This window comes from Furipterus horrens, unplaced genomic scaffold (assembly GCF_987537825.1).
Source record: "Furipterus horrens unplaced genomic scaffold, mFurHor1.1.pri manual_scaffold_12, whole genome shotgun sequence".
NCBI lineage: Eukaryota > Metazoa > Chordata > Mammalia > Chiroptera > Furipteridae > Furipterus > Furipterus horrens.
This window is the reverse complement of record NW_028327182.1, coordinates 74,035,280-74,179,458: the sequence shown is the minus strand read 5'-3', so window position 1 is coordinate 74,179,458 and position 144,179 is coordinate 74,035,280. Positions and strand designations below refer to the sequence as shown.

The window sequence follows — 144,179 nt, the reverse complement described above, 5'->3', positions numbered from 1 at the left end:
TTCCTGACCCAGGAAAGCGGAACAATCCTACCAAACAAACCCTTGCGAAATCAGACAGACCTACTCCATGGCTCCCATCAAAACCAGGTGCACTGATCAATTACTCCCTACCCTAGAACAAACCAATCAGTAGAGACCACAACCCTAACTACTTTCGTCACCATGATTAATGGTTTTTAAATCCCTTTTTAATCCATCCCCTGAAAGCCACTGGGGAGCCAGGTCTTTGAGCATTAGCTCACCTGTGACTCTGGGCATGGCGCCATCTCCTTAATTAATAACTTCTTACTTTCTTGGCTGCAAACCCCTGTTCGTGTCTCACTGGCCTTTGATGCATGCAGGAAAATGGACCCATTCAGTCAAGTAACATAATATCCTGCTTTTATCCTTACAAGCACCCTTTATTTCATTAATGTCTAATGCCTCCAATTCCTGGCATTTCTGGTGTTCAGAAATTGGCTTAGCTTTTAGCTATCTTGGGGTCATTAAGTCAGTTATCACTCATCTATCTCTCCTTTGTCTTCCAAAATTTTGTCTTTCTTCCCATCATTTTGCCCTTACAAATGTATTGTTTTTAATCCCTTTTCTAGCATTTTCATGATGTTTCAATTGGCTAAGAGGCATTTTTCCAATCCACCACATTTAACTAGAGGTCTGTCTCCTGTGACTCTCTGTCAGGAGGAAGAAGACTTTCCCAGAGTTCCCCCTTCATCTCAAGCTTAAGAACTAAGTCACGCTTCCACTCCTAAGCCAATCACAGGCTAGGAGAGTGAAACTGCCATGCTGATTCAGAGCTGAATCATCTGGAGTGGAATGAATATTTATGATCAACCACAGCATTCCCCCTGAAGAATCTTAACTAGGGCATGGAAATGCGAACTCCAAACCACTTCCCCAAACCATAAGATAACCTCCTAAAGAAAGTGGTCATATTAGCAGTAATATATTCATTTGACTGAGGGAAGGTTCTATTGCATAAATAAAATGTGTGGAGATTATATTTATGTGTAAAATAGTGAGATGGTAAGGACAAGATAATGAAAGTTATCCATTCAGACAACACCTGGAATCGTGGGAGGAGAGGAGTTTAGAGCCTGTGCTTAGGCTGTATGTATCCTGCCCACATAAGCAGCAACACTTTCTTTATGTGTAAAGAGGCATTTTAAAAGTCAAGGAGCTAAAAGACAGGATTATGATAGCTCTTGATCCGAACACTGAATCGAATTATTTCAAGGACTCCAGTATTAATGTCATATTTATATAGCAGTGGTCGTATTAGACTGCATGAAAAGGTTTGGGCTATTTTGTTTACTGTGGCTTATATGTACGTTTGAAACACTGGAAAAAACCCCAGTTCTGTTCCACAAGGCAATAAGAGAGCTTCTAACAAATTTAATCAAGTGAAGTTTTGGTCTGAAATTTTGTCATAATCATACGGTTTAGGTTGAATATACAATTTTAAGAGAAAGGCAATTTATTAAAAGAGAGTAAAAGGTACGTTCATATTAGTTGCCTAAAAAAAAATAAACCATCAAAAACATGGAAAGACTTGTTTTCCTACTGTTTAGAACCAAACAAGTAACAGCTGATGGAGAAAGGGCTGGGGAAGTTGATCTGCATATTTTCCTTCCAGAGATGTGGGCGGCCCTGCTCCGGCCCTAGCCTATTGAGCCATATGGACTGGTGTTTTCAGAATTTCTAATTTTTCAAAAGAAATGTAAGATTTCAATTTTATGTGATCTCTCTTAATTTTTAATTTTGGCAAATTCAAAAACATTTCAAAAAGCTTGTAGCCCCACAGAATACATCTGCTGGCCAGATTTAGACCCTGACCCTCAATTCTCAACTCTGTTTTAGGAGAAAACCAGAATATCTGTTAGGAAGAGGGTTGCTTCATTACTTAAGAAAACATGCTGGTGGATCTTTTTGCTGAGCTAGTCTACATTGCTTAGTTGTTGCTCTATGTGACACAGTAAGACAAATGTTTAATTTTCATGGAATTTGGGCGACAAAAAAAAAGGCAGAAAGTTTTTGGAAGTGAGTCTGAAAGCAGATTTCAGCAATATGGTTGGTGGTCTGCATCCAAGGGGAGAGAGATGGTAAGGAACGCTGATGGGATGGGAAGCTTTACCGTGTGTGTGAGAGAGAGAGAGAGAGAGAGAAAGAGAGAGAGAGAGAGAAAAAGAGAGAGAGAGAGAGAGAGAGAGAGAGAGAGAGATTGAGAGAGAGAGAGAGAGAGAGAGAGAGAGAGAGAGAGAGAGAGAGAGAGAGAGAGAAACATGTTGCAATAACCCTCTGTTATTGTTACAGGGTGGAGAAAGGAGGCCAGCCCCAAAATTTTGGGAATGGGACTCAGTGGAGCATAGCCATTTTCCTAAGAGATACCTAGTTTCTTAACATGTAAATAACCATGGCCTTCCAAGGCACCAAGGAGATAGGCAGGGCTTTGACTCTAGAATGGTGACAAAAAGCTTATAGGACCTGTGCAAAATGCTGCAAGTGGCCACAATTGGTCACCATACCCACCATGACACAGGCCATGGTCCAGAATTTAAAAACAAGGTGGCAACCATTAAACAGGGATAAAGCCACACGATTTGAAAGAGAGCAAAAGTACTTCACCACCCATGAGGTCAGGTGGGTAAGAAGGTGCCACGCGGTTCTGGATTAAGAGCTGAAAAACAAGGCGACACAGGTGAAACCTCCCTAATCAGGCACAAATGAATGAGACCCGCTGGAGAAGCTGAGCTGTGTCTAGGAAATACGAAGCCATGACTTCTATTTTCCTAGAGGGAAATGGTGCCTCTGACTTTTCTGTTCTAAAACTAGCCTGGCTTGGCAGGGGGAGGCAGAATTATGTATTTTGGGGTGTTTTAAGGGGAGTGAGACTTAATGGCAGAAATCCGCCATTAATCTAAATCTGTATAACTTTTAAATAAACAATTCTCTTTTCACCAAACTCTGGTATTGGGAATTATGCTTTTTGCTGGCAGTCAATCGAGCCCCTCATAACTGAACAGCTTGAGGTTCTGTTTCATTATCATGAACTTGGAGTGAAAACCCTGCTCACAAAGGCCATTGCAGTGGTGACACCAAAGTTACCCATTTGGAAGCTAAGTAAGTTTTGTGAAAGGAAGACCTAAATAATTAGGAACAATGAATACCAGAATGCATGTGAACAAAGAAAATAATTGTTTCGGCTAATTCATTTTAATGTAGAGTGACATGTGACCACAGTGACTTTAAAAGAGGCGTTGTTTTTGTGTTACTAGAATAAAAACCTGTTTTCTTCTTTCAGATACTGCAGATACCAAGCCTTTCCTGCCACCTACTGACTGTTGGTTGCAATTAAAAAAATATCTTCTGAATAAGACAAAGTATAAAGAACAACACCACAACCAATATGTCAGCTTAAGAAATAAAATGTTATCAAAGTTTGAAATCTCCCATATAGCCCTCCCTGACTTAATTTGCCCACCCTTCAGAAGTAACCATTCTCTAGAATTATGTATATCATCCCAACACATTTATAAATATTTTTTCTTCATATATATGTATCTCCAAGCAATGCTATTATTTGGCATGTTTTTTAAATTCATGTAAAAGATATTATTCTGCATGGATTCTCCTGTATGAAATCTTCTGCAGGCTACTTTCTAAACCCATATTATATTTATGAGATTCATCCATGTTGAGCAGTGCAGTATAGAATTCTATTTAATACATATGTCATAACTTATGTGCCCATAATCCTTTCAATGGGCATGTAGGTAGCTTCCAATATTTTACTGAAATAAACATTGCTTCTCTGAACATTCTAAAATATGTCCCTATGTGTAAATGTTGAGTTTCTTAATTAGATCGCAAGAATAGAATTGTTTTGTCATTAATGTTTACACATCTTCTCTTTTTTCAGTCACTGCCAAATTGTTCCTCAAAATAATTGTATGAATTTATGCTCTGTCTGGTAGTGTATAGCAGTCCTCATTGTTCCACATCCTTATCTCTACTTGATATTGTCAGAATTCTGAATTTTTGTAGTTCCAGTGGGTGTGCAATGATGGTTCTCTGTGATTTTGTTTTCATGACCTTGATGGACTTTTGCACAGGATATATGAATCAACTTGGGGAAAAATGGAAAAATGTACCTATTTTTAAAACATTTTTACAAGAGTTTATTTGAGCCAAACTGACATGTGCCAGGGAACAAGATCTCAATTGCTGTCAAAAACTTTGCTATTGAATCTTTCTATTTACAAATATGTTTTGTTTAGGTCATCTTAAATAAAGGTTTATAATACCCCCCCCCATAAAGATTTTGGATTTATTTTATTACATTTATTCTAAAGGACCTGACTGGTGTGGCTCATTTGGTTGTGGACATTATCCTGCAGAACAAAAGGTTGTCAGTTCAATTCTCGATCAGGGCACATTCCTGGGTTGCAGGTTTGGTCCCCAGCTGGGGCAGGTACGAGAGGCAATTGATTGATGTTTCTCTCTTACATCGATGTTTCTTTCCCACTCATTCTCCCTCCCTTCTCCTCTTTCTAAAAATAAATAAAATCTTTTTAAAAATTTATTCTTAGGTATTTCACATTCCTATTGCAAATTTATTTAGCTTTTTAAATTCATATTTTGTTTAAGTGTAGTTGGTATACAATCTCATATTGGTTATATTAGTTTCTGGTGTACAATACAGTGATTTAACATTTTAAACAAACACATTGTTTTAAAATGACATTTCCTAACTGATTTTTTGGTGCTAGAGTATATTAACACAATTAATTTTTATATTGATTTTGTGTTCAGTAACATTGTTAAGTTATTTCAGGAGTCTCTAAGTCTTTATTTGTAGGATATTTTGGAATTTCTATGAAGACAATTATGTTTTTTATGAATTTTAATGAATTTTTTCCTTTTAAGTTCTAATTGCTCTTACCTATTTTTCTGATTTTATTACACCATTCCAGGATGTGGTATAGTGTTGAATACAAATAGTGAAAACTAGCACCTTTTTATAGTCCTTGATCTGTTGGGAAGTAGTACTGTGCAGTCTGTTTTCTAAGGGTTTGCTTTTTTAATATTTTTATTTTTTAGAGAGAGGGGCAGGGACGGTGAACAAGAGGGAGAGAAATATCAATTGGTTGCCTCTTGCATGCCCCTAACTGGGGACCTGGCCCACAACCCAGGCACGTGCCCTGACTGAGAATTGAACCAGCGACCTTTTGGTTTGTAGGCCTGTGCTCAATCACTAAGTCACACCAACCAGGACTTTTTAAAAAAAAATCATGACTGTGTGTTAAAATTTATCTTTCTGGACTTGCATACATTGATAATTCTATTTGGTTTGTCTTCTTTATTCTGTTAATCTGGTAAATAACATTAATAGAATTTTTCAGACTTAAACCATCTTTGCATTTGGGGGATAAATTTAACTTGAGTTTTTCTCAGAGTGAATGAGCTCAGCCTGAAAATTTCTTTTATTACATTGTTTTGCCTGGTTATGATATATTGGCCACATAAAATGAATTGGGGCATATTCTCTCCATATTCTCTGTCATGAAAACTAAAAGACTCAATAGAAATATTAGTTCCTGAATTTGGGAGTGTCAGTGAGAACATTTGAAAAATAATTCTCAAGGAAAATAGATAAATAAATACAGAAGTAAATAATTCATCTCCCTCTACAAATGTATAGACTACTAAATTATGTTAGAGGAATCTATATAAAGAAGAAAGAGAAAGGGTTCCTTTATATGCCCACAAGAAAATAAGACATTGGAAGACTTCCAGTCAATATAGCAGTATGGGTTAAACATGGCTCACCTCGTCACACAACCACATCAAAATTACAACTAAAATGTAAAAAAAGATCATTCAAAACCATCATAAATTGAGTTGAATGGAAGTCTGACAACTATGGAATTAAAGAAACCACTCCCATCCAGGACGGGGTGCAGACGCAGAACGGGCAGGTCCCACATCTGCGTGTGGTGGATAAAAATCTGAGAGAAATATCTTAGGAGTGAGAAGTCCCAGCCCTACCCCAGGACCCCCAGACCAGTGTTCCAGTGCCAGGAAAATAAGTCCCCATAACTTCTGGCTGCTTAAACCAGTGGAGATTGAGTTGGTGGAAGAAACTTCTGGAGTCCCAAGCAGTTCCCCTTAAAGAACCCACACAGAGACTTACTCTGACTCACTCCCTGTGAGCTCCAGCATCAGGGTAGCAGCTTGAAAGATACCAGTGGCATACTTCAAGAGGTCCAACATTCACATCATATAGGTGCCAGAAGAAGAGAAAGAGCACAAAATTGGAAATCTATTTAAAAGAATAATGAAAGAAAACTTTCCTAATTTGGTGAAGGAAATAGACATGTAAGTTCAGGAAGCACAGGGAGTCCCAAACAAGATGGATGCAAAGAGGCCTACTTTAAGACACATTATAATTAAAATGCCAAAGGTTAAAGATATAGAGAGAATCTTAAAAATAGCAAGACAAAAAAAGTTAGTTACATACAAGGGTGTTTCCATAAGACTGTCAGCTTATTTCTCAAAGGAAACTTTGTAGGCTAGAAGGGATTGGCAAGAAATATTAAAATGATGAAAAGCAGGAACATACAGTCAAGGTTGTTCTACCCAGCAAAGCTATCATTTAGAATCAAAGGGCAGATAAAGTGTTTTGCAGACATGAAAAAACTAAAGGAGTTCATCACCACCAAACCATTATTTTTAAAAAGATTTTATTTATTTATTTTTAGAGAGAAAGGAAGGAAGAGAGAAAGAGAGGGAGAGAAACATCAATGTGTGAGAGATACTGATTGGTTGCCTCTTGCACACTCCCAACTGGAGACCTGGCCCACAATCCAGGCATGTGCCCCAACTGGGAATTGACCAGGCAACCTTTCTGTTTGCAGGCCGGCTCTCAATCCACTGAGCCACACCAACCAGGGCCCAAACCATTATTATATAAAATGTTAAAGAGACTTATTTAAGAAAAGGAGGAATATCAAAATTATGAACAATAAAATGACAATAAATACATGCCTATCAAACAACTGAATCTAAAAAACAAACTAAGCAAACAAGAAGAACAGAGACAGAATCATGGATATGGAGAGCATTTATGCTAGATAGAGGGGGTTGTGGGGGAATGGGTGAAGAGATGAGAGGGGGTTGTGGGGGAATGGGTGAAGAGGTGAGGAGATTAGGAAGGACAAATAGGTAGTTACAGAATAGCCATGAGGATGTAAGTTACAGTAAAGAAATGGAGTAGCCAAAGAACTTATACACATGACTTATGGACATGAATAATTGTGTGGGGGTGGGGGGGTTGCTGTTGTCGGAGAGAGAGAAGGCAATGCTGGGTGGTGAGCGGCAAAAGGGCAAAAATTGGGACAACTGTAATAGCATAATTGATTATGTTGTTACAGTAGTCCCAATTTTTTCTTCCTTTGCTCCCCTCTGCCCAGTACCCCCCTTTCCTCTACCAATCCCACCCCCCTTAGTTCATGTCCATGGGTTATGCATATAAGTTTTTTGGCTTCACCCTTTCCTATATTATTCTTAACATCCCCCTATTTTGTAACAACGGATTATGCTTCTTAGTCCCTGCACCGTTTCCCCATTTCTCCCCCTCACCCCTCCCAGCTGGTAACCCTCCAAATGATCCCCATACCTATGATTCTGTTCCTATTCTGGTTTGCTTAAATTTTATTTTTATTTTTTAGATTCAGTTGTTGATAGTTGTGAGTCTGTTGTCATTTTAGTGTTCATAGTTTTGATCTTCTTTCTCTTAAGTAAGTCCCTTTGACATTTCATATAATAATGGCTTGGTGATGATGAACTTCACCTTGTCTGGGAAGCACTTTATCTGCCCTTCCATTCCAAATGATAGCTTTGCTGGATAGAGTAATCTTGGTTGTAGGTTGCTTTTCATCACATTGAATACTGCTTGCCAGTTCCTTCCTGCCTGCAAAGTGTCCTCTGAGAAATCAGCTGATAGTCTTATAGGCACCCCCCTGTAGGCAACTCTTTGCCTCTCTCTTGCTTCCCCCAGGACTCTGTCTTTATCTTTCACCTTTGGCATCTCAGTCATGATGCGTCCTGCTGTGGTCCCCTCTGGGTCCAGCTTGCCCGGGACCCTCCATGCTTCCAGGACCTATATGTCCATCTCCTTCACAAAATTTGAAAAGGTTTCCTCCTTTTTTTCAATCCTTGCTTCCTCATTCTGCACTGGTTGACTGTTTTTTTTCTTCCTTATGTTCCAAATCATTGATTTGAACCCAGGTTTCCTTCCCTTCACCATTGTTTTTTTGTGGATTTTTCTTCATTTAATTTAGCATAGCCTTCACTTCTTCTCTTATGCATTTGCCGTACTCAAGCATATCTGTCAAGTCTGCGAGCATCTTTATCAGCAGTGTTTTGAATTCTACATCTGTTAGGTTGGCTATCTCCTTGCTCAGTTCTCCCACTGGAACCTTGATCCGTTTCCCCTTTTGGGCCACACTTCTCTGTCTTCTGATTCTGACAGGCTCCTGTGTTTATTTGCCTCCACATCCCAGGTAGAGCTGTCCCTCCTGTTACATTGTAAGGGGCGGAGCCTTAGGAATTCGTCAGTACAGAGCAACCTGTTTCACCACGTTGTGGCACTGTATGCGGGGGAGAAGTCCGAGAGGGAACAATGCTGCCTGCCCAGCACTCACCCCTTTTCCAGGCACCTCTCCCACTTCCGCACTGGACTGGCGCCCCTCTAGCTATTGCCCTGGCCGTCATTCCCAGAGTGGGTGGGTCTGCGAACATTCTAGGACTGTGGGGGCCCTTTAAACAAGCAGATTCTGCTGAGATCGGCAGTTTCTGCCTCCACCCCAACCCCCACTGGTCTGCACAGTCAGAAGCAATGAGGCTTAATTTTCCCTGGTGCTGGGACCATGGGCTGTGTGGTCCAGTGAGGAGCTGGGAACGCTCCCCAGGTGTCCCTCCTGACTTTTTAAAATGTGTGACAGCGCTTTCTGCCAGCCTGCCGCTGCCACCACTGCCACCACTACCACACCGCGTCCTCTCTGCCCTGGCTCCGCCCCTCCTACCTGTCTGGTTGAGTACTTCTTCATATCTTTGTTTGCTGGACTTCCATGTAGTCTGATTTTCTGGTACTTCTGGTTGTTTCTAGTTTTGAGGTAGTTGTACTAATTCCTTTTTAGTTATGGAGGGAGATGCAGCATGTCTGTCTACGCCTCCATCTTGGCCGGAAGTCCAAAAATTTTTTTAAAGAAAGAAAATACGACATTGTTGAGGCAGCCTGATTTGTCCAAGGATTCACACTAATTACATTAACTTTGTTTCTTACAGAAAATTGCTTCTGAGCGAACAGTTTCTGTGAGAAGGATTTAAAAAGAAAAACATTTACATTTAATACAGGGAGGGCAAAATTAGATTTACAATTGTTCATATGAAAAATAATACAATAATTAACAAATAACAATATAAGAATAAACTATTTTGCATAATCACAACTTCAAGCCTACTTTTGTCTCATGCTATATATTAGAAGTTCTGTTTCTTTATTTTCTGGAAATTCTGGGGGCACTAGATTTACAAAAACTCTCAGTTAGTATCTATAAACCAATTAGATCTGAGTTCCTATTTTAAGAAGCTGTCATTTAATTCATGAATGCCTCCAGGAGTAAGAAAATACTTCATGTACATAAAGAAGTAGGGAGGTTTTTCAGTTGCAGGCATACAAACACCCAGAGAGCTTATAGCTTCAACTTGACAGCAGCAGTCATTGGTCAGAAGTAAACATAACAAAAACAAAAACTCATCAGTCCAGATGACAATATATTCCTAATTAATTTGGATTCACAAATAGACAAATAAACAAAAACAAATTTTCTGTTATCTTCCATCCAGCAGAGAATAGGTCCCCTTCATCTCTACAGAGATCACCAAATGGATAAACTGTAAAATCAGATCCCACATATTGCTGCCACCAGTGGGGAGTAATTTGTTGGCCATAGACAAACCAGTCATATATACATAGGGTATTCTCTTGCTTCTCATAGAGACTGACTTAGTGGTCCATTACACACTAGTCCATGGACCAGCTATGGAAAAGGACAGAGCCCTGACCATGAAAGAACTAACAGATGACCAAGAACCAGAAACAAAATAGAAAACATGGAATCAGAACAAAAATTAGAAAGAATCAGAGAATCAATGGAAGTAAAGCTCTGTTTCCACTTGGGATTCATTCTAGGAGCCGAGAAAAGATGTGTTAAACAGTCCATGAAGTGCACTTTTAGGCCAACACAGTTTAATTTGTTCTGACAGATGAGTCCCTGTGGAGTCCTGGTAGGGCCTCCAAAACTGTCAAAGCATATATATTTTTTAATTGAAAGCATGACATGCCACCCAAATATAAAGTGAGCACATGACAAAGAATTTTTTAAATTCCTTCATGAAGGAAGCAGCAGGATGATAGAGCTGGTTCAGAGTACTTGAAAGACCGAATATGAGTAAGGTACTGACGCCAGATGCTGAAATATGTTGGCTAGATTAGATACAAAACAGGTTAACCTCCTACAAAATAGTAAACCTGCAACCTTTGGGTTCTCTCTTCTACCTGGCAACAATCTCATGCTTCTCTACCAAGAAAAAAAACTTGTAGGTAGCATGTGACATCAGAGTCTTAGTCCTGATCAATAGTAAACAGTAAATCAAACAAAGGTACAATTTCTTAGAGAATTAAAATCTTTGGTGAGCCTGTTAGATTATGCTAAGGCTCTGGTGTGATTCTGGAGGGACCTGAGGTCATCCTTTGCCTATTTCCATGCTTTGGATATTACTTCTTAACAACTGAATGGCTATTATGTACTGAGCATCCTAGTAGGGGACTTAGATGAGTGACTTGACCCTTGCTTTCCAGTATCTTACAGTCTAGCAGACAGACAGCCATAGAAACTGCTAAGTCCAATACTGTGTTGAAGGTACTATTATAAAAAAGTCTTCACAAAGCACAGGAAAGATACCAAGTAGTGAGTAATCAGATGCAGTTAGGAGACCAAAAAGGCCAAGGCATTTCTGAGGTGCTGGGGAGGAGAAGTCATTCCAGGTAAGGGCAGCAATTAATCAAAGGTGAAAAGGTATAAAAAGCCAGTTATTTTACTTGTCACAACCACTGATTATGGATTTTAATTATATACTCTCCTGAACTGTCACTTACCTGCTTCGTGTAATAGCAACATTTCAGCAGCATTATATATTTGAAATGGAGAAATGTTGGGAAGAGATTGTCTTACACTTTTTTTTTGAAGAAATAAGAGACAGCGGGCAGCCTATAGGATTTGTAAAATTCAGGAAAATTGACATTGGGAACCTGTGTTCCAATCTCAGTGCTATCATTTGGTAGCTGTGAGACCTTGAGCAAGTTTTGCTGTGATTCCTTTATGCACAAGGGTCCCAAATCCTATTACTAGCACCATGAGGTGTATAAATGAAGACCAGCTTGTCTTTGGAAGCTCACAGGCAGTAAAGGCCGCAGAGCCCAAAGGTCTCCGTGGGTCAGTGTGCTGCACTGAGCAGAGGTGGCTGGGCACACTGTGGAAGTGCCCAGAAGAAAGACTCCACTTCCATAACAGCCTAGCTGGAAGGTAGGGGGTGGATCCTGAGAGAAAATTTATGTGAAGCCATAATTATAGGAACTTCCTAGAGGAGGAAATGGCCTTTTAAGAATGAGGGACCTCCAGGGGTAACTACTGGTTTCAGCCTGTCAGACTTGTGTTCTAAAATTTATAAGTTTAATTTATAAAGGTAACTGAGCATCCACAATGAGAAGTCAATGCCATTGAAAGAAGAATTTATTACTTACATTTCCTAAGAGAAGGGGACATACCACATCACGCAGGGCCAGAGGGGAAAAACCAGGTTTGGTGAGAGGGTAGTAGACTGGAGCAAGGGGAAAGCAGAGGCCAGAACCTTTAAAGGGATTTCCATGGGAAAGACAAGAGAGGGAAGAGTAACAGCTCAGGGCTTGCTAGTTTGCATAATTCTGGTGGGCTTTGGGGTATATGGGTGGTCTCTAGTCCCATTCCTGGCCCTGGGGTGATTTAGGGCAGGGGAAATATTGACTTGTGTGTGAGAATTAGAGGCCTTAAGCCTACCAGTCTGCACATAAAAGGTGTGTTCCAGGCAAGCTATCTACCTCCTACTCCGCAGGAAATACCAGCCCTGGCAGGGACAGGCTCTCCCTGGGTCTGAAAGACCCTTGAGAAATGTCAAAGCACTGTAAGATACAGAAAACAAAAACCATAACGAATACAATCTGCTGGATCAGCTTCTTGCTAAGCTACTGATGTACCTACCTTCAGTGCCACCTGGATTTGTCTCTCCTTGTCTATGATATTGGGGCATTAGTTTTAAACCTTTGGCATGAGGTCATTGTGAGACTTAAGTGCAGTAGCAGACACTTCATAATGACAGCTGTGTGAATTGTTTCATCAGCCTGGGCTTCACTAATCCCACATCACTTTTTCTTTTTCTTAGCGATTTTATTTATTTTTAGAGACAGGGAAGGGAGGGAGAAAAAGAGGCAGAGAAACACGGATGCGAGAGAGAAACTGATTGATTGCCTCTCTTACATGCTCCAACCAGGAACTGAACCTGCAACCCAGGTATGTGTCCTCACAGGGAAATGAACCAGCAGCCTTTCATTTTGCAGAACAAGGCCCAACAAACTGAGCCACACTGGTCAGGGCCCACATTCCTTTTTTTTTTAAATCATAGTAAAATACACTAACATAAAATTTGCCATCTTAAACATTTTAAAGTATATAGTTCAGTAGTAATAAATATATTCACTGTGTTGTGCAAACACCACCTTCATCCATCCCCATAAATCTGTTCATCTTATAAATCTGAAACTTTACACCTGTCAAACAATAACTCCCCATGATCTCCTCCCCACAATCCGTGGAAGCCACTGTTCTACTTTCCGTCTTTGTGATTTTGACTAGCATACCTCATACAAATTGGAACCCTCCAGGTTCATCCATGTTGTAGCATATGCTAGAATTTCTTTCCTTTTCAATCTGCATTTCTCCTTACAGATTCAAGTTACTATCTGGTGTTATTTCCTTACTTCAGCACAGCTTTCTTCCCATCCACTTGTTATTGTCAAATAGATTACATTTCTCTGTTATAAGCCTAACAATACAATAATACACATAGTTTTGTGAAACTGCTTTTTAAATCAGCTAAGAGAAGAAATGCTGTTGTACTGTTTTTATAATTACCTACACAACTACCTTCACTGGCAATCTTTGCATTTTTGATTCAAATTACTATAGGGTGTCACTTGCTTTCAGCTTGGAAATTTTTTCAGCATGGAATATCTTTTTCCATCCTTTCACTTTTAATCTATTTGTGTTTTTGGATCTAAGGTGAGTCTCTTAGAGACAACATATGGTTAGATCAAGGTTTTCTGTTTTTGTTTTTTAAAATCCATTCTGCCAATCTCAGTCTTTTTTAAAAATGTATTTTGTTGATTATCCTATTACAGTTGTTCCAAATTTTACCTTTTGCCCCCTCCACTCAGTATCCCCTTTCCCTCCAACAAGCCTGCCCACCTTAGTTCATGTCCATGGGTTGTGCATATAAGTTCTTTGGCTTCACCCTTTCCTACATTGTTCTTAACTTTCCTCTGTCTATTTTGTACCTTCCAATTATGCTTCCTAATTCCTGCACCATTTCCCCATTTCTTCCCCTTCCCACTCCCAGCTGTTAACCCTCCAAACAATCCCCATACCTATGATTCTGTTCCTATTCTGGTTTGCTTGGTTGGATTTTGTTTTTACTTTTTAGATTCAGTTGTTAATAGCTGTGAGTTTGTTGTCATTTTAATGTTCATAGTGTTGATCTTTTTTTACTTAAATAAGTCCCTTTAACATTTCATATTATAATGACTTATGATGATGAACTCCTTTCACTTTACCTTGTCTGGGAAGCTCTTTATCTGCCCTTCCATTCTAAATGATAGCTTTGTTAGATAGAGTAGTCTTAGTTGTAGGTCCTTGCTATTCATCACATTGAATATTTCTGGCCAGTCCCTTTTTGCCAACAAAATTTCTTTTGAGAAAACAGCTGATAGTCTTATAGGCACCCCTTTGTAGGTAACTCTCTGCTTTTCTCTTGCTGCTTTTAAGATTCTCTCTTTATCTCTCACCTTTGGCATTTTAATTATAATGTGTCTTGTTGTGGTCCTCTTTGGGTCTAGCTTGTTTGACTCTCTGTGCTTCCTGGACTTATATGTCTATTTCCTTCACCAAATTTGGGAAGTTTTTTTTCATTATTTTTTCACATAAGCTTTCAATTTCTTGCTCTTCCTCTTCTCCTTCTTGCATTCCTATGATTCGAATGTTGGCACATTTAAAGTTGTCCCAGAGGTTTCTAAGCCTCTCCTCATTTAAAAAAATTCTTGTTTCCTCATTCTGTATTGGTTGACTATTTCCTTCTTTCTTATGTTCCAAATCATTGATCTGAAGCCTAGTTTCCTTCTCTTCACCATTTGTTTTGTGTGGATTTTCCTTCATTTAATTTAGCATGGCTTTCACTTCTTCCCTTATACGTTTGCCATACTTAAGCATATCCATCAAGCCTGTGACCATCTTTATCACCAGTGTTTTGAACTCTTTGTCTGATAGATTGGCTCTTTCCTCATCTGTTAGATTGGCTATCTCCTCGTCATTTAGCTCTCCCACTGGAACCTTGATCTGTTTCCTCTTTTGGGCCATACTTCTCTGTCTCCTCATCTTGACAGGCTCCTGTGTTTGTTTGCCTGTGTGTCTTAGGTAGAGCTGTTGCTCCTGTTACATTGTAAGGGGGGAGCCTTAGGTATTCATCAATACAGGTGACTTGTTTCACCATGTTGTGGCTCTGTATGCAAGAGAAGGGTGGGTCTGAGAGGGAACAATGCCATTTGCTCAGCACTGGCCCCTTTTCCAGGCACTTCTCCCACTTCTGTATGGGGCTGGCGCCACTCTAGCTATTGCCCTGGCCGTTGTTCCCAGAGTGGGTGGGTCTGTGGACATTCTAGGACTGTGGGGACCCTTCAAACAAGCGAACTCTGCTGAGAGATGGGCAGTTTCTTCCTCTGCCACAACCTCACTGGTTTGCACAGTCAGATGCAATGAGGCTTTATCTTCCCCAGCGCAAGGACTATGAGCTGCGCAGTCTGGTGTGCTGGGAACACTCCCCAGGTGTCCCTCCTGACTTTTTAAAATGTGTGACTGTGCTTTCTGCTGGTCTGCCGCTGCTGCCACTGCTGCCACTACCACACCGCGTCCTTTCCGCCCCGGCTCCGCCTCTCCTACCTGTCTGGATGCGTATTTCTTCTTTATATCTTTGTTTGTTGGTCTTCCATGCAGTTCGATTTTCTGGAACTTCTGGTTGTCTCTAGTTTTGAGGTAGTTGTATTCCTTCTTAGTTGTGGAGGGAGACACATGTGTCTGTCTAGGGCTCCATCTTGGCCAGAAGTCTCTGTCTTTTGAATAGAGTTATTCTATTTACATATAATTACAGATAAGGAGGGACTTATTTCTGTCATTTAATTATTCAACTTCAATATTTTATAGCATTTTTGTCCATTTTCTGCACTAGAATCTCTGAAAGATGTGATTAGTTCTAATTCTGCTCTGTTTCACTGATTTTTATAGTGAAATATTTCATTGCCTTCTTATTTCTTTTTGTATATTCTCTACTGTTTTGTCATTACCTTGGGGATTAAATTTTACCCCTTAAAGTTATTACACTCTAATACCGCACTGTTTCATTAGAGTTTCCTTCTATCACAATCTTGAGGACTCCCTTTATCATTTCTTGCAGGACAGGTGTAGTGGCAACGAATTCCCTGAGATTTTGCCTACCTGGAATACCATAATTTCTCTCTCACTTTTAAAGGACTGTTTTGCCAGATACTGGATTCTTGGTTTACAGGTTTTTGGGTGTTTTTTTTTTCCATCTAGCACTTTGAAAACATCAGCCCACAGCCTTTGGCCTTCAGTTTTGCTTGAGAAACCTTTTTCTCTGATTTCATTCCTTAGTGTAACTTCGGGCATACCTACAGTAACCTTTGAACATTTTTCTGATTGCTCTGTTAAACTATGTGCCTTTGTTGCTATCACACTCAGACATGAGCTCCGATTGCCAGTTGACTGCTGTGTTTAATGATGCCCTGGGGCATAAATTGCTCTGCAGTGTGATCCAATTTGATATGGGCCCTTTGGGGGAGGTTGTAGTGGATTCTTTGACGGTTGTTAGGACTGCAGGAGGGCTTTTCTTACCTCTTCCCCTGGTTATCTCTGATAAATTAACTAGCACACAGTTAATTTAGCTTGTTACTTTAGGGCAGCTACCAGCCTCCTCTTAGTTGCCTACCTACCACTAAATTCTCCATTGTTCTTGAGAGGACTCAGGCTTTGTTGGACTAGGTAAGCCAGAGGCGGATGAACGAACTGATAGGGAAAGGAAAATATCAACCCTACACATAACTGAGGGGAAAGGAAATGCTGACCTTAAACATAATCATCAGCTGAACACCGAATGGCTTACCGCTCCTGACACGGTCTAGGGCAGTTACACCCCCTCACACCCCCGTGAGGAGCTTGCACATGGCCACAAACAGGAGCAGCGCAGGCGCAGGACTGCCCTCTACTGGCAGAGATCTGTCCCTGAGATAGGCAGGAACAAACCAGCGAAGGTAGGGGTAAGGGGGGCGGGGCGCAGTGTAGGGGAGCCAGGAGATGGGCGGCGAGCTCAAGCATAAAAACCCCAAGTCTGTAACCCAGCGGGGCACTCGGTTTGCTCTACCTCACCCACTTGGAAATCTTCCAAGTGTGCTTTCCCTTTGCCAATAAATCACTGTCTGCTTTGCCATTTGTGTCTCTCGTCTGAAATCTTCCAAGAAACAAGGACCAAGGTCTTCAGGACACCACCACAGTTCCGGTGACAGGCTTGAACTTCCCCATCCTCCCAAATCAGTTCCTTTGGGAAGAGCTTCAGATCTCTGGGTTCTTAGGGGCTGCCTCGCCCCTGGGAAAAAGACAGAGTCACTGTTCTGGTGCTGGTATGAGGAACATGGCCTGATTCTCTAGGACTGATAGGCCAGCTTTATGAGCAGAGCTCAGTTAGTATGGAAGCCACTAGTCTTGCATTGGCTTACTTGGCATGGAAAGTTTACCCTGTAAGCAAGCAGCAAGAAAGGTGATCAGAGTGCCAGTATTCCTGGCCAGCCGTACCTGGGGAGAGAGCCTCCAGCCTATGAGTGGGAGCTGGTAGGGAACAGGGAGTCCTGACCTCTTAGCTGTACTTACCTGGAGTTTAGCTCTTTGCAACACAAAGCTAAAGGGGCCTGGGAAATACTGGCAGCCTGTCCCTCCCTGAAAGATACTGTATCCTTGATTAGGAGATTAGGAATTGGGAAAAGAGCAAGCATTGTTTTCTTAGCCATACCCACTCAGACTGAAGCTGTTGCAGCACTGAGCTAGCTGTGTGTTTTTTCAGGCTGAGGGTGTAGGGAGAGAATAGGTTGTGGCATAAATTCCACAAACTTTTAAAGTTCTTACAGATTTAGGTTTTCCTCAATGTTTCATTTGTTGAATGCCCTTAGGACAATAGACATACTTTAAATGGTTGTTTAAAATTTATTTTCACCAGTTATGGCAGTTATGGGGGGAAGCAGGTGGGAGCTCCTCATGTAGCCTTTCCAGAAGTTAGGTCTATTTATTAATATTGTAGTTAGTCTCACCAAACACCCTGGCTGGTTTGGCTCAGTGGATTGAGCGTCGGCCTGCGAGCTAAGTGTCGCTGGTTCGATCTTCCAGTCAGGGCACATCAGAGAAGGAAAACTCTGACTCCAAAAAACCTCCGCTGCCTTGCGGCATACCTCTTCAGGGGAAAGGCTAAGGGAGTAAACCCTGACAGAAAATCCGGAGCCGGAGTCCCTAAGGCGGTTTGACGTTGTAGTCAACACCGGCAACTCCTGCGGCGCACCTGAAGCCAAGCTGTATTGACTCCGTCTTTCCCTTGGACCCTTCAGCTGCGAAGAGAGGGGGGGTCTGCTGCCTGGGCAACAGCAGACCCTCCATATCACCCTGCCCAGGCTCTGTAGCTTCAGCTTCACTGGAGAGGACACTCCAGCGTCATCACAAGATGTCGATTCAACACGGGAGGAGACAGATACCGTGTCACTCCCGAGTCGGACTGCACAGCCATTCTCAGCGGTGCAGATAGACTCTTGGGAAGCTACACCATCGTCTCTTGAGACGGACGGCTGCCGAACGAAGTCTCAGCAAAAATTGTTAAAACAATGAAAGTTTATTCATATCTCTTAGGACATTTAAAAAATGGAAATTTGATTATCTCAAAACCCAAAATAATATAAATTTAGAAAATAATTCTCAACAGATTTTTAGAGTTTAAAAAATATTTATCAGTAAGAAAAAAAATCTCAGTAGAATAAAACCAAATCCAAGATAAAAAAGATATCAAGACATGGAACTGGAAGAGAATATTACTTTGAGCTAACTTTCTTGTTATTTTAATTATAACTAATAATTATAATTGTTCTGCTTGTCTGAAAATCAGTATGCTCTTTGATATTTTTCTTTCACATTGTGAGAAACGCTCACAATAAAAACCAGGACACAGGACTTGAGCAGTAAAGCGAGGCCTTTATTCACGAGTCTGCAGAGCCAGGCGCACCCTCACAGCCAGGAGAATGTGCCCGCCCAGTAGACAAAGGAACCCGGTTTTATAGTCTCAGCTTCCCCACCCTAAAATTGCCACCCTAAAGTGAGAGTGATTAGCTTTCCCGCCCCAACACAACTAGCTCCCCGCCCCCTCTCTCCTTCTTCCTCATTTCTCCATGACTGGATACTCCGGAGTTACAATCTAACGCGTTCATCTAAATGCCCCTATTGTGATTTGTGAATATGCTAATGCTGTCAACTCCCTTCTCAGAGATCCTTTAATTACATTTGCCCTTAAGACCCTTCATTTACATTTGCCCTTTGTTACCAATGACTTTTTACTGGTTTGGGAGTCACTATGACCTTGTTTCCTACAACATCAAGGAGTATATTTTAATACACAACTGTTTAAACCATAATGCCCAGAAAGACGAGTTACCATCAGGTAAGAGCAATGCTCTTCATTCATTGGTCATCTAATTCACTCCCCAACATGAGCGTAATAACCAAGCAGGCAAATCTGCTCACTTTTTCTCCTTTAAATGCTGCTCATGGCTGGCTATCTTTTAAAATTCTGGAACACAAATGGGGTTTTCTTTTTACAGCTCATATGGACTTTTTAAAAAAAGTTTATTTATTGATTATGCTATTACAGTTCCAATTTTTTCCCCTTTGTTCCCCTCTGCCTGGTACCCCTCCTTTCCCTTCAGCAATCCCCCTCTTAGTTCATGTCCATGGGTCATGCATATAAGTTCTTTGCTTCTCCATTTCCTTTACTATTCTTAACTTCCCCCTGTCTATTTTGTACCAACTGATTATGTTACAGAACCCCTGGGCTGCTCCAGTTGAAAACAAACCCACGGGCTCTTTAGTTAGGGGCCCGATTGCCCGCCGCCAAAATTATAACTCTCAATACCAGAGTTTGGTGAAAAGAAAAAAGAATTGTTTATTTAACAGTTATATAGATTTAGTTACTTGCGGATTTCTGTTATTAAGTCTTATGCTCTTTAAAACACCCACAAACACATATCCTTGCCTCCCCCCCCTTCCAAACCAGGCTAGTTTTAGGGAAGTCACAGAAACCGTTTCCCTACTTTCCAAACACAGTTCAGTTTTACCAGCAGCTGCCAATCATTCAATCTGATTGGGGAGGTCCTTTCTGTGCTGTGGTGCCCTCCAGCTCTCAATGCAGGATCGCCTGGATTCTCAGCCTCCTTGCAAACTGCCTTCTTCCTGCAAACCGCGTGGATCTTCTCTCCTTCTCAGAACTGCATGGCGAGAGCCTCTTAAAGCAGCCTGGAGACTCCTTCTCCAAGCCACATGGAGCAGGCCCCTTCACCAAGCCACGTGGAGGGAGCACACGAGAGAGCAAGAGAGCGAGAGCGAGCGCGAGCGCGCGAGTGAGAGTCAGAGAGCGAGAGTCTCAGAGTAAGAGCACGAGCGAGAGCCAGAGAGAGTCCCAGAGTGCCAGAGCGAGAGCCAGAGTGCCAGTGAGAGCCAGAGCCCAAATGAGAGCTTGAGAGAGTCTCAGAGAGTCTGCACGAGCGAGAGTCAGAGAGAGTCTCAGAGTGAGAGCCCGAGCATGCCAGAGAGAGTCAGAGCGAGAGTCTGAGAGAGTCTCAGAGTGAGAGCCAGAGAGAGTCTGAGTCAGAGCGCCAGAGCGAGAGCCAGAGTGTCACGAGCGAGAGCCAGAGAAAGTCCGAGCGCCAGAGCTTGAGAGAGTCTGAGTCTAAAATGTCTGCAGCTGCTTATATATCCCTGACTGCGTCATCTGACGCAGTGGGCGTTGCAAACAGTTCTGACCATTCACAGAACCTTACGTAGGCTCTGTGTGCTTTCTCCATACCGTTCCCTGGTTCAAGACTCCTCCCATCTGCCTGAGGTTTGGATGCATTAAAGCCATTTGCATAAGAAAGACAGTAGCCACCAGCCTCAGGCATGTGGAAGCATTTGAAAAGCTGCTTACTTCTCCCCATCCCCCAGCAGCAAACTCTGGGGATTTTTGGACTCCCCTGTTTCTGTAACAATTATGCTTCTTAATCCCTGTATCTTTTCCTCCTCTCTCCCTTCCCCCACTCGTTACAGCCCTCCATATCATCTCCATATCTATGATTCTGTTCCTGTTCTAATTGTTTGCTTAGTTTGTTTTTGTTTTTATTTTTTAGATTCGGTTGTTGATAGTTGTCATTTTAATGTTCATAGTTTTGATCCTCTTTTCATTAAATAAGTCCCTTTAGATTTCATATAATAATGGCTTGGTGATGATGCACTCCTTTAGCTACACCTTGTCTGGGAAGCACTTTATCTGCTCTTCCATTCTAAATGATAGCTTTGCTGAATACAGTAATATTCATTGTAGGTCCTTGTTTTTCATCACTTTGTAGACTTCTTGCCTGTCCCTTCTTGCCTGCAAAGTGTCTTTTGAGAAATCAGTGGATAGTCATGGGAGCTCCTTTATAGGTAACTCTGTCCTTTTCTCTTGCTGTTTTGAAGATCCCCTCTTTATCTATTTAGCCTTTGGCATTTTAATTATGATGTGTCTTGGTGTAGTCCTCTTTGCTTTCAACTTGTTTGGGACTCTCTGTGCTTCCTGGACTTGTATGTTTATTTCCTTCACCAAATTAGGGAAGTTTTCATTCATTATTTTTTCAAATAAGTTTTCAATTTCTTGCTCTTTCTCTTCTCCTTCTGGCATCCTTATGTTGGGATGATGGCACTTGTTTCTTCATTCTGTATTGGTTGACTGTTTATTTCCTTAGGTCCCAATTCATTATTTGAACCCTGGCTTCCTTTCCTTCACTCTTTGTTCCTTGTGGATTTTTATTTCACTTAGTGTAGCCTTTATTTCTTCCCTTATGTGTTTGCTATACTCAATGAGTTCTCTGAGCATCCTTATCAATAGTGTTTTGAACTCTACATCTGATATGTTGGCTATATCCATTTTGCTTAGTTCTTTTTCTGGGGTTTTGAGCTGTTCTTTCATTTGGGCTATATTTGTCTCTCACTTTGACTACCTCCATTTGTTTCTGTGTATTTGGTAGAGCTGCTTTGACTCCCTGTCATGACATACCTGTTACGTTGTAAGGGGTGGAGCTTTATGTGTTCCTTAGTGTGGGGCAACCCATTTCACTGCTTTGTAGTACTGTGTGGGGGGGGAGGGGTCAGAGGGAATAATGTCGCTTGCTTGGCACTCACCCCTTTTCCAGTCACTTCGCCCACTTCCTATATGCAACTGGTGCCCTTCTGTTGCCCTGGTGGTGGTTCCAAGTGGGTTAGTGTACATTCTAGGACCAGAGGGATCCTCTAAACACTTTCCTGAGAAGTGGGCAGTTTCTTCCACGACCCCCACCCCCACTGGTTTTCACAGCCAGAAGTTATGAGGCTTTCTTTTCCTGGCACTGAAACCCTGGGCTGTATGTTCTGGCCCGGGGCTGGGATTGCTCCCCAGGTGTCCTGCCTGGCTTTTATCTGCCACTGGTATGTGGAACCACCCATTCTGCAAGCTGCCTTGCTGCTGCCACCAATGTCCTCACCACACCACATTCTCTCTGCCCCTCCTGCCCTTCCCCACCCCTCCTCCCCTGCCTGAATATTTCTTCTTTAAATTCTTAGTTGTCGGGCTTTCATAGAGTTTGATTTTCTGGCAATTTTGGTTGTTTTTTTGTTTTGGTTAGTTGTGATTCTTCTTATGCTTGTGCAAGGAGGCGAAGTGTGTCTACCTATGCCTCCATCTTGGTGGAAGTCCATGTAGACTTAAATAATTACTTCATGTTGCTTACTATTTTTAAAAGCCATTGGTGTTGGGTATGTGTATGTGTGTATATTTCTGATAATTAAAGAGAATATTAATTTAACCTAAAAAAATCCATGTCAAGTGAAATTTTCATTTGCCTTCACCATTATTATTATACTTCTAATAAAGGGATTACAAAATTAAAGAAAAACAATCTCCTCATGTACTTGGATTTCCAAGTAAAAAGTTTTGCTAATAATTTTAGACACCACTATTTCTTTACTATAATGACAAATATTTTTAGCACACATAACAGGTATACAATTAGTAAACACTTTATAAAAATTTAAAACTTCTGTAATTTGACAGTTCAAACTATGCAGCAGTTCAAAGTGAGTTTATATTTGTATTATAAATGAATATGAACAGAGTGGCAACTAATTCTATTCTAATCCAGAAACCCATTTTAAAGAACCTAAGCAGAATTGCTTAAATGTAAATGGCAAACAGAGAACAGATGACCACTATCAGAGATATTTTACAAGAAAATTTCTTTAGGGTTTAGAGGTTGGGCTAGTGTTCAATGATTTCTAAGTCCCTTCTAATTCAAAGATCTTGATTCTATAGTTTTCCTAGCAGTTCTATTAAGAAACAATGATTTCTTCACACCATTACTGCCAGATTATGTCACACATAGGTGGAAATTTTAGGACATTACTGTATGTGCTTAAAATAAATGTTCAATGGGACCAAAACCAGGAGCTCTTAACGCTGTGACCTAAGATTGAAGTTCTCCATAGGATGTAATAGACACTCAATAGTGCTATGTTTTTCTGAGGAGCTATAAGATTAAACTACTCATTTCAGTTATTGGTGTGTGGGAAAGTAAATAAAATAATTGTTCTCAAAAAAAAAAAAAGTTCAGAATATGCTGCAGTTCACATGAGTCCTCTCCCAATGTTTCAGATTGAGACCTTGTTCCTGATTCAGAAAGAGTTTCATTATGCTCAAACAGGACCTAAAGTAGCCTAAAATGTCTCCTTTTCTCATCAATGTTCTAAATACAATAGACAAAATAAAATTTAAAAACATTCAACAAATGTTACATCTCAAATTCACAAATAAGCACCTGTACCTCAAAATCCTTATGTTAAAATATAACTTATTTATATGCAAACAGTTGATATACATGTTTCTTGCTCATCTCTCTCCAAACATGGATTTATGTCTGTTATGAAAAGGAAATAGCTTCAGGTTAAATCATAATGCTAAGATGCTTAAAGTAATTATTATGTCCACTTTTACAATTTAATGTTGGAGTGTTGGTTCTATGGACACACACATGCACATACACACACATGCAGATTTTCTTTTATGTAGATGACAATTTAGAAAAAAAATATATACTTTGGCAAAGTATTTACCCACATAGCCTCCAGGAATTGCTAGAGATGAAATGTAAAAACAAATACTTGGAGACTTTGCAACTTCCAAAACCAGTGATGAGATCCATGAATGACTAGAAAAAGTCCTTTGATTCATCAGAATTAGTTCTAAATATTATCAGACTATATAATGTTTAGTAATCTTCTAATCAAAACTTTCTATTTTTGAAATACCGGTTCATTGAAAATCAAATCTCCATGAATTAAAGTACTATCCATTTGCAGCATGGCAATGAATTACATTGAAAAACAGTTCTACAAAAGACACTTCTGAACATCATTGTTTCATATCTTTAATACTGCCTTAAAAGGTTTGTTACTCTTCAACTATCTCAGTGTACTTTGAAATATAATTACAGTTGAAATAGTTACTCTAAATCTAAGTAGGTAAGTATTATGGCAGTATTTGTTTACTCAGAACATATCTCATTGCAAACACATGTAAATTTATCACAAACTCAGAATACAATTCACAGTTTGAACAAAAACCTCAGTGCTTAAATCTCAACATTCAGGAAAATAAACACTACATATTAGGCTGCTTCTGAATACAAACCACTCATTTAAGTAAAATGGGATTTAATTTCTAACGTGTTAAAAGTGAAGAAATTGCCCTAGCCGATGTGGCTCAGTTGGTTGCAGCGCCACCCTGTGACTGAAAGGTGGCGGTCAGATCCCCATTCTGGATGCATACAATTCCCCGTTTGGGCATACAGGAGGCAACCAATTGATGTTTCTCTCCCTCCTTTCTCTAAAAGCAATGGAAAAAAAAAAAAGGTTTTTTTTTTTTAAGTGAAGAAATAATTTTTCATGTGAACCCTTGACCAAAATCAATTAGTCAGATTCAGGATTACCATATTATGATACAAAACATACTCTACAGACACAACATATTTGTTAAGAGATTTAGATGCAAATATAACTACAGCTGGGGAACTGGATGTCCCTTAGTTCAGGGGTAATGAGCAAAAAAGGCATACCACAGATCAGGCCCCTGTTTTTATTACTCATGGATACCAATGCCTACTTTGTTAGTGTTTCTTCCACTGGAGATACACTTTTAACTTTATAATGCTAGACAGTGGGAGGAAAAAGAGGGGCCCACTTTTTAAAAATCCATTCATTATATAGTTATTTAACCATATTAATTAGGTATGGAATGACTACAGTTTCTGCTCTGAAGATATCTGTTTTTAAAGTGTTGACTTGCCAATTTATCTTTGACAAGTAATTAAGAAAGATAAATGAATCTTCTGACTTTACAAATAAGAATGTGTGACTAAGATTATATATATTCTGAGAAGTTATGTACCATGATCTAACCAATACTTCTGATTTAAAATATAACTAAGTTCTCTCAATAAACGAATTTTAAACTTAAATCATCCTTACTGCGCTGTCATCATTCTCTTTCCTTTTTATTTTTACATTATTTCTATAAATACTCAAACTAGAAAACAAAAAGCCTCAGTCTTGAAGCCAGCTTACACTGGTGCTTTGAGGTTAGTTTATAACTTTTAAAATATTTTGTTAAAATGTAAAAACCCTGAAATTACAAACAAAAACATTAGCAATTTTACAGTATATAGCTAATTTTTTAAAAAATATTCTGAATTGTTTTTATACAAGTAATCAAGTGTTGTTTTCTCAGATGAAACTCCTTTATAGGCTAGAAGAGGGTATGTGGTATTGCCCCATTAAAAACCAATACAAGTTTCATTTTTTCTATGCTGGTACTTCAACTATTTCAAAGTAGTTATCTGGCAGAATCACATAACCTCTCTCTGATATGTCTTTCTCTTTCTGGAAGTGTACAACCTCCTTTAATTTTTCAAGCTGTCGTTCTTGTCTTCTGCATCGCTGCTGTGTAGTCTTGAGCTTCTTTCTGAGTTTTTCGACTTGCTGCTCTAGCTGATGAATCCTTTTTCTCTGGTGCATTGTATCCTCCACAGTATAGTTGTGATCACAGAAAACTGAGAGATTATCGGGGGTCTGAAGAGGAGGCATTAGTAATCCAATAGCAGCATCAACCTGGGAAATGGGAGGTGTTAAAGGAGATGGGGGAAGCTGTTCTTGCGGCTCCAGAAGATCTTCCTTCTAAAACAATAATGCAAAGTATGTTTGAATTTAATAACCAGAAATAACAATTTAGAAAAATTTACCTGTGGAATTTAAGAATATAAGACTTTTAAAATAAATCTTAGTAAAGAAACATTCAAAAATGAGAATGTAGTTTAAGTTTTAATTATACTTTTCTACCTGAAGTAGAAATGAATGTAAGAAAGAGGCAGAATGATAAACAAAATTTAATGAGCTACTAAGTAGTATTTAAACCTAAGGGGAAAAATACTTTGAAAATGAACTATTACTGATAAAGAAAAACAAAAACTAATCAACATACAAGCAGAGGTATGGAGTGATCTTAAAAGTAAATTACAAAGCTTGGTTGAGTTTCTTAGTGTGAGGATATTTAACTTATTTAATAAACTAAATTTTGTATTTTTTAAAAGGATATCACTGTTAACAGTGGTTATTTACAAGTGATAGGTTTCAGATAACATGTTTTCTTAACACTACTCTGAATTTCCCAAATTTCCACAATAAAGACATTAATTTTAAAAACGGGGTAAAAAGCCAATATTTAAAAACACATTACCTTGTCATGCGGTTCAGTACAAAGAAATATTGTGGGTACAGCATTCTCTTTCAGTAACTTGTTGTTGCACTCCCTCTTAAAGCAATCTGGAGTAAAGTGTTCTGAACAAATACTGCTATATTTGGTGGGTTTAAAGTTTTTTCTTCTGACAGCTGCCTCCCATTCTTTACAAAGACTGGGTCGAGTAAGAGGAAACCTAAAGATGATATAATTCAGTTCTATTACCTTATTATTATTATGTTTCAAAGGCACATCCAAGCTTTCCTGCTTAGGAAATAACCATCTTACATTGGTGTTAACACACTGATGAGTATTTGATCAAAACAATAGCTCTACTTTTTCTTCTTTTCAGTTATTAGTTGTGCCTTTAAATGTATTTGTTTTAAAGATCCTATAACTAAACTGACCACCCACTACTGTGGGACATAAGTCACCTCTCCAAGTATGGTATTTTTTGTTTGTTTGTTTGTTTTTGCACAAGTGTTTCTGCCCTGGCTGGTGTGGCTCAATGGATTGAGCACCAGCCTGCGAACCAAAAAGTTGCCGGTTCGATTCTGGTCAGGGCACAAGCCTGGGTTGGAGGCCAGACCTCCAGTTCGGGGTGTGTGCAAGAGGCAACAAAATGATGTTTCTCTCCCTCTTTCTCTTTCCCTTCCCCTCTGTCTAAAAACAAATAAAATCTTTAAAGAAAAAAAAAGGAAGTATTTCTTATAGAAATTTTACTTATCACATAGCAGTTATAAGATTATCAAATATAATGATACATATAGTCTAAATAAGACAGGCCAATTAAGAATTTGCAGAATGTAAAAATGTACGTATTAAAAGTTTGCCATGTTGGCGGATGTGTGCAGTTGAGTTGGTGAAGAAAGGTGGGGTGCAAGGTTTACGTGCCTAATACTGTTTTTTTCCTCCTCCATTACAAGAAATAACTTTCACTGACAGATACAGGTATTCCACACATATCTAAATACACAAAGGTAAACCATGTAGCGCTCTAGTCTGTCATTTACTACTGTTTAACTTTTTATATTGAAGACACTAAAAGTTTCAAGTAAAATACATACTACAGAGTGAATTTGTAATTTTTTTACCAGTGATTTTCTGTATACTGTAAAACAAAATTGCATGTTTCTACCTACATATGAATTAATCAAATTATCGTTGATTACAATGCTAAATAAAAAACAAAATTTTTTTATTTACCTCTTAATCTACTGAAATATGTTAGGCCCAGAAAAAGGGAGGTAGGAAGAGTTTAAATTTGTTGTGATTTTATTTTTCCAGGTCAGGGATTTAGTAAGCTGGGGGTATTGGAAAGAAGCCAGAGAAGAATATTTCTACTGCATGTTCCAGTTTCTCTTCCAAAGTATGCCAGCACCTGGCTCTGCTATTATCCTGAAGGTCTAAGGGATCTTTATGACAGTCCCTTTGTCCAGCATAGCTCTTCCCACTACCACCATATAGAAACCGGGGAAAGAAATACCCCTAGAAGATCTCTGCTCGAAATGGCCTCGAGAAGTACAAACTACGGTAGCAACCACTGGTAAAATTCAGCACCTAGGGCCTTCTAACTCAAGGATTACAAGTGCTCAGGTTGTTTGTGAAGTTCTGTCAAGCTCTTTCCCATTTGCTCCCCTAAATTCTTCTAAAGGATGAGACGCAGGTTAGTTGTTCTTTCCATTCAATTGTTTAACAGCCAGCAGAAACTCAGTATTTCTTATGTGTGAATGTCATCCTTAAGTAGCTTCCCATGCCAATGAAGGGTTTTCTGTGTTTTTAGATTCCTTCTGCCAAATCATTAGAATGGGGAGGTGGAGAGCTGAATGGATGTGATGGTGTCACCCACTATCTCCTGACTGATTCCCTACACTGGAGAGATCAATTCATCAGCTTTCAGAAATTCCAATAAATCAAGAGGTAATGTTAAGATATACTGAACTGAATTCTCGAAGTGTTAATTGTCCTATTCCTTTCTCTGAAGAGAGAAACATCACTCAAGATCTCCCTATGCATTAGGCACTCTTATTTCTGTACGGTCCTTCTCATACTGTATCAAGAATATAAAAATGCACCCACATCTGCTGTTAAACATAAATGACCACAAAAAAACTGAAAAAATATTTAACATTTTGCTTGTGTCACTATTTAGCTATGAATAATTCATATAACTAATGAATTAAGGAATGCAACACCTTTTGGATAAAACAGTCCTTAAAGATGTGGGGCAGGTTCTTCTCTGCACCAAAGAGCTCACACTGACCTTTATTACAGCACTTGATCATAGTCCGTATTATTATTGTCCATGTTATCATTATTGTGTGCTGAAAACAAACTATTCATCTTAGCAGTACCAGAAACTGTCTAAAACTTAAGAGGTCCTTAAGGGTTGGTTCCTAGAAATTTGCCCATACACATCTTCCCTGAAATCCTGGCCAAAAACCAATCCTTAATCATGTTGGCCTCCCAACCACCGCAAGGAAGAAAAACAGTGACTTGTTTTTAAATTTCAAATTTACTTCTAAAGAGTTATCACCAACTGGCTTCTCCACGACCTGTTGGTGAAACCCAAACGCCTCTTCGCCTGGAGCCCTCAGACATGTGGGGCCCCTATTGGCATTGCCCGCGCGCCCCGAACCAGCCCACTTCAGGCGGCGAGTGAGCGTCGCGCCCACTGGTGGACCTTGCGCGTGAGAACTGGTCACCGATAACGGAGGTGACGCACGCCGGGAACGCGCAGCCCTCCGCAATCGGGCGTGCGCACCCACAACCTGCAACTCGCCCAACGCCCAGCCCAGAGTAGACCCCCCACTGGCACTCAGCCGCACCCCGCCCCTGCCTACGCCCCTCTCGCTAGGTCTCGCGCGGACACGTGCCTGGCTCCGCCCCCGAGCCTAACCGGTTGCGCACCCCCATACCGAGCAGGGGCCCACCCCGCTAGGCGCAAACAACACTTACTTATGGAAAGAAACGGGCTTATCCTTATCGTATCGGTTCTTGCAGCCGTAGGCGGAACAGGACTGCACCATCCTTCCAGTCCTCGGTCGTTTCACTTCTTTCGCCCCAGCAGGCCGGTGAAGCTGTTATCAATGTCGCTGCTCTCCGCTTTGACACCCTCGCTTCTTCTGTAGGTTTGGCCAACAATTACAGTGATGTTAGCCTTACTTGGGGGTGGCTGATGTGCCCGTTTTGTTGTTTGCATTAGCAGAAAGACCACAACCATCCCCCGTCTCCCATCTCCAAGATGGCGGAGGAAGCTTCAATCTCACCTCTCGCGAGGAGTTCGTCCTGCTGTTTCTGATTAGCCTTGAGGTCAGAGGTAACGTTCCCTGGGAAGCAGGCCATTGGCTGAGACCCCGCGTGTGATGCAGTGGGCTCAGCCTCGCTGACGTGGGAGGGCCTTCGACCTTCCGGATGGGAGGAAAGGAATTCCTTGGGAGAGGAATCCTTGGGAGCGGAGCATGACTTCCCTGCAGTGCTTTGCCTCCGGTGTCCCTTCCTTGGGTTAATTTATCAGGAGGCTTTAGCGTACAGAATAATACGGCCCATTAGGTGTGCTGGCTTAAAGAGGACAGGTGTAGGGCTGAAGTCACTGAATCTTTGTGCCGATTTCTTTAAAAGGGCGGCCACCGATCGTGTGATTTGTACAAAATGTTGACGGACATAATCCATAGGCCTATTAATGGCTGTATATGACTTGTGATATACTCATACAATGGAATACTATATAGCAACCAAAGTAAGAAGCTATTACCCATACAGTATGGATGGTTCTTACATGATGTTAAGCCAGAGTCAAAATATACATGATTCTATTTTTTGTAGAATAATAGAAAAGTAGGTAAAACTGCAGAAAAGGTTCTTTTTGGGGAGACAGGCAAAGAAATGGGGCTTATGGGACGGTGGTAATGTCTTGACTGAAGTGATGGTTAAACTATGCTTTCTTTATGAAAGTTATTACCTTTCATTTATAAAATGTTTGGAATTCTACTTTAATAAAGCGGCTCATTAAGCAAACAAGGGCCACATAAGATATGTAAAACTGCCTTTTTTAAAGAGAATGAGATGATTATATGCTCATTTGATCTTATTTTACCCCTTCAATAAATATCAAACATGAATATATGCCTTAGTTTTATGTATTCATTTGAGGGAAGGACAGTAAATCGCATAAACTGAGTAAGTATAGTTAGAAGTTTGATGTTTTTTGGCCCTGGCTGGGTAACTTGGAGTAGCTCTCAGTTGGTTAGAGCATCATCCTGATGCGCCAAGGTTGCAGGTTCCATCCTCAGTCAGGGCATATACAAGAATCAACCAATGATGCACAAAGAAGTGGAACAACAAACCATTTCTCTCTCTCCCTCTCTCTCAGTCTCTCAAATCAATAAATTAAAAAACAATATTTAAAAAGTTCTCCAAAGTAATTCATTTGCTATTATAACACCTTTTAAGCAAAAATCAAAATTTAAATCTTCACATTAAAAGAGTACGTTTTGTTACAATTATTCCAGGATAAACTTTGTCTTGCTTGATAAACTGAAAAAAAAAAAAAAGGCACTTGCTTGGAGAGTGCTAAGGGCTAAAGATGTTTTTAAACTCATTGATATCTAACAATTTAGATTTTAATTTCTATCCAACTATGCTTTTTTTCTATAATTTTTATGAAAAAAATACCTTAGCATTCATTCTTTCTGGGCCACATTATCTTCATCTGTGGAGTAAGGCTGTAGGGCTAATGGAGGAATTCTTAATTTGGAATCCATAAATGTTCAGATCTTGAATCCCCTGAAAAGGAATCAAAAGTATACAAACATGTATATATGAATTTTTCTAGGGAGCTATCTATAGCTTTTATATGAGAAAATACAAACAGTAGCCCATTTGTAAGGGCCTTTAACATTTCTAATATTCCTGGATTAGTGAAACAAGGTTAATTTTCATATAGATAAAAATTATAGGTCTTCCCTAAGGCCAATTGGAAGGGTGAATGTTTTGATTTGAATATCAGGTGTTTTTAAATAGTTTAAAAAAAATTTTTGTTTTTAAACATTAAAATCTAAAATATTAGATACCAATGAGTTTAAACATCCTTAGCCCTTAGCTTTCTCCTACATCCTATTATTACATTCCCTTCAAAATGCCTACATTATATACCACTAGTCTGATAAAAGAGAATAAGGAAACTAACTAAACATGCTCAGTGTTTTATAACAGTGTTTACTCCTCTCATGCACCAATCTGGGATATGGGACTAAGCAGAGGAGGCAGATGGATGACGATGACAGTGACTAATACGATCTCAAATTGTTTGCTGTCAAGGACTCAGTGCTCAAATATTGATGCCATGAAAATGGTCTGTTTCTGACAATAACAACACAATTTCAGTAATTGTCTTTATCTCTGTGACTGTCAGCAGCCCTTACAGCCTACTGGCCTGATCCTGGGAGACAAGTCTTAGGGCCTTGAAACCTTGAGTGCCTTTTTTTTTTGACCCAGTCCTAGTTTTATGGGTTGCTCTATAGCAAAACAGGAGAGCCTTGAGTACATTCAGTGTTATAAAGACAAGGGAAAGGATGTTGATACAGACATGAGGGCAGAGACTCAGAAAAGATCGTTTCAGTTATCAGATACGCAATTTCAGTCATTAAATATACACTCAAAAGAAATAGGGGTGGGGAATCGGGGTACAGGCCTAATCTCTTAATTAATTTCCACCCTTTTTGTCCATAAATAATTTAGGTTACCCAGATAAGTAATGTTTCTCAAAAACAGAAATGTTTCTACTTGTAAATTTAAAAACATCTGTGGAAAATTAATTAGAAATGTGATGAGATAATGGATGTCTATTAGTGAAAAAGAAAACCATTGCAACCATTATACTGAATGCTATTTTAGGAGTTCTAAATTTTAAAGCAAACAATATCAAAGAAACAGGAAAATAACAGCTACTTTTTAATTTTAGATATGTTGCTTTTATTCAAAAGAGTAAGTGTTTTGACAGATTCTTAAACCACAAAGTTTGAACCAGACCATCAATTCTCTGCAACAATTCTGTGAGGTAGGTATCTGCACCGCCACAGGAACCAAGACAGTTCTTTTCTTCCCCTATTGCTTTCAAGTGCCGAGAACTGTGGTGGCTGAACCCATTGTTCTAGTGGGCACTGAGAACAATTATTTACTCCGCCTTGTTTTCCATAGACCTGCCCAAGTTACCTGCTCTTGGGGTTGGACCACTTGTTTTTGTGAAAGTTACAATATTATTGTTTACAAAGTTTATGTGATCTCACTCTGAATCATAAAAGTATTATGATGTTGAAAACACTGATTGACTCTACTTGCTTTAAATACTCTCTCGGATACCATCTACATTTATTATCAGTGATCAATACATGTAACATAATAAGCAGGTCTAAAATTCTGAGATGTCTACATGTTCCCTTTTCTATTTAATAAGACCAGATCATACAGTGTTTTTGTATGTTACAAAAGTTGGTACAATACACCTTTCCCAGCAAAGTCTTACAAGGAATTTCAATATTATAATAAAATTATTGTAACTAGAAATGTGACACTTGAAGCAGAACATGCAGAGAAAGTGAAATACTTTAAAAAATGACATTGCTGTATAGCCCTACACCAAATTTGCAATTGGGAGGAAATGCATTTCTAGTCTGGTGTAACAAACGCCTAGTCATTAACTTCTAGAATCTGTAACTGATGCTCAATGTTTCTCTGTGAAGTATACTACCCTATTAGATGTTTGATTTGGAAGTATAGATTTAGGATTCATGAAGTCTTGATGTGTCATCTTTCTAGACCTTTCTTCTTTGGAGCACCTATACAATCTCACTCCAGTATGTTCCAGAAGACTCCAAGGGGGCCCAGGTTCTCTCTAGCTTCGCCCCTTCGTAATAACCCTCACATTTATCTGAACCCATGCAGGAGTCCTACTGAGTCCAATACTAGTTCAGTCACTTATTTGTGGGTGGCTTCACACAAAAACAAACAAAAAACCTGTCATCAGTAATACAGGGATTTCACCTGTGAAAAGACACCACCCTGCCTTCTTCACATAACCGTCTTAAACATAAAATGAAAAGTACGTGAGAAATTGCTTTAATTATAATGTGCTTTTAAGTATTGTTTTTCTCTCTAACAAGCAACAGCTTTGTCCTAGGCCCAAATTAGAAAACACTATTATTGACATTTTATCCAGCATCTTATTAGTTGATGGTTAATCTGATTAATTTGGGAGACTGTGACAGACAGATTTGTTCTTTTTTTATCTGTATACATAGGGAGGCTCATACCCCTTGGCATCAGCAACCTCCCTGCTGACCACTTTGCTAATGAGTTCAGCTGAGGGAGTTAGGATTTCATAATACTTGCGGTTTTAGTTCTTTTTAAACAAAACTGCAGAAGAAAGCATTAGATACTTACGCTGTAGCCATTAAAAAAACCAAGATGACCTTCCTATTGAATCATCTCTGACATTTGCTCATTCTGCTTAAGACCTGATGAATCTGGGCTATCTGCTGCAATCTAGGAACAATGTTAGAAGTTTTCTGTCAAGAGAAAATGAACCAAATTTGTCCATTCTGTTTCTCTAGTTCACCAGGAACTTCTCCTGTCAAAGTGTTCCTAGTACACTCTAGTACCCCGTTTGATACTCAAGCCATGAAGAACCACTTTCCTCAGAAATGCTTCCAATTACTATGTGTTTGCAGTATCACCCAGGGTCCTGAAAAAACATTTCCTTTACAAGTTACTTTGACACACTGTTCCTATAAAAGGACCAAACTCTGGTTTAAATGCCATATTGAGACTATAAGTATGCTGACTGGAGATAAATGTCCTACATCTTGTTAATTCTTCTAGTGTTTTGTAAACCAGAATGTGAAATCAGATCATAAAGTTCAAGGTTCTTTGTTCACTTCCAGCCGATAACAAAGACATATCGGAATGGAAAAGCAGAACTGCTCCAAATGCACAAAACTTAGCTAGTTCTAAAAGAAACACTAACTTTTCCTGAATATTGTGCAATATTTTATTGTAACAAAAATATTTAGATGAGTCTCTTTGCAATATATTATCATATAGGTACTCACTGAGGAGGAAAACTTGGATAAAGTGTACATTTAACAATATCTCACTATACATCCAATTAATCTGAGTAATTTTGGGGAAAAGAAAAAATATATAAAATCATCCCTTTTTATATAATTCCATGTTTTTTCCAGAGACTTTAAAGATAATACAATCAAGATACAGTTGTAAATTATTATAACCCTAACCCCAATATAACATGTAAAAATTCCAGTCATATATTACTAGGTATTTGCAAAATAATAATGTTTGTCATACAGCGGTCTTCAGTTTGTAAGGTAATATTCTAATGCTTTATACTGCCATAGGTCCATTTGTTTGCTTTTACACATTAGCTCATATTTTAGTAAACTCTTTTTCACCTGTGTAGTCTCTGTGTTATCACTTCTCGATACATAATAGAGATGTAGATAAGCAACAAAAAGATGACAAAGAAATCATCTAAAAAGCCCAGAATTCCAAACAAGGCTTCAGGTACAAAATCTAGAGGTGATATAAGATAGAAAAAAGCTCCCATTAAACAAAGTATTATCCTGATACGGAACATCCAGAAAAGGCCACCGACTGAAAACATTTCCCTGAATGCATGTCTCAGTAAAGTGGGTAGATCCATAATTCTTTCCATAATCTGGTAGGGGAAAAACAAATATTATGATTTGGCATCTTATGTTTCAGACTTCAAAATAATATAATTTAATAATAATATAATTTTCCTACAATGTGCAAACTCAGTTAACATGAATTAAGAAGTTCCACCTATTGATTGACCATTGTATTTTCTAGTTATCCCTTTTATTTAAAAATAGTTGTTTGATTACTAGGTTCTTATAAAATAGGTCTTATTGCAGATAATTGAAAAACATCTAAAATGTCAGCAGACTTAAAATATAGGACATAATAATGTAAAACAAGTTACTTCTAATTTGAGTTAGTAAAATAAACAAAGAACCTACTGTATAGGATTAGAGTCTGAGGCTTGAGCTCAAGCCTCAGCTTTAAAGTCAGATCTGGGTTTGAATTTAAAATCATTTATTTATTAGCCAGGTGTCCTTGTTGTTTAACCTACTAGAGATAAAGTCAACAATTGAGTATTTATGTACCAGGAGGGCTTTCAAGAACTAAAAGAGATACTGTATATAAATGACCTTTTATAAATTGCCAGAAAATATATAAGTATTATACATTAAAGACACATCAATATCAAGGGCTTTGATAGCCTAAAAATAGCAATGAAACTGATCCCTTCTTAGGATGTTTATTCTGCTTAGCTCAAACTTAAGAAAATTAGTAATTGCCACAAAGATTTTTGGAATACCATTTTGAAAGCGATTAGATTATAAATATGTACAGAAACACATCAATTACTAGGTTTTTACATAAATGAGCATAATTTCACAGCTGAACTTTAACAAATGACATACATTTTTAAAAATTATAAGATACGGAAAAAAGTGATAAGAAATGGAGAAATTGGAACCCTCATACTCTGTTGGTGGAAACAGAGAGCCCCTTAGGAGACAGTCTGGCAGTTCCTCAAAATGTGAAACATAAGAGTTATTACAATATCCAGCGATTGCACAGCAAGACATATACCCAAGAGGAATGAAAACATATGTCTACACAAAAACTGGCACACGAGTTAATGTGAGCATTATTCATAATAGCCAAAAAGTGGAAACAATTCAAATGCCCATCAACTCACAAAAGGATAAACAAAATGAGATATAGTATTTGTCCATAAAAAAACAATGAAGTACTAGCATAAGGGATATAGTCAATATTCTAATAATTATATGTGGTGTCAGATGGGATACTAGACTTATTGGGGTGATCACTTTGTAAGATACACTAATGCATAATCACTATGTAGTACACCTGAAACTAATATAATATTGTTTGTCAACTGTAATTGAAAAAAAAAGACAAATATAACAAAAAGCAATGAAGTACTGAGATATGTTACAACGTGGATGAACCTTGAAAACATTATGTCAAGTGAAATAAGCCAGAGACAAAAGGCCATATATTGTATTATCCCATTCAGATAAAATAGTGAGATATCTAGAATAGGCAAATAGATGGAAAATAGATTAGTGGCTGCCAAGGACTGGGGAGAGGGAAAAGGACGGGGGAGAACGGGAAGGGACTGCTAAAGCTTTTGGGAGAATGAAATATTCTAAAATTATATCATGGTGGTAATTAGATTATATTTATTCTAAATATACTATAAATCATTGAATTGTATACTTTAAAATATGTGCTCTAATGGCATGTAAATTACATCTAAAGAAAGCTGTTAAAAAGTAAAGATAGAACCAATATCTAACAGGGTGGGGCAAAAGTAGGTTTACAGTTGTGAGTATACAAAACAATTTATTCTTTTATTATTATTTATTAATTATTTTCCATACCAGTAACTGTTAACCTACTTTTGCCCCATCCTGTATTTGCATGACCTTGAGCAAGTCAGTTTACTCTCTGACTGCAAACTTCTCATTTGCTCTATGTAGCGGTTAGTTACTACATGACCTAAGGTCCTGTGTAGTAATGACCTACCATGACCCTTCAACATAACTTACTATTTTTCAGAATTTGGTAGATATAACACAAACTGACCAGAGGAAGTAGGTCACTTTCTGTGGTCATTATATTGCCCACAGTTCAGCTATTTTAACAATCTGTATAAATATTGTAAATCCAACTCTATGTATATATTTTATTGATTTAACAAGTGCCAGATAAATTGAGAGGGAAAATGGAGACAAAAATGGGAATTGAACAAGTGTTGAGAAAACAGTTTTAAAAACACAATGTAAAGAAAATCTTGTAACTCCTTTTGGAAAACTGGTCACAAATGAACAAAATTGGTCTTTTTAGAGTCACTTCCTATATTAACTTTCTATTATCTATGGAAGAAACTAATATTTAAAGCAAAACAACTGTACAGTTTCACAAGGTCAATGGTAAATTACTTCAAATATTCTAACAATTTTCTGTCCACTATCAGAGCTACTTTTCAATGCTCATATAGTATTATTTATATAAAACTTGTAATTATAGACAAGAAATATGAAATGAGTTACTAAGAAATGCTTGTATGCTAATCACAATCTTACTTCAACTTCGAATGAGTTAGAATAACTTTATTATATTGTATCATCATCACATACCAAGCTTTCTTACTTGTTAAATATAAAACTGACACACACACAGAAATAAGAACTGAGCAATGGTATGCTTCACACTTAAAAATATGAATGATTATCTTAAAATTATTATCTTAAAGTTCAGTGGTAGTTCTTGAATTTGAAACACTGATTTTCAAAGAATCATCCTATAGGTGTCACTGGAGGATATGTTTCAAAAAATTACTGGATCAAATAACTACAGAAGACGAGTGGCTAGATTAAGTTTTACTTGTTGCTTAAACATCTAAAAAATTTACCTGTGATCATTCACAACAGATGAAACTATACCTTTAAACGTGCATGACATTACAGAATGAGGAATATAAGCAAGGGAGCACAAAAGCACATAGTTGTTTATTACTAAAACACTAAATAGTTTATATTCTTGCCTGGGAGTAATAGTATCAATTCGTGCCTCAAGGATAATTCATTAATTTACTCAATACACATTAAGGGCCTACTACACCCAGACACTGAATTTCACAATGAGAACATAGTACTGACTAAACAAACACGTCCTTGGTCTCATGGCGCTTTTAGTCTATGGAGAGAAAGACAATGAACAAGAACTGAGTGCCGTCTGTGACAAATGCTATGAAGAAAATACAGACAGCAGTAAGAGAATACTGTAGCTCAGTTGTCAGGGGAAGCACCTGGAGGAAGGTTTACTTTAGAACTACCTAAAGGATGAGACAGCACTCCAAACAGGAAATGAATGGCACGTGTGAAGGCGTTATGAGGAAAGACTATGAGCTATTCTGAGAGCTGAAAGGCCAGCGTAGCTAAGTGTGGTGAGCGAGGGGGAGAGCAATGCAAGACGTTAGGCATGGGGGAGGGCCCGGTCATAGCGGGCCTCGTAAGCCACAGTAAGGAGTTGGAACATTGTTCCCCCAAATTGCAAGTTTTAAAACATAAGAGCATCATGGCCTTACTTATGTTTTCAAAATATTACTTGGACTGTTATGCAGAGAAAAAAGTCAAAGTGAAGAGGCCGCTGCAATTGTCCTGCGCAAGAGATGCTGGTGACTTTGACTAATATGGCTACAGACATAGGACATTTTTATAAGGTAAAAATGGCAGGACTCCCCCCAAAAAGAAAAGAAATGGTACAACTTATTTACAGATCACATGAGGGGAATGAGGGAATGGGGGAACTCAGTAAGACTGAGAAAGGGGTTAACTGTGTTGGGGAGGGATCAGTTTAATGTTCTACCTGGAAGTCTGAAAGGCCTATGGAGCATCCAAGTAAGCTACGCAGTTGGATATATAAAGTCTAGAGCTTGGGGGAAAGGTCTGGGCTTTCCATATACTAAGTTTGGACTTGCTATATTTTGATAAAACTGGAATGACACAATAAAATGTGACAGTTCTTAATGTATCAAATGCCTTTTTTGCTGGAGGCGTCAAGGGTAGAATGAATGTTATTAGAAGTAGAATGCCTTTGAACAGCTATAATGACATACAGGGCTACTGCAGGGGACATTTCAAACACGGGACAAGGTAAACAACGAGAGTAAAACACCACTGTCAAACTCTCTCCAGAAGTCCTCGGTTGTAAGTTTCTCATAAACTCTATTTTAGAATCACATTGGAGTTGATAATTTTATATTTCCCTCCAATTTTTCCTATTGATTTTTTGCTGGTATCTCTTTTTCCTAAAAGACTTTTACAATGCCTTTTTTTGAAGGTAGAAAAACTGTAGTCCTTGGGAAAGCTGTAACTCAGTGAATGCCAACAATGATGAAAGTAAAAACTTGACCCAACACACATAAACAATGAAGTTTCTCATAGTCCAAGAATATTTGTTGGTAAATCTCACTTTACAAAAGAGAAGTATCATTATACTTTAACTTTGTTCCCTCTAACTTTGTACCTGCTATGATGTTACTTACAGATCTGGGCTGCCCTGAGAATCTGCGGTTATAATCGTTAATATCTTGATGCAATGATACAACATCCTGAGTCTGGTCATTTTCACTAAATACTGGTAGCAATAAAGTTACCTGTACAATTCAGAAAAAAAATTGTTATACCTTTCTGTAGCAGTAGTTTTTTCATTTTGTGGTATTCAATAAAACAAGAAAACCTTCTGAATTTATATTTCACTCATTTCCTTTAATAAAGGCAACACAGGAGAGGAAAGTAAGATTACTGCCTACAATAAAATCCAATGCAAATGTGATTTCAATATCTATAAAATAGAATGGGCACATTACCCAAACACTGGTTCTATTATTTTCCAGTCCACACTGGGGAGAAAGTTAGTAGTTCTCTACAGTTGAAGATACAAGAATGACGAGAAAACATTCAGAAGCAAAGTTACTGGTATTTGAAATATCTTTAAATATTACTAACCATAATACAGAAATTAACTTAGTACAAAGACTGGCTCTCAAGCACCTAGCCCTATTATAATTAAAAACGGTAATTCTTGATACTGTTATGTAATATAATACATTAAACCCCTTTTCCTCCATGGTAGAGGTAAGGACCACATTTGGGTAATCTGCAGATGACAGATCATGAAAAACCCCAAGAGAAATGGTCACTATACAATGAGATTTAGGTTTAAATCATCTAGCTGTTGTTTTTGTCCTTCCTCAGTTCAGCTGTAAAATTAGGGCTTCCCATTTCTCAGATGCTCTCCAAACAGCTAAAACAAAGGAGTGCTCATATTGTTGTCTCTTCATGAATTTGTTAATAAAAATGTATTCTTTCAATAAATATTAACTGAGCATCTACTGTAGGCAAGGCACTGTGCTAAGTGCTTGATATACAAATAAAATTTTTTTAAAATAATAAAATAAAATAAAGACATGGCCTTGCAAGTTGGTGATCACAATCTCCAAGAAAGGAGAGGTAAACCTATTCAACATCCTGTTCTAAGGTGTTGTAATGATACTTGAAAGTAAGGACTTCTCCCAGGGGTGTCCAGAAAGCTTACAACTTAAGCTAGCCTTTGAAAGGACCATTGGTGTGTTACTGTATGCATTCACGGAGGGAAGTGGTGAGCGTGTTCTAGTCAGAGGCATGAGCCTGTGCATTACTATTCCCAGTGGCACAGGAGGTGAAGCAGGTATCTGACACCTGTCTTGCCTCCAGAATGAATTACTCTACAGTTGGAAAACCAAAAGCTATTATATTAAAAGAACTTTTATCTCCACCTTTCTAGCCTCTAGCCAATTTACAGGTGGTCCAAAGGATACCACCTGATAAATTTATACATACCCTATGAAAAGCTGTGGGTGGTGGAACTAATTCTTTTTTGTTTTTTGTCTTTTGGGTTTTTTTTGGAGAAAGATAATTTAAATTTTGGACTAGTTGAATTGAAGATGCTGGTGAAGTATCTAAGTAGAGATGTCTAGAAAACAATTTAAAAGTCAGTTGTGAAATTTGGGAGAATTTTCAGAGTGAGAAATAAAAAAATTGAAAGGACAATTGTATTAGTTTCCAAATGCTGCTGTCACAAGTCACCACAAACTCAGTGGCTGAAAACAAGACAAATGTATCATCTTAGAGTTTGGGAGGTCAGAAATCCTAATATCAAGGTGTAGGCATGGCTGTATTCCCTCTAGAGCAGTGGTTCTCAACCTGTGGGTCGCGACCCCTTTGGGGGTCGAATGACCCTTTCACAGGGGTTGCCTAAGACCATCGGAAAACACATATATAATTACATATTGCTTTTGTGATTAATCACTATGCTTTAATTATGTTCAATTTGTAACAATGAAAATACATCCTGCATATCAGATATTTACATTATGATTCATAACAGTAGCAAAATTACAGTTATGAAGTAGCAACGAAAATAATTTTATGGCTGGGGGGTCACCACAACATGAGGACCTGTATTAAAGGGTCACGGCATTACGAAGGTTGAGAACCACTGCTCTAGAGGCTGCAGAGGATATTCCGTTTCCATGCCTTTGGTAGAAATAATTCTTTAACGCAAGGCCTAGGGCCTGGTCTCAGTGTGGCTGGCAGATAGCTAAAGATGATGAGAGGTGATAGTGGCAAATAAGTTTTAGTGTTGACTGCTTTGTGTCACATATAAAATCATCCAGAGAGCAAGTACAAGAAAAACAACAAAACAAAACAGATTTTCCTCCTGACCATGTGGTAAAGAGTCAAATGTGAAGGAGACAGAATTTGGGAATGTAGAAGGAAGAAGAGAAAGCCCTGAACCTTCTACACCCCACACCCCCCCAAAAAGGGGGCAGTGATTGGGGAAAGTAGGTAGCTAGAGCACACGCTGAAAGGCATACAGGAGTGGGCAAAAGTAGGTTTACAGTTGTGAGTTTATTCTTGTAGTAGTATTATTCTTGTATTATTTTCTATATGAACTGTAAACCTACTTTTGCTCACTCCTGTATATCCATGTGTGTGTCTATAACAATACATACTATATGGTTTTATTTATATAAAGTCCAAAATTCAGGCAAAACTAAATAATCTTACAGGTGTATGCTAAAGTAATAAAACTATAAAGAAAGTCAAGGAAATGCTTATCATAAAAGTGAAATAGGAATTTCCTACAGGAGAAGAAGGAGGGGTAAAGATTTGAGAGGGGTCCTGAGGAGGCTTCTGGGGCTGATGGCCCATTTCTGTTTCTTTGTCTGAGTGATGATTACTCAAGTGTTGCTTTGTGATAATTCAATGAGTTGTATTTCTTTGTTTTATGTCCTTTCTGTGTGTCTATTATATTTTACAAAGAATTTTTGAAAAATTGTCATCTCTTCTATAATTTCATTTTATTTTTTGGTCTCTGTGGATTTATGCCCTTACCCAATGTCCTTTACTGTTGTTTTACTGAAGTTGTAAGAGAGAGCAAAAGTAAAGATATGCATCAAATTTGACATATTTACTTGGAAACTATCCATTTTAAGACTATTTACACACTGAAAAACTTCCTGAGGAGATGCTGTCTTTTTACATGTTCATAACCAATTAGCAGAAAGGTTATGTTTTTAATTTAAGTGGAAAACAAAATAACTATTAAGGAAATTAGGAACAACTACATACAACTGAGAGAATGTCCTATTTTGCTATATTTACTAACTAAAAAACTAAACTTCCGTGTCTCAGATTTTTCAGTATATGGCTTTTTCTAGTTTGTCAAAGAAATTGAGAAAGTTTGGCAATCCCATTTGTGCTGACATTTCAGTCTTCAATATGTTTATAAAAACTTACTGCCTCTGTCCTGAGGTAGCTTCTCGACTACCTATAATCATCAAATCTGTTCTGGATAATTCAATGTGGTTATGTTTCAGAAAACAGACATTTAAAAAAAATATTATTCATTATTTAAAGCTATCTGGGCCCTTACTGGAAAGGGCAGATTAAAAATCAGTTAAGAAGGAAAAACAATTTTTTTTTAAAAAGTAGCATAGGGGATATTTGCTTAAGCCTGATTGGCTAGTTCAGTTATTCCTTTGCTGGTATTACAACAAAGACTTTTGAGGATTTGGGAGAAGATTCATTTACCATTGTTTTTCCTACAACTGAAGAATTTCAAAGGGAATCTCCCCCCCTTTTTTTTTTTGAGGTGTCTTACAAACATTAAAAAAATTATGTAGTAACTTCATAGAAACTTTGGATAAAGGCAATTCTGCTAAAAATATCAAAATAATTCAGAAGTCAGATACAGAAACTATGAAGATTTACAAAACGAACAAGCATTTATGATGCTTTCTGGACACAAACATTACCGTTTGTCTACAGATTGGACAACTGATTGCCCCAAGCCAGGAACCATATCGCCAGTACGCAATAATGCAGGTACCTAAATGGGAAAAAAATTAATAATGATGTTTCAAATATTTGAAATATTTTAACACTAGCACCTTATTTTTTAATATTTTTTAACTTTATCCAGCATCTCTTCAGGCAAATTCAAATCTAATAACAATTCCCAGCTATTAAAAAACATTTTTATTTAAACTACCAGTTAAGATACAGATATTTTTAGACAAAAGCTAGCATGCCTTAATTGTTTCAGTGCTGTGAGGCTTACTAGAAAATAATGAGTTTCCTATGTAAAATAAAAGTTATTAAATAACATTGTATAAATGACACTAACAAATCACAGCCTAAATTTTCTCTTTGAAATTTCATACATGTTACAAAAACACAATTACTTTTTTATGAGTTTAGAAAGCTACGTTACTTAAGTGTCAATAAGAGTAATTAATGTGAAAAAGGAAGCAAATTATACAAAGATTACATATTCTCTGCCCTAGTAAAGTTTATAATCCACTTCAATAATTGATATCAATTTTTGTACTGAATGGGTTTGATTTTTCTGCTTGAAGGTGTCCGTGAGCAGCAAAACAGCTAAGCACAGCCTAAAGGAAGACCTCAAAAAGTAGCAGATGAGTGAAGTGCAGAAGCACTAAATTTTAGACCAGTAACAAATGAAGAAGAAAAATTTTAAATAGTGTCTGATGTTTAAGGGACCAATTCATTTTCCTCTCTGCAGAAGACCCATTTCTCCGACCATCCAGGTCTCATTGTGAATGTGAACTAAGTGCATCCTGTCTCCGTCCTACCTCCAGGATTTTACTCTTGCTTTTAGTAACCTAGGAACCTCTCCTATGTTCCTTATTCTGATTCTTCCAGATCAAATAAATGTCCAGAATCCAGAAGAAGCAGTGGCAATCAAAGTGAGGAAACCAAGGTGACATACTTAAATCAATCCAGAGGGTAGTTAAATCTTGAACTGTGTAATAGTAAGCACTAAAGGAGTACAGAAAGGGAGAACTCTCTGGGATGTTATAGAGTAATCTGCAAAGGAGAAAGTATTTGAACTTTGTAGGATAGCAAAAATTTAGATATGCAGAAATCAGGAGGGAGGTTGCTCCAGGTTTTAAGAACAGTGAGAGCAAAAACCAAAGGCAGAAATATATGGCATGTGAGGAGACTGGTGAGCAAACTAATAGGCTAAGCAAAGACTGTCCAAATTGGACATTATAGAGACTGTGGGGAAAAACTGGTTCAACAATTTAAAGATGAATTTAAAAGCTAAACAATCTTTACCTGATATTTTTCCTTACTCTCAGAGTGTTGTGTTAGGTAATATCAACTACTTTGAGCAATCTAATTTCATACAGAAACTATATAAAAACAAAACTTATTATAAATCTGTTAGTATTATTACCATCTGTAAAGATGCCTTATATTAATAGTACCTTCTAACCCAAAAGTTCAATGTCTTTTGACATATATGAACTTATTTAACCAAACTTTTTTCCACCCATTTGTTTTGCAAATTATGTAACGGCCACTTGCCTACACTGAGAAACTATGCCTTGATGTGTTTCCTTATTCTCAACTTTCCCCTCTTTAAAAAGAGATCTACTTACATAGGATGGTGGGAGAGAGAGATGACTCAATGACTTTAATCTGGGCCATAATCTCTCTAAATGTGTTTAGTTGTAAAATGGGAATAAGACCTCATAAGATTGCTGGAGAATAAAATAATGAGGGCTACAACTGCAATAAGGTGAAGTCTGTTGCTTCATTATTCTTAACTCACTGTGAAGGGACAGAACCAGTTCCACATACAGGAACTAAGCTAAAGTGCTCTCGATACACATGGTGTCAATATACTTAAATACTATTCAAAGAACCACATTTCTGTTTATTGAGAAGTTGAATAACTAGTTTTTGTTTTTTGACCTCTGAACCAACAGACAGTAAATAAAAGTGTCTAACAAGTAGAGCAGGATATCAGAAGCAATCTACCCTATTACCTCAGACCCAAAGGTAAAACCAAGAACACAATACAGCCATCTTTCAATTGGCTGGGTTACCCACTCAGTGAATTACTTAAGCCTGGGTTGGCAAATAGAGTTCACCTTACCTGCCAAACCTCAATGATTCCTAACACTTGCCTGCAGGATGGTTGAGTCCATATCAGACTCAGTGTCCAATTGATTAGGAATATCTCCCAGAGGTTTGAGAGGGGGGAAGTATCTGCTTTCTCTGATGGCTATTTAATTCTTCCTATCTGATCTTTCATTATTTTGCTTTTCATTAGCACTTCCAACAGATAATTATAATTTGTTAGCTACTTAGGAAGGAGGGTGGAATTACTAGATGAGGCAATAATGCGGTTGGGTCAGTACTTACTAAATGAACACAAGGTACAGAGAATCCTGGATTTCAAATAAGTACATCATCCCCAACAGCATAAACAGTAACACTATATACCTAAGAATTCTATATAATGAATCTTAGACAAAAGTAATTTATAGATCATTGTATGCTCCATTTTAAATTAGTCTTTACATGGAAATTGTGTGTATTTTGGGAGCAATTAGAACCCTATCTAGAATAGAGCTGTACAAACACAAAGAAATACTACAATGAAACATTGGATAAATCTTAAGTGAGAGTAGTTGTATACACCACCAATCAAAGAATAGCATTGAGCATAGGGTTTGAAGTTAGACCTAGGTTTAAAACCGCCTCTGTCCCTTGGCAACTGGATTACCCTTCGTAAAATTTCTTAACATCTCTGAGCCTTGGTTTTGTGGGGTTAAATGATGAAGTATGTTAAGTGTTGTGTAATAACACTTTCCTCAATCTCATATGACCATAATAAGTAATGACTATATGCTATCTCATTATTCTCTATGAAATCTTTCTGGAGGTAGAAAGATACTAAATAAATGTGAAATCAACATTTGCTTTTTTGTTCCACTACCTGCTCTAGGTTTCTCATTCTCCCTCACCAACCCTCTTGAGGTCATGAAGAAAGAAAGTCTAAGAACTTCTAAACTGACACAGAGTAAGAAAGAGTTAGTAGAGCTAAGGGCTCTGGGCAGGGTCCTTTAGAGAAGAACCTTCCTGCCTTGGGAAGGTTGAATAATAAGTTAAACTACTAAAAAGTGAATGAACAATGAGTCAGTCAATCCTTCATGGTATTAATACCTCAATTACTATTCAAAGAAATGCACTTCTGTTTATTAAGAAGTTGAATAACTAGTTTTTTAAATCTTTGAACCCACAGACACTAAATAAAAGTGGCTGATAAGTAGAGCAAGGTATCAAGAGCAATCTACCCTACTCAGGAAATACAAAAATGTGACAAAGAGAAAATTAGGAATCCAGCCTGTGTACACATATGGGTCTTGGTCCAAATAGTCACTACTGCCAAGTATAGCATTGTTTGCTTACCGCAAAAGAGATGTCCACAGTTTGTCTCCACAGGGAGGGAGGCTTGATGTAAACAGATTGGACAGTACATGTCAGTGTAAAACTGCTGTCGAGCAGCAGCAGGTGCATCCTGAGGAGAAAACATGTGTATACATTTATACATGACACACAGCTTTTCAAAGTTATTTTTATGTTAAAACTATACTTAAGAATACAGTCAATATTGTGTAATCTGCATCAAAATTTAGATTTGCAGTAGTTTCAGGTATAACAAGATGGATGAAGTTATGAGGCTATATTGTTGTTTTATTTATAAACTGTATGGTCCCTATCTTCCTGAACACAATTTAAAGAGAAAAACCTAGAATAACTCAGGAGTTTCTCTTTTACTCCATTAGAATGAGTAAGTTATTCTGAGTAACACAAAGCTGAGCTAATGCATAACTGAAGAATAAAAAATGTCCAACTTTTTCCAAAGTATTAGTTTTTTTAAAATTTTTAACATTTTTTTCATTCATATGTTCCTGGCAAGTGTTACATGTATGCTGTACTTTATAAGAAACCAGAATTAAACTTTCAGGGAATAATATTTAGTCATTTTGGAAGTAGAAAAATGTAAGGCCACTAGTAACTTAAATTTAATCCTTCACATAATCTGATTAGTAAATGTTAATGTTTCTCAGTCAACAACACTGTTGAGACTGTAATAGGAATATTGAATAAAATCATCAGTACAAGAAACATCCAGATATCAAAGAACCCACTAGTGTGAGTGTTATAAGGACATGACTTTATCTGTATTCATTGTAGTAGTATCCCAGGAACTAAAAAATTATCTATTACTACTACAAAATGTGTGTCTTTAAATACTTAATCAAAAGCTTTTGTAGTACCTGACACACATGTTATAAACAAAGTAGCTGGCATTAAAAACTTCAAATTACTGCCTTGGCCGGGTAGCTTAGTTGGTTAGAGTATAATCTCAATACACCAAAGCTGGGTTCGATCCTCAGTCAAGGCACAACAACAGTCAACCAATGAATGCATAAATAAGTGGGACAAAAATAGATGTTCCTCTTTCTCTCTTCCTTCCTCTCTCTCTCTAAACATCAATAAATAAAAATACCAAAATGAAAAGTATCAAATTCACTAAATATGAGCTATTATAATTATGAAGTAAATCAAAGATTTTGGTCACCCCAAATTAATAAACCATAAATCCCCTGTGTCCTAAAACATTCCTAAAGTACTAGAATATTCTATAAGCCAAGGTCACAGCTTGATGTTTTGGTTTTTATATCATTTTTTTTAATGGTGCAAAAAAGAAAAACAGCACTTAATGTTCCCCTCTCTACCTTTTCTCTTCATTATTACTCTTTGGAAATTAATTAATGAAAGAACAATTACCAGTGCTGCCCAACGGAACTTTATGCAATGATGGAAATTCTCTCTTTTTTTTTAAAAATAGAATTTGTGTGTGTGCACATGGCATGTGCTTTGTACCTTAATTTATTTTTTAACAAGGTTACTTTATTTTATTTTATTTATCTGTTTTTAGAGGGGAAAGGAGAAAGAGAGGGAGAGAAACATCATTGTGTGGTTGCCTCTCACACGGCCCCAACTGGGGACCTGACGTGCAACCTAGTCATGTGTCCTGACTGGGAATTGAACCAGCGACACTTTGTTCACAGGCTGACGCTAAATCCACTGAGCCAGAGTGGCCAGGAATAATGGAAATTTTCTTTGGCCATGTTGTCCAATATGGTAGCCACTCAGTGACTGAGTTCCTGAAATGTGGCTAATGTAACTGAAGTACTGAATTTTAAATTTTAATTTAAACCTAAATAATTATCTGTGACTAGTGGCTACCATACACGACAGCACAGTATAGGCTAAGTCACTAGCTTTATCCTAACTAGCGCTATACGCCATGTGTGAGGAAGGTATGTGGTAGGTGAAGGGACAGTGGTACAAAAAACTGGAAGATCCCCCTCGGTCTCAGACTTCTGTATATCTAGATCTAGTCATGTAATCCTAGTGTGAATTTAAGCAAATCTTAGGGATCTAGTATGTTAAATGAGGATAACAGTTGCCTTATTATGTTTGCAGATTAAATAAGAATAGTATGTGAAATCACTTTGTAAATTATTAAACACTATCCCAGCATGAATTATTGATAACAATCACTCTGGAACAGAGTACTACTAACATGCTTACTATTTTTGCATCAATGAATTTAAGTTCTATGATTCTTGTTTGTTTGGTTCACAATTGAATTCCCAATTCCTAGAACACTGTCTAGCATATGGGGTAGATTTTCAAAAAAATATCTGGTGAATAGATAAATGATATGGGTAAAACCTTCTTTGGTATTCAAGTTTTATTGGTGGTTAGGAAATCAATTTTTAAATTTTATTTCTTGATATTAGCTATCTTGTCATGAAGATGTACAATATCCTACTTTATTCAGCCTTCATAAAATATATTAATTTCTGGTTCTTAGAGAGTTTACCTGGTTAAAAGCAAAAAGGCAGATGAGAAAAGTTTTAATTCTTTACCTAACTAGTTTTCTTAACTTTGACCATTGAAGAAAAAGAAAAGAAAAAAGCTACACTTTCTAGTCACTTCTTTGTAGGCCCTTGGGATATATATGTTAGAATAGTTTTTCCACAGCTTTCATTCAAGTCAATTAGACAGTGATTATTTCTTCACAATCAAATAATAGAAAAACTACTGTCTTCTAAAATAAGTTAAAAAAGAAATGAAACTATATGAATAGATTAAGGCTAGTCATTTGCCTAATCTGAAAATAAACCATCAATAGAATAATTTCAGGTAATTTGAAACAGGAAAGAAGCCCATGTTTACACAAAATAATTTATTAATATTTCATCACAATTTCACATACAAGAGGAATAATGACATCTATGTCTTACATAAATGCACATGTTTACATAAACAGTACCTGTTCTGTTTGAAGTTGTTCCCGAAGCACCCTTACTAGTTCTTGGTTTTCTGGGTGAATGTTTTGATGTGCATTTCTGTTGAATAAAATATAATAAACTTTTAATATAAAATACTGTCAGATGAATCAGTTTTCTTTATGAGTCTAGTTTTTGACCTAGAACTACTAGTAACTAAATAAATGCAAATAATGGTATACTCCAATTTCAGGATTGAAAACTCCAGGGTATTCTGAGATTGCTGATTATTGGCTCATTTCAGGTTTAACTGGCAAATGATGAAATCCAGAGATCCCAGTACCTTGAGGGTTTAATGTAATTGCAGACTTACAAATAATAAAAGAATTATTAACATAGTTAATGCTTTTGTACAATTCCTTCAAAATAAGCAGCTATATATATAGTTCTATATATGCATTTGAACATTTTCCATATCTAATTAGGTCCTCTCCCAACTTTTTACCTATGAGGATAAGGGAACAGAGAAAAACAAAAACTAAACTTATGAACTTATGTAATGTAGAAATGCCAAAAGCTAAAATACCACTAATATCTCAACATTAATAAGTAAAATGGAAAATCAAAGGCAAGAAGATAGTGACTGATATCACGGGATGGGACAAGACATGTGAATATTGAAAATTACAAGTGGTGGTTAGGTTGGTAGGGTGAGGATGAAGATTTCCATCTGAATCATGGCTTAATTTCATTTGACTATAAAAGTTTTTTCTAAACTGAAACCTCTTTAATAGCAATATTTTAAGTCCATGCAATACTAGTGTTACTTTATAGAGGATGCTTTACTCTCTGAGTGAACCAATATCCAACAGCAACAGGAATTCTAAATTAATATCCCAATGAGATAGGGAAAAGTAAATAAATCCATTCTATGATTATTCAATTTTTAGTAAAAGATTCAAATTTTAGAAAAGAAAGCTGATAATATATAAGCATCAGTTCAGAGAGGACATAAAAACAATTTAAAGTCAAATATCTATTCAGAAGTTCAACATAATTGTAATGGAACTACTTGGATTCTGTTTAAACTTTGGTGGATTATTTATTTGAAACTTACATTCTCGTGACTGCATAAATGATCTCTGAAAGAAAGCTACTCCATGGTGAAAACAATCTGTCAAGGAACAGCAGAGCAACCATCTCATTTAATACCAGTAGAGACCTTGCTAAATGGCATCGCTCTATTCTTTGACAATGGAAAACCATTTCTTTTTCATTGGAAAATGACTGTCATTACTTTTCAGAGTATAGATGTAACCATGAGACTGGAAGGTCTTTTAGTTACTTTCCAACAAAATTAAAACTTTCATGTATCAAAGGACACTATCAGTAAGGTAAAAGGGACAACCAATAAAATGGAAGAAAATATTTGTAAATCATATATTTCATAAGTGATCAATACCAGAATGTGTAAAGAACTATTATAACTAAAAAAAAGAAGCAAAAGCCCAATTCAAAGATGGGCAAAGGGCTTGGAATAGACATTTCTCAAAGGATACATAATAATAGCCAATACATGGCTCATTACAAGCTCAGCGTCATTAGTCATTAATGAAATGCAAATCAAAACCATAATGAGGATTTCCGGCCAAGATAGAGGCCTAGACAGACACGCTGGGTCTCCCTCCACAACTAAGAAGGAATACAACTACCTCAAAACTAGAGACAACAGAAGTTCCAGAAAATCAAGCTGCATGGAAGTCCAAAAAAGATAAAAAGAAGAAATACTCATCCAGACAGGTAGGAGGGGCGGAGAGGACACGGTGCGGTGGTGGCAGCAGCGACAGGCCAGTGGAAAGTGCGGTCATACGTTTTAAAAAGTGGGGAGGGACACCTGTGGAGCGTTCCCAGCTCCTGACCAGACTGTGAAGCTCATGGTCCCAGCGGTCACAGCGCTGGGGAAAATCAAGCCTCATTGCTTCTGACTGTGCAAACCAGTGGGGGCTGGGGCAGAGGAAGAAACTACCAGTCTCTCAGCAGAGTCCACTTGTTTAAAGGGCCCCCATGGTCCTAGAACATCTGCAGACCCACCCACTCTGGGAACAACGGCCAGGGCAACAGCTAGAGAGGTGTCATACCATAAGAAAGTGGGAGAAGTGCCTGGAAAAAGGGCAAGTGCTAAGCAAGTGGCATTGTTTCCTCTCTGACCCCTCTCCCACATACAGTGCCACAACGTGGTGAAACAGGTCACCCTTTACTGACGAATACCTAAGGCCCCACCCCTTACAATGTAACAGGAGTGACTGACAGCTCTACCTAAGACACAGAGGCAAACACAGGAGCCTGTCAAGTTGAGGACACAGAGAAGTATGGCCCAAAAGGGCAAACGGATCAAGGTTCCAGTGGGAGAACTAAGCAATGAGGAGACAGCCAACCTAACAGATGCAGAGTTCAAAACACTGATAATAAAGATGCTCACAGGCTTGACAGATATGCTTGAGTATGGCAAACACATAAAGGAAGAAGTGAAGGCTATGCTAAATGAAACGAAGGAAAATCCACACAAAACCAATGGTGAAGGGAAGGAAACCGGAGTTCAAATCAATGATTTGGAATATAAGGAAGAAAAAAACAGTCAACCAGTACAGAATGAGGAAACAAGAATTGAAAAAAATGAGGAGAGGCTTAGGAATTTCTGGGACAACTTTAAACATGCCAACATCCAAATCACAGCAGTGCCAGAAGGAGAAGAGGAAAAGCAAGACATTGAAAGCTTATGTGAAAAAATAACGAAGGAAAAACTTCTCAAATTTGGCGAAGGAAATAGACATAGAAGTCTAGGAAGCACAGAGAGTCCCAAACAAGCTAGACCCAAAGAGGACCACACCAAGATACATCATAATTAAAATGTCAAAGATTCAAGATAAAGAGAGTCTTACAGGCAGCAAGAAAAAAGCAGAGTTACCTACAAAGGGTCCCTTGGACCCTTCAGCTGCGAAGAGAGGGGGGGGTCTGCTGCATGGGCAACAGCAGACCCTCCATATCACCCTGCCCAGGCTCTGTAGCTTCAGCTTCACTGGAGAGGACACTCCAGCGTCATCGCAAGATGTCGATTTAACACGGGAGGAGACAGATACCGTGTCACTCCCGAGTCGGACTGCACAGCCATTCTCAGCGGTGCAGATAGACTCTTGGGAAGCTACACCATCGTCTCTCGAGACGGACGGCTGCCGACGATGACGACGACCTACAAAGGGGTGCCTACAAAACTATCAGCTGATTTCTCAAAAGAAACTTTGCAGGCAAGAAGGGACTGGCAAGAAGTATTCAATGTGATGAAAAGCAAGGACTTAAAACCAAGATTGCTCTATCCAGCAAAGTTATTTAGAATAGAAGGGCAGATGAAGTGCTTCCCAGACAAGGTAAAGCTAAAAGAGTTCATTATCACCAGGCCATTATTATTTGAAATGTTAAAGGGACTTAAGAAAAAGAAGATCAACACTATGAACACTGAAATGACAACAAACTCACAACTATCAACAACTGAATCTAAAAAGTAAAAACATAGTCCAACTAAGTAAACCAGAATAGGAACAGAATCATAGGTATAGGGATCATTTGGAGGGTTATCAGCTGGGAGGGGGAAAGGGGAGAAATGGGGAAATGGTGCAGGGACTAAGAAGCATAATTGGTAGGTACAAAATAGACAGGGGGAACTTAAGAATAATACAGGAAAGGGTGAAGTCAAAGAACTTATATGCATGTCCCATGGACATGAACTAAGGGGGGTGGGATTGCTGGGGGAATGGAGGTGCTGGGCAGAGGGGAGCAAAGGGGGAAAAATTGGGACTACTGTAACAACATAATCAATAAAATAAACTTAAAAAATACATTAAAAAGAAAAAAAACCATAACGAGATACCCATGAGAATGACTATAATTAAAAAAAAGCCTGAAAGCAGTAAGTGCTGGCAAGGATGTAGAGAAATTGGAACACTTGTGCGTTTCTGTAGGAATGCAAAATGAGGCAGCCACTGTGAAAAACAGATTGGGGGTGCCTTAAAAAATTAAGCATAGAATTAATATATGATCCATCAATTCTAGTGGAAAGCAGGGGCTCAAAAGAGACATGCTGGTCCTGACTGGTGTGGCTCAGTTAGTTGGGTGTCATCTGGCAAACTGGAGGGTCACCTGTTTGATTCCAGGACACATGCCTAGGTTGCGGGTTCATCCCTGGTCAAGGTGTGTACAAGAGGCAACCAATGGATGTTTCTCACATCAATGTTTCTCTCCCCCTTCTTTTCCCTCTCTTCCCCTCGCTCTAAAAAATAAATAAAATAAATTTTAAAGAGATACTTTGTATACCAATGTTTACAGTAGCATCATTCACAATAGCCAAAAGGTGGAAACAACCCAAATATCCATCAACAGATAGATAAAATATGGTATGTATAGTACTGAATAATATTCCATTGTATTGTGTGCACATACACTACAATGGGTTGTTGTCATAAAAAAGGAATGAAATTCTTACATGTTACAACATACATGGACCTTAATTGTGTTATGCTAAGTGAAATCAGACACAAATGGGTAAAAGTTATATAATTCTACTTTATGAAGTACACAGAATACCCTAAGTCATGGAGACAGAAGGTAAAATAAAGGTTGCTGGGAGATGGGGTAGGAGGAATGGGCAATTATTGTTTAATTGGTAGAGTTTCTGTTTGGAATAATGAGAAAGTTGTGGAAAAAGACAGTGGTGATGGTTATATGAGATTGTGAATATAGTTAATGCCACTGAATTGTATACTTAAAATGGTAAATTTTATTATGTGTATTTTTCCTACAACAAAGAAGTTATACATTACAGAAAAAAGACAAAAGGTTTCTGTTTGAATTTTAAACTATACATGCTATCCCTCCCTCAACTCATCACTAATTGACTACTTACGTTGAAGTAACAAGATTACAACTGCCAATTGAATTTGAATCTGAAGAGCTGGAAAGGAACTTAAACTGAACTTCCACTGGGTCGTATGAAAAATTCAAGACAATGTCCAAGTAATGGGGAGCACCTTGTATAATTTGAAGTTATATTTTAGGTTCAGCCAAAAATCTCATCAGTTATCTCCACATATTGGTCCTGTGTGACAATAGAAAAAATATATATTGGTCTCTGCCTGATTCCTGGCAGAGTTCCTGAAACCCTTATAATTTCCTAAGTGTTGGGGCACTAGAAGCATCTTTTGTTCTAATATTTGGTCTTAGACCCTGATTTCTTACACAGGGCTCCTGAAACCCATATAATTTCCTGGGGGATAGTGATGTCTTTTCTTCTAATGAAGTGACCGTAGGTGGGTTCTTGAATGGCTCCTGGGTGAGAACTAATCAGAAAGACCAAGTCATGATTAGAAGCTTTAAATTTTCAGCTCTGTACTCCATTCTCCAGAGAGGGGAGAGGGGACAGGGAACAGGGATAGAAATGGACATAATAACTGATTATGCCTCTGAAGGAAATCTCCATAAAATCCCAATAGTAAGGGATCTATGGAGCTTCCATAATGGGGAACACATCATATACCAGGAGGGTGATGGACCCCAGGTTTGTAGAGGATCCTGTGCTCAGGACCCTCCCAGACTTCACCCTGTGTGTCTCTTCATCTGGCCATTCACCTGTATCATTTATGATACCCTTTAATAAACTAGTAAACATGTTTTACTGAGTTCTGTGAGTTACTCTAGCAAATTAATTGAACCTGAGAGGATCTCCTGGAAACGCCTGATTTGTAGCCGGATCAGAAGTTTTGGGTAACCTGGAGACCTACTACTTGCGATTAACATCTGAAGTGGGGTAGGGAAGAGTCCTTTGGGACTGAGCCCTTAACCTGTGGGATCTAACGCTATCCCCAGGTGGACAGTGTCAGAATTGAGTTAAATTTTAAGAGACCCAGCTAGTGTCACGAAGAACTGTTTGGTACGGGGTTTTTACCTCCACACATTTGGTGACCAGAAGTGAATTGTGCTGTGTAAAAGTGAAGGAGACCGACAGGAGACAAACACAGGAGGGAAGAACCACGTTTCCTCCTAGGCTTTTTCCTTTACACCCTAGTTCTGCCCATGAAGCTACACAGAATAAACCTAATTCTCCTTTAACAAAACAAGTCCTCATTATATTTAAAGATAGTTTTAATGCCCTATACTCTTTTCTGCTAAGCTAGATATCCCCAGTTCCTTCAAGCATTTTTATATGAGGTTTCCATAGCTTCACCCATTCTGATAACCCACTGTGAATTTTTTCTGGTCTAAAATTCTTGACCCAAATTGAATACAATCCAAAGTGAACTTTATCTGGTTATTTTGATTAATGCAGCCTAATACTATTCTGTTTTGGCATCTACAATATACAATTGCCTTATTAAAAAGAAGCTTTTAGTTTGGACTTCACATCATTATTATAAAAGTAACAAGTATCTATAGTAAGTAAATTAGGAAAACAAATAAGGGAAAATATTTAAAAATAAAATTCCATAGAAATACTTTTAGTAAAATGAGCTACTTACAATTTTATGATATGTCTTTCACTTAGAAACTATCACTCAACAATTTATCATGGATACATTCAGGTGAAAATAGATTTTTATCTATATCCCATCCTTAATAGGTGAAGAACAGATATTTTATTTGTATTCGTCTAGTCATTACCTATTTTTATAACAGCTTTGAGATATAACTGATCACCATAGTCTATTTTAAAACATTTTCATCACCTCAAAAAGAGACCCTATACCCTTTAGCTATCATCCTTACACCCCTATCCTCTATTCCAGTCCCAAGCAAGCACTAATCTACTTTATCTCTATAGATTTTCCTACTGTAGACACTCATATGGACAGACTCATCTGTGGCCTTTCTGTCTGGCTTATTTTACTTAGCATAGTGCTTTCAAGTTTCATCTGTGATGTAGCATGTATATGTTTTATCATTCCTTTTTATAGCTGAATAATATTTCATTGTATGGATATACCAATTTGGTTTATCTATTCATCTGTTGGATATTTAGGTTGTTTTTACCTTTTGGATATTATGAACAATAAATACTGCTACGAACACTCCTGTACAAGTTTTTGTATAGAAATATGCTTTCTTTTCTTGTGGCTATGTATACCTAGGAGTAACATTGCTAGGTCATATGGTTACTCTGTGTTTAATCATTTAAGGAACTCACAGTTTCCCAAAGTGGTTATACCATTTTCACATTCCCAACAACAGTGTATGAGGGTTCCAATTTCTCCACATCCTCAACAATTGTTATTATCTGACTTTTTGAGTCTAGGCATCCTACTGGGTATGAAGTTGTATCTCACTATGGTTTTGACCTTCATTTCCCTTATGATTAATGATGTCAAGCATCTGTTCCTGTGCTTATCGGCCATTTGCATATCTTCTGTGGAAGAATATCTATTCAGGTCTTTTGCCTATTTATTAGTTGGGTTATCTGTCTTTTTATTATTGAGTTTTGAGTTCTTTATATATTCAGATACAAGGGCCTTATTAGATACATATTTGAAATATTTTCTCCTATTCTGCAGGTTGTCTTTTCACTTTCTTAATGATGTTCTGTGAAGCACGATAGTTGCCAATTTTGATGAAGTCCAGTTTATCTATTTTTTCTTTTGTTGGTCATGCTTTTGGTGTCATATCTAAGAGTCCTGATGACTTACTCCTATATCTCTTGTAAGTTTCAGCTCTAACGTTAGATCTTTGACAAATTTTGAGTTAATTTTTGCATATAATGTGGTGTGGATCCAACTTCATTCTTTTCATTTGGCTACCCAGTTGTCCCAACATCATTTGTTGAAATCTTTCTCCACTGAAAGGTCTTGGCACCATTATCGTAAATGTATGTGATAGCCCATTTTTAAATCTTGAATCTATTGTACCAGTACATTCACTATCCTTCTCAACTGACAATTTAATAAGAATGCTTCTTTTGACTTCTTCAACCAAGTTGCTAATTGAAATAAGTAAGAACAGGTTTAAAGGCAGAGCCCTGCAATAATTCAGTGTCTTCCTTTTTTGATTTTCACTAAAACATTAGTTAGTAATCCTGGCAACAACCTGTCAACCAGTTAAGAATTAAATCTGCTATCATCTATTCTCTTTTCCCCATTCTTAACAAGTGTACCACCAGGTACTATGTAAAATACCCTACTGAAATCAAGATAATGTTACCCTAACGTGAAAATAATCACGGTGACTTAAAAGAGTAAATTACTATTTTTTCCCTAAGTGTTCAAATTCTGTTTAATAATTCTATCATTCTTACAGGGAACTCACTGATTTGAAATTTTTAGAATTAATCTTTTTCTATTTTATAATTTTTTTCCCATTTCTATTTTCAATGATACATATTTATCTCCATGTGTTAATACTTAAAATTTCTAGTTTATTATGTAGTCTCTGTGCATTGGTTTATTGCAGCAATTTTCAACTTTTTTTTTTATCTCATGGCACACATAAACTAATTTCCAAAATTCTGTGGCATACCAAAAATATATTTTTTGCCACTCTGACAAAAAAAAAGTATAATTTTGATTCATTCACACTGGACAGCTATTGTTGTGTTGGTTGTTGTCATTTTTTTTAAAAATTTGACAATCTAAGGGAAAAGAGGTCAGTGCTCCTGACTAGTTACATATTGTATGTTTTAAGAAATCTTGTGGCAGACCAGTTTCTGATTCTATAACAATAATTTTAATTCTAATCTAAATACCCTCTATACTGTGCAAGGTTTTTTTGGCCTCTGCTTTTACATTTTAATACTGAAAATATTTTGTACTTATATCACCTCCAAGTTGATGGATTCAGTTATGAAAAATTACATTTTCAAATTGTGAGACTCCTATAGAAATATTAATACTTTATTCAAAACATGGAAAATAATTTTAAGTTTTATCAGATAAGACAGACGATATCAGCAGAAATGCATAATAGCACTTAGGGCCTAGTAGAAAATAAAATACCTTAATAAATATATATAGTCACTGAGATCTAGTACTTGCTTCTCATATTAAGTATTAAACATTACTAGAAGCAGTCAGAAAGTCAGTGACCTTTGGAAATATATATTATTTCAATCTTTTTGTCCTTTAGTCTCACCTGAAAAGTGCATATACCAGGGTAGCAATCAAAGCGAAACTGACCACAACTGCCACAAGTACTTGGTCACTTACTCCTTCTATGACTGAATCATCATCCAGTTTCAAACTTTGAACTTCACCCTGATATTTGGCCATTCCAGGTCTAAAAGATAAAGAAACAAGATGAAAGTTACAAATGACACAGTGTAAATAAAATATACTAATAAAATATAACTGGCTTCTAATACATTTAATTTTTTCCTAGTGCTCACTTAAAGTAGGTTGCATTAAGCACAATTCCAGTGTGGATTGCTCCATTAAAGAGTTCTTTAAAATTTGCCAGACATTATTTTGGAGAGCATATGATTCTATTTCCTTTAAGAAAAACAATTGCTATATAATGTATCATCCATTTACATCTTTTACTTTTTCTTCAAGCATAGCTCCTTTAAAATGTTTTTTTATTTTTTATATATCTTTAGATTTTATTTATTTTCAGATAGAGGGGAGGGCAGGGAGAAAAACATCGATGAGTAAGAGAAACAACGACTGGTTGCCTCTCACATGCCCCTGATTGGGGGACCTGGCTTGTATCCCAGGCATGTGCTCTGACAGGGAATCCAAACGGTGACCATTCGGTTCACAGGCCAGCACTCAATCCACTGAGCCACACCAACTAGGACAGCTCCTTTAATTTTAAGAAAAAAAGACATTACTTATACCCAAAGGCTCTTTTCTTATTCTTGAATACCAAATAGGTGATCCAAATAGATCAGATCCCTCTTCCCCCTCATAGCACTAAATGTACATCATAGAATTTATCATGTATAGATAAGGAATGAAATTGTCTTTGCTGTACATATTCCTATATTACCTATCATAGTGCCCTGTACACAGAACCTAGTGATATATGTTTAAATTAAGTGACTTACCTTATTTATAGTGTTAGTAATGGGAAAAGTATTGGAAAAATAGAAGACAATGAGGTTATAGGACATTTATATCTACACTAAACTACTTGAATAGTGGAAATTCAGGTGCTTGAAAAACTATTAGCCTCACCTGGGACTAACCTCAGCTTACAGTTCAGAATTCTTTGAACTGCCTGGAATATGGAATTGCTCTCAGGCTGCATTTTCTTACTAAGAAAAAAAGGGAGGGTATGAAACTCTCCTTCCCATAGAAGAAACTAAACAGAAATGGTAATACCCAATTTCTGTAGGTATGAGAGGAAATAACCCAACCACACTGGAGTTCAAATATCACAGGTAATTAAGATGTTTTTCAGATGGCAAAAGAGTAAAGTTCAAAGACTTATAAAACATCTAAATGGAAATAAATGAAATACATATTCAATTAAATATATATGACTATTCTTAATTAAAATAAAAATGTCTATATGTAACTTACAATATCATTAATCAGGAGAGCGTCTTAAGAGAATATCTGAGTGTGAAAGTATATGATCTTTGAAAAGAATCTGAACTGGCTGCTTGTAAGAAAATTACCTCTCAATGAAGAAACTTAAGCAAATAAACAGATCAAAGGAGGCTTTCATCAGCTTTACACATAGTAATGGCGTGATATATGAGGAACTTTCTAATGACAGGTTTCAAATATCCATGATGAAGGCTCACACCAGGAAACAGTGAAAAGAGCCTTAACCTCAGTATTTTAATTCAAAAGAACAATCAAAAACTGCCAACTGAAACTGAAGAAAATGTCTCATATGATTTGGGGGTGGGCCATGTAGTCAATTTAGATTTTTATTTTATCAGATTTCCTCTTTTTAAATTGTAGATACTATAACTGTGTCAAAAGTCCTAAGGGCAGTGAGAACTACTTGCATCTGCTCAAAGATAACTAAAATGTTATCCTGTGTTGAGATTCCCAGCCTCTAATTACTGAATCTAATTATTTCACAAAGTTGTGAGGATTTTCTCTTATACCATAAGGGAGTTTACTACTTTGTGCATTAAAAAATAAATAAAAGGATTACATCTGGTATGCCTCATGTTTTCAGGGGAGAAGGTGATGAGCAATTTCCTTTGCCTTCCTTTGGCTGCTTAAATGTAAAAAAACAAAAAACAAAAACACAAAATAGATTACATTTGTTTCTATGTTCTTCCAGGTGCAATCAGTGGTAATGTGACTAAATTCTACTGTACTAAATATATATATATTAATTTTACTCTCTATATACATATATATAGGACTTCTGTGTAATTACACCCTTAAGATATTGCTTCATGAACACTTCCAAGAGCTCAGAGATCCGGGATACGTTAAGCATTGCAAAGCCATATAACATTATTTGCCATCATTCTACAGCAGAAGTTCCCAGTGGTGGTGTAGAAGAGTTCTTATTTCTAAAAATTCCAGTATCACCAGAGAAGGTGCTCGGGCTGAGGAAGGGTAGGAGAGGAGACTGCTGAGAGGAACAAAGAGGTCAGTTGCATCTTCCTGCCACTCGGGAATCCTAGTTAAACCTAGGAGCTCTCACATGGAGAGCTACTAATGATGACTGGCCTACTTGTTGGTGGCTTCAATGGTTCAAGTTACTTCCATCACTACATTTCTCTGATCCAGAGTTTTTTGGATTAGGATAAAAATCATGAAATATAAATACCAAGGGTTAAAGCAACTACAAATGAGAAGCACAACTGGGAAAGCCAGCTCTTCACCTTTCCCAGAATACAGTTTTATAGTTTGAATTCTAGTACGTATTATTTTAACAACAAAAAGAAAAGCCAGTGCCTTCCTTAAGAGAGAAAAATTAGGCTTCAATGCTCAGATTTAAAACATCTGTCTCCAGTCTCATTCTTACCTACACTTGTTTTTTGATGTGCCTTACAAAGACCTCAGTGTGTGCACTGGGAGGCATGCACACTGACTAGTGCATCTTATTTCCTTCACCTGTGCACAGGGAATAATATTACATGTTGTAGGGACCAATAATGCAGCTTATTTCAAACCCAGAAACAAGGTTATTAAATTTATAAAATATGGTATCTAATATATATCATAGGATCTTGTCAAATATGAAAATGTGGTACTAATACTTTTTAAAAATTGTTTGAGATGTAAAGAAACAAAACACTGTATATCTTTGAAACTGTTGAGTAATTGATAGAAGCAGAGCTGGTTTCTAGCTTTGGCTTTGTTATTGCTTAGCTGGCTAAGTCTTAGTGAGGAATATCTTAATATATCAAAGAAGCATAAGCTTTGGAGTCAGACAACTGTGTACAGTATTCCCTCACTTATTGTGGGTATTGCGTTCTAGACCCCACCCCCCCCGTGATAGGTGAAAATCTGTGAAGTAGGAACTTTACATTTATTTTAGCATTTATATATATGTTAAGGCTTTATAAACCCTTCCCACACACTTATAACCGTTCCCAGTCCCTTATTAACCTTTCTCACTCCCTTATTAACCTTTTCCACACTTTTATAAACACTACTTATGTTCTTAAACATGTTCTACACTCTTAAACCTACATAACTTTAACAACATACATATACAGTACCGCAAAATCCCGCGATATAGCAAAAAATCCGCGATAAATAATTAAATATAATATTTTTAAAAATTCCATGATGCAGTGAGGCTGCGGTAAGTGAACAGCGATATAGAGGACTACTGTACTTATGTAAAATCTGGGTCTCAACTTCTTTATATGTAAAATACATAATATTAATTTGAACAATATCAAACTGTCACTTTTTGGCAAAATAAAAGTCTTATTTTATGGAGTTTAGAGAATAATGAAGAAAAAACATTTACCATATTGCTTGGCATATCATATGTGCTCTCAGTAAATGGAAGCTGTAATATTTTGATTACTGCTATTAACAACTGTCAAGGAATCAGCAGAACCATTATAAAACTTAACCATACTTTCCCCATAGCTGCACTATGTAGCATTTCAAACTGTCTGTAATTGAAGCTCTAAGTATGTATACCTGGGAAGACAGGGTAAACTTGGGAACATTGCCATGCAGGGCACCACCGTATTTACTTGAACCTGATAGACAGCTGTAGATGAGAACTAGCCTCCAACTAACCAGAGTAAGGAGACAGCTAAGATAAGTTCCTCTCACCTCTCTTTGGTCTTTCACGAAGTTTTCAGGAAACACGCACACATGGAAATAAGGCAAATATAAAAAATTCCAGACTTACGGCCAGGATGAAGGCCTAGACAGACACACTGCATCTCCCTCCACAACTAAGAAGGAACACAACGACCTCAAAACTAGAGACAACCAGAAGTTCCAGAAAACTGAGCTGCATGGAAGTCCAACAAACAAAGATATAAAGAAGAAATACTCACCCAGACAGGTGGAGCTGGGGTGGAGAGGATGCGGTGTGGTGGCGGCAGCAGTAGCGACAGGCCGGCAAAAAGCGCAATCACACGTTATAAAAAGTCTGGAGGGACACCTGGGAAGTGCTGCCAGCACCAGACCAGACTGCGCAGCTCATGGTCCCAGCACTGGGGAAAATAAACCCTCATTGCTTTTGACTGTGCAAACCAGTGGGGGTTGGGGCGGAGGAAGAAACTGCTGGTCTCTCAGTAGAGACTGCTTGTTTAAAGGGCACCCACGGTCCTAGAACATCCACGGACCCACCCACTCTGAGAACGACAGCCAGAGCAACAGCTAGAGAGGTGCCAGTTCCGTACAAAGTGGGAGAAGTGCCTAGAAAAGGGGCAAGAGCTGAGCAAGCAGCATTGTTCCCTCTCAGACCCCTCCCCAACAAACAGCAACACAACGTGGTGAAACAGGTTACCCTCTACTGATGAATACCTAAGACTCCACCCCTTACAATGTAACAGAAGCAACAGCTCTACCTAAGACACACAGGCAAACAAACACAGGAGCCTGTCAAGATGAGGAGACAGAAGTATGGCCCAAAAGGGGGAACGGATCAAGGTTCCAGTGGGAGAACTAAGCGACGAGGAGATAGCCAACCTAATAGACGCAGAGTTCAAAACACTGGTGATAAAGATGCTCACAGGCTTGATGAATATGTTTACGTATGGCAAACGCATAAGGGAAGAAGTGAAGGCTATGCTAAATGAAACAAAGGAAAATTCACACAAAACCAATGGTGAAGGGACTGAAATCAGGGTTCAAATCAATGATTCGGAACATAAGGAAGAAAAAAACAGCCAGTACAGACTGAGGAAACAATAATTGAAAAAAATGAGGAGAGGCTTAGGAACCTCTGGGACAACTTTAAATGTGCCAACATCCAGACCATAGGGGTGCCAGAAGGAGAAGAGGAAGAGCAAGAAATTGAAAACTTATGTGAGAAAATAATGAAGGAAAACTCTCCAAATTTGGCGAAGGAAATAGACATAGAAGTCCAGGAAGCACAGAGAGTCCCAAACAAGCTAGACCCAAAGAAGACGACACCAAGACACAACATAATTAAAATGTCAAAGGCTAAAGATAAGGGAGAATCTTAAAAGCAACAAGAGAAAAGCAGAGAGTTACCTACAAAGGGGTGCCTATAAGACTATCAGCTGATTTCTCAAAAGAAACTTTGCAGGCAAGAAGGGACTAGCAAGAAGTATTCAATGTGATTAAAAGCAAGGACTTACAATCAAGATTACTCTATCCAGCAAAACTATCATTTAGAATGGAAGGGTAGATAAAGTGCTTCCCAGACAAGGTAAAGCTAAAGGAGTTCATCATCACCAAGCTATTATTATAAGAAATGTCAAAAGTGACTTAAGAAAAAGATCAACATTATGAACATTAAAATCACAACAACAAACTCACAACTACCAACAACTGAATCTAAAAAACAAAAACAAAATCCAACTAAGCAAACCAGAATAGAAACAGCATCATAGGTATGGGGATCATTTGGAGGGTTATCACAGCTGGGAAAGGGGAAGGAGGAGAAATGGGGAAATGGTGCAGGGATTAAGAAGCATAATTGTTTGGTACAAAATAGACAGCGGGAAGTTAAGAATAATATAGGAGAGGGTGAAGCCAAAGAACTTATATTCATAGCCCATGGACATGAACTAAGGGGCGGTGGGATTGCTGGAGGGAAGGTGGGTACTGGGCAGAGGGGAGCAAAGGGGAAAAAATTGGGACTGCTGTAACAAAATAATAAAATATACTTAAAAAAAAAAAGAAAAAAAGAAAATTCCACAACTTCAAAGGATAAACTTTGTACCCAAGCTCATGTAGGAATGTGATGGCCACATGGCTTCTGCAACAATTACTGATGTCCAAGAAGCTTTTAAAATAATTTCCTTCATGGAAGGTAATTGTAGCTACACAATGAAACCTCAAGAACGTTGCAATGTCCTGCACAAATGCATTGGGATGAGCAGTCTGGCATGAAAAAGAAGTCTTAGGTCAATTGTGTCAAAGCCTTGACACACACCACAGTGCTTCCAGAAATCTCCACATCCAATGACAAGTTACAGGGGGTCATGCTCACCTATTGACTTTGCATGCCTAACTCACAAGGGTAAGAGGTCACTTAAAAGCGCAAGGTATCCTACCTCTTACAGAAACAACCCGCCATGGAATGCGGGAACTCTGGTTTGACAAAGATCTACAAGGCACCAAAGGAAACAAAGGCAGGTGAGCTACATAGTTAACCATTTTTAAAGGTTTCTCTACCCTTAGTGTAGGGAAGAAGGTTTAAAAGAACCGTTCAGAAGACTTCAAATAAGATTTTCTACATTCACAAAATGAGAAATCATCATAGGAACTGTTAACCTTGTAAGGCATCATTAAAAAGTACTATTTTGATTGTTCTGAATGCTAACAAAATCTACCTTTAATGAATATAAAGGGGGCTCCAGGAACTGCATACCAAAGTAAAGTGTGTCCTGGGAAGTTAAATTTGCTGATCTCAAGTAAGTTTGGCATGACCTGGTAGTTATGCATACCTTATGACCTAACAATTCTAGAACTCTAAGGAACGTATTTTAAAAAAACTTAGATATTTGCACTAGTATCTAGGTTTAAGAATGCTTATTGCATTGTTCTTAGTATCCCCAAACTGGAACAACAAAATTCCCATCAATAGTAGAATGGGTACACTTATATTCATACAGTGGAATACTAGACAGCAATAACAATTACCTATAGATATACACAAATTCACCAGTAATGCAAAGCCACAAAATAACAATATGATCCCACTCATGAAAGTTCAAAAACAGGCAAGCAACACTATATTGTTCAGGCATGCATACCTAGGTGGTAAAGCTATAAGGAAAAGCAAGAAAGTCGGTCAGTCTAGGGAGGAAATTATGCTCAGAAGGAGATACAAGGTGTGGGTGAAACTCCTGAATTACCATCAATGTTATTTGCTTTTTTCTGGATGTTTTATTATTAATTATTGTATGCAATTTTCCGCATGTAATATCGCATAAAAATTTATTGGTAATCCTGCAGAGATTCACACCTCTAAAAATATGAGAGCTCGCAGATGATCCACCTCGTCATTACGGAAGAAGGCCAACACTTAGCAGCAGGACACTGGGAGGAGCAGGCCCTGGGAACTGTCAGATCCTCACGGATAGGTGAAGGGGGGCGCACTCTCTCCCCACTTTACGTAACCAAAGTTTGCAGAGGCTCGAGGCTCCACGAGACCCAAGAAGGCTGGCGGGCTCTCCTCACCGCCGGCCAAGCCCACTTAAAACCACCGAGACGACCGGCACTTCGGCCCTTCCACCGTCTCCGGGGAATTCTGGACCGGACCGGGCGACTCTGGGGCTGTGCCCGGACTTCCTTAAGGAAGACGGAGCCTGGGAGTCCGAGGCAGCGACTCCTCCGCTCCGTAAAGCCTCGGGAGCGCCGAGACCCCCGGACAGTGCCGCCCACGCCGGGCTCAGCTGGCAGCTCCGCAAGCCCGGACCCGGGTGGGTGTGGCCGGCCGCGGTGTGGCGGCCCGAAGGGGTGGGAAGGGGGCGCGTACCTCTCCACCGCAGAGGATACCTCGCCAATTCCGGGTGATTGAGGATAGAGATTATTTCCGGGGACTGCCCCCGCCTCCCCTCCTGGACAACCACTAGCTGTCTCTTTTCTACTTTGGAGTGCGAGCACAGGCGCACGCGCATAGCTGCGCTTCCGTGAGGACGCGCGTGGAGGACCCGCGCCGCCGCCAGGGTCCGGCGCGCGCGCACCGAGACACGCAGGGGCGGTGTCGGGGCGCGCGCGGCGGCGGCTGCGGGGAGGCGGGCCGGCCGGAGCGCGACTGCGCGCAGTGGCCCATCGGCCGCGTCTCGGGCCAGGGCTTGGGGCGGGGTCGCGGGGCTGCCGGGCGTGGCCGGAGGCGAGCTGAGCGGACGCGCGTCCTGAGTGAAAGGAAGGAGGGGCACCAGGGGTGACTGTGCGGGAGCCGCTGCCAGCGCCGGACCGGAGTAGGCGGCTCGGGCCGGAGGACAAGGTGGGCCAGAGGCCAGATCCTCTCCCCGGACTCTGCGACGTGGTCCCAGCCCGAGCGGCAGCGGTTTCTGGCGAGGTGGGGAGGCGCTGCCAAACCCCAGCAGGGGAAGATGTTCAACGTGGAGTCAGCGGAACGGGTGGAGCTGTGCGAGAGCCTTCTCACTTGGGTATGTGATGACCGGCGGGTCGGGGGAAGACCCCCTCCCCCAGACTGCCTTTCCGGGATCCCCCCAATGCTCGTCGCGGGGGGCGAGCGCCCAGGACAGCGGTGCCGTCACATCCGGGGCTTGAGGCGGGCGGAGCCGGGGAACGCCGGTGCGGGCCGTGTCTACACCAGCGGCCGGGCGGGAGTTGGCGGGGAGCTGCCGGGCGCGGGAGGTTCGGCCCAGGGTCTGAGGGAGACTTGCAGGGTTTGAGGTGTTGGCCCAGTGGAGGCTAATGATGGGGTGCAGGCGGCACTGTAATTAGGGTTGTTTGCAGCTCATGAGGCGCTGGCGCCTCACTCTCGCGCTCCCAGGGACACCGTAGCGTTGCTTCCCTCTGCCTCCGGGGCAGCCGATGGAGGCACTCGGGACCCCTGGTTACGACGCTCCTCGCCTTTGTTGTGTCGTTGTCGGGTGATAGAGCGCAGCTCCTTGAGGGCTGAGCCGGCCCACTAGAAAAATAAGTACTTTTAAAGGAGATGAGGAAAAATACATTAAGGCACCCAGAAACTGTTTAAAATGAGAGATGCACCTTAGCGATTAGAAAGCAAGCAGTGTGGAAATACTAAATAAAGGTAGTAAAGATAAAAACAAACCTAGAAAGTATTTGGGAATCAGCAGTAGAACTCGACATTTCAGGGGCAACGTTGTGGGATTCTAATGTTAAATTACTAAACGCTTATTAAAATCTTCACGTTTTAAAGTAAATATATTTTCGATTCTGTTGTCAACATTCGTGCCTTTAGCAGCCTCCTCAAGAGCTGGGCATAAAAACCTATGCGTTTCTTAAATTAGGGTGCCAGCTCCTGATGTGTGTGTGTGTGTGTGTGTGTACGTACATGTATGTGTGTACATGTATGTAGAGGTCTTCAGAACCACGGATAAACCTCGTGCTTCTTTCAGATGCATTCGTTTTATTGATTTCTAAAAATGTTAGCTATCATTTCTAGAGTAAAACACTAGTATATTTATGGAGGTGACTACCTCATTTGTATTAATGTTAAAGGTGAACACAAATGTCAAAGAAGTTCTTAGAGCGGTGCCTTGAGTTACAAGTTCAGATCCTGGAGGTGAGGCGTCACTGTCCTGTGGTGGGGCACTGGGGTGGAAAGGTCAGAGAAGCATTATTACCTTAGGTTGGTTGTAACAAGCATAATGAAAATAGTATGGGGTTTTTGTAATTTGGCTCATGTCATGAATCAAACTGTGTCTTCTAAAACAACACATACAGTGGCAGAGCTTGATAATATTCATTAACTTTTATATTAGGCCATTCGTGGGATTTCAGATTGTTTGCAATAATATTAACATGCAGCTTACAGCTGTAATGGGTTCCAGCTTCAGGCTGGGAGATGGGTTTCACTGCTGTATTTTAAGGAGAGAAAAACTGATAAGCTGCACAGTGTGGCCAAGGTTTGACTAGGCAGAGGAGAGATAAAGGAAAGAATTACCACATTCTTTGATACTGTGGAAGGGATAGGTTTGGCAGAGGTTGTCAACAGAAGATTAAGGATCTTAAGATGTGCGTTTTTGAGTCTGTACAAAGTAGAGCCTCCCTCCCTGCTAGAAAAAGAGGCAAGAGGGCAAAGATGAGGAAGCTAATTGAATTGGAAGTAGGGCTGCATTGTTTAAAGTCTAGAAAGAGGAGTCTGGGAAACAAAGAGGTGTATTTCAAAGCCATCTGCAAAAAGATAGCAGTGCAGTTATTTTGAGTGAGAAATGCTAATAAAAATGCTGGAGGAAGAACACAGGGAAATTTGAAGGGCTACTGACAGAAGCACACAAAGTCAGGGCATCTATTTAGAATCTGGTAAAATGTCAAAACAGGTAATCCAGGTTATCAGCTGTTGAGAGAGTTCAAGGAATATGGCATTGTAGAAAAGCCGCTTTGGAATGCCACTGGAAGGCTCATCAAGGACAATTTCTGGAGAAGATAAGGTTAGAAATTATCAGGGACAAAACTGGAGAACAGAGTTCCCACAAAGATGTACAAGCCTAAGATTTGGAAACATTTTAAAACATCATACATTGAAATGTTTCAAAACAAAGTTGAGTTTAAATTCTATGTTTGTTCTCTTTTAGTTTTCATTAAAAAAGCAAAATAAGTGTTTATGTGGAAAATGTTTGAGGTAGCTGAAAATGTACGTTCAGTCTCGTGACTCCCCTCATGTCTGGAGGCCAGATTAATGCTGAACAGAATTCTAAAATTAAATGGAAGGGGGAAACATACACAGTACACTCCAAAGAGAAGTCTCCCATTTAGGATGATTTGCTTTATTTTATATAAGCTTATAGCCAACTTGTTTGTGTGGTTTCTTTGCACATAGCAGGTTTAGAGGGTAACTGCAGTGCTCAGCAAAATTCAGACCGCTGTCAGTAACAGGAGATGCAAGAAATCAAAGTTTAGTCTGGGTGATTCAGTCATTGACCTGGCAGTCTTTGATGCTTCAAGAGCCTTCAAGTTTGGTTATTTAACATCATAATTATGATCCTGAATCTCAAAAGTTTTTATTAACTATATAGCATTTAGTTTGAGGTAAGAGATATATAGTATATTTTAGAAATTCTTCCGCTAGGACTAGTAAAACTAATAAAAGGCTCAGCACTTAAAGGAATGACTGTTAGTCTCCTATGTAGAATTCATCTCTTGAACATCTTCAGAGAGCTTACTAGCCCAAGAACTAACTGTTTCAAATTTTAGTTGAAAGAGGAATACTTATGAAAAGGCAAAGTATCCCTTCTTCCTACACCTGTCACCTTAGTTTTAGATAAACTGTCCTTCAGACCACACACACACACACACACACAAAAAAAAAAAGGAAAAAGAAAAAGTATCACCCTACCAATGTAAAACACCTTAAGCTTAAATTCCAAATCGAAGTTTATGCTTCAAGCAAGTTCATCTGGATGTGCTTGAAAATTTCCACTCTGCCTCCTCTCCCCACCCTGTGAGTCAAAAATGGATTCTTACCTGTTAGAAAAATCTGCTCTGCCTGTTACACCTGTCAGCCTAATTTCTTGAACTGTACATGAAAAGATTGCTCTTTCCTAGGTTATAGAGACTGAAAAACCAGAAAAAATCTGGGGTGTTACCAGTTAATGGCAAGAAACTAAGTGGAAAAAAATTATTGTCACATAAGCTCAGTACATTTCTTCTGAGAAACCTAGTCACATTAACATATCCTTATAATTTCCATACTACTTATTTAGCAGCCTATAAAATGAACACTAGTGTGGAAAATTAGGGAGGGTATAGTTTTTATGATGGTATCTTCCTGTTTCCATTCTGTTAACAATTTTTGTCCTCCTATGGATAAATAAAGAAATCAGAAGTACAAAAGTTAAAGCACATTTTTTAAGCTTAAATTTTTTTTTATTCTATTACAGTTGTCCCAATTTTCCCCCGCTGTTCTCCCCTGCCCCGCCCACTCCCCTCCACCTTCCCACAGTCAATTGCTCACCCTGTTGTCCACGTCCACGGATCATTAATACCTGTTCCTTAACTAGATCCTTACTCTTCTTTCCCCACGTATCCACCTTCCCCTTCCCCTCTGGTCACTGTTAGTCTGTTCCTTGTTTCCATGACAGATGGTGGGTATAACACGGTAGTTAATAGTGTAAGTTCGAAATTAGACCACCTGGGTTCAATTCTGATTTTTATTTCATACTGTGGGTGACTTTGGACAAGTAATTTCACCTCTGCATTTTGATTGCATTCAATTTAGAACTAAGAAGGGGTTCATACACTTCAGTATTGCTCGACAACATTGGCGGGCTCGTTAAAATACTGAATGCTAGGCCCCGTGTTCAGAGTTTGTAATTAAGTATCTGATATTCTGCATTTTTAACAAGTGTCTAGGTGATGCTATTGTTAGTGGCCTGGGGACACCATACTTTGAGAAGCACTACTCTACTCAAGGGTTTATTAACCTTAGCATTAACATTTTGGGCCAGATAATTCTTTGTTGTAGGCCCTGCCTGTGCATTATAGGACATTTAGTAGTAGCATTTCTGGCTTCTGTCTGCTTGATACTATTAGCACCCACTTAGTTGTTACAACCAAAAACGTCTCGTAGGCAGTAAAATTGCCTCTGGTTGAGGATCACTGCTCCAGAGTTACTAATTCCAGGTGATCTCATGCTGTATTCCTCTCATGCTTTTGTGGGGGAGGTTGGATAGGGTTAAAATGGCTTCTTGAAATTAAAAAAAGGGTTATGCCTTAATGCAGTTAGGTGCAGTTATCTTTAAGTTTTATTGTAATGCTATCCTGAAATATTTTGTAGATGTATAATCCAATCAATAAAAAAGTATATGAAAACAGATGGTCACCTGTTAGTCCCAGTATTTCTAAGGTCACTGCAAGGTGAGCAACAGCAAGAATTCATTTAATGATGGTACTGATTCTCAACAGAATCAGTGTGGTCTTTATACAGGGGTGGGCAAAAGTAGGTTTGCAGTTGTTTACATGGCAAATAATACAATAATTAATAAATAATAATACAAGCATAAGCTTTTGCATACTCACAACTGTAAACCTGCTTTTGCTTACCCCCGTACAAGCTAGATTGCATGGCCTCACTCTCCTGTTCGCTCCCCATTGCTCTTAGGATAAAGTCCTAATGTCGCTTATGAGGTTTTGCACAATAATACTTTCTCTTTAAACCTTTCACCATTTTACTCATTTTTTCTGTTCCAACTCTTCTTCCAGTTTCCGCCCTCTCCCCCAATCCATACCAAACTGCTTTTCATTCCTAGGTTGTATCCCATTCTTACTTCTAATCTTTGTGCTTGCTGTTTACGTTTCCTATGATACTCTTTCATTTTACTAACCTATAAACTGTGCGAGGGCATGGCCTGCATTTGTCTCTCCTCAGTGATTTATTTCCTTCTAAGTCCTGGTTGCACTGCTGGGTATAATCATTCCTGGCTCAGATGTATTATCTTACTCATGGAATTTAATTTGTTCTGTTTTTCAGCCACATCATGTTGACAGTACAAAGTTAGTTCTAATTCAGAATACATTTAAAATCAAAGTGAGTTAAATATCTAAACTAGCCGTAGTGCGACTTCTCCATTTGTATAGATATTTTTGGCTCTGAATAAAAGAAATCTCAAGCTAGCCAGACTTAAACAAGAGATTTATCTTACATAACAGGAAGCTTCGAGGTTTTTAAATTTAGTGGCTCAAGTTTGGCCTCCAGAACTTAGTTTTCTATACCTGTTCTCTGCATTCCACTGCATTGGCCTCATCCTGAGACGGATTCCCTTAATAGTCATCAAGTGACTGCTAGTGGCAATTGAGGCAACATATTTATTCACTTCAAGAGGAGGTTGGCTCTTCTTTCCCAGAAGTTCAAGTGAGCATTTCCTTGCATCTCCTTGGTCCAGGTTGTCTTTGCCCTGTGCATCCCTGAAGCAGTCATTGATAAATGGGGTGAAGGTACCATGACTGTCTTATGTTGATCATCTGTGAATAGAATGGATGCTGAAAAGTCACCCAGTGTCCTTTACAATTTCTCTTTTGCTAAAGGGAAAAAAATTACAATAACCTGCAGGAAATTTCCCATAAGGGAAAATATTTCCAATTCCTCTGCCTTTTAAAATTTATTACAACTCCCAAGATGTGGTACTCAAAAAAGAAGCCTAAGGAATCTTCTGTATGGTTAACCATGGAATCTTTTTTCCCTTCAGATCCAGACATTTAATGTGGATGCACCATGCCAGACTGTGGAAGATTTAACGAATGGGGTTGTGATGGCCCAGGTTCTTCAAAAAATGTAAGAGTAAATTGCTTTATTTATTGTATGTCCTTATACATGAATATTTGAGTAGATTAAAAACATGGGCAAAAAACAAAGTGCTTGTATGAGTTGTATGTTGCACATAATATAAGAACTGTAAGCAGGAGTGGTAATTTGGATGGCATGTACTTGTTCAGGTACAGATTGACTGGTTACAAGTTTTATTAGGGCTATATAGTTATAATACTCCAGTGGTTTTAGCAGGATTATTTGTTCTTATGTTTTTCAGCCTAAGCTTGGCAGAAATTTTCATGTTAGTCGCCAGATTTTGCCATTGTAGAACAATCTAGGAGGCTTACTCCTAGTAATAATGCTGAAAGGTAACAGTGAATTCTTCTCTAAGCACCCATATAAACTAATTGACAACCATCCTTCTATGCTCTGTATCCCTTTTAACAGTTTGTATTCTTTACAAAGTATGTTAATACTATTTTATATACCATATATTTGCTTATTTGTTGATTTGCTGCTCCCCCCATACACACAGGTGCATGCGCACAGTAATCTGCACATGGAGGCAGGATATTTTTTTGTTTATTGTAGTGTCCTAGCACCTAGGGCAGTGCCTGGTTGAACCGTATGAAAATGACCCTTTTTTGTAGATCAAAAATGGTCGAATACTAGCAATTTCTTTTTTTTAAGATTTTTAAAATTTTATTTACTTAATTTTTTTAGAGAGAGGGAAAGGAAGGAGAAAGAGAGGGAGAGAAACATCGATGTGTGAGAGAGACATCGATCAGTAGCCTTTTTGGACACCCCCAGCCAGGGACCCGGCCTGCAATCCAGGCGTGAGCCCTGACTGGAAATCGAATTGGCGACCTTTCAGCTTGGGGGACGAGCCACACCAGTCAGGACAACAATTTCTTGTGGTTTAATCTGCAGCATGGGTGCTCATGTTTACTGAATGACTTAGGGAATGAAATATTTATTTGGGATATATAAAACATACCTGATTTTTTCCTTCTAAGGATTTTGAAAACATAATAGTTATATGACTGTTCAACTTTTGACCCGGGGATTTTTTTCAAATAAAGGATTCCCTGTGAATTTAAGAATTCATTGGGTTTTATGCAATTTGGGGGATACTTTTCTCTTCTGAAGCCCTGAGCACTTGTTAGCCTGATGATATTAAAAGATTTGCATATGACTAGCTAGGATTTCCTGCGGTCCTGTTGAGAATCAGTGTCATCATTAAATGAATTCTTGCTGTTGCTCACCTTACAGTAAGCTAGATACAGTTGCTCATCTGAGAAGCAGCTCAAGTGCCTACATTTCAGAGAATCTGTGTGCCTTTAGCATTGGAGACTCATGCTTATAAACTATAGCTTGCTATTGCTGTCTTCTGTAACTAGCATGGCACATCTTTCCAAATATACAGGCACACAGACTTTTTGATAGAGCTCAAGAAGGCTCATTAGAAACCTGACCAGAGTGATATGATTTTCATGGTCGCCTCTGTGTGGTGTCCTTATAACTTTTAGCCTTTGAATGATCAAGAGAGTTTCACTGAAGTTCTTAATGAAAATTATCTGTGAACATGTGGACATAGCTAAGTGAGCCTACCAGGTCTGTGTCAGTAAATGAATTTGTTGCTTAAATTAGTTCAGGTAGGAGTTCTCTCACTTGCAGAAACCAGAAGAAAGGCTGTATTGATTTACCAAATGAAGATCTAAGAAACCATTATGTTCTACAGAATGGTTATTTTAATTTACTAAAGTTTTGTGGACATATTTCTCATAAATATTTAGATTTTTAACTTCTTCCCCCCAAATGCCTTCCTTTTTCCCTTTTGTTGAAATATAATACATATAGAAAAGCATACTTAGAAAGTGTTTGTATACCTGTGTATATGTTGTATATATATGTATACATGCATGCATGTAACCACCACCCAGATTGAAATATATATTTCTAGCCCCAAGATTCACTCCCTGTCCCTCCCTAATCAATACCCTTTGCCCCAAAGATGATTGTTACTTCTACATCATTAGTTTTTCCTGTTCTTGAATACCTTATAAATTAAATCATACCGTGTATACTCTTTTTATTTCTTTTTTCACTCAATATAATGTCTGCGAGATTCATTCATATTGGTGCATATCTATTTTATTTTCTATTTTTTATCTATTTTTTATTTTATTATCGTTCAATTACAGTTGTCCCAATTGCATATCATCTATTTTAAATAATTGTATAATATAGATTTCTCAGCAAAGGGAAGAGCATATGGAGAGGCCTTGTAGGCTGATGGTATATGGTGAACGCTATGATAGAAAGAAAGTGGGTTTGAGTGGCTAGAGCAGAGAGGGGGGCCTGGTACAAAATGAGGATCAAAAGGTAGGTGGAGCCAGACCATGTAGGACTGACTGTGTCTTGATTTGAAAAGCCATGAGAAACATTTGAGGGGCTTTATTTTGGGGGAGGGGTTAACGTAGATTTATATTTTTAAAATATTCTGGCTATAAATATAAAATGAATTGGAAAAGACCATAATGACGACAGATGATCAATTAGAAAGAAATTTGTAACAACTGAGAAGGGAAATGATGGTACTTTGGGCTAGGAGATGGTGAAGGAGGTCAAGATAAGTTTGGATGAAAAGGCTCTGGAGGTAGATAGTGGTTATGGTTTCACAACAATGTGGATGTACTTAATGCTACTGAACTTGAAAGTGGTTTAAATGATGAATTTTACTACAAAAAATTATGACAAGTTCCCACATATATCCTGCCCCACCACACACATAACATCCCCAACAGAGTGTTACATGTGTTAAAACTGACAAACTCTCATTGACACATTATCACCCAAATTCCCTTTAGATTTCATTCTGTGTTTTACATTTGTGGGGTGTTTTTTTTAGTATATTTTATTATGTTATTAACAGTGGTCCCATTTTTTTTTTCCCTTTGCTCCCCTCCACCTAGTATCCCCCTTCCCTCCAGCAATCCCACCCCCCTCAGTTCATGTCCATGGGTCATGCATATAAGTTCTTTGGCTTCACCCTTTCCTATATTATTCTTAAATTCCCCCTGTCTATTTTGTACCTACCAATTATGGTTCTTGATCCCTGCACCTTTTCTCCATTTTTCCCCTTTCCCCCTCCCAGCTGATAACTCTCCAAATGATCCCCATACCTATGATTCTGGTTTGCTTAGTTGGATTTTGTTTTTATTTTTTAGATTCAGTTGTTGATAGTGGTGAGTTTGTTGTCATTTTAATGTTCACAATTTTGATCTTCTTTTTTTTAAGTCCCTTTGACATTTCATATAATAATGTCTTGGTGATGATAAACTCCTTTAGCTTTACTTTGTCCAGGAAGCTGTTTATCTGCCCTTCCATTCTAAATGATAGCTTTGCTGGATAGAGTAATCTTAGTTGTGAGTCCTTCCTTTCCATCACCTTGAGTACTGCCTGCAAAGTTTCTTTTGAGAAATCAGCTGATAGTCATATAGGCACCCCTTTGTAGGCAACTCTCTGCTTTTCTCTTGTTGCTTTTAAGATTCTCTCTTTATCTTTAACCTTTGGCATTTTAATTATGATGTGTCTTGGTGTGGTCCTCTTTGGGTCTAGCTTGATTGAGACTCTGTGCTTCCTGGACTTGTATGTCTATTTCCTTTACCAAATTTGGGGAGTTGTTCTTCATATTTTCTCACATAAGCTTTCAATTTCTTGCTCTTCCTCTTCTCCTTCTGGCACACCTGTGGTTCGGATATCGGCACATTTAAAGTTGTCCCAGAGGTTCCCAAGCCTCTCCTCATATTTTTCAGTTCTTGTTTCTTCATTCTGTACTGGTTCATTTGTTTTTTCTTCCTTATGTTCCAAATTATTGATTTGAAGCCTGGTTTTCTTCCCTTCACCATTGGTTTGGTGTGGATTTTCCTTCGTTTCATTCAGCATAGCCTTCACTTCTTCTCATAAGCCGTACTCAAGCATATCTGTCAAGCCTGGGAGCATCTTTATCACCAATGTTTGGAATTCTGCATCTGTTAGGTTGGCTGTCTCCTCATTTCTTAGGTTGGCTGTCTCCTCGGCGCTTAGTTCTCCCACTGGAACGTTGATCCGTTCCCTCTTTTGGGCCATATTTCTCTGTCTCCTCATCTTGACAGGCTCCTGTGTTTGTTTGCCTGTGTGTCTTAGGTAGAGTTATCACTCCTGTTATGTTGTAAGGGGCAGAGCCTTAGGGATTCGTCAGTACAGGGTGACCTGTTTCACCACATTGTGGCACTGTATGTGGCGGAGGGGTCTGAGAGGGAACAATGCCACTTGCCCAGCACTTTCCCCTTTTCCAGGCACTTCTCCCACCTTCTGTATGGGACTGGCGCCCCTCTAGCTATTGCCTTGGCCATCGTTCCCAGAGTGGGTGAGTCTGTGGACATTCTAGGACTGTGGGGACCCTTCAAACAAGCAGACTCTACTGAGACACCGGCAGTTTCTTCCTCTGCCCCAACCCCCACTGATTTGCACAGTCAGAAGCAATGAGGCTTGATTTTCCCCGGTGCTGGGGCTGTGAGCTGCACAGTTTGATGTGTAGCTGGGAAATGCTCCCCAGGTGTCCCTCCTGACTTTTTAAAATGGGTAACCGTGCTTTCGGCTGGCCTGCCGCCGCCGCCACCACCACCACATTGTGTCCACTCCACCCCAGCTCCGCCCTCCTTCCTGTCTGGATGAGTATTTCTTCTTTATATCTTTGTTTGTTGAACTTCCATGCAGCTCAATTTTCTGGAACTTCTGGTTGTCTCTAGTTTTGAGGTAGTTGTATTCCTTCTTAGTTGTGGAAGGAGACGACTGTGTCTATCTAGGCCTCCATCTTGGCCAGAACCATTTTGTGGGTTTTGACAAATATATAATGACATGTATTCACTATTATAGTATGTTAGAGATTAGTTTTACTATCCTAAAAATTGCCTTTGCTCCACCTAGTCATCGTTTCCTCCCCAATTCCTTGCCAGTCACTAAATCACTGATCTTTTCACTGTCTCCATAGTTTTGCCTTTTCCAGAATGTTATGTAGTTGGAATTATACAGTAGATATAGCCTTTATCAGTTTGGCTTTGTTTAACAAAAATTTTAATTTCCACGGCTGAAAGTTTTATTTTTATTTGTATTTTTATTGTATTTTTTTGTTTATCATTTTTATACCCCTGATACCCTTTCCACCTCAACTTCCCCCCTTTCCCCACAACCACCACACTATTGTCTATGCCCATGAGTTCTTTTTCTTTTTGTTTGATCCCTTCACCACCACCCCTGAGGGGGATGCTGTCATCCTGCTCTCTATCTATGAGTCTGTTTCTGTCTTGCTTGTTAGTTCAGTATATTCATTAGCTTCCACACATGAGTGAAATCATATAGTACTTGTCTTTCTCTGCCTGTCTTATTTCACTTAGCATAGTGTTCTTCAGGTCCATTCATACTGTCGCAAAGGGTAAAAATTTCTTTTTTTACGGCCGAGTAGTAGTTGATTGTGTAAATGTCCCATAGTTGTTTTATCCACTCATCTATTGATGGACACTTGGGCTGCTTCCAAATCATGGCTATTATAAATAATGCTGCAGTGAACATAAGGTTTTGTATACATTCTTTTGACTTACTGTTTTGGGTTTCTTTGGATAAATTCCCAGAACTGGAATTACTGGGTCATAAGGCAATTCCATTTTTAACTTAAAAAAATTATTTTATTTTTTATTTTCTTAAATTGTTATTCTATTACAGTTTTCCTATTTTCCCCTGTTCCTCTCCCCTGTCCCGCCCACCCCAACTTCTTCCACGGTCAATCAGTCCCTGCTCTGTTGTTTATGTCCATGGGTCATTTATACTAGTTCCTTGACTAACCCCTTTCCCTTAGAAATATGGAATGCTTCACGAATTTTTGTGTCATCCTTGCTCAGGGGCCATGCTAATCTTCTCTGTATTGTTCCAATTTTAGTGTATGTGCTGCCGAAGTGAGCCCCCATTTTTAATTTTTTGAGGTAACTCCTTACTGCTTTACACTTTGGCTGCACCAGTCTGCATTCCCACCAACAGTGCAGAAGGGTCCCCTTTCTCTACATCCTCACCAGCACTTGTCGTTGGTTGATTTATTGATGATAGCCATTCTGGCAAATGTGAGGCGGTATTTTTTTTTAAAGAAAGGGTTTATTGCTAGCGAAAAGGAAGGCCAGTTATGGGGCATGCATCTGAACCACTAAGCAGCATGGCTGGGTAGAAGAGACAGCATATTCCTTGTCCCAGAGTTTTGTGAGCATTTTTATACATCAAGGAGTTGGGAGGAAGATGTAAGATGTTCTGAAGAATTTACGTTAGCCGTAGTAGACAAGGGGAATGGGAGAAGCTGAAGCAGGGCTAGTTCAGCAGAATCAATAAAGCTCATGTGTAAAGGAAGAAGTGGAGGCTCCTGGGTTTTGACAACATCTGGCTAGTCTCCCTTTTTAGAAATAGCCACCTGGTGGTGATTGCTGGGAGGAGAGGCATATAAGGGGTCTAAATGGTCATGAAAAGAAAATAGGATAAAGATTAAACTAAAAAAAAGAAAGAAAGAAAGGAAAAGAAATAGCCACCTGGAAGTTCATTTAATAATTCCAACACACACGAAGGAGTGTGAGCAGTCTTTTCTTGATTTTGCACTGCAGTTGTTACCTGATTAACCCCTTTTTGTCTTTTCCTTCCACCCTGGCCTTCTGTAATTTAATTTAGGACATTCAGATTCTCTTTGTGAGCTTCTTTTTCACTTGGCAATATTGCATTTAATGTTCTTCCCTTTGCTTTCATGGCTTGATAGCTCATTTCTTTTAGCACTTCCCACCCTCCTTTTTTCCCCACAGCATTATTGAGATGAAATTGACATACATTAAAGCGCACATTTTTAAAGTATAGAATTTGATACATTTCACTACAGCCAAGATACCGAACATATAAATCACTTCAAAAAGTCTCTCAATCCCTCTTTCCTGCCACCCTTTTCCCATCTCCAGACAACCAGATTTGCTTTCTTTCACTGTAGATTCATTTGTGTTTTCAAGAAAGTTTTGTCAATGGACAATATATTTTCTTATTTTTTTGAGAGAAGGGATGTGGCTTTTTTTTATGCAGCACAATTATTTTGGGATCTGTTCCTGTTCTGCCTGTATTTATAGTTTGTGCATATTGCATTGTGTGGCTGTTGCATGAACTAGCCATGTATTCATCTGCTGATGAACATCTGGGTTATTTTAGTTTTGGCCTATTATAAATAAAGCTGCTATGAACATCAGTATATAAATCTTGATTGGTGTAGACATATGCTTCTATTTCGCTTGGGTATAGCTAACTCTCCAGTAAACATTTAATGGCAAGGAACCAAACTTTTTTTTATGTAATTAAAAGATTATTATAAAATAGATGTAAGAAACAAAATATCTATAAAAATACTAAGGTTTACTAATAGAAATGCCATATTAAGGAATGGAATCCAAATACAGTGTTTGTTTTGGACCCAATCTTAATTTGGGGGAGTCTAATAAGAACACTACAGTGCTTAAATAATTTTAGCAGTAGAAATAAAGTTTATTTATTTTATTTTCTATGAAGGCAGTTGATTGTAGGCAGACAATATATTTCTGGAATTAAGGATTAAAATAAGTGGATTTGTCCTTTAGCTTAAGCTGTGACTGATACATAAGTTACAGCCAAATATGATGTTACTGGAAAAATCTAAGGAAATGGTTTTGTAAGTTTCTTAGTTTGTTTATTGGTTGGTTGGTTTGTTTCTTTCAGCAGGAGTCAGGACATAGTAAGCTATCTTTAGTTTCTTACTCATGAAGAACACTCCCAGTAAGATTATCAGTTGTTATTTCCATATCTGTGCAGAACTGCAATCTAATGAGATTTTGGAGAAAATTATTTTTATGTTGTTTTATTGGAGCATGAGAACATCAATTAAGGGCTACTTAGAAAACATCACTGAAATTATAACTACTGGTACTTATCCAAACAGAGTTATAGCTAGATTTCTGCTTAGTGAGTCAAACTTTATCACTAGGAAAAGTCACACTTGTAAGAAGGCTGTAGACATCTATTCTTGCTATATTCTGCCCAAGTAGTAGATTGAGAGCTTATTAAGTGAACATGCTATCACCTTCCAAATGTATTTCAGTCTACAAATATTTATAGAGGACATGAGGTATTGGGCAACAAATGGGAACATAGACATTCTGTGGGGTTGAACAAATACTTTCTTAGAGTAGTCGTTTCAAAACCTTTGAAATGAGCATATGCTGAGCTAAAAAAAAAGTTTTGTGTGTGTGTGTGTGTGTGTTTTTTCCTTTCTAATGTTTATACATTTTAGGAGATTTTCCTAAGAGAAATAACCATAAGCATATTCAAGTTCTGTGGTTGTTTCAGTTTGTCCACACCAATGTTATGTTAGATTTTAAGCCTTTGCAAACAGAAACGGTGTCCAACTTTGTCGATATCTGAGGAAATAGATTCTCAGGTTATATTTTTTAAAATTGACATTTTAGAAACAGCATTGGTGATGTTTGAAGTACTAAATGATGGAGGTTGTTGAAATATTAACTGAAAACTTGATTTTAACCTTAATATATTTCTTTTGTCTAGTTAAAATTATGTCTTTAACATTTTCAGATATTAGTGTGGTGACTCTAAGTTATGTTAATTCCAAGTTAGCATATTTATCTGTAGTTTGTTTTTAAAACATATTAACTATGTTACTTTTCATTTTTTAGTTTTCTCATAAAATGCATATGTATTTTAATGAGCTATTAACAAATTGATTTTAGAAAAATTACTTGTATCTGGTCTCATGTACTGAGTTTATTCAGTGGCTGATATTCGGCAAATTCATTTTATGTTGCAATTAAGTGATAATACGGGATAGATTTCAGTTTTCTTGGTTTCCTTTTTTATTTTTGCTTGATAGCTACATGACCTTAATATACTAGCTTTTTCTTACTTGTAGAGATCCTGTGTATTTTGACGAAAATTGGCTAAACAGAATAAAAACTGAAGTGGGAGATAATTGGAGGCTAAAGGTATTATCTTTTTATTTTTCTATCTGTAAATTAAGCTTTTACTAGTGTGTATATAGTCTTTGTTGATTTTTTTATCAAATATGTCCAGTGAGCTTTAGAAACTTAGATACTCTGTAGTGAAATCATCTAGAATTGAAGACTGGAGGTAATCTGCAATTGCTCACCAACATATAAAGTAAATTAGGAAAGCATAGTGACTGAGGACAGGGCCTCTAGGGCCGGAGTACCTTTGTCTATATCACAACTTTGCCATTTACTGTCTGTGGGAAAGCCTTTTAACCTTTCTGTGCCTTGGTTTCCCCGTTTGTGAAACAAGGATTGTAATAGGATCCCCCTTATAGAAATAAATTACTTAATGTATATAATGTACCTAGTATAGTTCATGGTTTTTTTTAACCTTATGACTCTTAAATATTTACTTTGGTGCTCAACTGAAGAAAGAGCAGTCTTTTCTGACAGTGGAAGAACTTGGAGACATATGTTGTAAGTTACTTTAAGAGATTTCCAAGGATAATTTTTACTTAAAGCTTTTAACCTTAGAACTTAATCTCTATATAAGATGCAACTCCACTTTTCTAGGGAAAACAGCACTGAACTCAAGTCTTCATTAAGGATGGTACACTTTTTCTTTAGCTGCAGAAAATCTGAATAACCTTACTGTTAAGTCTTACTCAATTACCCTCCAATTTTTGTCAGTGGTCATGACATTAAAAATTTAACATTATTGGAAACTTAACTTGTTACATAAATATCTTAAATGAAATAAATGAGGTCATTGAGAGCCCTTTTTTGGTGATGTTAATTCCAACATGCTGTTGAATTTTATTTTCTATATTTACTTATAGTTAACCGATTTGATAAATTGATTTAGAAATTTTTGTTAAACTATTTTGATCTGTATTTGCCTTTTACCCAGTTATTTCCTCTCTTTAAACAGATAAGCAATCTAAAGAAAATTTTAAAAGGAATATTGGATTATAATCATGAGGTAAGGACTTTTTTTCTCATTCTGCTTGGAAATTACTATCGGATAGTTTAATCTTATAATATTTTACAATAGTTTCAAGTAAAGGAAAAATTACATAAAGATTAATAATCAGTTTATCTTCTGTTGTATAGGATGTTGGTTCAAACAACCATTTATTAGATGGTTACTAGATAAATAGCTTTCACTATAATATGGATAGTTTGTAGATAAATACTAATTTATGTTAAACTTTACTTTCTGTATCTATTAATTTTCTCCTTACTTTCCTTACTTGTGAATATAGTTTAGAGTCCATGCATTATTATAATCAACTCCCTTACCTACTTCCATTTTATTTCTTAGCAAACCCCCATCCCTTGATTAACCCAATTTTTTTCTGAGTCTGTATCAGAACAGTCAAGACATTGCTGGGGGAAAAATCAGGCGGTGGAACTAGCTTTACTTTAAATTTCTAGTGGACACAACACAGCCTAGAAATCTGATCTCCTTACTGTTTTTTACCCCACAGGCTTAACCTGCATTTATACTTGCATTTATATATATATATATATATCATCTACCTTCATCATCTTAGTATGTAACCCAGCTCTCAACCCTACAGCTCAAGCCCAAAACCTACAAATTGTCCTTTTGTCCTTTCCTTCTTTTGCTATCATCAGCAAGACCCATAGTTAAACCTCCAAATTATAGCTTCCTTCATCTCTATTGCCACCACTGTATACCAAGCCATCATTATTAGCACTTGCTTAGATGACTAGAGTGGTCTAACTGGTGACCCTGATTTTATTCTTGCTCCTGTACAGTCTGTTCTCCACGGTAAAGCCAGGGTGATTTTTAAAAATATAAATTTGATTATGTCAGTCTCTCCCCAAAGTCTTCCATGGTTTCCTATTGCATTGAGAATCAGATCCTTCTTACACTGAGTCACCCGGTACTGCATGACCCCTCTGACTTCCTCCTACACTGCTCTCCCCTCACCCATTCACTAGAGCCACACTCATCCTGCTTCTGTGCTTTTTGGATCTCCATTTTTCAGCATAGGGTTAGCAGTCAGAGACCTACCCATTTGTCTGCATCAGAAGTCATTTCATTTGGGGGCCATGCAACTTCCCCATAAAGTAATCTTCCATTCTCCTTCCTGATATTGGCATTTTGCTATCAGCATTTTGTAGTCAAGTAGAGTGAGGATGGCTAGGAGGAATCTTACCATTAGGGACATGAACCTGTATTTCATCTCTGCTCTGTTTCTGGTGCCCCCTAGTTTAGAATCTCACTGGCTCTGCTTCTTCAGAGAATACACATCCAGTTTTTCTGGGGATGGTGGAGGGGTTAGTAGTACTACTCAGTTTCTTTGCTAAGTGTACATATGACATACCAGATTAGGGCCTAGCTTGAATCAAGGTAGTTATAACTTAGGTTTGTGGGAGGTAGAAACAAATTGGGAGTGAGATTGACATGACAGCTCTGTCCTTAGCAGTGAATTTCTGTTGCTGACAATGTAGTCTCTACCAAATACTTCATTTGTTCATATAAACAACTGCATGTAAATGCAATTCTAATCCTTTTATCTCCATTCAGATTTTAGGACAGCAAATTAATGACTTTACCCTTCCTGATGTGAACCTTATTGGGGAGCATTCTGATGCTGCAGAGCTCGGAAGGATGCTTCAGCTCATTTTAGGCTGTGCTGTGAACTGTGAACAAAAGCAAGGTAATTTATTTGAAGTTAGTGTATGCATTTAAAATAATAAGAAATGCCCTGGCCAGGTGGCTTAGTTGGTTAAAGCATCGTTTAGATACGCCAAGGTTGAAGGTTCAGTCCCCAGTCAGGGCAAATATAAGAATCAACCAATGAATGCATAAATAAGCGAACAACAAATCGATGTTCCCCCACCTTCCTTCCTCTCTCTCTAAAAATCAATAAAACAGTAAAATAATAAGAAAAATAATATATAGTAACATGTAAAATTTATAAGAATATATGTAATATATAACATATAAATGTGTATTTATAAATATATATTTAATAGTATATTAAAATGATGCATATTGTATATATTATTTATAAATCACCAGTACAAACAACATCTTTTAAAAGCTATTCTCAAAGAATGGCGTTTTCTCTGATTTTTTTGTTTTCAAGCTTAAAAGAGTTTTTACAAGTTAGAATAAATTTGATTATGATGATATTCTTTCCATTTCTGCAAGACTACATAATTCTTTAAGTAGATTATCTTTACACCAAATATAATGAAATTTACTCTTAATTGGGTAAGGTCCCCCTAAATTAATTAATTAATAGAGATAATAATGATAAACTGGATCAGTTCAGCTCTTAGGACTTATATTTTAGATTGCAAGTATGAAGGATTTATTTCACAAATATCTGCCGAAACACAGTGTCAGACAAAGCAGGCATGGCACCTGCCCTCCTGGAACTCGTACCTGAGTGGAGGTGGAGGGCAATACATAATGCCACACGGAACTCGGTAATTTGAGTAGTGGTGAGTGCTGTGAAGGTAAAATGTAATGGGGGACAGTTTAGGCTTGGGTCAGGGAAGTTATTTAAGCAAAGATATGGAGAATATGAGTTAAGAGTAATCTGAATAGTAGAAATTGAATGTCAGAAAGACCTAGGTTACCTCTGAGGGATTAAAAACAACAACAATAAATAGAGGATAGTGAGGAGGATAAAGGGAGATAAAGCAGGACAAAATTAGATAGGGACTATTCTAAATGATGATGACAGTATTTTACTTCTATTTAGATGACCTTTGAAGAAGATGGATTTTTTTTTTTAAAGCCCAAAGTTGTTTTTCTTCTTTGTCGCACCCCACCTCTGGTAATACAGATTTTTATTAATTTGCTTTCTGTGCTTTTTATAGTGTTCTACTTCTAATTTTAATAACAGTCAACATTGTTTTTTTTAAAGCTATGACTAGTTTTTATTGGTTTCTGATTCAGGAATTTTTTCTAACAATGTGTGTCTTTCTCTCTAGCTCCATTTCTTTTATATTTTAGCAGAAAATTTTAGCTCATTTATTTAGTTTAACTCAAAAATTAAAAGTTTTCTACATTTTGATTTTTGTATATTACTGAAATGTCTAACAATTTTTTATAAAAGATTAGAAGATTGTTATAAATAAGAAGATTGAAGACATTAAATATCTAAGGAGATGCTTCGATTTTAAAAGGTGGATGAAATGTTATTTAATGGGTTCATTGAATTCAGATAATAGCTTCTAATGTATTTATTCTGTAAGGAGAGTAATCAACTCTTGGGATTATCCTTGGTACATAAGGGTCCTTGGAAGGGTGTAGCTGTTTTGAGTTGGCTAATCACATTTATAAGACGGAAAGAGTAGGAAAAGACAAGAATGTTATCAATATTCATATTCCTGTGGAATAGAAGACAGTTATAATATTTATCAAGCTCCTCACACAGGTCAAGTGTTCTGTTTAAAACCTACTTTCAGTTTTCCCCCCTGAAATTATATACAAATGATGAAAACTTTGAACAGGATTTTAATATCTCAGGTATCTGTAGGTCATTCTCTGCTCTCTGGAACACAGTTGAGAGCTAAGAATTAAATTAAATGAATTTCTGAATTGTTAAGTATTTTCTTTGGCTGCAATTTATAATATTAATGTAAGGGTTACTGAAGTGACTCTCCCACTTACTACCTGGCCAGCATTGGACATGACAGCTTGTTTCTTCATCTACAAAATGAGCATCAAAACCTGATAGTCATAAGGAGTAAATGATACTGTTTATGTGTATTTGCTTTGTAATCTAGAAAGTGCTATACAAAAAAACAGGACTTTTTGTTCAGATGATTTTTCAGTTAGAAGTAAGGAACAATTGCCCAGAACATTGACTAAACACACATTTATCTTGGCTATCTGGCTTCCCGAACTGGAGCAAATAAGTGGTGGAAATTTCAAGAAGCAAAGACTAGTAGTAGAAAACACACTAATAAAAATATTTACTAGTGTCTCCTTTCTGCTTCGTACTCTAGTATATGCTAATGGAACAAAAATCACTTTACAGGTTAGGAAACTAAGACCCGTAAATAATACTATATGCCTTACCCAGGATTTTTGGCTTGTGAGAGACTAGGCAAGGACAAAAATGCATAACTCTTCCCCATTCAAACTTAATACTTCTTATACTAAACTGTGCTGTAAATTTTGGACCTAAAAGATAAGTTTTCAGGATCAACTCCCTGGCATAGCACACCCCATTCTTCAGCATCGCCTCATAGATCTACACCCAGTAATCATACATACTTGTATTTGGACTTTTACAATTTGTAAATTATTTTTTTATTTCTCAGAAATTGTACATTAATGTAGCTATCATCATCATCTATCATTTAGCATTTTACGGTGTTCGCGGGGAAGGGCCTTGACGTGGCAACACCGCTTCTTAACTAACGCTTCCCCTCTCACACCTTACTAATAACTTCCTCACCTCCCTGTTCTCACCGTTGTTTTCTTCGCTTCCAGTAGGCTGTCATTAAGTTTTCTTTCCCCATTATCAGTTCCACTGCTTCTTCTCTTCCATGTCCAGTCTTTTATTTTGAAGGTCGTTTAGTCATTCTAGCTGTACCATTTTCTCCAGTAACCTTGGGATTCTGTGTTTTGTACCTTTGAACAGAATATCCAAAATCAAGCCCTTTCATTTCAACACTTGTAGGGTGCTCCTCATTAACAAAGCAAGAAATTGGACTTAGATGAAAGGACTTTTTTTTTCTTTCACTTTTTCTTTTTTTTTCTTTTTTTGCTAAATAGTGGTTTTGATATTTCTACTTTTGGCCAAAGAACAATATCTGTCCTTTAAGTGTGTTGTGTATATTTATGCTTAACCATACATTTGATTGAGTATAAAGTGTCCCTAGGACAAATACTTCTTTAAAAACATGCTTTTGATGAACTGATAGCTTTGGCATTCAGAAACAGAATGTCATAATTTAATAATGCTGTCAAAATACTTTTGTTTTAAACAAGTTACCTGTCAAGCAAAGGATTATAGTTTGGCATTCCAAAGACATGAGTCTCTTGCCAAAAGGTCACTTTAACAGCTTCACAGTAAGATTCCTTCATATAATATTACTTGGAGTGCTGAGACAAGTTTTTGGTGTTTGTTTTTGGATGTATGGCAGGTGGAGGCTTAAATTTCCTAACTGCTTCTTATGAGACGTATTTACCATATTTGTTGGAATCCAGCTGACGTATTGATTTTTTTTATGTTTAATGTCAGTTTTGTCATCCATTGTTGGATTTGGAAATAATAGAAACTACTTCCGAGGCTTTTTTAGAAGGCAGTGGTGAGGGGAAGATTGATAAAGTAGGTGCTTGCGCTTATTAGAGGTGTGAATCATTAAAGTCCAGGGTCATCCAGTTTTTCTTTACCTATGGTATCTCTATCTTAAATCCATCTTAATTCTAAGCAGCTCTCAGGTCCATTAAGATTTTCCTTTTCCTACAGAAGAAAATATTAATGTCGGAATTATACACAATTCCATGCTTTTATGTCACATAAGAATAAAGCACAGACTTCAAAGTTTACTTAATGTGTAGCAAAGGTTAATGTGAAAGTAAGGTAATTTTTAGATTTTAAGAATAGGGATATGTAGTTTTATCCACCCTGGCTCTAGGCTTTACCATTTCATTGTTTTATATGAATCCTGCATTCCTGTGACCAGAAGCTCTAGCCTCAACTTTATAAGGAATAGTTGGGGATAGGTTTGGGTGATATGTTAAGGAAAGATAGATACTGTGATTTGCAGCCTTTACCTATGGTGCATATGTTCAGTAATATGAGAAATGCCTAGGAAGAATCAAAAGACTAGAAACTACTTATAAGAATTTATGAAGTGTAAGCCTTTACTCCTTTGACTATCTTTAACTTGAACAATGACATTCCAGATTGTTCTTGTTTCAGAGTACATCCAAGCCATTATGATGATGGAGGAATCTGTTCAACATGTTGTCATGACAGCCATTCAAGAGGTACGTTGGAGCTTTGTGCTTACAGTTTGTGAGAAACTAAAGGAACAAACATGAGTTTAAATAATAGAAGTAGAAGTTTTTAGAAAGAGAGTCTCCTCATTTAAAAGAAAATTTTCTTTAAATTTATGATATAGCTTGTCTCATTTTTATTAAAGAAAATCATACTCATTTAAATTTCTCATTTTTATTTAAATCTTAAACATTTACCTTGCAAGTATAGATATTCATAACTATTCATGATTTTTAAAAATGCCCTAATGAACTAGGACTTGTAGACTAAATCCTAAAGCCAGTATAAATAATTTCTGTCTTAAACCAACAATTTACTTCAGACTTAGAAAATGGGCCTTCAATTTCAACCAGACCCAAAGCAAATTTTTTTTTTTTTTTTTAATCCTTACTCCGGGACATTCTTTTTGATTTTTTAGAGAGAGGGGAACGGAGGGTGAGAGGCAGGGGAGAGAAACATCAATCCGTTGCCTCTTGTACCTGCCCCAACCAGGGACTGAACCTGAAACCTACGTATGTGCTTCTGACCGGGAATCAAACCCATTACCTTTCAGTTTACCGGTCAACACTCCAACCAACTGAGCCACAACGGCCAGGGCAAAGCAATTTCTGAATGATTATTTATATTGAAACTATAGGAGAGAAAAAAGATATTTTTCTTTTACCCTTCCAAGTTCTCCGCTGGGGCCTCTAATACAAAAGATGTGTTAACAAGAGAAAAACATACAAATGGACTTAATATAAGTTTTAAATGACAACGGAGTCTTTATAAGGAAATTAAGACTGAAGAAGTATTTAAACCTGAATGTTTTGATGCTGGGTTTGATGAAAAGTAGAGATTCGTTGAAAAATATAATAGGGGAAGAAGCTTTTGAGCTAAGTGTAATAAGCTGGGGAAAAGAGCAAATCCTGTTCACTCATTCCTTTCAGCAGCCCTCTGACTTTGGAGGTAAGGATGCTCCTTTTCTCTGAGTATAGAAAGGGAACCTCTCATGTGAAGGTCTCATGACCCGCTTCAGGGAAGGTCAGAAAAATCCTTCCTGTACCTGCCGTTTCACACATTTCTTCTGCTTGAAATATTTTATATGCCAAGGTACCATCTTTTGGAGTAGCATGTCCTGAACCTCAGCAAATGTAAAACAAAACTATAAAAGTAAAAATATAGCTTAATAACTGATTGATCTCAGGATTTGAGAATGTTTTTGATCAAAAAAGCAATTGAAGCCCTGGCTGGTGTGGCTCAGTGGACTGAGTGCTGGCCTGCAAACCAAAGGGTCGCTGGTTCAACCCAGGGCACGTGCCTGGGTTGCGGGCACATGAGAGTCACCACCCATTAATGTTTCTCTCCCTCTTTTCCTCCCTTCCCCACTCTCTAAAAATAAATTAAAAAAATATTTTTAAAAATTAAAAAGCAATGAAAGATATCTTTAAGGAAACTAGGAAATAGTAGAGGACATGAATATTCAATTAACAGAAAAAATACAACAAATGAAAAATGTTAAATGCAAATTAAAATAAAATATGTTTTAAAATACTGACCAACTGACAATAAATTTGGGGATTCCCATTACCCCCTCATGTTTGAGAATTCATTACAAGACTTAAGAACCCAGAAGTGATGACAGTTTAATTATAGCAAAAGGATACAAATCAGAACTCCCTGCCTTCCCCCCAGTGCATAGAGTGAGGGTCCCAAGTGCAAATTTCGTGCTGCCTCTAGCCCACAGAATCAAGATGTCACTATTCCAGCACATTAATGTGTGACAATATGCAGAGTACCGTCAACAAAGAAAGGTCTCCTGAGTTTTAATGTCCAGAGTTTTTACTGGGGTTTCATTATGTAGACATGATTGATTGGCCATGAAGTTGAACTCCGTTTCCAGTTCCCCTTCTTCCTCAGAGGTCAGGCTGATACCAAATGGCTCAAAGCCCCAATCCCTTAACCCATGGTTGGTTTTCTGGAGTCATGTCCTTAGCTTTACACCGTCTAGGGTCCCTCCATGAATAACAGACAATCTATCAGTAAGGGAATTCTAGAGGGTTATAGGCTTCCTACTAGTAACTGGAGAATGTGGCCAACCAAGCTTTTTTATTGTACAGGACCTTTTTAAAAAGAAGAGCTTTTAAAAGATCATTTAGCAATGATGGTGGGAGGGTAAACTGGTGCATCTTTTTAACAGTATTACACTCTTACGAGCAATGGAGGAAAAATGGGACAATTAATAGAACAACAATAAAAAACTTGGAAAAAAATATGTTATACTCTTAGAGAAGATATAAGGTCATGAGTGTTAGAATATCAAAATGGTAATCAACCAAGCAAGATATAAGTGTAATGTACTCTTAAGAGGTCCTGGGTTGGCTCTGTAATCACCAGAAACTCAGCTTGCTTGTGTTTATTACCGCCACCTTTGTTCTTCTTTTTTTTAGAAAATTTTTTTTTCCTCCATTGATTTTATTGGGGGTGATGCTGGTTAACAAAATTATATGGGTTTCAGGTGCACAATTCTCCAACACATCATCTGTACACTGTATTATGTGTTCACCACCGCAAGTCAAGTTTCTGTTTATTCCCCAATACTCTCCTCCACCTCCCCTAAACCCCCTACTCCAGCAGTTGGCACACTGTTTTCCATGGAATGTTTGTCATCCTTAATACTGTATACGATTCCTATGGAGTGGTTGAGCTATGCCTTTTCAACTTGAAGCTATCATTAACATTTCCAGCCAGCAGGAAGGATGGAAGGAAGGGTTACCCACTTCCTTTAAGTAAGTTTTCAGTAATTCTCATTCCTATTAGTCAGATAGAACTCACATAGCCACACGAGGTCTTTTATCCAGGTGGTCATAGACCCAGCCAAAATTTGAGGTTCCTGTTATTAAGCAAAAACAGGAAAAGGAGTAAGGGGCCACTAATAGTTCTGCCTTACTGTAATTGATCCTATAATTTCACTTTTAGGGATTTATCTTAAGGAAACCTGAAATACAAAGATTCATAATAATAATACAATACTAATAGCAAACATTTATCTAGCACTTATGTGCTAGGTATTGCTGGTACTGAGCACATTATATTTATTAACTCACTTAAAATTCATTATAATTTTAATTAATGTTATTGAAATGTACACTTAAAAATTGTTAAAATGGCAAATATATATTTTACCACACACACAAAAAATTAACTACAATTCTTTGAGGTCTGTACTGTTATTGTCCCTATTTTATAATAGAGGAAACGGGCATAGACAATATGAGTAACTTGCCCAAATTCACACAAGAAGTAGTGACAGTTAGAAGTCTGATCTAAGCAGTCTGAATCCAGAGCTCATACCCATAACCACTCTGCTGTAGTGCCTCAAGATTGTTTATTTTAGTATTATTTTTCTAGTTGTGAAAAATAAGAATAAACCTAACTGCCAAGCAATAGGGGAATGGATAAATTATGGTACAATAATATATTAGCATATTATGTAGACATCAGTTTGTTGTTTCACTTATTTATGCATTCATTCCTTGATTTTTTATGTGCCCTGAGTGGGGATTAAACCCACAACCTTGGCGTATTGGGGTGACACTAACCAACTGAGCTATCTGGCCAGGGCTAAAGCATATTTTTGAGAAATATATAATGACATAAAGGAAGACTTGTGATGTTTAAGGAAACAGAGAATATGCGCAACATAATACAGTTTCTGTTAATTAAAATTAAGATAAGTGAAAATAAATTTGCCAAAACGTTAACCATTCCCAAATGGTAATGTTCTATACTCTTTTCTATATTTTCCAATTTTTCTTTAATAACAGGTATTTTATCTATAACCAGTAATATTTTTAAAATTTGTGACCAAATTTTCTTTTTAATTCTGTCACTTTATCCCAAGGAATTATTTAGAAATTAAGACTAAGGTTGTGCACAACAGTGTTTATCAAACTATTTTATATTAATAGAAATGTGAAAAAATATCTATCCATTGGTACGCAAGTGTTTCAAACATGACACTTCCCGTCTGTGGAATATTACATAGCTGATAAAAATTTGTAAAAAAATAAAGGGGGGGTGTTGTCTTATGACAATGGGGAAACATTTAAAATGTCAAGTGAACGAAGCAACATATAAAATTTGTGCATACAGTTACTGTAGATGTTAAGAATAGGTTATATGTTTACTATGTGCATGTTCCTTTTATTTATTTAGCAAATACTCATTGAGCTCCTAATATGCACCAGGAGTTTTGGTAGGCAGTATACATACAACTATGAAAAAGATAGACATGGTGTCTTGACTCATGGAGCATAAGTCTCATGGGAGAAATGGCTAAGCAGGTAATTCAGATACATTCAAAGCATTCACTGTGAAAGTGCCATTATGGGAAAAATATAGGAGTACCTCAAGGGAGTGTCTAACTCAGATTTGGGATATTCAGAGAAAGTGGCATCTAGACTGAGCACAGAGGATGAAATAGGTGAGGGAGTGGACGAGAGAAAGCAAGACCTATATGGCATGTTGGAGGTATTAAAGAAGAATGCCTGTAGCAAACATTGGGAGATACAAATAAGAGATGAAACAAGAAATGTGAGATCATTAGGGTAATGAGCAGTTTTGTTAAGGGAGCTGGAATTTTGGAAAACAATGAGTAGATTTTAAGGAGAAAAGAGATTGAAGTCTGTATCTGAGGAAGTTTGTGCAATGAGAAGAATGGATTGGAGAAAAACAAGGCTAGAAAAAGGAAGAGCAGTTAAGAGGCCTTAGTAATTATCCAGTGAAGAGTGCTGGGATCCTGAACTAGGTTATAGCGGTTCAGGTGGAGTTAGGGTAGAGAGAAGTGGACATATTTGAAAATGACCAGAGCTTGAATCAGTCGGCCTGGTGATTGGCTGGACGTAGGAGGAGGACAGTGGGTACCTGGATAAAATTATGGGGTTGAAGAAAAGCTTTTTAAAGATGGTAGACTTTTTATTTAAGGCACATTCTATTCATATGTGTTTATTTTTTATTGTAATATAATATGTATAACATCAGTGACATGTGGTACATTTCATGTTATGCAAACATTACCACTATTTAGTTTCAGAACCTTTTCATCACCACAGAAGGAAGCCCTGTAACCTTGTTTCCTCTTCCCTCGAGCCCCTGGCAACCAGTAATCTGCTTTCTGTCTGTGGATTTCCTTCTGGATATTTCATTTAAATGGAATCATTGGATATGTGCCGTTTTGTGCCTGGCTTTTTTCATTTAGCATAGTGTTTTCAAGGTTATGTTGTAGTGTGTATCAATATTTTGTTCTTTTTATGGCTGAATAATATTCCATTGTATGAATACAAGTGTACATATCACATTTTGTTTACCCATTTATTCAGTTGTTGGACATTTGGGTTTTCCCTATCTTTTGGATATTGTGATGTTGTCCACATATATTCTTTAGAAATACTTAGTGTTGTCATTTTTTAATTGAAAAGTCAATGTTTTTAAATATTAAGCCACATTTTTAACTTAAAGCCTTCTTTTTAGTGTAAGAGTAAGTAATACTTGATTCTTGTGACTGGGCCTACAGAGGAAATGAGCATCAGAATTTAGACCTATAATTTTAAATGAAGACAGCATCTTGGAGTGAAAAAACAAAGTTCTAATCTGAAAAGCTTTAATGTATGAGAAAATATTCCTTTTACATAGGTGTTCTTATTTTAATTTTTATAATTATATAGTGGCTGGGTGTTCATGTTTGTTGTGTAAGTATATCATATAGAATGCTTTTTTTGCCTCATAGTTTTAATCATTTAAATCTTAATTTCAGCTGATGAGTAAAGAATCTCCCGTTCCTGCTGGAAATGATGCCTATGCTGACCTTGATCGCCAGGTATCTAATTTTGCATTGTTTTTATCCATGCAAAGATTGAAAAGGATCAAGTTTAAATATTAATGAAAAGGATATTTCTTTGGAAATTGCTTATGGAATATATTGGTATAATTATTTTTTACCAAAAATTTAAGAACTTCAGCCACTTTACTTACGGAAATTACACATTTATAGTTTGTAAATAAAATATTGTTCCATACCCACTTTAAAATAAAATAACTTATATAACTTTTTGTAATTTGTGTTTCTTTCTGTATGCCACATTTAATGCAACAGATGCTTTTCTGGAAAGTTGCATGCATTTTCCATTAGCTTAAATAATCATAATTTATGATAAAAAGATAGTTTTTTAAAAAAGGTTTTATTTATTTTATTTTTTAAAGAGAGGGAGAAAAAGAGAGAAACATCAATGTACGAGAGATCTATCAATCTTGCATGTCCCCAACTGGGGACCTGGCCCGAAACCCAGTCATATGCTCTGACTGGGAAGCAAACCAGTGACCTTTCGGTTCTCAGGCCGGCACTAAATCCACTGAGCCACACCGGCCAGGACTGATAAAAAGATAGTTTTCCTTGTCCTGGCCGGTGTGGCTCAGTGGGTTGGAGCATCATCCTGCAGACTGAAAGGTCATGGGTTTGATTCCCTGTCAAGACACATACCCAGGTTGCAGGTTTGATCCCCAGTCAGGGTTGGGTACAGGAGGCAACTGATTGATGTTTCTCTCTTTCCTCCTCCCTCTTTCTTTAAAAGCAATGAGAAAAGGTATACTTGGGTGAGGATTAAAAAATAAAGATAGTTTACCTTGTATTTCACATTATTCTTCAATTGAAGATGTTTCCTCTGCCCTTCATACTTAAATGCACTAAGGAGCTTAGTCCTACATTTTTAAAGGAACTCTGCAATGTATTTTTGTGGTTTTAATGGAAAGGTACATTGTTAGTTTCTATGTTCCAGCCATTCTGGGTCATCTCTTCCAAAGCAAGAACAGAAATCTTTGTGATCTTTGTCTTTCATTTCTTCCCCATGGTTTCTAAATATTTTGCAGGAAAATCTTTGGGTGTGCTATAATTTTAACCCAAGTTGTAATTTGTTTTTCCCTTACTTTATGGTGTGTTTGGTTTTAAAGTTGGTTACTCTGAATGAAATTTTTTTATATCTATATTACACAGAGGTTTAGTTACATGAAATGAAAAGTCAATATCATCTTATTATAATCCATTTTTTTTCTTTTTAAAATTAAGTGATTAATCAGCTTATTATAATTAATTTTTTACTTTGCTAACGTAATGGGACATAACTTGGGAATGTTTGGTTTGTGTTGAGGATCAGAATAATAAAAGTATTTTATTTTAAAACTGGAAAATTATCATATAGGCTTAATGTGACTAAAAAACTTGTATTGAAATATACTAGCTATGTATTTTAACAACTGAAACCCTATCCTCTAGCACATACGTATTTTACTAAGGTAAAATTTCTCAGTTATTATAATCAACATTACCGAGAACCAAGTAGCCCAGGTAGAAGATGTGTAAGAAAACAATATGAGGAAAGAACAAAATTCAAGGTACAGAAAAGATAAGATTTAGGACAAAAAGATAACTCAAAGTTAGAAGTGCCTTCTTTTGACTCTTGGACAGAAGGGTTCTTGATTTCTCCCTGTCACTCATAAAGAAAAGGGGGGGTAATGTTTCATTCATATATAATATTTTTGCCACTTCATATTGAAATGTTTATTGTATCTCTTGTTTTCTAACCAGTTGAAGAAAACTACAGAGGAACTAAATGAAGCTTTGTCAGCTAAGGAAGAAATTGCTCAAAGATGCCATGAATTGGATATGCAGGTAAGAGGTCTGTTCTGTGTCCCACCTGTTTGAAATGTACTGCTGTAGATACCACAAAACATACTGTGTTCTGCCATAAAGTACAGTTTGTCTACACTGCAACCCCAATTAAAGAAGAAAAAAAAAGGAAAACAGATTTTTGGTTAAAGATAGTAGGCTGAGCAATATGTTAATTTCCTTTCCTGAATGTTTAGCAATCAGCTTGGTTATAGCAGGCAGCAGCAAACCCCCAGTCTTCATCAGTCTCTGAAAGCCAGAAGGCAGTTGGAAAAGTCCTATTGGCTGGAAGGAGTAAAGAATGTAGTGGCCAAGAACACCTCTGGGGGAGAAGGGCTAGGAGCTGCTGTAGCAGAACTCCAGGGAGAGCACAGACACCTTGGGTGGCTATGTGAGGCTACAACTGGGGGTTTTATATAGAATAGCTGAGCCCCATCAACCCTGTCAGCCACTACATAGAATGACCTATAGCCGGTTTCCCAGTCAGAGGAGTTTTTTCTAAAGAGATTGCACAGAAACGTAGAGAGGTTAGACTGAGTATTAATATTGCAGTGTGATGTCCTTTACATTTTGTTATTTCTGGGTTCTCTAATTGACGTAAAGGCCAGCTTCTTGTGGATAAAGCCCAAAGCTGAAGCCTATTGAATGCTTATAGCTTCCAGTTACCCTTGCTGTTGGCTAATCCTTAAATGTGAGGGAAATCTGCATAACAAAAGATAAAAGGATCAATAGAGATGGGAAACTGGTCATAGAGTAAGTGGAAAAATTTGAGGTAGAAGAGATTTTCTCTTTTATTTTTTTATTTTTTCAGCTTTTTTGAGATACACAGCATCATGATAGGATATATGTATATATTGCTTCCCACCACTGACTTAAATGCATCCACCCATCAAATCTTCTCATATATTTACTTTTTTTGGAGTGGGGTGGGGCAGGGCAGGGCAGGGCAGGAGGTACGGGTAGAAGGGGAGAACACAAGTTCCACCCTCAGCAAATTTCAGATATTCAATAGATTATTATCAGTTACAGTCACCATGTTATACATTAGATCCGAAAGAGATTTTTCCCTTTTAATGTATTTAATACTGTCAGTAAAATTAGCAATACTTCATCTGTAAATAAGGACAAGATGCAGTTTTAAAAAAAGAAAAATTAGAGCATAAGAAACAACCATACATCGATGTTTTTCTTCCTCACTTTCTCTCTCCCTTCTCTCTCTAAAAATAAATAAATAAAATCTTTAAAAAGAAAAAAGAAAAAAGAAAAGTCAGAGAACAAGAAACAAGTACATTTAAAATAAAATCGTCAGAATAAAAACTCTCAATAGGGTAGTTAAAGTTGAAGGAATCTCACAAATAAAGAAAGTAAGAAATAAAATTATAAAATCAGGTCAGTGTGTGTGTCCAAGTATGGATTAAACAAAATTGACCATTTTTGATACATGCTAAAGTTGTGTAATGGGTACACAGAGTTCATAATATTTTATAATAGGTGTATTTTACTTTGAAAGGCATAGGAGTTGATCCTTGCTTTGGATGCCTGTAAGAAGTAGTATAATCAATGTACACTTGGGTTATATAGTAAATATTAATAATTAAGTCATATTGTAAGTGCTCTTGCTTTTTAGATTTTAGAATTTAACAATACATAAAAATTAATAAGTTAATTAATTTTATAAGGATGATATTATCTTTGATAATATAAAATTAAAGTTACACACTGGGATAGGCAAACTACAGCTTGCCATCTGTTTTTATAAATAAACTTGTAGCACTGCCACACTCCTTCATTGATATATTGTCTGTGACTGCTTTCATGCTACAGTGACAGAGTTGAGTACTTGCCACACTCATTATGTGGTTGGCTCCTTCTTGTCATCCAACCTCAACTCAGAACCACGTCATTTATTTGTCATAAATCATTTATTGGACTCTTAGATGTGCCAAGTACTAAATTAGGCCTCCTTGAGAAGTCCTTTCATGGTCAACAGTGTGACCATGTTATTCTCATGTTATTTTAACCCTCTGCATACACATTTTACTCTTGTTTCAGCATGTATTTATTGGTTTCCTTAATATATTTTTGTTTATACATTTGCTATGATTTCTTGTGAATATATAACTATAAAATCCTAGAGGTGACAGGAGCAAGCCTCTCAGGAAGAGTATTAGGTGCCCAGCACAGGCCTGAGGTGGGAGTGTGGTTGGTGTATTCAGAAACAGCAGGAAGAACGTTCTCTGATTTATTCTTCATGGTATGCCTTGCACCTAGAAAATTGCAACAGTTCCTAGCATGTAGTACACACACAATGAATATTTGAGTGAGTTAATGAATGCTGGGTAATTGAGTGAAATGAGTCAGTGAGTAGTTGTTTAAAATTGCACAAGTGACCAATGAAGGAAAATCTTGACAGGAGATAGTAGTTTTTTACTATAAGCCCCTTTGCCTTGTTAGATTTTTTTTCCCTTAAATCATGTTTATGTATTATTTTTAATTAGTCTCCTTTTTCTGTGTTTGCGAAAAGGATTTCTGTCAAATATATTGAATTAAAATATTTTAGCAACATCTGCTAGTCTGATAAGTCTAGTACACCTAGCCTTCTTATAAATAGACCACAGGTTGTAGAGCAATTCTTAATAAAATTTCAAGTAATCTGTGTCTTTAGATCATGCTCTGTGAGCAAGATGCAGTTAAAGTCAGAAATTAGTAGCAAAGAAATTAGTTTTTAAAATTTTAAGTTTTTAGGCCTTAAATATTTATTTTAAAAAGAATGAAAGAGCAGAAAAGAATGGAATAGACCAGTGGCATAGAATAGAGCCCTTGCTCTATTCTTAGAAGACACTCATTCATTCATTTATAGAAATCTGATAAATTATAGAGCTGGCATTTCAGACTCATTTATTCAATAGACATTTACTGAGCACCTACTATGTACCACCCAGTGTTCTAGTTGCTGTAGATATAGTGAAGATGGGGGGAAGATAGACAAATAGGTAAAATATTCTTTCCCCTAAGGTATTTACTTTCTAGTAAGGAAGACAGACAATAAACAAAGTAAGAATATAGTCTTAAGCGGTGGTAAGTATTCTAGAGAAAAAGAAAGCAGAGAAGGTAGAATGGGAGTGTAGGATAGGAAGAATTACTAGTCTTGAATTTAGTCAATACAGGCATGCCAGAGAAGGTGAAATGTTAGTAAAATCCTAGAGGTGACAGGAGCAAGCCTCCCAGGAAGAGTATTAGGTTCCCAGCACAGGCCTGAGGTGGGAGTGTGGCTTCTGTATTCAGAAACAGCAGGAAGTTGGGGATGGCAGGAGTGGAAGGGAGTATGGAAAGAGGAAATCAGTCTGGAAAGGGCTTTTAAGCTTTTGTAAAGACTTTGAGTAAATGAGAAGCCATTGAAGGATTTTGAACAAAGCAGTACTGTGATCCAAGTTTGTTTTAATGGAGTGTTTGTTTTGCTCTGTTGAGAATAGACTGTAGGGAAGAGAGGGCCAAATCAAAGAGACTAATTAAGTGGTCATTTCAGTAATCCAGGCAAAAAATTATGTTGGCTTAGGTCATCAGAATTTAGGGCTGGTGAGAAGAGGTCAAAATATGTTTGAGAGCCAATGATATTTGCTGACAGATTGAACATGGTGTGATGGAAAGATGATAAGGCTTACGATTGAGCAACTGGAAGGATAGTGTTACTATCTACTGAGATGGGAAAAACTGTGGAAGGGCTGGGCAGGGGGTGGAGGGTCGGGAGTAATTAAGAATTCAGTTTAGATAATATAAATTTGAGATGTCTATTATACACCCAAGTGGAAATGATATCCAGTTCAGGGTTCTAGGCTAGAAATAGAAATGAGCACGTTGTCAGTGAATAGATGGTGTTTACACCATGAAACTAGAAGCTGTCACTGTGTTTAGAAAAGCTATGGGGTGCTCTCATGGCAGGGAAATTAAGAGGAATTGACTAAGGAGAAAGAGAAGGTAAGAGCAGTGAGTTAGTACAGAAACCAGGTATCCTGGAAGCCAAGTGAAGAAAATACTTCAAAGAGGAGGATATAATCAGTTGTGTCAAATGTTCGTGATGGATTGTAGTGACATGGAAGTCATAGTGATCCTGATGAGCAGTTTTGGTGGAATGGAGGGGCTGAAAGTCCAGCTAGAACGAGTACAGAAGGAAATAGGGGAGGGAGAGGGAGAATTAGAGACAGCAGGCAACTTTTGTTTTTACAGATGTATTGAGATATAATTGACAAACAATAAACAACTCATTTAAAATGTACAATTTTGGTGCATGTAGACATATATATGAACATGTGAAATCACCCAATTAATTTAACAAACTCATCACTCCCCCTTAAGTCCCCAACACTGCTTTCTGCCACTATAAATTAGCTTGTATCTTTTAGAATTATATATAAAAGGAATCATACAGTGTATACTGTTATTTTTTGTCTGACTTCTTTCATTATTTTGATATTCATTCATGTTGTCAGTATCAACAGTTAATTCTTTTTTTATTATTGTGAAGTAGTATTCTGTTGTATGGATATTCTACAGTTTATCCATTCACTTGTTGATGAACATTTGTGTTTCTAGTTTTTCTTTATTGCACCTGAAACTGCTATAAACATTTTTATAAGTCTTTGTGTGGACATATAGTTTTATTTCTCTTTAAGTAAGTAAACACCTAGGAGTAGAATGGCTGGGTCATGTGATAGTTGCATGTTTAATTTTTTTAGGAAAATGCAAAACTTTTTCAAAGCACTTAAAACATTTTACATTCTTAGGAGAAGTGTATGAGGCTTTCATTTGTACACTTGGTACAGCTAGTCTTTAATTTTAGCCATTTTAGTCAGTGTATTGGGGTAACACTGTGGTTTTAATTGCATTTCCTAATGACTATTTATTTGCATGCTTAGTTGCCATCTATATATCTTTGTTTAATTGTCTTTTCAGATCTAAAATAATGAATTCTTGCTTACTCTGCCTGTGCAACATTCCAAAATGTAAATGTTTAAAGTGGAAGTTGATTGTACTTTTAAAGAATACGCTTTAATTTATAATGGTAACTCACAGGTGATTATGCCAGTGCCAGTGTAATTGCAAGAAATAACTACTCTCTTCCTGTGTTCGAACAGGTTGCAGCGTTGCAAGAGGAGAAAAGTAGTCTGTTGGCAGAGAATCAGGTATTAATGGAAAGACTTAATCAATCTGATTCCATAGAAGATCCTAACAGTCCAGCGGGAAGAAGGCATCTGCAGCTCCAAACTCAATTAGAACAGCTCCAAGAAGAAACATTTAGGTAAAAAGACCAGTCATAAAATCTGATTTTTAAAAATTTGCTAACTGTCTTTTAAAATTAAGAATATAGTGTTAGGACTTCTGGGTAGCTGCAGACCAAGGACACTGTGTAATAAACAACTTCCCCAAAGTCTTCCCACATGACATGAGATAACTTCCCATCTAGAAACAATTCTGTGAAAGATACACCTTCAGTATTACTTGAAGACAGAATGCTCCAACTGAAATATAACTGTGAGTGAAAGGAAGAAAACAAACACCAGCCCTCCTCCCACACACCTGTGCTACTCCTATTCTGCCAGGCACTTTGAGGCAAGTAAAGGCAGACTGAGAAAAAATTTCAGGAAGGCAGAACACTAGTGGAGGGGCCTGTGGGTGAGTTGGAATGATCGCCAGAAAGATTAAATTCACCCAAAGTCAGAAATCATTTTTAAAACAAAAAAGGATATTAGACTACAAACTCTAGGACCAGATTTCAAAGTAAGTGCATATTCTTAAAGAAAAGATACTGGCATTAATTAAAAGAGATTGGTCCCCTTTTTAGGCACTCAGTTTGAAGAGACGCAATACAAATGCCAAGTGTATGATTTCTAGAGACAGGCTTATTTAAAGAGCAAATTGATTTAAAGGAACAATCTTCTAAACACATTTTCTGGGAGAGAAAAAGTCCAAAAGAAGGAAGACGGGACCAATAGCAATCGGATGGTGAAAGAGAAAGGAAGAAAAGGAAAAACCTGGTGTCCAGCAAGAACAAAACAGAACCACAGAATTGAAGGGTTTAGCAGTATGATAAAAGTATTTTGTTGTGGTTTACTGTAAAATATATTATGACCTGTTTCTTACCTAGCTATAAGATTTTCAGTGTTAAAATAGTAAGAGAAGTTAAATATCAGTTAGATTCTTACTTCATCAACTAACTTAGTATGGCAACATATTCTTTTTTATTCCTCAGTGAAATGTTCTTGGGGTTTTTTTTTTTTTTTTTTTTTTTGCGTAAACAGGAAAAAAACTTTAGTCTTCTCAGAAACTTTAGAAACAATTCATGCCCTCTACATCAGAAGTACAAAGTGTGGTCTGAGGACCCCTGCAGGTTCACTGAGACCCTCTCTCTCAGAGAGTCTTCAGGGCTCTCTTTTCTAGCTACATGTGTGTGGAAAGTGGGGCTTCCTTCATATACTTCAGCCTAAAGACCATAATAACATGGGAGAAACAGATATGACAGCCCAGCTTTCTTTTATTAAACCAGATTATTTGAACCATAAAAGTGTAAAACATTGCCGTTTTTCCTCACTATGTTTTTTCAGAAAATGTAGTTATTTTAAGTAAACTCTGTGATTTGCGTTAACATAATGGGCTTGTTATATATCAACAGATAAAATTATGTAAAACAAAAGTTCTTTTGAATCTCAGTAATTTTAACACTGCAAAGGGATTCTGAGACCAAAACCTTTGAGAATCCTTCATTTGCATCTTGACTTTTTAAGACAGAATTGGTGGATAGTAAAATCTAAATACGACTTTATCTTTTTGTTTCTAAATTGTGGCTAGATTTTTAAAATTATAGTTGACATACAATATTATATTAGTTTCAGGTATAGAACATAGTGATTCAACATTTATATCCCTTACAAAGTGATCACAGTAAGTCTAGTAACTGTCTGTTATTGTACTAATAATGACAGTATTTTTGACTCTTCCCTGTACTGTACTTTACATCTCTGTGACTTATTTTATAACTGGAAGTTTGTACTTCCTGATTTCCTTCCCCTTTTCTGCCCACCCCCCCAGCCCTCCCCTCTGGCAACCATTAGTTTGTTCTCTCTCTGAGTTTGTTTTTATTTTGTTTTATTTCTTTGTTTGGTTTCTAAAGATTCCACAAATAGGTGAAATCATACAGTATTTGTCTTCCTCTGTCTAACTTATTCTACTTAACATAATATTCTAGATCCATTCATGTTGCAAATGGCAAGATTTTATTCTCTTTTTATGGCTAATATTGCATTGTACATATATATGTATCGCATTTTTATCTTTCAAAAGACATCTAGGTTGCTTCCATATCTTGGTTATTGTGAGCAATGTTTCAGTGAACATAAGGGTGCATATATTACTTCAAATTATTGTTTTCTTTTCTTTGTATAAATACCTAGGAGTGGAATTGCTGGGTCATGCAGTAGTTCTACTTTTAATTTTTTGAGGAGCCACCACACTGTTTTCCACGGTGGCTGCACTACTTTACAATCCCACCAGCAGTGCATGAGGATTTCTTTTTCTCCACACTTGTTCTATGTTTGTTTGTTTTTTTAGCAATAGCCATTCTGACAGGTGTGAGGTCCTATCTCATTGTGGTTTTGATTTGCATTTCCTTGATGATTAAGTGATGCTGAGCATCTCACATCTTTTCATGTGTCTGTATATCCTTGGAGAAATGTCTGTTCAGGTTCTCTGACCATTTTTAAATTGGATTGTTTGTTTTTTTGATGTTATAATGAATTCTTTATATATTTTGCATATTCACTTCTTATCAGATGTATCATTTACAAATATCTTCTCCCATTCACTAGGTTGCCTTTTCATCTTGTGGATAGTTCCCTTCACTGTGTAAAACCTTTGTGGTTTTTGTACTCCCATTTGTTTTTTGTTGTATTTGTTGCCTTTGCCCAAGGAGGCATATCCAGAAAACATTGCTGAGACCAATAGAGAGTTTACTGCATGTTTTCTTCTAGGAGTTTTATGGTTTCAGGTATTACATTTAACTCTTTCATCCACATTGAGTTTATTTTTGTAAGTGGTGTGAGAAAGTGGTCTAGTTTCATTTTTTGCATGTGTCTGTTTCCCAACATTTATTAAAGATCTTATCTTTTCCCCATTGTATATTCTTGCCTTCTTTGTCATAGACTAATTGACTGTATAAACATGGGTTTATTTCTGGACTCTATTCTGTTCCATTGATCCATGTGCTTTCTTTTTTTTAATTTTTTCTTTTTTGTCATTACCATACTGTTTTGATTATTATAGATTTGTAGTACAGTTTGAAATCATTGTGTGGTACCTCCCAATTTTTTTCTCTCTCAAGATTTATTAGACTATTCAGAATCTTCTGTGGTTTTGTATTTTAGGATTATTTGTTTCTGTTCTGAGAAAAATGCCATTGGTATTTTGATAGGGATTGCATTGTATCTGTAAATTGCTCTGGGTAGTATGGACATTTTAACAATAATAATTCTTCTGATTCATGAGCACTGTTTATCCTTCCATTTATTTGTGTCTTTAATTTCTTTCTTCAGTTTCTTGTAGTTTTCACAATACAAGTCTTTTAGAACCTTGGCTAAATTTATTTCTAGGTATTTTTTGATGCAATTGTAAGTGGGATTGTTTTCTTAATTCCTCTTTCAGGTAGTTCATTATTGGTACATAGAAATGCAACAGATTTCTAAATATTAATTTTGTATCCTGTAACTTTACTGAATTCATTTATTAATTCTAATAGGGTTTTATTTATATGGTATGTCATCTGCAAAGAGTGACAGTTTTATTTCTTCTTTTTCAGTTTGTATACCTTTATTTATTTTTCTTGTCTGCTTGCTGTGGCAAATACTCAATACCATGTTAAAGAAGAATGGTGAGAATAGGTACCCTTGTTTTGTTCCTGATCTTAGAGAAAAAGCCTTTAGTTTTTGACTGTTGAGTATGATATTAGCTGTGTGTTTGTCATATATGGCCTTTATTATGTTGAATTATGTTTCTTCTATACCCACTTTATTGAATTTTTATTATAAATGGATTTTGAATTTTGTCAAAATCTTTTTCTGCATTTATTGATATGATCATATAATTTTTATCCTTCATTTTGTTTAAGTGGTATGTCACCTTGATTGGTTTGTGAATATTGAACCATCCTTGTATCTTTGCAATAAATCCCACTTGATCATGCTGTGTAATCTTTTTGATGTACTGAATTTGGTTTGCTAATATTTTGTTGAAGATTTTTGCATCTATGATCATGACCTGTAATTTTCTTTCTTTTCCTTTCTTTCTTTTATTTTTTTGGTAGTGTCTTTGTCTGGTTTTGATATCAGTGTAATTCCTTCTTTGTAGAATGAGTTAGGCATTTCCCCTCCTTTTCAAGTTTTTGGAATAGTTTGAGGAGGATAGGTGTTGATTTTTTTTAATCCTTCGTAGAATTCACTTGTGAGAATGTCTGGTCCTGGACTTCTGTTTGTTGGGAGCGTTTTCATTTCTAGTAATTGGTCTGTTTGGATTTTATGTTTCTTGTATAATCTTGAAAGATTATATGTTTTTATGAATTTATCCATTTCTTCTATGTTATGAAATTTGTTAGTATATAATTGTTCATAGTATTCTCTTATTATTCTTTGTGTTCCTGTGGTATTGGCTATCACTTTTCTCTCAAGTATGATTTTATTTATTTGGACCCTCTCTTTCTTGATAAGTCTGGTTAAGGGTTTATCAGTTTTGTTTATCTTTTCAAAGAATCAACTCTTAGTTTCATTGGTCTTTTTTATAGTTTTTTTTTTCTTTTTTTGTCTCATGATTTCTGCTTTGTTCTTTATTATTTTCTTTCTTCTACTCATTTTGGGTTTAGTTTGTTCTTTTTCTAGTTCTTTTAGGTGTATAGCTAGAGTGTTTATTTGAGATTTTTCCTGTTTCTTAAGGTAGGCCTGTGTCATTATGAATTTTTCTCTTAGAAACGCTTTTGCTGTGTCCCAGAGATTTTGGATTATTATGTTTTCATTTCCATTTTTCTCAAGATATTTTTAAATTTTCTCCCTGATTTTGTTCATTAACCCATTGAATGTTTAGTAACATGTTGTTTAGCCTCCATGTGTTTGTGGTTTTTTTTCCAGTTTTCCTCTTGTAATTGATTTCTAGTTTTGTATCATTTTTATTCAGAAATGATGCTTGATATATTTTCAGTCTTGTTAAATTTACTGAGACTAGTTTTGTGGCCTAACATGTGGTCTGTCTTGGAAAATGGTCCATGAGCACCTGAAAAATGTGTATTCTGCTGTTTATTAAGTCTTTCTGGTCCAAGGTGTCGTTTAAGGCCACTGTTTCCTTGTTGATTTTCTGTCTGGGTGACTTATCCACTGATGTAAGTGGGATGTTAAAGTCCACTACTATGATTGTAGTACTATTGATTTCTCCCTTTGTGTTCATTAATAATTGCTTTATATATTTAGGCACTTCAACATTGTGTGCATAGATGTTTGAAAGTGTTATATCCTCTTGTTGGATTGATCCCTTTATCATTATGTAATGCCCTTTGTCTGTTGTTACAGTCTTTATTTTAAAGTTTGTTTTATCTGATGCAAGTATTGCTACTGCAGCTTACTTTTTGTTTCCATTTACATGAAATATCTTTTTCTATCTCTTCACTTTCAGTCTCTGTGTGTTTTTCTGTCTGAAGTGAGTCTCTTGTAGGCAGAATATCCACAGGTCTTGTTTTTACTCTCTTTAGCCACCCTATGTCTTTTGATTGAAGCAGTTAGTCCACTTACATTTAAAGTAATTATAAATATGTATGTACTTACTGTCATTTTATTAATTATTTTCTGATAGTTCTGTATTCTCTTGCTCTCTTTTCTGGTACACTGATGACTTTGTTTAGTGATTTATTTGGGTTCCTTTTTCTTTATTTTTTTGTGTATTATAGGGTTTTGGTTTGTGGTTACCTTAAGATTCATATATAACAAAAGCTGTGTTTGTAGTAGTCTCTTTTAAGTTGATGGTTGCTTAAGTTCAAATGCATTCCAAAAGCACTACATTTTTTACTCACACCCCCACATTTATGTTTTTGATATCTTTTGTCTTTTGACATTCACACTAGCTTCATAATCAGTTAATTTATTATATTTACTAAATGTTTGCCTTTATTAGTGAGAATTTTCCTTTTTTATATTTTCTTGTTTTTAGTTTTGGCCTTTTTCTCTTAAAGATGCCCCTTTAACATTTCTTGCAATGCTGGTTTAGTGGTGATGAATTCCTTTAGCTTTTGCTTGTCAGGGAAACTCTTTTTTAGCTCTTCAGTTTTGAATGATATTTTGCTTGATGGAATAGTCTTGCCTATAGGTTTTTTCTTTTCTATCACATTGAATACCTTGTGCCATTTCCTTCTGGCATGCAAAGTTTCTGTTGAAAAATTAGCTTATAATCTCTTGGAGAATCCCTTGTATATAACAAGCTGCTTTTGTCCTGCTGCTTTTAAGATTCTCTTTATCATGAACTTTTGGCATTTTTATTATGATGTATCTTGGTATGGGCCTCTATGGGTTCATCTTGTTTGGGACTCTCTGTGCTTCCTGGACTTGAATGTCTGTTTACTTAACCAGATTGGTGACATTTTCAGCCTTTATGTCTTCAAATAGGTTTTCTGTCCCTTTCTCTCTCTTCTCCTTCTGGTACCACTATGATTAGAATGTTGGTATGCTTGATATTGTCCCTTAAACGATCTTCTTTTTTTAAATTCTCTTTTCTTTTTGCTATTCTAATTGAGTGATCTCTACTACGTTGTCTTTGAGCTCCCTGACTTGTTCTTCTGCATCAGCTAATCTGCTGTTGATCCATTCTAGTGTATTTTTATTGCAGTTATTGTATTAAGTTCTGATTTTCTTGCGTATTCTTCTCCCAAGTTCATTGAACATCCTTACAACCAGTATTTTGGACTCTTTATCTTATTGGTTGCTTGTTTCTGGTTCATTTAGTTCTTTTTCTGAGGTTTTATCCTGTTCTTTCATTAGGAGCATATTTCTTTGTTATCTTATTTTGGCAGTCTCTCTGTGTTTATTTCTGTGAATTAGGCAAAACAGCAACCTCTCCTGGTCTTAAAGGAGTGGCCCTATGTAGGAGCTTCCCCTTTGTAGACTGTGTGTGCTGGGTCCCTTTGGCAGGCCAGCTAGAGTTCAAGCTGGCTGCTGAGAGCTGTTGTGGCTGCCGTGGTGGGCCAGCAGTGGCTGTAGCTGGAGCCAGCTAAGGATGAGGTCATGGGTAGTCCTGGGGTCAAGCTGCACTGGGGCCACCTTAGCAGGCTGAGTGGAGCTACAGTTGTGGGCACAGGCTGCAGGAAGTTCCAGGGGCAAACTACACACTGGGGCTTCCTTGGTAGGCCTGTTGGACCTACAGTTGGAGTGGGCTCAGGCCAAGGGGAGTCCTGGGGCCAAGCCCCACTGGGGCTTGCAGCTGTAACTGAAGTGGTGTGATTTGCAGGAAGTCTTGGGTACAAGCTGCACCAGGCTGGGAGCTATAACTAGGGTAGGTTAAAGCCTGGGGTGTCCCTAGGCAAGCCATGATAGGGGTGCCCTGGCAGACGAGCTAGAAGCTGGAGCTGGAGAAAGCCGTAGTAAGGTAAGCCACATGAGGGCCCAGGGCTATAATTGGAGTGGGTACGGGGCCAAGGGGAGTTCTTGGGACAAAGCCTAGTTAGCATCTGTGCTGTTTCTGGAAAGGGTACAGTCTGTGAGGAATGTCAGGGGCAAGCCAAGGAGCTGGTGTGGGTCTAGGGCCCGTGCACTCTCTGATAGCCTTGGTTGACTGGCTAGAATACCTGGATCATGCTCCTGCCTGTGAGTTTAAGGTGAAAGGGATTACAGCAATTGGCGCTCCCTGGACTTCCCATAGTGTAAGAGCTTCCACAGCTTCCCTCCTGTTTGGCTGATATCCTAGGGTTGTTAAATGAATTTTTTTCCCCCTGTAGTCTAGGTGCCCTTTAAACCACTCTTGTTTCACTGTGCCCCGGGACAGGAGAGTAGGAGATCCCTCCCTCCTTCAGTGACGCACCCGGAGTGGGGTTTCCCCCATACCTTGTCTGAGTTTCTCCCACCCATTTCTACATGGTCTCTCTTTCTCATTTGCAGTACAGAAGCTGTTCAGTTGCCCTCAATTCTTCTTGAGGGGGAGTTGCTCTGTAGTTGTAAATTGAGTGTGTTTATGGGAGGGGTTGTGTTCATGTCCTATGCTGCCATCTTGGACAGAAGTCTCTAAATTGCGGCCAGTTTTTAAAGTATGGTTTGGGGAAAGTGGTATTTAGAATTGTCTTACATTTTTATTATAAATGAAATAGTTTCAGAATACATATTACAGTATTTATGTTTTGAAGTACTTTAACAATTCAAATATATTATCAATACAGCATATTGATATATCTTAGTATTTTTATTATTTTTTATAGTCAGAAGAATGAGTATTAATTTATTTGACTTTTTTCTAAACATTTAAAAAATTCTGGCTTTGCCACTTAGTAACTGTGTAGATGTGGGCATGCCTGCATTTCCTCCACTATCAGATGGTCTAATATTATTATCTACCTTCTAGAATTTTAACTGTTAAGTTAAATATTAAATGAGTTAGTATATGTAAAGTACTGAGAATATTGCCTGGCACATAGATGCTATATAAGATTTAGCCGTTACTACTTTTCTAGAGAACAAAATAAAAATAAATGAGATGAAAATATTGGAAAGAAAATGTTTGTATTTTTATGTTTATTTACCTAGAACATGTAAGAGAATCAACTGAAAAGTTCTTAGGACCAATCAACATTTAATAGGGGGAGGGTAACTGTGAGACATTTGTATCGATCATTAGCTTTTCTAGCAATAATAAGTTAGTATCACCAGAAAAAAATGTCCATTTATAAGTACCTAAAAAAAATTTCTTTTAAGTACAATAGTCCCACCTTATCTGCAGTCACTTTCTTTGGTTTCAGTTACCCAGGGCCAACTGCAGTCCGAAAATATTAAATGGAAAATTCCAGAAATAAATAACTCATAACTTTTAAATTGTACACTTGTCTGAGTAGTATGATGAAATCTCATGTCATCCCACCTGGGACATGAATCATCCCTTTGTCTTGTGTATCCACCCTGTATACACTACACGCCCATTAGTCACTTAGTAGCTGTCTCAGTTATCATATCAACTGTTGCAATATCGCAGTGCTTTTGTTCAGGTAACCCTTATTTTAATAATGGCCCCAAAATGCAACAGTAGTGCATTTTGCTGGCAACTTGGATATGCCAAAGAAAAGCTATAAAGTGCTTCGTTTAAGTGAAAAGGTATATATGTATAGGTTTGGTGCTATCCACAGTTTCAGGTATCCACTGAGGATCTTGGAATGTATCCATCATGGATAAGTTGGGACTGCTGTAATATTAGGGGCTGATATAACAAAAACTTCTTAAGCTACATGTTAAAAATACTTTAATATATGGAGAAAGATAACAATGTATTTATACATGTTTTTCATGGAACTTTGTAAGGATGTCATTTTCTGTTATATAATTTGAACTTAATTCCACTTTAAATTCTAAGCTCATCTAGAAGTGTTAATGAGCAAGAGATTCCCAGAATATTTTGAGAACAAAGTTTAACGAGGGAATACTTACCATATTCAGTGTTGAAATATGTTATAAACCTATACTAATTAAAATAGCTTGGTACTGGTACAGCCAGTTACAGACAAATCGATCACATAAATGGAAATCTAGAAATCCAAGTGTATGTAAAAGTGTAAAACAATAAAGGTGGTATTTTTCCAACAACAGAGAAAGGTTAAATTATGTGTTGAATGGTTTGAGGACAATTGGTAGATATTTTGGCAGGAAAAGTTAGAGCATATACATTACATCATATACCAAAATAAATTCCAGGCAATTGAGACTTTTAATGTTAAAAATGAAACCATATATAATATTAACAGACAATAGATGAATAAAAGGGAAAAATCATTTCTAATTATATACTAAAGTGGAAACTATAGTATAAGACTCGAGTTACATAAAAATAAAGAATTTCTGTACATTAAATACTTACATAAATAATATTAAAAGTAAAGAATCAATGATAAATATTTGGAACATGAGAGACAAAGAATTTTATAAATCTAAATGAAGGATTTACTTTAAGCAAAACAAATTAAAAAGTAAAAATAGTATTTTCTATATTTGGGGAAAAAAAGACCTATGAATAGAAATTAGACTGGAGGATGTACTCCACAATTGTTAATAGTAGTTTTCTATTTATATTAATACATGATTTTTATCTTTTTTTCTTTTATGTGTTTTGTAAATTTTCAACAAATATCAAATTTTGTAATTAAAAATAAAATTTAAATAAATTCTGTATTTTGAAAAATATTACTTGATGTCTAACTTTCTGAATAAAAGAGTGGTAATTAGGTTTTATCTTTTCACAAGCCTCAGAACAGTGGAATCCATTTTTAGGATAATTAAAACTTAAAATTATAGTTTATGGTCACAAAAAGTAGACAAATTCAGGAAGTTTATTCTCATGCTTTTTATTTTTGTTTACTGTTCTAAGGAGAATTATTAGACAGTAAATAGTACTTTCTTGGTTTATTTTGTTTTGGTTACAGACTAGAAGCAGCCAAAGATGATTATCGAATACGCTGTGAAGAGTTAGAAAAGGAAGTCTCTGAACTTCGGCAACAGAATGATGAACTAACCACTTTGGCAGATGACGCTCAGTCTCTAAAAGATGAAATAGATGTTCTTAGGTAAACAATCTTCCTTGTAGAATCTCAGACCTATCATCACCCAGAACAGTTCTCCCACCAATGTTACAAACTCTAGGATCTCTGAGCAAGCAGTGTGTAAGAGCCAGACCACCTGGATTTAGATTTCAGTGCTGTCATTTATTTAACTTCTGTGTATCCATTTTTTTCATTTGTAAAGTGGAAATAATATACATACCTACCTTAGATTTATATGTGAAATTAAGTGAGTTTACATTTGTAAACTTGGAACAATATCTGGCAAATAAGTGCTATATAAATATTTGTCAAATAGAAATTACTCTCTGACCATCACTTTATACTTGAATAACTCGGGAGCTTTTCTTATTACTACTCCTTTTCTTTAATTTTGAGTCCTGCAGTCACTTGGTCTTCCTTTTTCTCAGATAATGTCACACCTAAAAGGCTTCATGTCCTTGCTGGACCTTTTTCTCTTCACCTCAAATAATCACTCACTACGTACCTCACTGCCTGCCACCTCATTTTTCCACCTTTCCAGTTCTTGTATAATCTGTCCTCTGTTGGATCATTCCAACCATCTATATTTTACATTTTGCTCTTTGAATACTGAGATCAAATAGAGAAAGTCACATACAGTTTTCTCCTACTACAAACTAATGAGCTTTACTTTTTGCTGGGTTCTTACCACTGGTCCACCATTCTGCTGCTCATTGGTAGAGAGCTCCATCTCCCGTTTCCCTCACATCTTTGATGTATTTTCATAACTTTTCTCACCTGCATGCCCATCCCACTCCACCCTTCCCGTACCTTGGCCTCAGTAGATGACATTGTTTCCTGCTGCAGGGAGGAAAGAGGCCAGGAACTGTGGGCTCTCCATGTCTTTTATCTCCTATACTTCTAACTTCCCTACATTCCCACTAATCTTCTTTTTCCTGCTTCTAGAATATAGACTTGTTATTCTTCCTCCTGTCCAGTGCTGATTTCTTCTTTAATGCTCTGGGTCTCAACGTTTCTCACTTACACAGGGACTGTGTTACAATCAGTTATCATTTCTCTTCACATTTGAATCTTGCTCCTTAGCATGTATTTATGTAGGTCTCTCTCATAGAAAAAAAAGAGAAACTTATTACTCTCTCCTTTCCAGAACAGATTTAGATTATACAGAGTAAAATTTATGTTCTCTCCTTAACCTCCTAAAACCTGCCCCCACCTGCACCAACTACTCCACTGAAACAGTTGTTCTGTGGTCACTAATAACGTTCTAATTGCCAATCATTTGGACACTGCACAATTTATTTTGCTTTTGTACTACTACACGTGTCTCTGCTGACTGCCTCCCCCCCCCGCCACAGGCTTGCTTTCCTTATATAACATTTGCCATTGCAATTTTTTGCTGTTTTCTGGTTATATAGTTTAACCTGAGCAAAAAATTAACCTGGAATCATCTTTGGAGTTATAATTTCATTAGAACATGTTATTATCTGGCAGTCCCTCTTGGTTTAGCACTATCTAAAACAGCTTTTTAACTGTAGATGTATTTCTGATTTCTGATTTTCCATCTTATTCTAGACATTCTTCTGATAAAGTGTCTAAACTAGAAGGCCAAGTGGAATCATATAAAAAGAAGCTAGAAGATCTTGGTGATTTGAGGCGGCAGGTTAAACTCTTAGAAGAGAAGAATACTATGTATATGCAGAACACTGTCAGTCTAGAGGAAGAGTTAAGAAAAGCCAATGCAGCTCGGAGTCAACTTGAGACATATAAGAGACAGGTAAAAGAGTAGTAACAAAGTTTCCAAGTGACATTTGCCAGCAAGTTCTCCATTATAACACTGGCTTATCAAAAATCTGCTGACTTTCGTTTTTATGGTATTCTGATTTTTACCTATGAAACTTAGTTCTTCTCCAGAGCTTATTGATTGGTCTCTATAGCAGATCTCTTTATTGCTTTTAATTTTTAAATTTTTTATTACTTTTAATTTTTTAGTTTATTGTATAATTCTTAAGAAATACACAAAAGTAAAAAAATAATGTGTCCACACCTAAAAAATAAAACAGATGGTTCCCCTCATTATAGTTGCCACTGTGCTGTTTTGTGGTTTTCATTTTTGTGCATCTCTCTATTCCAGCAACTTTCAACCGTTTCCATCTCATGGCACACATAAACTCATTACTGTAATTTATATTACATTTTTGCCTATCTGACAAATAAAAAAGGTATTAATTTTGATTCATTCACACTGGACGGCTATTGTTGTGTTGGCTGTTGTCATTTTTTATTTGACTGTCTAAGGGGAAAGAGGTCAGTGCCCCTGACCAAATAGTCAAGTATTGTATGTTTAAAAATTTTGCTGCACACCGGTTGAAAATCGCTGCTTTAGTCTTTTGCTGCATACGTATATTTATTAATATGTATGTATATAACATTTATAGCATGTTGACATGTTTTAAAGCTATACAGAGTGGGGCAAAAGTAGTTTTATAGTTATGAGTACACAAAAGTTTATTCTTGTATTATTATTTATTAATTATTGTATTATTTTGTCTTTTTTTCTTTTCTTTTTTATTAATTGTTGTTCTATTACAGTTGTCCCAATTTTCCCCTGTTGCTCTATTCTGACCTGCCCACCATCCTCCTCCCCAAGTCCATTCCCACCCTGTTGTCCATGTCCATGGGTCCTTCATACATGTTCCCTGACTAGACCCTTCCCCTTCTTTCCTCCATTATCCCCCTCCTGCCACCCCTCTGGTCATTGTCAGTCTGTTCCTTGTCTCTGTGCTTCTGGTTTTATTTTTCTTGTTTGTTTTGTTCATTAGGTTCCACTTACAGGTGAGATTGTATGGTGTTTTTATTATTTTCTAGATGAACAACTGTAAACCTAGTTTTACTCCACTCTGTATAAATGGTAAATTGAAAGAACTCTACTGCAGTTGACTTTTGCTCGGTAGAATACTGAGATTTGTTTTATGTTGATAGGTATATAGTTTTATTCCATTCATTTGTACTGCATTCCTGTCTCCTGAATCTTTTGGTTAAGTGATATACAAATAAAAGCAGTTTTATTTCTTTTTCTCTACTTTATACTCTTTTTCTCCCTAATCAGCAGGTCTGACCGTTAATACTATTTTAAATAGAAGCAATAATAGTAGACAACCATTTTTTGTTGATTTATACAGCATGCTTTAAATGTTTTACCAGTATAAGGATTGCTGTAGTTTTTTTGTAGCCACCTTTTACTAGGATAAAGAAATTCCATTTGCTTAGGGTGTCTGTCTTAAATGGATGTTGAATTTAATCAACTACTTTTCTTGTACCTATTGAGAGAAGACTCCTACTGTGTAGATTTTCTGTGTGTAAACTATCTTTGCATCCCTGAGATAAACTTATTTTGGTCACTGTGGATTTATTTGTTGTTTTTATATTGTTAGATTTGCTTTGTTAATTTTACTTAGAATATTTTGCCTTGAAGTTTTCTATTTAATACTTACTCTCCGTATCTGATTTTTGCATCAGAATTATACTAGCTTAATAAAATTAGTTGGGTAAGTTTTAGTAGAACAGCCCTGGCAAGATTTTTTGGTGGATACATTTTATCCCCAGCACTTTATTGTGAAATTTTTAACATATAACACGGTTGAAAGACTTAATGAACTTGTGTGAGAATTGAGAAATAGCCCAAAATAAATGTAGATGAAGGAAATTATAAATGAGATTGAAAGGTGTTAAATCAGAAGTAGAAATGATCTAGAGTCCAGAGGAGGGAACAGGAATTGTAGGAAGACATTATTTGAAGGAAAAGATGGCCAAAATTTTTAAAGAACGAATCAAAGACATCAGATTTAGTATTAACAATGAATTACAAAGTAAATAAAAAGATATCTTCACCTAGAAATATTGGAGTGAAATTGTATAATACACTAATTCTCTGTTTTTGACCTGAACCTTAATATATTTTATTTTTCAATGATAATATTTTTCTTTCTTCGACTTGTCTTTGGGTGCACTTTCAAACCAGCCTGATGAATTTTAATGGTCCCTTATTCCTCTCATAATTTAGATTACCTTCTTTACTTATCTTTAAAATATTAAATTTAATATTTTATATCTTATAATTACAATCTGAAATGCTTAGGGGTCTTATTCTACTGTTTTTGCTGTTGTTATTGCTATTAATGTTTTTCTGCTGACCATTGCTCATAGTGACTTATTTCTTTTTGGCATTTGTTACTTTGGTTCATCTTTATCTTTGGGAATATTGGAGGGCCTGGGTTGAGGTGGTGTTCCTCCAGACAATGTGTGTTTTGCTTATGCCAGATTTTCCACAGCATTTAACAGTCAGACCTATTTTACTTTAAAAAGTTATTTTATAAATCCTCAAGGATATGTTTATTGATTTTAAGGAGGGGAAGGGAAGGAGGGAGAAAGAGAAACATTGATAGGTTCGGTTGCCTCCTGTAATACCCTCACTAGGTATTGAACCTGCAACCTAGGTATGTGCCCTGACTGGGAATTGAACCCACAACCTTTTAGTGTACGGGATGACACTCCAATCAGCTGAGCCAACTAGCCAGGGAAGACTATTTTAAATTAATTGCTTGGTTTAGGATTTGATAGATGAGGCATGTATATGGCAAAATTTTAAACATAAATTCATGTATTAGCAGGTCGTGAATACAGATTTTGAAGTTACGCTTCTTTAAACCCAATGCATTCACTTTAAGAAAGGCAAGTTTCCTTATTGATTTTTACAGCTGATGGATTTTTTTTTTCTGCACCCACCTATTTACTGATTCATCATCTTTTATTAGAGCCCAAAGCAATTTAACAACCACCTGTCTCCCATTAAATTGAAAACTCTGTATTCCTGGTTTTGACAATTTGCACCTTTTGGCTTCCACATGTACTTCCCACTCCAGTTTTAGCAAATAAGGGTTTTGTTTACTTTCTTGTAGGCTTACCTATGTAATTGGATTTTTTTTCTAGCATTTCTTTTGCTTTATGCTTAAAGGATTTCCGACTATACAGTTATCTGTATTATAAGAAATGGAAGACACTTTTTTTTTTCATCATTTTGAACATTGTTACTCTAGATGATCTAGTTTTAGAACTCATAGTGACAGTTTTTTGTTCCTAGTTCTCTCCATTCAGTTAGGCTGCTGTATCATATACATTAAAAAAATTTATGGGAGCCCTGACTGGGTGGATGAGTTGGTTGGAGCATCACCTGGTATACCAAAAGGTTGCAGAGGTTGCAGGTTCCATCCCCAATCAGGGCACATACCTTTGATCCCTGGTCAGATGCATATGGAAGGCGACCTGTCAATGTCTTTCTCTCATCAGTGTCTTTCTCTCCCTCTTTCTCCCTCTCCCTCTCTGTCTCTCTGTCTCTCTCTCTTTCCTTCCCCCCAACCTTCCTTTCACTCTCAAATCAATTAACATATCCTCACGGATGTAGAAGAAAATAGTGATAAATTCAAATGTTTTGAGTTATAAAATTAATGATACCTTTCTGTATCAGGTAGTAGAACTGCAGAATAGATTATCTGAAGAATCGAAGAAAGCAGATAAATTAGATTTTGAATATAAGCGACTAAAAGAAAAAGTTGACACTCTTCAAAAAGAAAAGGATGTGAGTATATATTAGGCATTTTGGTTTTGAGCACTACTAAAATTAAGGCTGACACTTAATTCTTTTGTTGACTTTATTAATTCCAGCTATTTATAAATTTAAAAATCAGAGATTCTCTGTATTTTTAAATTTAAGATTTGCTTTTGTGTTTTAGAAATAGATCTAAAATAAAAGATTGAAAGAATGTTTTTATTTCCATTCTAATTTTTTATATTAATATTTCTATCACCATTGCTTCTTTTACATTGTTTTGCTCATGACTTTTTGTAAATGTATGTCGATTTTCTGTTTTCTGTATGATTATTATAAAAGACACAATTCTTTTTGTTCAGCATCTTATGGATCGTCTAAAAATATTTTTCATGACTTTGGATATTTAAATTCTTTGATTTTTTTGTGTTTAATGCAAAGAATGTTATATACATAAGTAGGTACTTACTGTTAAGGATGGTGTAGACAGTTGTGTTCCTTATATTTTAACTGTGGATAGCATATTGCTTACACATGGTAGATACCAATATTGTTAAATGGAAAAAAATGTTGTAATATTTACCTTCTATGATCTTTTCAAAGAAAATCAGAACATTCATGTTTCCTGTTTATCATTTTATTAGGTAAGACAAAGACCACTAATGAATAAACTTATAAAACTTGCAGCTCACTTTCCTTGTTTTTAATCTTGCCAGAGGTTGAGAACAGAAAGGGATTCTCTGAAGGAAACCATTGAAGAGCTCCGTTGTGTACAGGCTCAAGAAGGGCAGCTCACAACTCAAGGTAAGACCATTTCAGTAGCCCAAGCAAGATTATTTATTTCTGATTGTATCAGTATAAATATTAGATTCATTTTAAGATAATTGGACTAATAGATGAAAATGAAAAATTGATGAAGAGGCCATAAAATTGATACATATTTTAGACTGTTACCCAGATATTGTGGCAGATAGTCTATAGTTATGGGATCAAATTTACTTGCCTACTTTATATTTTAATTATATATAAATATTTGATTTTATTAGGTCAAAAGTATAAACATTTCTTCAATCATCTCTGCTAATAATAAACCTGGAAATTCTAGAAAGTTCTTCATAATCTCTTTAAAAATATATCAAACATTGTAAATCAGTGATTTTTTTTTTCAACTGGTATGTAGAGTTTGTATTAATTTATTAAGGAACATTTATCCAAAGAGAGACATGCTATTCTCACAGGACATCATTTAATAAGATTTTAATATTGTTGAGATGATAGTACTACCAAAAGCAGTCTACAGATTCTGTATAATCCTTATTAAAATACCAACAGCATTTTTTTCAGATATAGAAAAATCCATCCTAAAATTTATATGGAATCTCAAGGAACCCTGAATAACCAAAACAATCTTGAAAAGGAAAAAAAAGTTGTAAGACTTGCACTTCCTAGTTTCACAAGTTTAAAGTTAGTAATCAATACAGTGTGCCATAGTCATAAGGAAGACATATATAAACCAATGAAATAGAAAAGAGTACTCAAAAATAAATCCTCACATATGGGGTCAGTTGTCAACAAGAGTGTCAAGACCATTCACTGGGGCAAAGGAAAGTCTTTTCAACAAGTTGTGATAGAAAAACTGGATATTCATATCCAAAAGCATGAAGTTGGACCCTTACACCATATACAAAATTGAACCCAAAATGAGTCAAAGACCTAAATATAAGGGCTGAAACTATAAAACTTTCAGAAGAAAACATGGAGGAAAATCATCATGACATTGGATTTGGCAGTGATTCCTTAGAATTGTTAATTTGGATGAAGCCCAATTTATTTGTGTTTTTCTTTTGTTGCCAAAAGTCTAGGCAACAAAAGAAAAAACAGGTAAGTTGCACTTCATCAAAATTAAAAATTTTTGTGCATCAAATGACACTATCAACAGAGTGAAAAGTCAACTTACAAAATGGAAGAAAATATTTGCAAATCATGTATCTACTAAGTGATTGATATCCAGAATATCTGAAGAGCTTCTGCAGGTCACAACAACAAAAAGCAACTCAGTTTACACATGGTCATAGGTATTGAATAGACATTTCTTAGAGATATACAAATGGCCAATAAGCACATGAAAACATGCTAAATATCAGTAGTCATTAGAGAAATGCAAATCAAACCACAGTGAGATACTACTTTACACTCACTTGGTTGGCTGTTACCAAAAAGGAAAATAACAAGTGTTGGGGAGGATGTGGAGAAGTTGGAAACCTCTTGCATTGGTGATGGTGATATAAAATAGGGCAGCCACTGTGGAAGAATTTGGTGGTTCTTCAAAAAGTTAAAATATAATATTACCATATGATTTAGCAATTCCATTTCTAAGTATATACCCAAAATAATTCAAAGTAATGACTCAACCAGATACTGGTATGCTAATGTTCATAGTAGCATTATTCACAATAGGCAGAAGATAAAAACAATCCATTTGTTCATCAACAAATGAATGGATAAAGAAAATGTGGTGTACACACACAATGGAATACTATTCAGCCATAAAAAGGAATGGAGTTCTGATAAATGCTATATAGGTGAATTTTAAAAACACCATTTTAAGTGAAATAAGCCAGACATAAAAGGAAAAATATTGGTATGGTTCCACTTTATGAGGTATCTAGAATGGGCAACTTCATTGAGGTAGAGAGTAAAAGTTTATGAGGTGGGTAAAGGAGAAAGGAATGGGGAGTTATTGCTTAATGGTTATAGAATTTATGTTTTGGGTGATGAGTTTTGGAAACAGACAGTGGTGATGGTTCCACAACATAGTGACTGTAGTTAACTGTCTTTCAGTTGTTCACCTGAAAATTGTTAAAAATGATAAAATAATGATAATAATTTAAGACAACTGTGACATGATCTTTTACTTGACTAAAAGATTTTAGCTGTTAAAATTAATGCTCAAAGTAGGATTTCATATAGAAACTAAAGGAAATAGTTGTGCTTTCTCTTACCCTTGCATTCATATTTACATATTTATAGGATTAATGCCTCTGGGAAGTCAGGAATCTTCAGATAGTCTGGCAGCAGAGATTGTTACACCTGAAATCAGGTAAGGAGATCATAAAGTTCATGGTTACATTGCACTGTATTTTTGGAGAAAACGGACTCTTCTACAATACCAAAAGGATCATTTCCTTATTCTTTATTACTAATACTTTCAACATGAACTCAATAGTGAATGTCCATGATTTAATCATGTTAGGTGCTTTTCTCAACTGGCCCAAGAGACTTGATCTTCTTGTTTCAGTAGGACAATGTTTTATATATACACACAAACTGATAGCTTTCTGCTGGGTACCGTTAGCAAACATTTAGCAATAAAACCACTTGACCCAAAAACAAAGGTTATGTTTAGTCATCAGCCTGCAAAATAATTAGTCACTAAAATTGATCTTTTAATGACATAGAATGGTCTGGGGAAAATATAATGCAGTAGACAGGAGGAAATATACCCCCATCTCTCCTACTCTTCCCTCAATAGTAGCTTACATTTTTATTCAATCATAGCATTTTTAAAATTTCATTTATTTTAATATGTACCTGTCTGTATGTATAAGAATGGATGGTTGGTGGGCAGGCACCAGTTGTCCAGGAGAAGGAAAATGCTGAATCTGAACATTGCTTTTACCTTCTGTGAACTTATTTGCCCCCTTTGAAATTGACACTGGCCTTGATTCTTGATAATTTCTTTGGGTTATTAAATAATATAATGGTTGTTTAAGAATTTTGTAAGCTGTGAGTTACAGTAGTCATTCAAATACTTGTTGAATAGATGAAGACACTATTAATTGATTGTTGCTGGCATTTATTTAAGACAGACACACAGAAGGAGTATAATGCAACACCAGCTCTGGAAGCATTTTGTGTACCTTTGTCTTTTTTGTCATCTGATATGGTACTTTTTATTGGTACAGTAAAATGTGTTGAATGAATGCTTACTATTTATGAATATTCACAAATACTTATGTCCAATAAACAATTTTTAAAAATATTTTATTTACTTATCTTTAGAGGGGAAGGGAGAGAGAAAGAGAGGGAGAAAAACATCAGTGTGTGGTTGCCTCTCGCACACTCCCAATTGGGGACCCAGCCCGCAACCCAGGCACGTGCCCAGACCGGGAACTGAACCGGTGACTCTGCAGTGCTCAATCCACCAAGCCACACCAGCCCTGGCTAAAAAACAATTTTTAAGGAAGTTTATAGGTATTAAATTGGACTCTTAAACTGAGGAAAAGACCAATGATAAAGACTCAACAAATACAATGGCTTTTTTGAATACAACTCAATACAAATTAAAACATACTCTGTGTCTAGAAGAGCTATCAAGATTAATGGTAAAAGCGATCAAAATTTGCAAAATCTGTTATAGACAGTGGGCTAATAGGTTTAATACATAATGAAATGTACCTATCAAATTTGCAAAACCTATTATAAGTGATAATTTTCACTGATGTTATAGTGTGGAGAAATTGGAAACTCAAACGAGGAATAACTGTAAAGTAGTACAACTTTTTAAAAATTAATTAATTTTTTAATAATCGAGATATAATTGACATGTAAGCTTTATTAGTTTTAGGTATGCAATGTAATGATGTGATATATGTATACGAGGGTGTCCAGAAAAAGTCCAGCCATCGTTAATATAAAGAGAATGGTTTGCGCAATGTCAATGTAACCTGGCAGCCGAGGAGCGTGGACTGGAATGTGCATGCGTGAACAATGATGACTTCACTGTACTAGCTAGTGCCGGTGGTAGATGCCCTTGAGTGAGCATATGTACTGTGTGTCTATCGCATTCAGAATAAGCAAATAGAGCAATGAATCTGTGTCAGATTTTATGTTAAGCTTGAACGTTCCTCTGCTGAAACTATTGGGCTGATTTATAAGGTTACAGCTATGGGCAACTGGTGATTGGCAGCTTCATTATTGCAATCTGCCTGCTCTTGCATCACATCCCGTGCAGAGTTTTTTGGCAAAACAGCAAATCACCCAGGTGACTCAGCTCCCCTACGACCCACATTTGGCACCCTGTGACTTCTGGCTTTTCCCAAAACTTAAATCACCTCTGAAAGGGAAGAGATTTCAGACTGTCAGTGAGATTCAGGAAAATACCATGGGGCAGCTGATGGCGATTGGGAGAACTGTGAGAAGTCCCAAGGTGCCTATTTGAAGGGGACTGAGGCATCATTGTCTTATGTACAATGTTTCTTGTATCTTGTAACTTCTTCAATAAATGTCTCTATTTTCCATATTATGTGGCAGGATACCTTCTGGACAGACTTGTATATTGTGAAGTAATTGCCACAATCAGTTTAGTTAGGATCCATCACCACACATAATGACAATTATTTTTTCTTGTGGTGGTACCAGTTTTCTTTTGAGCATTTTGACAAAATAGTTATATTGTCTAAATGTACCTATCTTTTGACGCAAAAATTACTTCTCTGAGAATTAATCCTAAAGAAATAACCAAGGATATACAGAAAGTTATATTTATAAAGCTGATTATTCTTAGCATGTTAAATCTCAAAATTGGGAACAACCTAAATGCCCAATAACTGGGTATTGATTAATGATTCATATATGCATTTTAACATGTCAGTTAAAATATTGAAGTATTATATTTGATGATATGGAAAGAATGTGAAAATTTAAGTGTAAATAGCAAATATCAATGTAACATGTACTGTGTGATCCATTTTTAAAAAACTATTTTCATGGGTGTAGATGGGCATAGAATTAGAAGGCTGTAGTTTAGCCGTAATAATTTTGCATCATAGAGTTATGGAAGGCTTCTATTTTCTTCTCACGTATCCTTTACCCCTCTGCAGTGAGTGCGTTTTACTTGTCATTGAAAAATGTTAAAGTCATTGTTATCCATACATAAAATATGTCAAGTTCTGTATTATTGCTTGAGTTGGGCCACAAATTTGACTTTCATCTTTTCAACAGCAAAAGTAAAATTGCTTGATTAGTTTCACAGTGTTTACAAAATAAGAGCAGTTTTGTGGATATGTTTATTTTGTTTTTGTGTTTTCTTTTTCCGTGAGAAGCATAGCTTTTCAGTGTCTGGTATGAGTATCATTGTAGAGCCCTCAAAAAAGGACCCTATGTAAACTAAGTGATGAATTATATTTTCAAGAAGTAGATCTTCAGTTGTATCTCCATATGAATTAATATTCAGTTATATCATCCCTGAAGCAAATGTAGTGGCAAGTTTTATGTGGCTGTTTCTTTTAACATCTCTCAGCGGGAGCCTATCCCTCAAAGGCATGACACAAGGAATCCAAAACAACACAGTCCAGTAACTTGGCTCTGATAATCTGTTTGTTACAAAAAATACGATTTTTCATATCTACAGGAATGGGTGGACTACATATCTTGGATACTGTATCTTGCCACCTTACAATTAGTAATTTAAGAGTCTGGCATTAGAGATCACGTTTTTTATGAGAACTAAAGAACAACTGTATAAATGCATTCATAACTTAAATATGTAAATCAGAAAGGAATTAGGCTTTTGAAATTTCTTTCATTACAAATCATGATATTTGGAGAGTTATCTTCAGATTATCCATTCTAAAAAAGAAAGTACTTAAGACCTGAAATGTAATGTCTTAGCCAGTTACAACAGGAGTTACATTCTTCGCAGGTACTTTATTTTTAATTCCTGTTCTATGTATTAAATCTGTAACTATGCATAGCTGGATTTAGATAACTATATTGTATTAATATACCAGGTAATCAGTTTTTCTTTTGCTCATTTAGGGAGAAACTTATTCGTCTTCAGCATGAGAATAAGATGTTAAAACTTAACCAAGAGGGTTCAGACAATGAAAAAATTGCCTTATTGCAGAGTCTTCTGGATGATGCAAATCTACGCAAGAATGAACTGGAGACAGAGAATAGGTAGGAATGTATATAGGCAGCTGCATTTAGCCGCAGGTTTTCTCTACTTGTCTTGATTTTTATTTCCTTAAACAAAGACATGAATTGTATTTTGAGAAGTGATATTATGGTATTCCCTTTCCTTTTAAGAATACTTTAATCCATTTCTCCATTTATGGGCAAGCTTGCCAAAGTTATTGTGTTTCTTTATAATAATATCCCCCTCTTTATTTCTTCAAGCAAAATGATACCAAAGCCCTACCATTTTTTTTTTCTAATCATGAAATTAAAGCTACGTCAAACTTTAACGGTTTTATCATACATTTCTTTATTCCCCATTACTTGGATTTTGGGTTGCTTTCAAGTCTTTCCAAGGAGCTTTTTGGTTCTGACTAATTGATTGTGTTTTATGATATTTACAATGGCCTCCATCTAATAGGCTTGCAATCTTTGTTGACTAATTCAAAAATGGCTAGAATGGATAGTTGAAATAGTCTTATAGTTTGATATATATTTCCATATTGCTTTCTGAAAAGTAAGACAGTTTCCATTAGTAATATATTTATGTACCTTCATATTGAATATAGATTGTCAAATAATTCTTCAACTATTGAAAACCACTCAGATATTATATTTCCTTTTTACTTCAAGTCTCACTAAATTACACGATGTAGGTTTATGATCAGAATTTCTTGTAATTTCTTGAGTAAAAAATAATGTCTTTTTAAACTTTGTTTGAATTCTTGCCCTGTTTTGTTCTTAACTAGGGGCAGTCTTTTACTACTACAATTTCACTAAATTATTTCCTTTTTTTTTTTTAAGAGTTTATTTTTTGTGAGAGGGGAAGGGAGGGAGAGATCTATCATTGATCAGCTATCTCTCACACACCCCCAGCTGGGGACCTGACTTGCAAATCAGGCATGTGCCCTAACTGGGACTTGAAACGGGGACCTATCAGTTCACAGGCCAGCACTAATCCACTGAGCCACACCAGCCGGGGCTCACTGAAATAACCAATAATCTGTTAAATGGCCAATCTGGTGGGAGCAATCAAGACTTTAGCTTTCCTCATCTCTGCTATGTTCATTGTTGTTGATCATTTCCTCCTTCCTCAAATTTTCTTTTTTCTTTTTAAAATTTCAGTAACAACCCTCCCTGTCTTATGTCTCTTCCTATTCTCTCTCTATTCTCTAGGGTGAGGTTCCTCTTTTCTGCCCTGTGCTTGGTGATCTGCCGTGACCACCTTTTTCCTCTTCCACTTTTCTTTACATTCTTCCTAGTCAATATTCTAAGTGTTGTTTTTTTATTCCCTGTGTTCTTGTGCCTCCCTAATACATTTCTCTCCTCTGTTTCCTTCTGTTTCAGGCATATTTGGTGATCGTAATAGCCTCCTCTAGGCCTTCATGCCTTCTCTTTGACCTTTTTAATACATCTTCTACTCTCATACCAATATGATCTTTTTAAAATACCATCTAATTGTGTTTCTTCCTTCTTGCAATCCTCAACGTTACCCAAGACCTAGGGAATCAGACTGATCTACTGAATGTTGCATCATAATGACCTGGAGAATTTCTGAAGATCGAGCTTCAGAATCAGCATCATTAAAGACTGGATGTGTTATTCCAGTTCCAGCCAAATTTTAGGCCAGATTACAGGATAAGTTCCAGATACTTTTGCATTTTACACGGGTTGCACCCAACCACTCATTTTCTTTTCTGATTTTATCTTCAGGCATTCTTACTGGTCATAACTTATTCTTCAGACATACCATTGCTGAACTTACTGTATGTACCCTCTCATTTTCCTGTGTACTTTGGACATATTCAATTCTTTGTCTTGAATCCCCTTTTTTACCTTTAACCACATATTTTATTTATTATCTAGTCTCAATTTAAATCAAGCCTATCCTAATTCCCCTACACAATTAGGTACAGTTCCTGCTTCTTTGAACAGTCATCATCCTTTTTTATACATCTGTGCACTACGTTGAAGCATTTATCTTGTATTTTCTTTGTTTACATTTTGCCTCCCTACTGACTTCCGTGAGTGCAAAAATCTTTTTACTCTAGTGCTGAGCATAGTGCCTGACACAGTTTGAATAAACATATGTCAAAGTGAATTTCAGATGAATAGATAAGCATAGGTACATCAGTTCAACAGAATGTATTACAAAACACTGTGGGAAATCATCATAGAAATATCAAGTACTATGAAAAAATATCAAAAAAAGTGAGCTACAAGTACTATAGCCTTAGGCTTTGTTTTGCTAATGTACTGTCTCTCTAACCAATATGACAACCTAAGGAAAAAGACATAAGTAAAGTCAGAACTTGGAAAATTAATGTACATTTCATTTCTAGGCTGGTGAATCAAAGACTTCTGGAAGTTCAGTCACAAGTTGAAGAATTGCAGAAATCTTTACAGGATCAAGGATCAAAAGCAGAAGATGTAAGTTTTAATGTGTACCAACCATGGTCCAACAGTTTCACAATGTTAACAAAACCTATTAGTTTTGTTTCTTTGCTTGATGTTCTCTATTAAATAATTTATAATTGTATTGGTTGTAGAAAAGAAAGTGTTTTCCTTTTACCAGCATTCCTTATTAAAAGAGCCAGTTGGTACTTTATCTCCTTCAGATTTACTCTCCTGGGAATTAGAAGTTCATTTGTAGTTATCAACTAGGAAGTTAATTGAGCTTTATGTTCTGCAAGTGCTCAACGCATAATTCAAAGTATAGGATTTTCCCTGTGGTTAAAAGAAAATGCTGGTAGAAACAGCATGTTTAAGTAAAAATTTTTTATGTGAAATTGGCATTTTAAAAAAATGTCACCCCTAGAATCACATCATCTCTAAATTCTGAATCCCTCTTGCTACCCCTAATACACACTTAAATGTAAGTTCACTGACTTTTTAAAATACTTCCCTAGCACTCGGTGTATCTGTCATCGCCCTGTCTGTTTGACAGATAGATACACGCTCACACTAGAACATAGTGAAGGTGTAGAACTAGCAACCTGGTGCTCACTGTCTATCATAGTGCTTACGTAGCACATAGTGGCCCCTCGTTCTCTGATGAAAAATGAATTACACTTTGCCAATTCTTTATTTGTAAGGAGCAGTATACAATAGAGCTGGACTCTATAAAGTGCTGAAAAATAATGTAAAAGAAGGGGGGCAATCCTAAATTTTAGTGACCAATCTTTGCCACAGCCAACTGGGTTTTGGTTTGTTGGTTTTTTGTTTCTTGTTGCAAGTGTAGTTGCTATAAACTCTGACTTTTCAGTATAAGCCTATTTGGCTGTTCCCATTGGTAGAGTCATTTTGGGATCAGCGTCAACACTAGATAGATCCTGTTTTATCAGCCCTATTAACATAAGAGGGTATCAGGACAAGAGGAATCAAATGGAGACTTAGACTAGTGCAGTACTTAAAAAAATATTAGATATAAAAAGTTCATCAGTGACCTAATTTTAAGAATTTTGTTAGATTTATGATCTTAGATTGGCAGCATGTTCTTTGCAGTGGTTTTGGTTCATTCTTTTTTATTTTTTCCAGCTTAAAATTTAGTTTATTAAACCAGTATTTTTTTTAAAAAAGAGACTTAAAAGAGCAGTATTACTAATCTATTCAAATCATCTTTTTAAATTTTTTATTATTATTTTAAATTAATTTGTTATTTTTCTATTACAGTTGTCCCACTTTTTCTCCTGTTTCTCCCCCTACCCCACCCAGTCCTTCGCCCACAGGCAGTCCCCACCCGTTGTCCATGTCCATGGGTCATTTATACTGGTTCCTTGGTTCATTCTTAATTAATGTGTTGGTAGTTCTTCTTAGATTCCCAGGTTGATTTCAACTTCCTAGAATTGTCACCAGCATTTAAACTACTTTATTCCCTATTAAAATGGAACTAGTTTGAAATGGTTTACTTTTAAAACATGCTTTTATCCAGAATGCCAAAAAATAAAGACATGAAGCAAAACCACCATTTGTGTATTAAAATCGTAAGCCTAAGTAAGAGGACCTTAGAGATGAGCCTAAGTGGGTAACATTTCTTAGTTCAGTGAAAGCTCTGGGTCTCTCACACTGAGGGAAATGTAAACTTAATTTTGACCCTTGAAAGTTTGACGTCCTTTTTGTTGTTTAGCTGTGGTTGAGAGGGGATGGGCCTGTGGTACATGGAAAGTAAAGACTGTGACACATCAGTATCAACTCAGCCTTAGTGCTGTAGCAATAACCTTTGTATGTGATTCTCTTATATTAAAATATACCTGAAGAAATATATTCTGTAAAAAATAATTTTGCATAGCCTGGTTAAGTATTACTGTGGTAACCAAATTTAAATATGCTGTTTGCCATTACTTTTAGAGAGCATATTTCAGAACTGAAATGCAAGTCCTATAAAGTACTATTTATACAAATTGGTCCGTTTGTTTGACTGTCCAGATGCTCACGAGATGTCTTCCTCTGAATTCTTAGAGATTCTTTCAGAACTCTTTTCCACATATAGGAAATATTCAGTTGGAAACTTTTGTTATTCTGATGGTATGCCTCAAAATGGTTTAAAGAAATAGTGTGGTACAGGGTATGTGGTTCTTTCCCCCAGCAGACTTTTGATGTTTTTATATTCTCTCTTTCACTAACCCACAGCGTTGCACCTCAGGAATATGTAGTACATAGAACCACCTGCCAAATGGAATTGGTCCCCTCTGAAGAACAACATAATTTCTACTTATTTCTGTTACCCAAAGCACAGTCCTTTCAGTAACCTTAAGTTAGAGTAGGATGGTTTGCACATTTTTATTATTATTTTTATGTCATTTATTTTTAGCATGGAAGCAGAAAAGCATTGTTATATCCAGTCATATGGATAATTTGAGCTAGCCACAGTGTATAAAACTCCAGAGAACATGACAGGATGAGGAGACCATAGAAGAAAGAAAAATGTACATTTTTGAAAAAAAATGCCTATCTTTTACTTCTGTTCATGAATTACTAAATCGTTCCTTCTATTGGCTGCTGTGTTTGCTTCATACTAATATGTCCTCTCTGTCTCTTGGCATGGTTTCTGCTCAAGGCTATTGTAAGTATGGCTTCCTATTCATTTCTATTTATTGAGCAACTTTATTATTTATATATTATCTGCCATCATAGTTGATGGTATTAAAAATTTAAAAGAATTTTATGCAGAATGAACATACCAATATAACTTTCCTTACAGGTTTATGTGCTTTACTTAAAGGATATCTGTCACTTGAAAACTACTGAATGTCTCCCCAGTCTCACCTTTTTCAACTGTGGGATGGCCTAATATTACTCAGTGTTCTGAGGTTAACATGAGACAATGTATATGACATGCTTTAGTGAAGTGCCTGGCATATTAACCACTCATTGAATCATTATTTTATTAAGTATTATCTCAGTTAAAATTAATTTTGCAGAGCCTGATCAAAACATAAGTGCAAAATTAAAGTATTTTCATTTTGCCCTGTATACTCAAGAAGGAACAAACATGATTGGTAGTTAATAGGGTTATTATCTTATTTTTTGTATTTGGGGGAAGCAGTGATAGAGGTCTTCGTGGTCCACTGATCTAGCTATAGTTAACGTGCTGAGCAAAGAAATGAATTTGAAATGTTCTTGATCTTAAATAATAGTTACAGTAATCATTATCAAATAAGGTGACTGAAAATCGAAGAACTTAGTGTGTGGAGTTTTTTCTCCTCATCACTGTAATTGATTGATTGAATAATTTGTTTAATATGCCTATATTAATTGGGTTTCACTGAATTAATTATATAACTATCTCAAAATGAAATGGTTTATGGAATTCACTAATTATATGCACCTTACAAGTGTTAGATTTAGGTATGAAACCTAGTGGTCCTATATAGTGCCACTATTTATGATTTTTAGGTCAGTTCTGTTCTCCTACTTTTCAGGAGACTTCTAAAAATACCCAGTCAAAGCTGCATTCTCTAGCATACTAAATTCTCTGTAGATATAATCCTTCATATTCCCATACCATCACATAAATTATTTGTAACCTGTGCACATTTGCAAATTACTGATTAAGTCATAAGTACTTAAGGAAATTGATTCCAGACTTTATCATGATGCATGGAAAACAATGTAAAAAGTGTCTTATGGAAAGTTATTTTTAGCATTCTACCTGCATCAAGAGTCCAGGAATATTAGGTCTCTACATAAGTGACTTTTATTCATTTCCCTGACTATAAATAGAGAATTCAGATGTGCAGTTATTGGGTATTTTATACCAATTGCTGTCACGTATAGCCTGCTCTGTCCCTTATAAAATGAAATAAACTTGGGTACATTGTGTGTTTTGAGCTCTTTGACCAGAGAAATTACTGAGGGTTCATTCAGAGTTAGTTACTACTATGCTCTTAATTTTTAGAAAATAATTATTAGTTGTAAAAATGTTAAGTAATAAAGTATTTTTATTTTCTATTTTCAGTCAGTTCTTCTAAAAAAGAAACTTGAAGAACATCTGTAAGTATAAAAGCTATTGAGGTTCATTATTATATTATTTGGTAAAGCATAAGTATTTAATATTATGTGGTTACAGAGTGTCCAGACAATGACTTGGGTGTCCCTGGAAGATATGGAACATTATAAGGCATATATTAATAGTGTCTAAATGGTCATCTCCACCCCAGATTCTCAAATCAAAACAACGTCTGCTTTAGAATTCTTTTCAAATGAAAGTAATGGGTTTTGTAACTTCATGATAGTCCTTATAACCATAGTTAGGAGTTTGAGACACTCTAGATCTTTCTGTTCTTAATTTTAGAACTCGTTTTTTTGCAATAAGATTTTGCACTCTAAACTTCTGCAAAGTTTTAAACTTAATTTTTAAAATATCCTTATTCCTAGGGAAGAAATGAAGATCATTAAGTTCTTTGTACCCTCTTGTGCAGATTGATGTAAAAGAAGTGACATTTTAAACTCTTGAGATTTTGTCTCTATTTTTTAACTTTTTAAAATCTATTAATTAAATTCATGTTGGATTAGTCTTTTCATCTTTGTTTTATGGCATTCTGTGTTATGCAAATATATTCCAAAAATAAAATACTTAGATTTTTCATTTCAAGTGAAAAAATGCAAAATAGTGGTGGGTGACACAGTGTTATATATTTTGTTACAGAGAGAAGCTGCATGAAGCCAATAATGAATTGCAGAAGAAGAGAGCCATTATTGAAGACCTTGAACCAAGATTTAACAACAGCTGTGAGTTTTTCCCAATAAGCATAGTTTTAAACTGGTTAGCCTGACTTTATCCTAGTGTTAGTTTATATAAAATTGCTTGTTTTGGGAATAGGCCCTATTACATATTTTAACCATTAAAGGATTTACTTTATTTTTTAAAAGAATATATAATCATCACAATATTTCTTAAATTTCTGATTATATTTGTGCTTTCCTTAACAATGGATGCTAATGAATATCTTACGACATTAGTTATTTTCATATGTAGTTGAATGTAAAGTCAGTCAGACTTTTACTTCTCTTGAAATTTTCACACATAGGTAGCTTGATTTGATTAATTCTTTTGTGTGGAAGTTGGAGCAAGACACAGCTTTTACCTTTTTTTATTGATAAAATATACATAACATAAAAATGACTATTTTAACCATTTTAGGTATACAGTTCAATGGCATTAAGTATATTCACATTGTTGTGCAACCACAAGTAATTACTCAACTATCCAGTATAGTGATGTTGTGCAACTACCATCATCTCCAGGACTTTTTCATCATCGCAAACTGAAACTCTGTACCCCCTGGCCCCTATTAACAACTATTCTACTTTCTGTCTCTGTGAATTTGACTATTTTATGTATTTCCATTCATTTAAGTAGAAACATAATACTCTTTGTCCTTTTGTGTCTGGCTTATTTCACTTAGCATAATATCTTTCATTTTTACTTAGCATAACATCTCCATTTTGTAGCATGCATCAGAATGAAGGCTGAATAATATTTGATTGCATGTGTATACCACATTTTGTATACCCATTCATCCATCAATGGATATTTAAGCATTTTCATACTGGAGTTTTTCTTTATAAGAAAAGCTTTTTATAAAAAGAATTATGAATTATTTTTTTAAAATGAATTATAGGAACAGATCAATCTCTCAAAACTATTAACTACTTACTATTAGTTGAAATAATTTTAAAGTTACAATTAAAAATTTATTTTTACTGTCTCACCTGCAGCCTTAAAAATTGAAGAATTACAAGAAGCTCTACGAAAGAAAGAAGAGGAAATGAAACAAATGGAAGAACGATATAAGAAATACTTAGAGAAAGCTAAAAGTGTAAGTATGTATTTGTGGGCATCTCACTTCACTTTCTGATCACGTTTCACTGACTTCTCAAAATGAAATGCAGGTACACTGACTTCTCATGCAGAGAATCAGAAGAACAAGAAGAAAATGTACCTTTATATAGGAAATAAGTGGCAGTCACCACCTTAACTAGTAATCAGAATGACCTGTACTAATGGTCGGATTACCAACATCTTGTGCCTTCTGATGGAGTATCATTGCCAATAATATTTAACCTGAATCTAAGCAATCTTCTAGACCTAACTCAGTTCCCAGGGAAAATGAGGTTATTGTAATAAGTTAAATAACACTTTCAGGAAGTTGTCTGATAAATGCAGAATTTGGGATAAAAGACTGTGTTTTGAAAAAGAAATAGGCATTAATGTGGGGGAACACAAGAGGCTATTACAATTTTTAAAAGCCCAAAGGGATCTAAGGACTAAATGTAATACGTAAATCTTTGATCTGGGATTGGGACACAAGGGCAGTTAGAAAAGATGTTTTGGGGACATCTGTGGAAATGCGGATTTGGATCAAGTAGTGATGATTTGTATAGGTATTAATTGTCTTACAGATGATAAACTTATTGTGATTGTGTAGGAGAATGTTCTTAGTCAAAGGAGATGCATTTTGAGTGTTTAAGGGTTATGTGTATGAGGTCTGCAAATTGCTTTAGAATAGTCCCCCAAACAAGCAAATGTGGTGTGTGTGTGTGTGTGTGTGTGTGTGTTTACAGAAATCAAATGAAGTGCAGTGATTGGTAAATATGTGTTAAAGGAAGTGGGTTTTTATTGTTCTGCTTTTTCAAAGTTTTCTAAAGGTGTGGTCATTTTTTATAGTAAAAGTATTGGGCCAAAAAGCAAAAAGACCTTTCCCAGAAGACCACTAGTTGGCCAGCTAGAATTGCATCGCATGCCCATGCATAAACCACGCAGCTGGCAGAAGAGGAGATGGCTCACAATGTCAGGCTTTTTAAACCATCAGGACCCTCTTTCTAAGTACACATCTGATCGGAGGCAAAGGGCTAACCGAGTCCAGTCAGAGGAAAAGGAAAGAGTCAACAGCTGTCAGTAGTGTTTGCTGCAGTAGAGTTTATTAATTTTAAGTGATGGTGACTTCTTATAACTGATTATTTTACATAATTAAAAAGTCTTATATAATTAAAAGTTATAGTAATTGAATATTACTTCATACATTCAAATCCTTGTAAGATAGGTTTCATTTTCATAAGGTTTATCTTTTTTATTTTTAATAAGTGCTTCCTTAGATATTACATTCTTTCAGTTTGAGACTTAAGATTTTTTTCTTTATTACTCTTCACAGGTTATCCGTACTTTAGATCCTAAACAGAATCAAGGAGCAGCACCAGAAATACAAGCTCTTAAAAACCAGCTTCAGGAACGGGATCGACAATTCCATTCATTAGAGGTAGTTCACTGTACTATACATAGGATATTTGATTTTTGATTCTTTTTTTTTTCTGGAAGACTTGTTATATGCCCTTGTCTCCATTAATTTAAAGTATTAATTGTGACTTTTATTGATATTGATTTGCTTTTCATCTTTACTTGTTTACATATGCTTGTTTTTTAGAAAGAATATGAGAAGACAAAGAGTCAAAGAGAGATGGAGGAGAAATGTATTGTTAGTGCCTGGTACAATATGGTAAGAAAATAACACTTCAAAACCTTGCAAAGTTCTGTGAATATGTAATATTTATTACATGCCCTTTAGTGTAGAAGTAATTCTACCAAATGGATCTAAAACTAATTGCTGTCCTAACATACACTAACAAAATCCTAATGCTGACCTTAGGACTGAAAAGCAGATATGAGAACCATCATAATACGCATGGTTAGGGCGTTTTAGACACATCATTATCCCTAGTGAATAGAAGGATACATGAGAGTGATTTCTGTCTCTCAGAACCGTTTTCTTCTAGGGGAAAGGGACTTTAATAATATCTAAATACTGCTGTAGTTGCTTTTATTTTGTGAGACTATTTCAGTATCTTCACAGGAGTGGTACTTAGACACTGAGTGTAGTTTAACTATCTCAAAGGGTTTGGAAATGTTTATGGTTAGACCCTGAATGACTGGAAGTTTTGAAATTGGATTTTTTACCACATGCACACAAAAACTGTAAATGTATTGCAGGGGAAAATAAATGCTCATCAACATTCTGGGCTTCAATAAGGTTTTCTGAATATGAATAGCTGTGGATTTTGAAGGATGCTGTACTTTCTTCAGTATTTTTTCCTAGACTTTTTGTCATCTTTTTCTTCTTTGTCCTTTTTCCCAGTAAGACCACTTCTGCCTGTTAGTTGCCCAAGATAGGGAATTAAGCCAGATTCCTTTCTTCAGCCCTCTTCAATCCTATAGTTGTGTTACTTGGCACAATACCATTGTTTCCATTTTACTGTTATAATTGATACTATGTCTTAAAGGTTAGTGCCCAGGCTTCCTAATTCTGTGATTTAATCTTTGTCAAAAATTTATGCAATTTCATGACGTCCACATTTATATTTGCCTTGGTTAAAACTACATATTTAAGATTTTTTCACAATTTTTAAAAAATGAGAGAAAATCATTGGCTTTAGAATACTATTGCTGTTAACAAGTATAGGTTTCTTGAAAATTAAAGTAAGAACATAGAGCCCTGAGAGCATCGTCCTGATATGCCAAGGTTGCAGGTTTAATACCTGGTCAGGGCACATACAGGAGTCAACCAGTGAATGCATAAATAAGTGGAACAGCCCTCTTGCTCTCCTTTTCTCTCTCTCTCTCCCCCTCTCCCTCCCTCTCCCTCTTTACTTCTCCCTCTCCCTCTCTAAAATCAATAAATAAAAGAAAAATTGTTTTAATAGAAAAAAAACTATATTTAAGGAAGTCCTTGGGGAACTAGTCTTGATTCCACCTATTCTGTTTCCTCTTTATCCTTCTTAAAGTTAGTAAGGGCCATCTTGGAGTTCTGCCCCTCAATCCTTACTAGTCACTTCATATTCTCAATTGATTTTTATGACTGCACATACTGTGATTCTTAATTCTTATGGGACTAAATTTATTTATCCTGTGATACAGTATTAAAGAATAGTCCTAATTTTCAGCTATTCAGAGAATGAAGGAATAACTCTGGGTAGACTCACACCAGTTATATTCAGATAACATAGCCAGTAACAGCTTCACACATATATTCAGGAATTCTGCATCTCACTCACCCGAAATGGAGTGAGGATGACAGGTGTTGGCAAAGGTGTGCAGTATCTCAGAGGATGGCGTTGGGGTGTGTACTGAGGTCTTGAAAGTGTATGAAGAATTTGAATAAGTTGCTTGGAATGTGAAAGTGAAAAAATAGTACATTTTATTTTTATTTAAAAATTTTTTAATAGTATATTTTAAATAAAATATAATTGTTAATATGTGTAGCCAAGTTAATAAATATAGATTACCAATAGATATTTGTTAGTTTTATTCAAATCCTTTAATACTTTGATTTCAAATTGAGTGGAAAACTTGTTCAGGATTTTCTTATAGGCAGAATGGAAGAATGTGTTAATGTATTTAGGTACATATGATAGACTGCAAATCTATTAAAAATGCAAAGGCATGACCAGTGTTTTTCCTAGAGGCTAACTAGTGATAGGAAGACTTACGTTTTAATCTTCTGTTTTCTGTGCCAGTTTGTCCAGTACATTCTGGGAAGGCTGTGTGTCTTTTCACATAACTTGGCTGTCTGTCTGACTCTCCTCCTAACTCCCAATGGCTCATTTCTCCCTTGCTGCCTTCCACTGTCTCCATCAGTTTACTTGTATGCAGTCACTGGTGAGATTACACAGCCACTCTCAGTGCTTAATGTTTGTCTGGTGGCGAGAGTGCCTCACTGGCTTATTAACTGAGTACCAAAACCACTTTTTTCTTGATCTACTCTTAGGTTGGTCATTGTGGTTATTCCTCCGTGTTTAGAAAATGTGCCCCCAGAGGTTACTTCCCTCCTGTTAAGGTGCTTGGGTCCAGCAATTATGGCTCCTCTCCCTTCTAAGCTAGTAAGCCATCCTCCTGTCTTCAAGAAAGACCCCCTGCTCCCTATTGGTCCCTCTTGTTTTGGGCTGCCAGGAACTTTTCTTAATTTGTTTGAAAATGCAAGTCTGCCTGAAGTGAAGAAAAACAGCATGGTGGTATGTATGATACCTAGTGTGCCTTTCCACCTTAAGAAACAGCAAGTATATTGGTGGTTTTCCATTTTAGATATGCCCTGTGATTTCCACAACCCCTTATGAATCAACTGCTACCGTGTTTCCCTGAAAATAAGACAGTGTCTTATATTAATTTTTGCTCCTAAAGACGCGCAAGGTCTTATTTTCAGGAGATGTCTTATTTTTCCATGAACAAGAATTCACATTTATTGTTGAAGAAAAAGTCAACATTTATTAATATACTGTAGTCATGTCATCACAAACATCAGCATAACCAGCCAAACTCTGAATTCCATCAAGAATTTGGGGGGAGCTGTAGCAATGACTGCTGCTAGGTCTTCTTTTCAGGGGAGGCCTTATATTTCTAAGCTTGAAAAAAATTGCACTAGGTCTTATTTTCGGGGGATGTCTTATTTTCAGGGAAACAGGGTACCAATCAATTGCACTTTTTTTCCCTTCAAAAATCACTTCATATGTTTGATTTGAAAGGGAAGTATGTATGATTGAGGATGGGTACTTTAGTCCAAAAATCTCTCTCTCTTGTCTGTTGTTTTGGTTATTGTCAATTCAGAAAATTAAGCCTTAATTTTTCCAAAGGAAAATTTGTACCTAATTGTTGGAATTGAAATGTCTATAAAATTTTAATCTATAATGAGCAGAATTAACATTCCTAGTTGTACTTTATGATGCAATGTAACAAAATCTGCATGATGAAATTGTCTATTGTGAGAGTATGTTCCACTATTTTTTCATTGATTACCTTCTTTTCTTATGTGCTATAGGGAATGACTCTGCATAAAAAGGCGGCCGAAGATAGACTTGCTAGTACAGGTTCAGGGCAGTCGTTTCTGGCTAGGCAAAGACAAGCAACCAGCACAAGAAGATCTTACCCCGGCCATGTTCAACCAGCCACAGCAAGGTAGACAAGTCTTGCTATTAGAAAAAACACCCTGCATTCAAACATACTTCTGTTACACATAACACCATTTCAGGAAATTCAACCAGCTTATTTTTTGTCTCTACGTTATGTTAATTAGTTGTTTCTCATTTGAGGACTTTCTCTCTGGATCTATAATGTTTTAGTTTCTTGGTCGTTTATTCTGTAGTCCTTTCAGTTTCTTTTAATGTGCCAAAAAAATGTTAAATGCCCAATTAAAAGTGGTGTGTAATAGTGTAGTACTTTTCTTTGTATGAAAACGTCCTTTCTCCAATGGTGTAGGCTTTGTAATGAATTAGATTTTCTGCCAATAATTGATATACAATTTATATTCTTTATTGTGCCTCCGTGTTACCATGCTTTACAAGAATGTCTTGTTTAAAGGGAATTAATCTTTTTATGAGGTATTAATCTGTGTTTTCAGTTGTTTTCCAAATGTACTTCAAATAACTAGCGTATTTGCTATATAAAAATGAATGGTTGGCAAGTGCACTTTTTGCAAAGACATAAATACATTGGCAGAGGTGCTGATCAGATCTTACCTAAGGCACCTGATACAATTATTTAGAGGGAAAAATTAGTTTTCATATTGTTTTATAGGAAATTAAATTTGTTCGAAGATTTGGAAACTATTTTTAAAACATAAATACATAAAATTTTATTATTTCCTGCTCTCTTGTTGCTGGCAGAAGTGAATGCATTGGTTAGGTTGTTGGGGGGAAATTATAGACAAGGAGAAAATCAGGCAGTGCATTAATTTTTTCTTGTTTTGGAATATCACAGTAACTGAGGATCAAATTCTGGCAGTGTGGCTGATACTAATAGTTTCAATTGCATCTAGAGACCTATTTTTCATATACTTACAAGTAATAGGTAGCAGTACCTTATGGGCAACTTCCTTGTTGACTTGCATCTCATTGTTTTACTTATTCGTTAATATAAACACTTCTGTGTGTCAATAATTCCTAATACTTACCATCTTAATATCAGTCATTAAGATCAATAAGTGATTTCTTATATGGGATGTTACGATAGGCCTCTTTTTACATTTTTTCTTAATTCTATGTATTAGTCTAAGAATTTGCTACTGAACAGATTCTCTTAGGTATTTGGTTGCATCAAAGTGTTTAGATTTGTTGACTGATTGATTGTAAACCATGTTTATTTACATTGATGAATGGTTGTCAAGTAATAATGATTCTAAAGCACTTTGACTATATAAGGTGCTATATAATGTAAAATATCATTTATTTGAGAATGAAATGCCTCTGCCTGACTTTACATATTGACTTAAGTATTTGGCCCCCAATGATATTTAAGTTCCCTTCCAGCCTTTTTTCTTGTACCATAGCCCATTTTTTTAAAGCAAAAAATTACTTGAATTAGGTGAATTTTTTATTTGTTTTTGTTTTTAGATAGGTCACCTAATAAGAGAATTTTATTTCATGTACTTGCTGTGTAGAAGTTCAGGTTTCATTTAGTTCTGGATATTAAATACAAATTAGTAACTTTGAATCAAGCTAAATGTAATTGAGAATTTTCAGAAACTATATTCAAATGTTTGATTTTAAATTCTTACTTCCATTTTTATAAGAAAATTGACCTAAAAATTAGTAGTGTTTTCATTTGTCCTCAGAAATCATACTTGAAGAAAGTATTAGGATATACACAGAAATGACTTCGTGCATTGTGGTAATTTTTACATTAAGTACAGAAATCTAAGCACAGTGTGAATGCTTCTGCCTGAAATGACCAAAAGCAGGAAGAATTAGTAATAATGGAGAGAATCACGTGAGTAGAATGCATTGTGGGGTTTCAGGAGGCTAAGCAGACTGAATCAACATAAAAGGTTTTGATAATGAAAGATCAGAAACTATCTAGGGCGTTCTTACTCCCAGTCCTCGTTTTACAAATCACATTTGGGTCCAACAGTTTTGAAAGTGTGTGTGAACACTAACCTTGGAAAAATTAAAATAATTGGGAAATTATACCCACAGAATAAGGTAGATGAACAGAAAAGAGTCTGAGCTATTTATTAAAAGGGTTATATATCATAAGATATGAGGTTTTCATTTTACTTCCTGCATGTTTCCTGCCCCAGTCCTGGTCTCTGACCCACCACCAGCTCAGATAGTTCTCTAAATGGGTTGGGAAGGTGCCAGCCTTTTTGAAGGATGTTTTACTTCTTATTTTTCTTCAGCATCTGTTGCATGCTATTATTTTGGTATTTTACATTCATAAATTTCACTCTCCCTTACTGTACCTTTAAAATTTAGTATATTACTTTCATTATATAGAAGAATTTATATTACTAACATTCTGTGATGTTTAAAAAGAAAGCAGGAATAAAATTTAGCTATAACAGTGACAACCCTGTTTCTCTTGTCCAGCTTTGGGCAGGATTTATGAAATTTATACTTCTTCTGTAATGATTAATAATTTCTCAGGAGGTCTATGATGATGCATGGTCTTCTATCTGGAAGGTAAAAGACATTGGGTGCTTTATCTAGATGTGAGCTATGCTGTGCTGTATTTTCACAAACTCCTTAGATACAGTCACTTCATGACACAGTTTGCTTGGACAGTGGAGCTAGTCCTGGCCTCAGCGATGGAGTAAGTACAGTGTTACTGTGTTAGGCTGAGGTGATCCATTAGCCTAGTGCCCGAATTCTTAAAAACAAAAAGCTTATTTGCTGTTTTCCTTCAGCTATAGAGTAAGAAAACACAAAGTAAGTAACTAAGGAATAATAAAGCATAACATTTATATTCTGCAGTGTGTATTTAAGAAGTTCGTAATGGGAAAAAACAAACAGCAAATATTGTAGTTTACTACGTCTAAAAAGAGAATAAATAATATAGTTGTACTTAAAAGAACTTCCAAATTTCAATCATATCTTTTTATAGTTTGTCTACTTACTAATAACCTAGAAAAGAAGTTCCTAAATAAAGGACTCATGTTCCAAAATTGATCAGGATTGAATTATTGCTATTAGATAGCCCCAGCCTGGTAAAATTGTTTTAATGGGATGCTTAGATTATAAAAGGAAATATTGCCGGTAATTTGGTTGAGGTTTTATTGTTTTGTTTATATAATAAAAGCTTAATTGTACAAAATTAAGCCAGCTGTTATCCAGCCAGAGACATAAGCCTATATATTTCATTAGTTTTCACAAAGGCATGAAAATTCATGCTGTCCAAATAGATCAGCGGTAATTTGTAAGTGAAAGCTAAGTTGAAGAAAAGACTTTTTATTTATGTGCTACACATCTCCTTTTTAATAACAGTTTTGTCCAGTCTTGTTCACCAATGACGCAAAATATTTTTGAGTGTCTCTTGCGCTCAGATAAGCCTTCCTCCTTTAAAGATAACACCATGTTAAAAACCGGAAAATCTTTATATCAGTATAAGAATTATCTCAAAACAAAAATCTAAGTTTTTGAAATTATCTTAACTTTGTGCATTTAATCTCCAGTTGTCCAGATCTGAGACTCCAGAAATGTTACAATTATCCTCAGATGGAACAGGTGAGATTTATCTGAAAAAGTGTCCACCATCAACAGCTAGTACAAACCCAGCTAGTTCACAGACATGTGGATCAGAACATCTGTGATCCTACAGTGAGAGCCAAGTACCTGGCATCTTGCTTTTGAAAGCTAAAGGCAAAACAACAACATTAAAACAAAATGTGTTTTGTTGTCTGTTCATTAAACTGTGGAAGGATATTTTGACTTCTTAGCCTTGTATTATGAAGAGACCCTTTCCCTAGAAATGGCTGTGGAACTGATGTAGCATTTGTACTTCTTAACAGTGAAGCCTATGCGATATCCCAAAGTAGGATGAAAGACTGCATTCAACGAAATTAAAATGGGATACCAGAAACGTCGAAAATTATTCCAGCATGTTTTTTATTTTTTCCTTTTTATAAGTTAAAAGGGTTTTCCATTCAATAGCGATCATCTCTTTTCCTATAGTTTCCCACTGTCAGCTTGGCAGCTTATTTTGTAGTTGTACAGCCCAGTTTCATTACACTTAGAGAGCAGTTTCAGAGCTTATTCTTTCTAACTATGATGATTTTAATATTTTATATCATGAAATTTTTATATGAGGAAGGCTCTTCTTAATGTATCCCTCACCCAATTTTTTACTTTCTATAAAGCATATTTAATAATAATTGGTGTAAGTTCCTTTTATTGAAACTTCTAAAAAGGTTTTATTGTCTGATTTGAGCACAATAATATTAGGGTCTAAAGTTTTGCAGTAAATATTCATTTCTAAGAAGCCTAAAAACCATGAAGTAATTTGTTACTAACACAGCTAATTTCTACCCCTTCCCCATTCCCTTAAATCACGGAAGCATTGATATTTAGCTTCCTTTTTATAAAATCAAGGACAGCACAGATGTGATGGCATCCATCTCTTTCACATCACTGATTATGTTCTTGGGAAGTATATACTGATTATGTCCTTTTTAAACAGCCTTTTATCAGTCCAATTCACGTGTATTATCTTTTTAATATAAAAATGTATGAAATGTATATTTAATGTTATCTCTAAGTACACTTGGATTTTTCACATTGCACTTAAAATGGGAGAGAAGGGACATTAGTTATTGAAAAACTAGAGGCCTGAACATAGTTATGGCAAGTATATGAGTTTTGGCAATTGTGGGAGACCTATAAATGTTTTCTAACAATTATCTTTCAGCAATTATGTTTCTTTACAGTATTTTTCTGTTTTCTAACATTTTCCAATAATGTTCTGTAAGATAAGTTTGTATGCCGTATAGAAGAGAGCATAGAAATCTGAGAAAGTAACAGAGCCTCTGTTAAGGCAACTTCTTTCCTAGAGAGTACAGTGGATTATTGGCAAAAGAAATGACCTAGTTATAGAACATTTCCAGGCAGATGGAAGCAATAATACAATTAAAACTTACATTCTCTTAACAAATGTTCCTAAAGTAATAGTTTACATAAAATTTTCTGACTTCATTATGTGATTATTCAGTAAAAAAAGAGTAGACAGAAATATAATTTATTTTATAATTATCCTTCCCTTAATTAGGCATTAACTTTATATGTTGTCATTGGAGGGGAAAGCAC

At 36.7% G+C, this 144,179-nt stretch overlaps 3 protein-coding genes and 1 non-coding gene across 9 annotated transcripts; 1 reads left to right on the top strand and 3 right to left on the bottom strand.

The window, feature by feature from the left end:
• Window positions 1-25,513: 25,513 nt before the first annotated feature.
• THAP1 (THAP domain containing 1) lies at window positions 25,514-30,053 on the bottom strand. The gene is made up of 3 exons (XM_090258040.1): window positions 29,530-30,053; window positions 26,572-26,767; window positions 25,514-26,012 (listed from the first exon to the last, which is right to left on the bottom strand). Exons 1-3 carry the CDS (start codon window positions 29,598-29,600, stop codon window positions 25,641-25,643), a joined length of 639 nt encoding a protein of 212 aa, XP_090114166.1. The 5' UTR covers window positions 29,601-30,053; the 3' UTR covers window positions 25,514-25,640.
• Window positions 30,054-32,520: 2,467 nt separating this feature from the next.
• Window positions 32,521-67,213, bottom strand: RNF170 (ring finger protein 170). Of its 6 annotated transcripts, none has more exons than XM_090258033.1 (7): window positions 67,040-67,213; window positions 59,108-59,251; window positions 49,990-50,065; window positions 47,046-47,154; window positions 43,574-43,647; window positions 39,758-39,868; window positions 32,521-35,305 (listed from the first exon to the last, which is right to left on the bottom strand). In XM_090258033.1, exons 2-7 carry the CDS (start codon window positions 59,242-59,244, stop codon window positions 35,036-35,038), a joined length of 777 nt encoding a protein of 258 aa, XP_090114159.1. In that variant the 5' UTR covers window positions 59,245-59,251; window positions 67,040-67,213; the 3' UTR covers window positions 32,521-35,035. The 6 variants fall into 6 exon arrangements, with proteins under 6 accessions (XP_090114159.1, XP_090114160.1, XP_090114162.1 ...); XM_090258034.1 differs by lacking the exon at window positions 67,040-67,213 and adding an exon at window positions 66,527-67,020; XM_090258036.1 differs by lacking the exon at window positions 67,040-67,213 and adding an exon at window positions 54,137-54,266 and having other exon boundaries at window positions 59,108-59,172.
• Window positions 67,214-67,350: 137 nt separating this feature from the next.
• HOOK3 (hook microtubule tethering protein 3) lies at window positions 67,351-140,427 on the top strand. Its single transcript, XM_090257970.1, has 22 exons — window positions 67,351-67,676; window positions 73,404-73,489; window positions 82,473-82,545; window positions 83,483-83,533; window positions 85,112-85,244; window positions 89,481-89,548; window positions 95,353-95,415; window positions 97,177-97,260; window positions 102,390-102,553; window positions 112,946-113,086; window positions 114,635-114,836; window positions 118,584-118,694; window positions 119,381-119,468; window positions 121,695-121,764; window positions 125,484-125,624; window positions 127,964-128,051; window positions 132,079-132,113; window positions 132,769-132,851; window positions 133,842-133,942; window positions 135,275-135,379; window positions 135,545-135,616; window positions 138,926-140,427. The coding sequence occupies exons 1-22, from the start codon at window positions 67,620-67,622 to the stop codon at window positions 139,064-139,066; spliced, it is 2,157 nt and encodes a 718-aa protein (XP_090114096.1). The 5' UTR covers window positions 67,351-67,619; the 3' UTR covers window positions 139,067-140,427.
• Window positions 79,360-79,466, bottom strand: LOC149996392 (U6 spliceosomal RNA). Its single transcript, XR_016507573.1, has one exon. It is a non-coding gene; the product is annotated as a U6 spliceosomal RNA (small nuclear RNA).
• Window positions 140,428-144,179: the final 3,752 nt, after the last annotated feature.

What these genes read in the sequence shown, in the direction of transcription:
- THAP1 (XM_090258040.1), bottom strand. Translation starts at nt 29,600, where the DNA reads ATGGTGCAGTCCTGTTCCGCCTACGGCTGCAAGAACCGATACGATAAG. An exon ending in AAGCCCGTTTCTTTCCATAA is followed by an intron (nt 26,768 to 29,529) that starts GTAAGTGTTGTT and finishes TATCATCTTTAG; the next exon opens with GTTTCCTCTTACTCGACCCA. An exon ending in GTACTGAACCGCATGACAAG is followed by an intron (nt 26,013 to 26,571) that starts GTAATGTGTTTT and finishes TTATTGTTTTAG; the next exon opens with AAGGAAGATCTTCTGGAGCC.
- RNF170 (XM_090258033.1), bottom strand. Translation starts at nt 59,244, where the DNA reads ATGGCCAAATATCAGGGTGAAGTTCAAAGTTTGAAACTGGATGATGAT. An exon ending in CTGGTATATGCACTTTTCAG is followed by an intron (nt 50,066 to 59,107) that starts GTGAGACTAAAG and finishes TTTATTCAACAG; the next exon opens with AAATGCACATCAAAACATTC. An exon ending in AACAACTTCAAACAGAACAG is followed by an intron (nt 47,155 to 49,989) that starts GTACTGTTTATG and finishes TTTTCTCCTCAG; the next exon opens with GATGCACCTGCTGCTGCTCG.
- HOOK3 (XM_090257970.1), top strand. Translation starts at nt 67,620, where the DNA reads ATGTTCAACGTGGAGTCAGCGGAACGGGTGGAGCTGTGCGAGAGCCTT. An exon ending in TCATGACAGCCATTCAAGAG is followed by an intron (nt 89,549 to 95,352) that starts GTACGTTGGAGC and finishes TCTTAATTTCAG; the next exon opens with CTGATGAGTAAAGAATCTCC. An exon ending in GACAATTCCATTCATTAGAG is followed by an intron (nt 135,380 to 135,544) that starts GTAGTTCACTGT and finishes CTTGTTTTTTAG; the next exon opens with AAAGAATATGAGAAGACAAA.